Genomic DNA, 143,772 nt, shown 5'->3' with positions numbered 1-143,772 from the left:
AAGCTGAACGGCTTACCATGGCGTCGGGGAGGGCGCTCTGTCGGACGAAGAAGGAACGCTGTTCCCTTGAGCGCTCCTCGACTCGTATGGTGTGCTCTGGTGATGACGGGCGATTCCACAACTTGCCGAGGTCAGCCCGGAATTTGGAGCTTGATGTAAGAAAGATGATGGGGTTGATCATGCAGGAGCTCTTGGCGAACATGGTCGGGAGCACCGAAGCGGACGCACTTATTTTACCGATTTTAGACGCCCATATACTCCCAACAGCGTACGGTGTCCATACCACGATGAAACTCGCCATCATCATGAAGCATATCTGAATGAAGAGATCATTGAAATAAATCCACATGAGCAGGAAAATTCAAGAAATATTATATGAGTAACATCCATTTCATATTTTGGCATCTATTTATAATCTGAAAATTTTATCTTGTATATTTGTATTGATAAAATCGTAGTAAATGGCTATATACATTATGCACCAACAGTGTCACTCCAATTATCAAAGCTTGATTTCCTGTCCTTTGTCCCTTACCTTTGTCACACGTGTATCAATTTTTGTCTCGTGTTTACGTAGTCTTCCAAACACAACAGCGATATCTCTCTCCTCAGTCCGCAGTGGGTCTATGCCTTTGATTCTGTGATCGAATAGGGACGTGAATTATTATGTCTTCCAACTTTATACAGACCCACATTCATTGTTCAATGGTAACTATACAAATTAAGCTTCATTCATTCATTTACAGTTAATTTTTCTGAGCTGAAAACGACTGAATCTCATCGGAAGCTGAGATTTGAATTATTGAATTTGATTTTGTTATAGGAAAGTGAGGTTTTGGGAAAGTGATGATTTCGTCCCAAGGCTGTCGCTGGTTTGAAATAATTTACCTTTGTCAATTTTGCTACAGATTTGCAGTAGAGCAGCTTAAAGGTGATGCAGGTACTACGTCCCAGTTGCAGGCCCAAAAAATAAAAAGGTTAAATTCAACGGCATTTGAAAGATAATACTTTAGAACCGCCCTCAAAACGAAAGGGCTTGCAAATATCTGTAAGTGGGAAAATAACGATCATTAGTTGTCGAATCGACTTCAGTGATTGCAATCACTAAGGTAAAAGTCTGATTTCCTGACCCTTGAATCAAATGGTAGTACGTTTTGTGCTGCGCAAAGATTTAATCAGTTTAATTTTGGCCAATTCAAGAATTGGGTTATTGATGTAGACATATATGCAGATTTACCCTTTACAGCTCATTTTATCTATGTTATTACCAAAGAAAAAAGTCAGTCAGTCACTCAAACGTGTCTGACAGTGAAGTCTAGAAAGTTAATGGGTTTCCTTGCATAATTTGAATATTAGGACACTGCTAACGTTTAAATTCCACAGATAGGACATACGTGACATGTTCATAATTCCTGCAAAGTTCTAAAACAATTGATGTTGGCTGCAAATGGGACATAGTACCTTTAACTGATGCATAACGTGTCTCGTTAACGGAGGACACCATGTGTCCTCTAAAAACGTGTCCCCTGAAATACAAGAGAGGGCTTGTTGGCTTGGCGGCAACTCCAAACTATTGTCCCTAACGGCATTAACCACACCTAGAACTTTAGTATATATCTGATGAATATATCAAGTTATGTGCCCTAACTACCTGTGAGCTTTCCTCAGACCAAATACGAAATGAAACATTAAGACACATTGAATATAAATATATTTTGTTCAGAATTCTTCATTACCTTGTGACAGGTTCGGTGAAGAAATGCCACAGGTAAAAATATTAGAGGTTAAAAAGGCAAGCAAGGGAGAGAAAAAACGCCTTAAGCGAAAATCCTACACAATCAATGTAGATATAGGTGTTTCCATTTTGCCCCCCCCCCCCCCCCCTGCACATTGCCCACTGCACATTTCCATTTCGAGCTGAGATAAAGAAAATCAGTTTTCTATTCCAATGCATTCTTCAGGTATAGAACAATAACTATTATTACCTCATTTCTGAGAGCACATTTTTTTTACCCTGTCATTTTTTCCTCTGACTTTTTTACCGCTGACATTTTTACCTCTGATTTTTTTTATTCCTCTGACCTTTTTACTTCTAACATTTTTACCTGGCGGCGGAACTGCCCTAAAGCTGTGGTCACAACCCCAAAAAGTATCCTAGTCGGCGGCCGGGCGGCGAGTTTTAGCCAATTTCGCCCGGGCACCACTTGTTTTTAGGGCATCGCTCGGTCGCCGCTGAAGTTTGGCGCGGAGTTAAAATTCGGCGGCGCCTGCTCACTTTTCACTCGTCGCCCAAAATATGCTCGGTGCCCGGGCGGTCCTCTCCCGGCCACCGACCTAATCGAGCATTCGCCGTCGAGTGATTTAGGTCAACAATTGAAACCGCCAGGTCAACGGCTGCCGAGTGGTCGCCGCCCGGTCCACGCTGGGAGATCAGTCGGTCACTGGGCGCCGAGTTCAAAATCGGTCGGCAGCCTTTGACGTAGCGGATCGATTTTTGACATAAATCGCTCGACGGTGAACGCTCGATTATGTCGATGCCCGGGCGGCGATCGTCAGAGCATCGAGCGGATTTTGGTGCCCCGCCGATCATCTGCCGGCCGCCGGGCAATTTCTTTAAAATTAGCCTCGTGGTGAGAGACCGCTCGGGAATCGGTGGGTAATCAGTCGGTCACTGCCGGGACGCCGCCCAGAGAAACTCCCCGATTTCGCCCAGTTATGACCTGAAATCGACCGGCGACCGACGGGAAATTGACAGAGCACCGCCCAGGCATCGCTGGGGCTCTACAGCCTGATCGACTTCTCCAAAAATCGTTTGGCGATGCCTAAATTCCAGCGGCGACCGAGCAGGCTACACACCGGTCGGTCGCCGCTCTGAGTTGTGACCATAGCTTTAGACGAGGCCGTTGAAAGTGAACACATACAGTACATGGATACAGTGCCTGTAGAGCCATCCCCATGGACCAAAGGTTTAGAGGATGAAGTAATTTACTGTCATGAACCTTGAACCCCTTGTCCATAATATTATATACACACTTTTATCAGAACTCACTTTTTAGCCACTCCAATGTAGCAGTAAAGCATGATGATAATTGGAATGATGAAAACGAAGACAACGCAGCATATTATGTACGTTAAATCACCAAGGCTTTTCCCATACCAGTTGATCGAGCACGACGTGCCAAATGGTTCGTAGGTGTAGCTGCTCCATCCAAAGAACGGTGTGATAGTCCAGAAAAGGGTGAAGGTCCAGATACACAAGATGGCTAAGCAACTCGTGGACGACGAAAGTCTCGGACCTGAGTTTGTGGTGTGCAAATAAAATGAGATAATCAATACATCAATTTGGATTGTGAGGCCTTCTGCGGTTTGCATCATTTTTAGTTGTTTTTTTCTTCTACATGATCCATGGCAGGATTCAGGGACGCCCCTAGAGCATTTTTTAAATGGGAGGTGTGACATCGCCTCCCCTTAGCCAATCAACATTTAGCTATAATTTTCCAGTTAGAGGTTTTATTAGTTTCTTCTTTGGTAGATAAATGATGAATTCCTCCTGTCTAAAAAAAATAAGATCAATAGCATGTTGGTTTCATTGGAACATGCTTTCGAGTGATGCCTCCCTCAACCCCATACCCCATTCCCCTTTCTCTCTCTCTCTCTCTTCTCCTCCCCCTACCACCCTGAAAATAAACTGATGTCCCTGCAAATACTTACGATGGTATGGTTTGACGATATAGATGTATCTGTAAATCGCAACAACCGCGTGGGTACTGATCGTACTGCATGACAACGCATAGACGCAAAAGCCGGAAAACTGGCACCCGATATCCGCAAACACCCATCTACCCCGGTACCCGGAAATCGCTGTGAGCGGATAACCAGCTACCGACACACCCAGGTCGCTGACGGCCATGTTCATCAGGAGGATGTTGACAGATCGTTTCCGGAATGTGCCATACCGACAGAGAACGCAAAGGACGGTGATGTTACCGATGGTGGATACGATTCCTGTGATTGATCAAAGGTATAGGTAAAGGAACGGTCAATGTCACTATGAACATAACGGACAAATAAAGCGGACAAAATATACAGTTCCTCATTCTACCCTCAACAATTGCTGTGGTAGACAAAGGAACATCCCTTCACTGCCATTAGGTAAAAATGTGTAGAACAGGTGTCACATGCAAATTCACCTGTTCTACACATTATTACATACTAGCAGTGAAGGGATGTTCCTTTGTCTACCACAGCAATTGTTGAGGGTAGAATGAGGAACTGTATATTTTGTCCGCTTTCTTTGTCCGTCATGTTCATAGTGTGTAGAGGTGTCGTAGATTAAGTTCAATGACAATACAAAGCTCAAGGGTTGGAGCCCTGGAACGGAACTTATGTTCATGAGGAAAGCATTATCTAAATTACCCCTCTCCATCCTGGTGCTAAATGGGAACCTGGTAGGATGCAAATGTTGAATGTGATTGGACTAGTTTGTGCACTGGAAAGTTTATAAGAACCCGTTATCATTATACAGATGTATCTGTCTCGTGATCATATTTTCTCTCAGCGTTGTGCGCTTCGTGAAAATGTACCCCCTTGGGAAAATATAAACCTCTTCAGCGGTCCAACAAACTTATCACATTTATCTCAAAGACTTTTTTTAATGAACCAAAGGCTAATTTTCTACATCCTTTTGTATAAACGTGTATCATAGAAATCCTGTTCCTATTACACATTTCGGTTCATGGGCAATGCTATTGAAATTGCTTTAGTTCAATTTTTCGAAGGTCTTTGAGATCGTGTTGAAAGAAGAAAATGAAAATGATGCCTACCGACTAAGGTCAGGTAGAGGGCGGTAAGCAGATATCCGGTTTGACTGAGTGGAGTGAGGAAGAGAGTGGGCTGCGTGGTCGTAGGGTCTGTGACGTAACTTTCCTCGGAAAAAGAATTCATTGTGGTCGAATCCGCACGAAATGAGTGGTCTCGCTCTGTAAATAAAGAATAATGGGGGGAAACAACAAATTTCGTAAATCTTCAGGGTCAACTTGAAAAACGTTTGAAAATTGAAATTAAAAATTAAAGAAACTCTTTTGACATAACCAACTGGGATGTTTTGGTATTAAGCTATTTGGAGGATCAAGAAGGTATATGAGAGAAGTTGGTTTCAAAACAATGTTTTGAGACTATAACCTCTCGCATGTTAATCCATATAAATTAATGTGTATTATCATTAGGTTATATTTGGTCATATTTTTGCTATTTTCTACATCGAATAATAAAATCACTCTAAAAAATGTCTGGTGATTTTATTTGAGAAATATAAACGTTAAATTACCTGTCCAATTTGTGGATGTAGGATGCTTGATCCAAGACAGGTCTATTGTACACAGTGCAATAGACCATTTATTTATTTGTTCATTTTACTTCAGTTTTTGTACTCATTCATTTATATCTTGCTGATTTATGGTGATGGAGAATGTTGTTGCTATGTTTTAAGGTCTGTAGCTTTACTAGGAATAAACAAAACAATCTGATAAAACATAAGACTGTAGCATGTTTTTTAACCGTAATGATCGGAGAGGTTCACAGCCGACATACATTCGTGTGTGGCCTTGACAATGTATAAACAGAAAGTTGTAATGGCACTACATCAGAGAGTAGAGATATCTAGAGATCATGCAGAAAACACGCTTTAATTGCATAAAAGCAAAATGTTAGTACAATCGTCCTGAAATGATCGCCATGGGATTACAAAATGCAGGACTTTAGCCACAACATGCAGAAAACGCGGTTCACGTCGGCAGATAATTGTTTTTCCCCAGTGCGAACTCGAACTCGAAGTTTGTCATGCACAACGCCTCAAATATGCATCGTGAATCAATATTTAAGCGCAGCCTGTTGATGCGAGTAATGCAATATTCATGATTTAGGATGTCAATTTTCATGACCTTCTCCCCGTCACATCATGCAGAAAGCGCATGAAGTACGGAATATATCATGAACAAAGGTGTAGGACGAAAATCATCGTGATATCCTTCCAAATCCCAAAGGAAAATTAGATAAATTTAATAATGTATCAATCATTTCCTGTAGTATTATAGACGTCAGAAAGTATCATGCTTCTCGCCCACCTACGAAAAATGATAAATTAAGCGAAATATCCTCCGCAATAAGATAGGAAATGTAATAAGCATAACTGCTCAACAAAAAAAAGCATAAGATGACAAAAGTCATATTATAATTGCAATCAAAAAGTGTTGCTGAGGATAAAGTTTCATATATATCTTCCATGCCAAGTCGTTTAAAAAGCAAGTAAAATTGCCTGCAATTTTAAAAAAATGGTAACGTAAAACTTTTTGGGGGGGCATTAAAAGGGACTTGGTGATGGCAAGCAATTTATCAAGATCGTCAATGCAGGTCTCGTTAATATTAAGGCTCATTTTGACATGAAGCTGAAAACCCTGGCCGTTTCAAATTGTCAATGTTTTTTTTTCGCACAACAAAGGCCAAACGCTTATTCACTTAATTAGCTAAAGTGTGAAGCGTTTGAAAACAGCTGCATTTACACTGCAACCAAAAATCGTCGGTTTTCTCACATTCCCGTTTTAATTCGCCGATAGTTGCAATGCAACTTTTACCGGAAAACGCGACGAAAAACCCACCTCTGGAGTGTGTTTTTTTGTTTGTTAAAATGCCGCCGAAGTGATTTGTTGCAGTTTAAAGGTAAAGACCAGTATTGTAAACGCCCCAATTTCAAAAAATGAAGTGGAAGCTCTCTTTACCAATCATGTGAAAGAATATGTTTTGACTAATACATGATGATAACAAATTTGCCGGGAAACCGCCTACTAATTCATATATTTGGTAAATTTGTTTCTCTCATGGTCTGTGAGAGATATAGGGTAGTCCCATATACATCTTTCTGTGTATAGTGCTTGTAACTTTACGAAGAATGGGCCAAATTTCTTATCATTTTGATGATTCCAGAACCTTGCAGATGCTAGATGCTAGATGATCAACCTTTTCTGATCGATTCCACAACGTTTCTTTCACAATGCAATCGCATGACCATAACTGGTCTTTACCTTTAAAAGCAGACTTGGTTGAGAAACCGGTTTTTCGTCACGTGACACTCTTCGCTTCCGCGCTAACGCATGAAGGGCATGCGTGGCACAGACGAGTCGCGCGTGCGCACTACTCACAAAAAAGCCGGCATGATCAAACTTCCTAGGTTTTTCATGGTTTGTCCCAGTAGTGTAAATTGGTAACAAAACAAAATAGACGATTTTTTTTCTTCAAAATGGCGTTTTGTTTAAGATGGCCCTATTATAAAAAATTAAAAAACAACACCGCGGTTTTAAACTGAACGAGAAATTTCAGAAGGCCCACGAGACAAACATAATCGTTCCTCTCGTGAGATGTTTATTGTGGTTTCAAGTCATTTCCTTGAGAAAACTTCATCGCCACAGAATGCTAAATCCATTTTATAACCGAATCGATACTCCCGTAACCAATCCCTAATCTCCTTCGGATTAAAACTTATCCATAGCGCAGAAGCTTTCTAGCTGTCTCTGAGAGATTTCAATCAATTACAAATTCTATTCCATCATTATTAAAGGCTTTAAGATGATACTGAGTTCGATCGTGCAATTGCAGTGTGGAAAAAGCTCTGCTTGAAAGCATTGGGGAAGGTTGGTTTTAAAAATTGAAATAATTCGAAATTATTGACTCATTCTTGCTCAAAGCTACGTTCACTGCATGCACACAGAAATGTGTATAGTGGACTATTCATACATGTGGCATGAACGTTTGGTCCAAGCTTTTCACCCCTTATGTCCCGGGACCCTTTTTCTGTCATCTTTGTCCAAGCTGACGTAAAATGGATGGGAAGAGTCACAAATCATTTTCACCTTAATCAAGACTCAAACTTCCCTTTAAACTGGCCAGTATATTATGTAAAAGTGTCCTATAATGCAATATATCTCGGTCACTGCGCTCGATCCTTGGCATTATGATGAATACATCTTTTGAAAAGGAAATCTGAAGGTCTTTTTATTTTAGGAATTATTCTGAAAACATAAAGAACATGTCTATTGAAACATTAAAAATAAGTATTTCCTGTGTATTTAGTGCCCTAAATTATGGTGGCCCTGAAGGGACATCGCGAATAGACTAAATCGTGAAAAATATGCGATAAAATTCACGATATCGTCAATTTTATCGCATATTTTTCACGAAGAAATTCACGAAATTGACGATATCGTGAACTTTATCGTGAACTTTTCACGATGAAATTGACGATATCGTGAATTTTATCGTGAAAAGTTCACGATATAAAGTTCACGATATCGTCAATTTTATCGTGTACTCTATCGTGTACTCTATCGTGTACTCTATCGTGTACTCTCCTGACGGGTGCTTCGTAAACAAAACCAGCCCTAGCTGGGGGAGACAGAGAGAAGGAAAAAAGGGAAAGGGAAAGAGAAGATAAAAGGAAAGAAAGAATAATAAGAAGAAAAGAGGGTAACGGGGGGGGGGGCGAAGGGCTCTTGCCTCCTCCTCACTCCCCCCCCCCCCCCTCCCTGCCAAAAAATAAATCAGAGAGAGAGAGAGAAGGGAAAGGGAAAGGGAAAGAGAAGATAAAAGGAAAGAAAGAAGAGGAAGAAGAAGAAAAGAGGAAAACGGGGGAAGGGCGAAGGACTCTTGCCCCCCCCCCCTCCCCCCCCCCCCCGCCAAAAAATAAATCAGAGAGAGAGAGAGAAGGGAAAGGGAAAGGGAAAGAGAAGATAAAAGGAAAGAAAGAAGAGGAAGAAGAAGAAAAGAGGGAAACGGGGGCAAAGGGCTTTTGCCTCGTCCCCCCGCCCCCCGCCAAAAAATAAATAAAAGGGAGAGAGAGAGAAGGAAAGGGAAAGAGAAGAAAGAAAGAGAAAAACGAAAAAGAGGGAGAATAGGAAAGAAAGGAAAAGAAAGAAAAGAAAGGAGGCAAGAGCCCTTCGCCCCTGTTTCCCTCTTTTCTTATTCTTTTTCCTCTTCTTTCTTTCCTTTTATATTTTCTTTCCCTCTCCCTTCTCTTTCCCTTTATGGCGGGAGGGGGGAGGGGTGGTAAGAGCCTTTCGCCCTTCTCCCGTTTCCCTCTTTCCGTCTTCTTCTTCTTTCTTTCCTTTTATATTTTCTTTCCCTTTCCCTTTCCCTTCTCTCTATCTCTCTCTCTCTCTCTCCTATTTATTTGTTGGCGCGGGAGGGGGGAGGAGGCAAGAGCCCCTCTTTTCTTCTTATTCTTCTTCCTTTCCTTTTTTATTCTCTTTCCCTTTCCCTTCTCTCTCTTATTTATTTTTGGCGGGGGGGGGGGAGAGGCAAGAGCCCTTCGCCCTTCCCCTGTTTCCCTCTTATTCCTCTTCTTTCTTTCCCTTTCCCTTCTCTCTCTCTCTCTCTCTCTCTTATTTATTTTTTTGGCGGGGGGGGGGAGGTAAGAGCCTTTCGCCCTTCCCCCGTTTCCCTCTTTCCTTCTTCCTCTTCTTTCTTTCCTTCTTCCTCTTCTTTCTTTCCTTTTATATTTTCTTTCCCTTTCCTTTTCCCTTCTCTCTCTCCTTATTTATTTTTTGGCGGGGGGGGGGGGGGGGGAGTGAGGAGGAGGCAAGAGCCCTTCGCCCCCCCCCCCGTTTCCCTCTTTTCTTCTTATTATTCTTTCTTTCCTTTTATCTTCTCTTTCCCTTTCCCTTTTTTCCTTCTCTCTGTCTCCCCCAGCTAGGGCTGGTTTTGTTTACGAAGCGCCCGTCAGGAGAGTACACGATAGAGTACACGATAGAGTACACGATAAAATTGACGATATCGTGAACTTTATATCGTGAACTTTTCACGATAAAATTCACGATATCGTCAATTTCATCGTGAAAAGTTCACGATAAAGTTCACGATATCGTCAATTTCGTGAATTTCTTCGTGAAAAATATGCGATAAAATTGACGATATCGTGAATTTTATCGCATATTTTTCACGATTTAGTCTATTCGCGATGTCCCTTCAGGGCCACCATACTAAATTGTATTTTCTGAAATACAAAATATTCAATTTGTGTTGCTCGCTTGCTGCGCTCCTTCGCAGAAAAGAGTAATCCTACAAACAAAGTAATGCCATAGGAAATACCATTTCATTCCGATATTTCTGCAAGCTTGTGCTTTTTTTTTTTTTTACATTTCTTGCTTTAGATTATAAAGTTACATTCCATGAAAGTTTAAAATGTTACCCTCTCAGAGGTATACACACATCGCTCCTGGTGTAAGTTCCAAATTAGTATGATCTTTCAAATGCCATTGGAATTTTAACCTTTTCATTTTTTGGGCCTGCAAATGGGACATAGTACCTTTAACAAGGTTCCCACATTCAGAAAGCTATCGTAATCGCAAACTAGCTCACTTTGAAAAAGTGACCAGTTCTGAAATTCAATCAACACAAGCAGATGTTACTTTTTCCCCATTTGACGTCTACAAACATTATTTAATCACCGAGAACGTTTATTATCCCCACTACGATGGTAACTTGTCAATCTTTTTTTTAATGGAGATTTGACGATGCAACGCTCCCTAGCTTGCACCTGCCAGAGATCGGCGCCGTGGGGCAGGGTGCCGATCGAATCCCACATCTGGTACCCTATTCGTTAACGAGTGTATTCTCTTGTGACGTACGTAGCCACGTGAGAGATTCTATCGATCAAATCCCACATCTGGTACCCTATTCGTTAACGAGTGTATTCTCTTGTGACGTACGTAGCCACGTGAGAGATTCTATCGGTTAAATAACAGTTTAATTAGACAGGAGAGACATTACAGTTTCTGACTTGCGCTGCAATCAGCTAATTCATTACGTTTGTTAGAAAGAACTCGCATTTGCAGGTCCTTTTTTGTCGAAGATTTAAAAGAGAAATACAAGAACACAATCTAGATAGTTTTCTTGTGTACTAGTATATCACACGGGGTTTTAGAGGGTAAGACTAGTTGGTTGTGATCCCTGCTTAAATCCCCCGACTGAACGCGTTTTTTGCGGAGACAAGTGAAGTCAATTGGTTAAATTTATTCGAGAGCAGCTGCCATTGTCGAATAAGACGACCTGAGAAGTATTCTGTCAGAACTGCTGTAGGCCTCAATCAACTAATTGCATTCGTCGCTTGTCCAATTCAATCTAAATACATACCTATTTAATATTGCACAGGGGCGTAAATCCCGGGGGATGGGGGGCTGCATCCCCCCTGGCTTGAAGTAGGGGGTGGCCTGTACAAACATCCCCCCTGATATTACCAAAAAAGAGAGAAAAAAAGGAAGAAGAAGAAGAAGAAAAAATGTGATTGTTTCAATTTTAGCATAATGCATGAGAAATTAGTTGTTTTTTTTAATGTATGTATAACTGTATAGCCTAGTTGCGCGACGTGCGCGAACAAGCACTTCATAAACTTCAGAATAATTTTTCGTTATTTTGCAAGGTATTATTATAGCCCAGACGTAAAGTGCGCCAGCGCGCGAACGCTTAAAAAGTGCAATCATGTACAGTAGATGCCCGACCCCCCCCCCCCCCCCACTTAGTGTTATTTAGGGTACGCGTATGCTCGTTCCCTCCCTTTGAAAGCACCCCCCCCCCCCACCCTATCTCAGTACTGCCAACATTTCTGAATCCCCCTTTCGCCGGCTTTTCGCTGGCTTTTCCTGTCTTGGAGACCCCCCCCCCCCCCCCCCCCCAATTTCAGGTGAGCTCTAGTCGATCGAGGGGGACTGGGGCCAATGCTTTTTCTTTTCAAAATGAAATAATCCTGAATGAGCTTTCAAAGCTAGCAGGAATTTCAGGAATTTAATCTCGGGATTTGATCAATTTTTCTATGATATTCAAGATATTTTATAACCTCCTTTTTACATTTCTCAGGAGTCCAAAAAGAGAGAAAAAAAAACCCAGCCCCTTTTTAAAGAAATTAAGAATCGAGAATGGTACAACGAATCGTCTTCTTTCTCTAATGATTTCATGAAACGTAAAAGCTTAGGCGCTTCGCGCAGAAGGGGGGAAGGGAAAAATTGAATTCCAATGAGGATTAAAAGTCGAGAACGGTACAACGAATCGTCTTCTTTCTCCAATGATTTATTGAAACTAAAAGCTTCCGCGCTTTGCGCGGGAGAGGAGGGGGAACTGAATTCAGACGAGGATTAAGAGTCGAGAACGGAACAACGAATCGTCTTCTATCTCTAATGATTAAATGAAACGTAAAAGCTTAGGCGCTTCGCGCAGGAAGGGGAAGGGAAAAACTGAATTCAAATGAGGATTAAAAGTCGAGAACGGTACAACGAATCGTCTTCTTTCTCTAATGATTTAATGAAACGTAAAACCTTCCGCGCTTCGCGCGGGAGGGGGGGAAACTGAATTCAGATGAGGATTAAGAGTCGAGAACGGTACAACGAATCGTCTTCTTTCTCTAATGATTTAATGAAACGTAAAAGCTTAGGCGCTTCGCGCAGGAGGGGGGAAGAGAAAAACTGAATTCAGATGAGGATTAGAAGTCGAGAACGGTACAACGAATCGTCTTCTTTCTACTTCCGCGCTTTGCGCGGGAGGGGGGAATTGAATTCAGACGAGGATTATTTTCGAGAACGGTACAACGAATTGTCTTTCTCTAATAGTGTTTGTTGTTTGTTCGTTTATGTGCGTGTGTGTGTGCGTGTGTGTGTTGTGTGTTTGTGCGTGCGAGATCGCGCGCGCTTGCGTACATTAGTGTGGGCGTGTGCTCGTGCTAGTATGTGATGGCTATCGCCGATCACCCCCCCCCCCCCCCACTCCTCAGTACGGATTTACGCCCCTGATATTGCATGCTTACAATTAGTCACTGCTCTTTTGTTTTTGTCTTTCCCAGTTAGAATCTTGAACAGACACTTTGTTTTTGTGTCTCATCAGCGCCTTTGATTCCCCCCCCCCCCCCCCCCCACTCAGTGTTATTTAGGGTACGCATAATTATGCTTGTTCCCTCTTTTTGAAAGCACCCCCTACCTGAGGACTGCCACATTTCCAAACCCCCCTTTCGCGGGCTTTTCGCGGGCTTTTCCTGCCTTGGAGACCCCCCTAAATCATGAAAAATGCTCGATATACCCCCCCCCCCCCCTAAATTCGGAATAATTTCTCAGGAGTCCAAAGAGATGAGAGAAAAAAGAGAAAAAAAAACCCTTTTTAAAGAAATCTCCGGGTGAAAAGTTAATACACCCTTTTTTTTTACAATTCTCGGGCCGGACTTCGTCGCACGAAAAGTACCCCTTTACCGGACATTTTGGTAACACGCATGGGGTCCGTCCGTTCTCGGAGTGGGGGGGGGGGGGCTGGGCTTTGATTAAGCAACTAGATATTGGCGCTTTATAAATTCCTGGATTGGATTGGATGTTTTGATACCAGTATCAAGCTTATATGAAGATAGTGAAAACCGAGCGAGACACTTAAAGGTAATACAAAGTTTTGGGAAATTTAAAAAATGGGTGGATAGTGATTCTTTACAATTTTCATATATTTGGATGCCCCTGTGGGTGTATTAGAAGTACTAGAAAACTTAGCCCCTAACATCTGCTTTCGAGAAAAATTGAATATAATAATTTACCGCTGCTCCCGGTAAATTTTGATAAATTTCAAATAGCGCCTACGGCCGTACAATAGTAGCTGCGACAATGAAAATCTCAGAATATGTAGTTGAAATATATAATTTCCAAACGGGAATAGCTAATCGGTCGATTTTAGTCGAGAAACATTGTTTTATAACTTAATTAATATCTTGACCTTGAGAGGGAGCTATACAACATAAAGAGTTTATCATTTACAATTTCATAATTTTAGACTCGATTTGAACCGCGACAACGATTACTTAATATTGTAGGATCGCTTATGCTTCCAATATGTTCATTTGAACCAAATTCATCACCCTATACCAAAACTTTGTATTACCTTTAAGTATTTTACTGTTTGACATTACTTACTTGGAGTCATCAACACAAATGCCGTTATAATGTTCAACGCAGGTCCAATTTACCCGACACTTTGTGAAAACCCTATATCTACCAAAGTTCACGTTCTAACCATGCATCTTCACCTGATCTTCCGCTTACGTTTCACGAAAGGTCGTGTAACACGACCACCCGACCGGACGCGATGACCCGATGATTCGTATTAAACCCTTGTTGTGAGGTTTGTTTCCTATACTCTAACGATTACTCGTAGAGGGACGGGGGTAGACCCCTAATACAGTGGGGGTTTTTTTCTCCAATTTCGAGTTTCCCCTGTGTGAGGCAAACTCGCGAAGCGAGCCTAGGCCTCTTTCTCTAGGCACTAACTTATATGATTTGCGGAAAGAGTCAACAGAAACGGTTGACAATTTACATCATTCAGCAATAATTTAATTTTGTCTACAAAATGGTTCATTTCCGCATTTCAAACAATGTGCAAACCATGATGAAGGTTATCTAAATTCAATAATAGCCTTTAGTTTTGGATCGATACAGATTCAAATGCGGATGAGAGAAGTCAAAACGTCTTTTTTGAACGAATAAAGAAGTTTATTTAGCGTCGTGGAAGCGAGCCTCTTTCTCCAGGCACCACTGCACTTTGCAGGAACAGTCAACAGAAACGGTTAACATTATTTAACGGATAATCTACTTCTGTCTAGAAAATGAGTGGCTCATTTCCGCATTTCAAACAATGTGCAAACCATGATGAAGGTTATTCAAATTCAGTAATAACCTTTAGTTTTGGATCAGTACAGATTCAAATGCCGATAAAATGTGAAGGACGTCCTATTCGAATAAATTAATGTACACATGAAGAAGTTTACTTTGCGTCATGAAAAATGACATTCAAATCAATTTGGAGATTTTTAGGCAATTGCACATGAAATTCCTATAAGTGGATTAATAAAAATGCAAATAATTAGAGTTAACAGGAGTCTAACACATACAAACCTTCCGTCGTGTAAATGACATTCAAATAGCTTTGAAAATATATGATCTATTGCAAATGAGTTGCGAATTAATGAAGAGGGCAATAATTCTGAGTCAGAACATTTTCATCTAACAGAGAATAGTTTACTTTGCGTCGTGAAAATGACACTCGAATAGATTCGATGGGGATCATTATTATGGGCAATAGCAAATGAGCTGAATTAAGTGGCCTTTTTGCTGCACTGTTGCATTGAATATACTAGTATTTCGTTCTTTCTAATTTAGAACTATCATAGGCGTAAGAAGCGGGGGTAAGGAGCTAGCTACCTCCAAGAATGTCCGAATTGCTAATTTTCGGGCAACCGCCACCACCAAATTCGGAGAACCACTGCCTGATATTCTGTCAGCTAAGTTGTCTATTTGTATTAGTTTGTATTATGGTATAAATAATCGACTGCTATGAGAGGCTTGGCTGTCTTATAGGCTCAAGGGGACGTTGCATCCTCCCATGACCTCCCATGTCTTTTTTTAAATACCGAATTGAAACAAAAATCTACCAAAAGTTCTTACCTTATCCTTTTTTTAGTAAAGATTGGTTAAAACATCACGACAAATCTGAGACACTGTCTGTTAATCTTCGCTGGAAAGATGACTGAATGTTGCAATCATTTGTGAGTCGCAGACAAGAAGCACTGTATGATATCCGCGCTCGCACAAACTAAGTTTTTTTACACGTAAACCAATGGGGATCGCAGCAAAATTTTACTATTTTCTCGGTACCCAGAATCTTGCGGGAATCTCACTCATGAACGTTTATATGGTACTGGTATTGTTCGTTTCTTTACGGGAATGGCTAAAATCACGACTCCAATGTCGACCAATCAGATGACTAGATTTCTAAAGAGAGGTATATGATACAAGTTATGAAAACGTCGCTATATCAATACGTATTTTCACAACGCAAATCATTACATAACTCCCCATCATTTGCGTCATGCCTATTTCTGTAAAAACGATGCATTTGGGTTAGACACTTCGACCTCCCAATGAATTATTTTTAATACAAATCACCCGCAATCCGCAACCTCCATTAATTATATGACCCCAGGCTACTCTTAGCTCATTATTATTATTAGTCAGGTGGGTCTTGTGATATGTAATGAGCATACTTTATTCCACACGATTAATTTCTCTGGAGGTAGATCTTCTTTGTATCCCCATTCCATGGCAGATACAGAGTTCTTTTGCCGGAGGGGGGGGGGGGCCAACCCCCCCCCCCCCCCCGCAAAAAACCCCAAAAATAAATAAAGTGGAGCAGGCAACAGAATATGATATATTTATTGCGGTTGTCTTTTTTTAATCCAAAATGATCATACAAATAAATGATATCTATATATATTTTTTTAAACATATCTTTAATTGCCTCTATATCAAGAATTGTCTTTTGAAGAGCCCCTATACTTTCTTCCTTCCCCAGATTTTACAGAATTCTCCTACCAATTTTTAGTTTTAAGTATCCATTTTCTCTTCAGCAAACTTATGGTGAATAAAGGTATTTAATGGTTGTTCACAGAAGAGCATCTTAGGAGGAAAAGTCTTATTTCCCCCCCCCCCCACCCCCCCACCCCCCCCCCCCCCCCCCCAACGTCGTACCCCTTTCTTTATGTCTTTTTTCCTTTCACTAATCTACCTGGATCAAGGCAGGTGCTTTTATCTGTGTTGTCATCTGGCATCTGGCGATTAAGGTGCCATTTGGCGATTACGCGGCCCGGTTCATTTGTCGACAAGTTCTGTTTTCGGCGTTTTCAGGAGGCCTCAGTATGTTTCATCAAAGCTCGTAAAGCCCCACTGCCAGTCGCGGATCCAGAAAAATTCGCTCAGTGGGGGGGGGGGGCGGGGGGCGGGGGGCGGGTAGTGAACCCCCCCCCCCCCTTGAGCGCCAGGGGTAAAAAAAAAAGGTAAAAATCACGTGTTTTTACATGATTATTTTCTCAAGGGGGGGTCCGGCCCCCCCCCCCCCAACTGGATCCGCCACTGCCCACTGTACTACTTAGAGCATGGGGATTAGACCTCTCTGTAAGGTCACTGGCAAGTGGTTATATCATCAAATCAGCTCTTAATTAACATAAGGGTAAGGGGACCATGGGGGACCATCGGTTACCACTTAGGCATTGTTTGCTGTATAGAGGGTGCAAGTAGCTATAAGTAATTCAGTGGGGCTTTAGGAAGAATGTTCGGTGTTTTTTAGGAGGCTTCAGCCTGTGTCTCCAAAACTCTAAAGGGATTCGTTTAACATTTCCAGCTTTCGACCACATTTGCGATTTAAATTATTACTACCTATTTTCCCCCCTCTTCGGTTGAAGAAGTTTCGGTGACTATTGCAGTAAAACGACAAGAAAAAAGAATTTCTCAAATGGACGCCATTAACTTGAGGGGAAAAAAATTCTCTAAGTATTTCCGAAATCATCGTGATTTCTCTCTAGATAGGATCTTTTTAAATGTTTGCAAAGAAAAATGACATTTGTAGCCATCAATCACGTATCTTTATTAGTAAGGGGATAAATGCACACAAAAGTTTTCCATGACCTCTGCCAGTATAGTTGTTGTTGTTGTTGGTAAATGTTTAATGGCGTTCATTCAGTAATGAATATATACGCCATAAATATCTTCAATTTTATAAGAAAATCAGTTATAGTCTTCATAAGAAAACTGAGAATAAAGATTTGTAATGAAATAATTAATTAATAAGTAACGCAATTTATTCAGAGTCTCTGGATGGTTTGCAACTTCGTGTTTCTGCTTTTTTAAAGTTTAATCTGGTCAGCCCGTATAGTAACTAGTAGTAGCTCAACAATTTGACTTGATATTTTTCCAACTTTTTCCGATTGCAGATTATTATAATTTCTCATTAGATACAATCTTTCTATTTTGTTCGCAAGGAAAAATTATATTCTTAGTCATCAATCACGTATATTTATTAAAAAGGGGATAAAATCAACATATATTTTCCCTGATGAATTTTGATTTGATTTTATTTTATTTATTTATTCGCCAGTAGTTTAACAATTTGACTTGGTTTTTTATTCATTTATTCACGACTAATACTTCGATTGACTTTGTTAGCTAAAAGCTGTTTTTTCAAAGGGTATAAGCCAAAAAATGAAAAGATATCGTTCCAAGGTTTCGAAGCAGCCACTGTAAAACACTTTTCGGTAGATGAGAGTATCGATATGGGAATAATTAATTTATATGTGTCAGTTGTTGAGCGAAGTTTTCAAGCTGGTGTGAAAATTCTGAGGGTGTCATTAAGATATTCTGATAATGATTGTCAATTGCATTTGCAAAGTCAAAGATAAAGTTCTTATGATTATTTTAAACTTTCACACTATAGGTCCGGTGCAGATTATGCGAAATTATGTTACCAAAAACACGTACCTCCGTTAATCGCGAGTTTGAGGATTGGTAGTAATTTCATATCTAATAGAGATAAATGCAATCATGATTTTTTTTTTGGTCATGATTTTTAACTTAGTGTATGTTTTTAGCTACCACAGATTGAATGACCTGGGGGGTGTTTCACAAAGATCCTAAGTTCAACTTATATCTAAGTTGGACTTAACAATTATGGAAAGCCGTTAGCATCTTTGAAAATATTTTATGAAAGTTATTTTAAAAGGCATAGAATATTGATTCAAATCATTCATATTTTCTATTATCAAAATTTTTTTAATGTTCTTGATGTGGAATTTATTTAAAGTCTAAAATACTTGAATTTTCGCCTTTGAATATATTTCATTTTAAGGCTACAAATGGCTCTCCATAATTTTTAGGTCCAACTTAGAGTTAAGTTCAACTTAGGATCTTTGTGAAACACCCCCCATGAGTTTACATACATTAAACAACGAAAAGACATGAGAATACTATACGGAAGAAAGGTATGGCAAGGTTGACTGATTTTGCAATGTTGCTTGTAGTAATATTTCTCATAACGTATTCCCTCACCCTTAAAGCAATTTCTTTGTCATACATATTTCTTTTTCACTATTGTTTAATATTATATGTAACTAATCAAATTACATTTTTTGTCATATTTGAGCAGCTGTGTTTTCATAGCGCATTCGAGAAAAGAAAAAAGACAGGTGATCGCAATTTACTTATTGTATATAAAAAAGTGTAACCATTGCTATCTGAAATTGACTGTTAGGGCGTGCAATACAACATTTGTTAGACAACAAAGGAGTAATATATTTCCCTATGGAAATAACAATCCTAGGGAAAATATAACTCCTTCCAAAACTGTTATATTAAACACCTTATACGTCAATATTTGTATAATTATTTCAAACCTCCCAATCGTAAAAAATATAATTAATAATTCATATCACTGTTTAATATCCGTATTGCACAATCTAGCGTCCTTGCCCTCCATACAGATAAAATCTATTGCTCCAATTTCGCTCGAAAGGACAAAATCAGTCAACTTACTCCTTCGTTGTTTACACGAGAGTTAGTTTCGCTTGCTTTGACAGTGGTGACGTCGATTCCTTGTTCAGAATTTTTCTTTCCCTTTTTCAGATAAGGCAAAAAAACCTCTCTCAAATGTGTGAAAACACTTCTCTATAGGCAAACTAATTATGAAAATCTAAGATGACTCGGCCCCCTTTTTACACTGTCTATACCTTCTCTCCTGAATCTTGATACTACTTTTTACTCTGCTCATGCGCTAAATTCGGCCTCGATATTCACGCTGAATAGATTCTGATTACTTAGGGAAGCAAAAGGCGAATAAATGGATCACATGTTATCTAATGCCGCTACTCCTGATTGTGAACCACATCGTGCGCACAAGGTCTACCGTATTGATGACCTGATAAAGGTAATGGCGTAGGTACAGGCTGCCCGCGCATGCCCTTGATCGCATTGATAAAAATAGTTTTAAAAAGACTTTCAACCAAAGGCAGTTTCATTACCCTTGTGTGTCACCTATACGGAACATAAAGTACTGCATGTCGTGATCCGAACGATTTTCTAATCATGTTAGAAAAGAATGGAGAAAAAGAAAGGGTGAAGGAAAAGACATCGTAAAAAGTCAGCTGACTTTCTGTCATCCACCCGTACTTAAATAGTATTGTTCTCTTGCATTTCATCAAATCTAATATACCCCCCCCCCCCCTCTATGACATCATTGCCCCCTCTATGGTGGACACACGTTACGGTACTGTATAAATGTGTTTAGATTTATGCATATTATTTTGATCACGTACGATAGCATGTGCCCCCGCCTAGCTCACCTCAAAAACCCTTCTAATCAGATATTATTTCCGCTGGCCTTGTTCAATCTGATAATGATGCGCTAATTAGCGTTTACAAGGTAATACACGAATGAAAAGCAAACAGATTCCTATGGAGAAGTATAATCATGATAAAAATATTTTTCCTGATTTTTTTTCTCCCTTCTATTTTGTGAAAGCGGGAGAAGGTTTGTTTGAATAAAAAAAACTTGTAGTTGCTTCGTATTCTTTTGAGATTCACTCATGCGAGCTGGAAAGCAGCACGATCTCCCCGACCTCATCCAACCCACCGTATGATAATCATTCCTCCTACCTCTATCGACATTTCTCTCCCAATGTACAGGGACGGATATCTAATCTTTGTAGAATCATATGACGGATCACTTCGTTCCGGAGTGGAAATCTACGATTGAAATAGTGCTATGTACTCTCAAAATAGAATAGACCTACTTTAAACCACTTCCATAGAGTGGAATCCACCAAGCAGGCGCGGATCCACGGGGGTGACTGGCCTGGCCCCCTGCCCCCCCCCCCCCCCCACCAAAAAAAAGAATTTTCTCACGAATAAGCCCCCCCCCCAAAAAAAAAGTGCTCTCACCCACCCCCCCCCCCCCCCCCGCTTATTCACCAGCTGGCTGAGTCGCAACTAAATATTTTCTCACGGATTGCCCCCCCCCCCCCTCTTGCTACCGGCTGGATCCGCCACTGCCACCAAGTTACGTATATTGATCACTCTTCCTACTTTCATCGACCTTCCCCTATTGGTGTTAAAGGGTGCAAACAATCCAAATATGTTTTTTTTTCTTCAAAGGGCTCTTTGGGGGTAAAAGTTATATGACAAGCGTTTCTACGAACCCTTTTAAAATTTCATTTCAAAAAGGGGACTTCCCGATAATATGCCCCCTAATGATTAAGAATGCGCGGTCTACAATACAAAGTTTCTTTATTTTAACATTAATTGCACTGAAAATTATATAAGTAACACTTTTCCACGAAATAAGGACTTATTTTGTAGTCAGGCTTAAAAGGATAAACTTAATTAGACAAGTAATTAATAGACAAGGCTCTCTATGCCGTCGACGAGTAAGTCAAAGAATTAAGCCGCCAAACTCAGTATAATATCCATGAAAATAATTTTTCTTCCTTAAAACTCACTCTTCTTTCATCTTCCTAAAGGCCGGGGCCTGGTGGAGTTCTTACACACTTTTTCATGTGGTATATACAGTTAACAAATAAATTATTCATACCCTTACTAACTTTGGTAATCTTTGAAGTATTTGAAAAATTGATTTGTCCCTATTTCCGTTTCTTGAGAAAGTGGCATATAAAAGGTACTATGTCCCATTTGCAGGCCAAAAAATGAAAAAGTTAAATTCCAACTGCATTTGAAAGATAATACTAATTTAGAACTTCCCTAAAAAAGGTGGGGCTTGAAAATGTCTTGAAGTGGGAAAATAACAACTATTAGTTGTCAAATCGACTTTAGGGCTATAGAGCCCAAAAGTAATAGTCTTGATTTTCAGACAATTGTACCGAATGGTCATATGCGTTTTATGCTGCGCAAAGATTCAATCAGTTTAATCTTGGCCATCACAAGAAGTGGGTTATTGATGTAGACAAATGCTCATGTACCCTTTACAACTCTTTTCATGTATGTTATAACCAAAGAAGAAAAAGCCAGTCAGTCACTCAATAGTGTCTGACAGTGAAGTCTAGCAAGTAAACGGGTTTCCTTGCATAAATTATGAGGACACTGCTAACGTTTAAATTTCACAGATAGGACATACATGACATATTCATAATTCCTGCAAAGTTCTACAGCATTTGAGGTTGGCTGCAAAAGGGACATAGTACCTTTAAAGCTAACATCTAAAAGTATTCAATAAAAGCCATAATTCAACCAGGCCACCTTTCACTTTTGAGTTACGAAAAGCACAAGGAACATCAAATTTATAGGGATATCGATATTTTGTGTTAACTGTACGCAAAATATATACCATACCTTCAAAAAAGAAATTCCATCGAATTCAAGATTGTGCGGTAAGAAACATGCGTGCAAAGAAATGAATAGATGTATTTAGAAATTTGTCATCATCTGCCACCAGGGTCACTAATTTTGTTTGAATTGCAGTTGACAAGGAATTTGCTAACAGAATGGATGATTATGTTAATGAAACGAAGCATAAAGGAGTGTGGCCATTACCCATACTTCTTTTAGATCCTATACTTAAAATGTTTTTTAAAAAACTTTGTTTCCCTTTCCACAATTCCATCATACAGCATATCCATTTGTATATATATATATATATATATATATATATATATATATATATCTATATATATATACAAATAATTAAAGAAATAATTTTCATATATAAAAAATAACAATCATCACGACCGAAAACTTTGTGGCAGATAAAAGCAAACATTTATGACCAAATTAGTATTTTAAATAATAAGAAAATACCAAACATGAAATGCATGACCATATTCGGGTTGGCACATTTCCAACACTCTCAAAATATTTTCTAATGTGAAACCATTTCTTTATCAAATTATTTTCTCCGAGATTTTTGTTTGTTTATGTATTTTTTTCATTTCATAATAACGTTTTACAGCTGATAAAATTATATCAAATAAAGGTAGTTGATTTCATTATTTGGCTAAAAGTATTTCTTGTCTTACAACCATCAGAATACAATTGAGTGCATTATTATTGCTACCGCAAAATCCGAACAATTTATTTTGATTTGTAAGTATGATCCTTTCCCCCGTTTTACGAAATATTCAGAACTCAAATTTCGACCATACTTCATTAGAATAGTTACAAAGGCAAAGAACATGTATGATAGTTTCATAATTCCTATAACAAAAAAGTATACTTCTTGCAAGCCACTACACCAAGGTATCCTTCATATATAATATCATGTTTAAAATCTTGATTTGAAACCACCTCATGTTCATATCTATTGTTGACTGAAATGTAACAGTACAAACCCCAAAATTCATCTTGAACATCTAAACAACTTGTTCACTTTGTGAGAGCTTTACATTATTTTACCTTGTATTTTAGAAAAGATTGATAAATATGTAAACAACCAACTTTTGTTTTGACCACAAGGTGCACGGCTTAGGGAATGATAGGTTCTAAGGCCTTTTTCTGAAATAATATGAGCCCATATACAAGTGAAAAAATAGGTTTGGGGCAAGAATGAATTTAACATGAGGAAAGCTTTCTAACTGAGAATCAATTAAAAATCTTCTAACCCTTGATATCTTCAGACATTTAGCATGAATGTAAATATCAATCCTATTAACACTGCCTTTATTATAAAGAGTTGAAACATTTGTTCTCTACGGATTTTATCAGGTTTGTTACCACATATAAAGGCATGAAAAGAACGATCCATGTCTTTCATAATTTGCGAATTCGGATCTGGAAGTGTAAGCAATAAATAGTTCAATTTTGGTACCAACAAAGATTTGACTACATTTATTCTAACGGGGACAGTGAAGGTTCTTTTAGACCATGAAATAATTTGGCGTTTTATATCTTTAATATTTTCAGTATAATTATGATTGACAACCTCTACTAAGTTAACCGAAAAATCTATTCCTAAGAATCTCGAGTAACCTTCTGATACCCGAATTAGTATGTGCTCTGGCAGTAGCTGTTTTTTGCAGGCTCTACTTTTCCCAATCCATATCACATGAGTATTTGTGATATTGATCTTATGATTTGATATTTCCTCAATATCACCCAATATTTTCAGTGCGCTCTGTAAATATTTTTTTTTTACCGTTAAGTGTCATAATGGTGTCATAATCATGCGTATTATAGTAGTAAACTATCTTCTCCCCGATGCAAGCCAATTAAATCATTGCAATATCTAATCAAAATTGCTGATATTTCGCTTACAAGTAGAAAAAGTTATTGCGATAATGGGCCTCCTTGACGACACCCTTGTCCTTTAGTAAATCTCTCTGTGCAAAAAACGTTTACTGTGACACAAGAAGATGCATTTTCATAAAAATAAATGAATCTAATTTTTCAGTGATGACCCAAAATTTAAAAAGTCATGAACATTGAATAGAAACTTGTGATATATAATCGAAGGCCTTTTCAAAATCAGTCATCAACAACATGCCTGGTTTATCATTAAGTTTGGTGTTAATAATATATCATAAAGTAAACGAATATTTTCTCCTATAAAATGGCCTTTCAAAAATCCTTTTTGTTTCGTATGTATCAAGTGTTGCAATACATGCTTTAATCGATTAGCTATGCACCCAGATGCTATTTTGTATATAACATTTAAAAGTGAGATTATTAGTTTTGTTTATACAACACCTACGTGGATCCTTGTCATTTGATTGGAGGATTGTTGGTCACATGATATTCAATAGATGTTATATTGCACGACCGTGCATTTTTGGTTATATGCCGACTGCGTAACACTCTGCCGTGCGCGTATCCCTGTGTGCATCTGACGCGAGGGCAATCTGAATGTATGTAATCAAGAAGGCTTGACTCCAACTTTAATAAATATAAGGAGTAAAGCATAATTTGTTGATTAACGTTCTATTAGTTCTTCACTGATGTTGTATAAAAACAAATAATGAATGTTTTTCATTCGTTCAATAGTGCAAACATTTTCATTCGTTGAAAGATTAACGTTAATTCTATTCAACTCGGCTGACTCCTCGTTGAAAAGAATGTTAATCTTTCAACTCATGAAAATATTCGCACTATTGAACTCATAACCATTCATTATTTGTATTCTAGTAAACGCAATGAGAATGATTACAAAGACATGATCAAAATAAGAGCATATACTTTTGTACTTACCTAAAATATATTCAATCGAAAGAAATGAGTTAATCAAAATATTTTTTGATTATCTAATAAGACCCTCTAGCTCCAGTGAGTGGCTCCAGTGAGCGGATTGTCAATACATCCGAATAAAAAGTAAGTATCAGCTAATGGAGCCATTTAATGATAGGCGGTAAAAAGAGACACGGCAGAATTCAGCAAGGCGTGAGCAGTATTGCGAAAGAGAATTTCAGGCAATATTGGCAATATCCTTCCATGCATGTTTTACTTTTACTTATGAATTTTTTAAAAAATCCAATGAAGCTGATACATGAATTTTGCAAAAAGCATTACAAAGCTATCTTCAGCAATCTCGTAACACTCTTTAATCTCAAGGGCAGTTTGCCTCGTCGTATTACCCGATACAAATGATAAATGATATTTCTACTTACTATCCTCTCGAATATGCTTCCCCGCCTTTCCAAGTTCTTGCAATCTTTTATTCAGGCTCTCAAATTATCTCTCAAGTCTTTCAAAACCTAATCACAGTTTCGAAGAGTATGGAAACACTGACATCAGTCACACAGTCATCTTTGAAATGGAATGTGATGCCGAGAAAAACACATATATGTGGCGGCGAAAGAGGTAAGAGATGGTGTTGGAGAAGATATATTTGTTAATGCAGCATCACCATGACAGTGGGCAAAAAACGCAAGTAAGAATAATTAACCATTATTTTAACTCGACCATATGAGATTGTGCCCTAGGCGTACGCGAGGAAAATCTTCAAGTGATTGACAAAGGGCAGCACGAGGCTCTAAACGTGTTTTTCCCAAGAGGATTTTTTTTTTCTCTTGTTTTCTCGGGTGGTTCAGCTTTTTGCATCTACCATGAAAAAAGTTATCAATGTACCTCAATGAATATAAGTAATGTTTTCTCCTTCCTGCGCTTGAAAAAGACTGAGGCACTTTCTTGCCCTCGGGCTCTTGCCTATTAACTACTCTCAATATGGGGGGAATCAGGTTTCTAAGTAGAAAAGCTTTTATGTACATATGAGTGCTCATTTCCGACTGAAAATGATGTTATTGAAAAACCGATAGTGCATAATCCGATTATCACTTTATATTTAGAAAGAATGAAGTACATATTGTATTTTTTCGGTAGAAGAGATTTTAAGAGCTTTCAAGGCATTGAAACAGAGGAGGCCAAGAGGTAAGCCCCCGAAAGGCCAGCAAGCAAAACCAAGGAGATACCAGCCGGTAACTCCTTTTTGAAACAAGAGGGAAAGAAAGAAATACTAGAGGGAGAGGTAAAGACAAGGTGAAAAGCAAAGAAAATAATGTTGTATATGACATCATCCTATCAAACCCTATCATATGATTGCATATTTCTCTCACGTCTCATTCTTCTAGTCAGACCGGGGAATTCGACACCATTCAGCCTTTCAGTTTTTTGACCAACAGGCCTTATGTAATGTACTACTTTTTTTATCCACACCCCCCCCCCCCCCACATGGTAAAGTCATTGTCTTACCAACAGGCCTTATGTATTTCAGCCTTTCAGTTTTATGACCAACAGGCCTTATGTAATGTTCTACTTTTTTATCCACACCCCCCCCCCCGCCTACATGGTAAAGTCATTATCATACATTTCCATTACCATACATTTCCATTACCCGAAGACTCTCTCAGAGACTAAGGGGGGGATCTTTTGGTGGGATCATGGGTTTTTCCACCAATTCTGCATGGTGTCAGTAAGTTATGATCTTCTGCACATGGAAACTGACAGCCATCAGAGATGAGAACGGGACACGAGAGTACTTTACATGACTAAGATGGGAGAACACAGACACAATACAAAAAGTACACAATGCCAAAAAAGAAGTGATAGAGGTTAATGGGTAAATAGGTACCTGACAGGAATTAATTCCTTGAAATGCTGGAGCGCTGTAATGGCAGCTAGGCTAAAGCCGAGGTATTAATAAATCCGCCTCGGAATAGAATTTCTAGATAGACGGTGCTATAGAAATGCCTATTATTATTATTATTATCATTACAGAAAATAATACAAAATTAGCAGGATTAGCTGCATGTGGTGTTGAGAAGAAGATGAGGAAGGAGATCTGCGCATTTGAAAGGAGATATGCATGAGAGGGCACAATATAATATATCAAATTACATTTTGATTAAGAGAGTAGAGAATGACCATAATCCAAAAAAGAAGGGGGAAAAGTTTGAAAAGATATATAGAAAAACATGAGGTCGGAGCAAGAATAAATAGGCGATACAATTCAATAAGGTTCATAAGATTGTAATGAAAAATAATTACATTTTTTTAATTAAATTGACGGAGCATTTTTTAAATATTATACCGGGATCTAAGAAAAGCTATTTTTGAATCAATGCAATTACAGTTACAGAAATCTGACTTAATCAACTTTGAGAATAAGACCGAACTCTTCTCGAATATTTTTAATTATTTTTTCGAGTAGGAGCATACACTTACTTCCCTAGTGTTCTTTATGAAGAAGAGTCTATTTTTACGTTCCGGCAAAATACAAAGCTAATCTTAATCACGTTGATGATAATACTTGAACTCCTCTCAGTTCTCACCATACCTACTAATACGAGTGATTGACGTACATCGTGCACTTGATCCCTTATACAGTGTGGGTGAAGAAAAAAAAGTTTACACCTAAAAAATTGCTAATTATCTTATAAATCATCTATGATCAGTAAATTATCATACATCTTATGAAAGAGTGTTTTATTCCAAATCACTTGGTATCATTTTTAGTGGTATGTGTTCACGCTTGGATGAACAGGAGGCATTGTTTGCGAGAGTGCAAAAATCTACTTGCGCCAAGGTGATGCCTACAGCTATGTTGGGATTAGCGGAGTGAGAGAATGAATTGAATGTATTAAATGTAATGCATTGCATATGCTTTTTGCAGAGGCAAAGTCACACACACGTGCACAAATGTTTGTTGATATTTGAGATTCGATAATTGACATGTGTGGGATGATTAATTTTGTTAGGAATGTTATTTCGATCTGCAAAGACCGAATTAATGCCCAAATCCCAATTGTTTTATTTAAACATCACATAAGCAACTTTGGTGCAAGTCGATTTTTGCATTCTCGCAAACAATGCCTCCTGTTCATCCAAGCGTTAACACATACCACACAAAATTGATACCAAATGATTTGGGATAAAACACTCTTTCATAATATGTGTAATAATATACTGTTCATAGATGATTTTTAAAATAATTAGCAATTTTCTAGGTGTAAACTTCTTTTGACTCACACTGGTATGTAAGCTGAAGAGAATAAAAGGACTTAAAGTTATCTAACTCTAGTAAAACAGTTCAATCATAAGTGACTTGTAACATGTTTAAGGAGAAAGCCAAACTGATGGAAACTGAAGATTATATAATATGTCCCTTTCGGCAATTCTTCTCTTAGAAAGAATGTAAAAGGACGTGTAGAATTGTATATTACCTCTAATATTTGACCAAAAATGCCTTCCACTTTGTGAGAACACAATTTTTTTAATATACAAGATGAAGAGAGAGTTGTTCATTTGGAAACTTTCTTATTCTTTGTCAGAATTTATTGTTCACTTGTTTAAATATCTCATTCCTGTTTTTTCTATTGTATTCAATATACTTGCATTACGAATTTTCGCGCTAAACCACCTCATAACCTTTTCAAAGTAATAGACTTTTAAGTGTTCTCTTGAAAAATAATATATTAAGAGATATGTATGCATTGTCTATTATAATAGACTTTCAAGTGCTCTCTTGAAACTAAAAATATTATGAGATATGTATGCATTGTCTATGAAATAAGCTCCCCCCCCCCCCCCCCCCCCACCAATCCGTCGTGTTCATTGACTTAGTTAGTAGGCATTTTTTCCAAAAAGAGCCAGGGACCTATTTACACTACTTTTTAAATTGTGTGAAGGTCAATTAGTTATGGTAATTTATCATTGAAAACTCCGATTTAATTGAATTAAGAGGTATGGAATGGCGAGATATATTTTTAAGGTCGTCGGGTTACTCGAAGAGAATTAAGTTTGTGAATACTATCATAATTTTGTTGAAATATAATTTTGTTTTAAATTGCTATTTCACGATAAACTGTGTATTAGATGTTTACACCATTCTCTCATACACACACACACGCACACTTGTTTTGTTTCACCTTAATCTTTTAAAAATTGCATTCAATATTAAAATAGGTACATATCATTCCTCAAAATACAATTTTTTTTCTCATAATAATATAACATAAATCAATTAACTTGATACATCTACAATTAATATATTACGATCTGAAAAAAGAAGAAGAATGAAATCAATTATAATATAAACAAACAGTAACCCGTCCCTTACTACGCAACCACCCCCCCCCCCTAAACAAATCACAATAACACACCAAAATATCATACACATTACACTCACACTCAAGAACATTTCCACACCCACAAACACACATGCACACAAACACCAAACACACAGCAAGTTTACCTGCTCCCATTCATATCCATTTACAAATATCCATTTAAAAATTTGCTATGAGCCCAAACCAAAATGGGAACAAAACGGGTTGCTTCAGTGTAAGTGTGATATAATTTCACTCGGCCGGGGGGGGGGAGATGGAAAAGCTCACGATTTGTTCTCTTCTCCTCATCAACAAGGCCAAACATCCTCCTTAAAATATAAAGATAAATTGAGAGTAAATATTCAATTCACTTCTCATTCTCCCCATTTTTGTAAATGCAACGAAATCATGCCTACCTCGATTGCTAAGTTATTTTCCTCCTCTATAAAATTCGTAATAACTTTTTGTATCTTTACACTGGCACGTTAATAATTACCTTCTGCCCTCGATTAAAAAAAATATATATTTCAACAACATTATGATAGTATTCACAAACTTAATTCTATTCGAGTTACCCGACAACCCTAAAGATATATCTCGCCATGCCATACCCCTTAATTCCATTAAATCGAAGTTTTCAATGAAATAACTATTTGACCTTCACACAATTTAGAAATAAGTGTAAGTAGGTCCCCGGCTCTTTTTTAAAAAATGAGCAGAAACAGTCCTTAGTAAAAACGCAATTTCATCAATTTAGAAATAAGTGTAAGTAGGTCTCTGGCTCTTTTTTCAAAATGAGCAGAAATATGTAGGATATGTACGACTCTGTGTATTAACATGATCTGAAATTATTTGTGTTTCCAGATAAGTGTTGTGCTCCTTGCTCTGTAAAAAGTTCGCATATATTTTATCCCGTGTAGCCTACAGTCAAATTTGTTGTTATCATCTTTTACTAGTCTGTGAAAAAACGATCAAAGCGTTTCCCAGATTTTATAACCTGAAATATTGTTTTCTGCCCAGAAATATTGAAGTTTATATTAAAATCTATAATAATTGGCGAAGCGAGTAGCATTTTTATAACTAGTTAATATACAGTGAGCAATATCGACTATCTGAAGCAATTGATTCGCATTAATCCGAAGACTTTGAAATGAGCCACATGCTTCGCATGACCATTGGCTTTCCTGACTTGTGTCTTTATTAAATAAATCACTGTTAAAAACCTTTGACATATATTTTGTTATTATTAAACGTCACTGGATTAACTTCACGTGCGCACACGCACACACACATAAATACGCACCCACACACACACCCCTGTCTGCCTAGCTCGTACGTCACATATCACGTAACTTTTCATCACCGTAAAAATTATGATAATCCAGCTGGGTAGACTTCATGATGCACGTGCTATCCTATTATCAATGCGATCTCTTTTATTTCACTGCTGCTTACATGCATAAATCAAAATCCTTTTTCTAAACAATACAATTTGTTTGATACAGAGCAATGGGTTTCCCTCGAGAACTGAAGCGTATAGTAATTAGATTGAATTTCTTAGGACAAATACGTAGATAACAATCTGAAAACGAAGTGAAAGGTCGTGAAATATATAATTTGCCTCACTTATTCCACATTTCTTTCCAGGTCACCATTATTAGCGTGTTCATATATAAACCAGTATTTATTCATTCACTTTTAAATCTCCTTGAAATATATTTATGTTTCAATCTCCAAATGAAAGTAAAATGTGGATTATCAGACGGGAAGCCGAATCTTTATGATGAGTGTTTCGGTTTTTGTCTGACATATGATTATGGATTCATGCATTTATAATATTGTGTATTCCTTTTCACATTTTGCATCATTATTGGTAGAAAATGTTTAGAATGTTTGGGAGTTCCTATTCACATATTTGGTTTTACACATATTAAGAGGACAATGGGAAACGATTGAGCACAATTTGCAAGAACAAAGAAATATCCCCCTACGACTCATTTTTCTCACTTATATGCTCACTTATAATAGTTAAGTATAAACAACAAGCATGCAATCATAGTACCATCAAACGTAAATTGAAATTTGTTTTCAAAGCATCTGTCATGTTATGTTCAAATTCAAACAGTGGGACCACAATATAGAGACCTAACGATTGTTTGTTTATTTTTTCGCCGCAGAAAGAATAATAACAAATTTATAGAATTAGGTCGCCGTTTCAGTCCCAAACGATATTTCAGTGATATCATACACTCTTGAAAGAAAAAGGGTAAAGAAGTTGAAGAGTTTTGGGTCAAAATTTACCCCAAATGAATGGAAAATTACAAAAGGAACATAACAATATATTGCACATTAATATTTTTGACACAAGGTAATCAATTATTAAATCATTCTTACTTACCAATTTGGGATTTCCTTATTTATTAGTAAAAAATTGTTTCAAAAATTCACTAAATCTTTTCTTAAAAGATATGTAGATCTGGTAATGACAGAAGATAACATTTCTCTTATACAATCCAAACTCTTATGCCAAAATAAAAATGCTGCCTACGGATATTGGTAGGAACATTAAATGCATTTCAGCTGAGTAATGACAGAAGATAAAATTGCTCTTACACAATCCAAACTCACATTTAATGTCTTATGCCAAAATTAAAATGCTGCCGACGGATATTGGTAAGAATATTTAATGCATATCAGCTAAGTAATGAGGTAAGAAAGATAAAAAGACCTAGCTACTGGTCCCGACCGCGTGATGAGCAATGGAACAAGAAGTATCTGTGATATTTGTTTATGTTCAACCAATAAGTTTATGTATATTTGCCGATCCAAACCACCAAACTACTGCATGATAACAATTCAAAATCATTTTAACCAGCTTCTTTCCAAATCTAGTTTGAGCTTTAACACATCTGAATTAAAATATTTAGAAATCTAAACTTTCGGTGATTTCAAGAGCCCTCGTGAAGTTCCTCATCAGAGCTTTGACGTCATGTTGTCGTCCACATCCACTCCTAACTGGAAAGAGACGGGATAGTTCGGATCGATAATGGCTGGTCTCTCCATGTTGAAACAAGAGATGTCAAAGGTCGTCCTCTCATCGATGGCAAGCTGGCTGAGAATCTTACCAAGCACGGCCGCAAATCTGAAGAGCAAAATATGAAGCGAAGTATTCATTTGGCTAATACTGACTCGAATTTAGAGAGACTGCTGACATGACTTTAAAGAGATTTGTTTGAATGCGTGTGATTGGAAGAAATGAATGATGCGCCTTCGATGCTTTTTACCATGCATCTCCGGGGTGCATCTTTACGTATTTGAATCAAGATAACTGAATGACAAATGTGCTCTTGAGCAAATACCATGAATATGTTGACAGGTTTTTGTTTGGAAACGTGTACCAAATTGATGAGAGTATAAACGTCTCCTTTCATTTGATACAGATAAATACTTTTACTTTTAGCAAAGGAAAAGGCAATCAGTGGCACACAAATTAAGGCTTCCACTATAAGGGGTGATAGTGTCATAGTCCGAAAAACACACTATTACCTTTATATGCCTGTAGGTGTTGAGTGCTTGGTCTAAAACCTATGAGCGACACTCTGAAATTGGCGTCCAAACAAGAGCTTGCATACTTATCTTTCACAGTAGACCGTATACGACTTACTTGTATGCGTGACCAGCTCCACAGCAGAAGATAACATCTGGATGGCCCGTCTTCTTACAGGTGTCGATCACGAAGTTTCTGTCAGGAGTCATTGTATACAGACATGTCTTGGTGTACAAGATCGGTCCAACAGCCTAAAAATATAAATGTTTTGGTATCACATGGGAAGTCTAGAAGAACATAAACTCCTGGGCAATTAAACGGTCATAGCTATCACACAAAAGTTACCAAGTTACCTCATAGTCATACCGGAAAATTACTTTTCTGATGACTATACCTGAAACAAACTAACACGACACGTAAACCATTCTTATTGTCATACCTATTAGGATTGTGGCCTTAAAACAGGGGATGTCGCCATCACGAAATGGCGAAACGGGTGAGCTGCTATTATATGCAGTATTTTTTCCGAGATGGGGTGTTCGTGGTATAGGGGTAGTCTCCCAAACAGGTAGTTACGAGCGGGTGTGTAGTTGATGTGATACGAAAAGAAAGGGTAAAAATCATAACCGGGGCAGACTCATCAGTGATATAGAGCAGTGGTCTCGTAATCGGGTGGTCCCGAGTTCCAAACCAAGTCGTTCCGCTTGTGCCCTTTTTTCAGGCATTAATCCTTATAACCAAGTCTCTCTGAGAGGATTTAAAGCCTTCGGCTCCCTGATTGCTTACATGCATACCCATGCTTTCTTGATAGTCATGTAAAAATAAACCTTCAATCATAGACTCTTACCCTAGGAACTAGTTCAGCAACATAGTTCCTCTCTATCTCTTGTCGTTTCTTATCAGGTACAAAGTTCCTGGTTTGGGCAGTGACTACTGGACCTCCCACATCTAGCCCGATCTTGAAGCCAGTGTTGCCATGCAGCGGAAGGAAGTAGGGCTCTGCTTTTTGGCCCGTATGTAGGATGAATGTTGGACACCTATATAACCGAAACAAGTCAGAATTAAGATCCTGAAATATTCTTTTTACTGTTTCAAATATACCAACCTCAATTTCAAATTACGATTATAGTCGAAAAGTATAGAGCGAATACTAACCAGATTATTCTTAGGACCAGTCTATTGGAAGTTGCAAAAAGAAAATTATACAACTCTTTTACTCTAGTAGGTGGTCTTATTTCGCATTTTCAGCCATCGAGTAAAACCGGTGCCTCCAGTCAAAGATTTAACATCATTCATTCATTCTTCTTCTGTCTACATTGTCCATCCATCCATCCATCTATCTTTCTATCTATACTAGTACCCATCCCTCGATTTATCCACCCTACTCTTACTAACCTATCTTTTGTGAACTCTTTCATGTGAGGAGTACCAAAGTAAGTGACCTGTTCCTGCGTGACAGTAAGGGGTATCTTAACTCCAACGGAAGAGAGAACATCATTCATCCATGCTCCGGCAGTCAGTATCACCTTCCTGCACAGGAAGTCACCTTGGCTTGTGCAAACCTGTCAAGAAGAAAAGATGAATACGTATGACGAATTCATCCACTTCAAATGAAATTTAAAAAAAAATAACCTCTCAGAAGACATTTTTCGGATATCTATTCATGATTATATTCGTAGGGATGTTAATATATGACATTGCTTCTAACCCAATTTTGTTCCATTACAATCCAAGTCTTGATCATTTTGTCAGTTAGAGCAAAGGGGCAGTTACACATCCCTCATAATTTCTAAATTAACGAAATTTAAAAAAATCCAATCGAGGATATTATTCCCAATAATGCCCCCCCCCCCCCCCCCGCTCCACCACCACAGTCTGAACATGAACCTACACGCCCTTCCTTAAAAGTATGTAAGGAGAAGAAAAATATTGTGAACATTTTCCCCAAAACATTGTGGGGATCAAATGAAAATACCTTCGTAAGATTGCCTTGCTTGACAATTTTTATGACAGCTGCATCATCAATGATAGTTGCCCCATTCTTGCGAGCGAGCTGGATGTGGACTGAGTTGCCCATAGCAGCATCTACGAGCCCCGCATCTTTCTGGTAGAGAGTGGTCCATTGAGGGGTGGCCGCGAACTGGGGGTACTTCTTCTTAATGCTCTCACCCTCATATCTCTCAAAGCTTTGATACAATAATGGAAACAAACGTAAATGGACAGAAATAGATTCAAAGTGACAAAATTAGATAAAGTAATGACAATATGAATGCGAGTGGGGTTTTAGCAGTACACCAGATTTTCTCTAATGCGGAACATAATTCTTCCTGGTGAAGAACACGGCAAGGGTAACATGACTGTATATTATAAGTAAATAAGTAAAGAGTATAATTTTCCAGTGCAGAGTCTTTTGAAAATGAAATATGATTAGAGTTTTGTAATTTATCTGACAGGGAATGCATAAAGATATGTAATTTAATTTGGGTTCATTTTACATTGGCTCTTCGTTCTACTATCGCACACCATGAAAAACAGGGTACAAATATACGTACAGACGTACACGAGCGTCTATCATGATGAGGGGGGGGGGGTGAGGGGCTTAAACATAGTATTATGCCCCAGTATGCCACGCAGATAAATCGAAAAACTAGTGATACATTAATCATTATGTGCGTCGAAAGCTTTTTCCGAGGGCACATGAAAGCAATGTTGAGCGCACTATTTCTGTATTTTTAAAAAATGGAGGGGGGGGGGGGGGAGTGGATAGAGGTAAATTTAATACACGCAAATTTGGCTTTTCAAGAATAAGAACGTGCCTCAAACCCCTCACCCCACCTGCATTTCGCCACAGTTTATGAACAATTATAGAAGCAAAGTGTTTATTAAGTAAAAAATGAGAACGATAAAAGGCGTAAAGTATATGGGGTGTAATGTGTGTAGATCATGAGAGTTCAGTTCATTAGGATCCGTATTAGACTATGAGATGATATTATCTGTGCCCTATAGCACGTTTATATTGCCCTTAGACATTGGTCTTAAACTTTTACCAGCCAATGCAACTTTTAGAGTCCCCGTGTCACAAAGTTTGAGTGCAATTTAGTGCGCGGTGTTCCCATTGCCCCACGCTTCTCTAGATCTCATCCCAGAAATCCCCTCCCGTCACATCGATTCCAATCTACCATACCAGGCGCGTAAGCAGGAGGGGGGAGTTTGGGGTTAACCCCCCCCCCCCCTTAATTGTTTTTACGTGTGTGTTTTGCATGAAACCCCCCCCCCCTTGTTATTATTATATAATTATATATTTTTTCTTTTTTTTAATTAGAAAAAAAAAAAACCAAAAATGCTCTTACCCCCCCCCCCCCCCCGCTTATTCAGCGGCTGGCTGAGGCGTTGCGAAATTTTCGGCCCGATTGGAAATTGTTAACCCCCCCCCCCCCCTCCCCTTGAAAAAATCCTGCGTACGCGCCTGTACGACACCTGTGGCCAATAACGTATTGTGCTTTTGGGGCATAGGGACTGGGGCACATCGTGTGATCCCAGTGGCGGATCCAGGAAGGCACAGAGGGCTCGTGTCCCCCCCCCCCCTCCCCGACCCCAAAAATATGTTAAAATCAGCCCTAAATTCGCCCAAAATGTACTGAAAAACAGGGACGTGCCCCCCTCCCCCGGCCAAAAAAAATTATAACATTTTTTATAAAAATAAAAAAAAATATGCCAATGGCTGACTTAAAAAGGTGATCTTACCCCCCCCCCCCCCCCCCCAACAGAGCAAAATGTCAAATTTAAAAATTCCGTGATACCCCCTTCCCCCCCCCCCCTCGCTTATTCAGCGGCTGGCTGAGTCGTTTTTTGGGGGGACTAACAAAAAAAATTCTCTTTCCCACCGTGTGCCCCCCCCCCCCCTCCGGTAAGAAATTCCTGGATCCGCCCCTGGATCCCATATTTAAACATCAATTAGCCCCTAGATCTTAAGATTAAAAAGAAATAAAATCATTTCATTTTTTTAGTTCATAGATAATCACTTCAAGCTCGATGTGATAGTGATATTATTGATATGTAAAATGTGGGGAGCCTAGATAAAAAGCATAGCTTGTTAAGCCTGTATCGCGATTATAATAGTTCTTTAACCAAAATAAACCCTCACATTTAATAAGTAAGGGGCACAGCCCCTTTTTAGGGCGTATCCAGAGATTGACAAACACAGACACGTAAAGGATCTCTTCCGGATCAGGGGTCGTGGCAAAATGTATAGGGTTGCCACTCATGCATAAATTTCTTTCTTATTTTTGAGGCCTCAAAACAGGGGGTGTCGCCGTGTCGAAATGTTGGGTGAGCTACTTTAAAAAAAAAATATATCTATATAATTTGAAATTATTTACTCACTCAACATTTTGTTCTGTCATGGCTCTAGCAAATATCTCTACGACGGCGTGTCCTGGGGTGCCCTTTTTGGCGATGTCTAGTCCACCTGTCTTGTAGACGAGTTGGACACCAGACTCTCTCTCTGCTTCTCCCCATGCCTCATAAGTGCCTCTTGCTAGAGGGATGTACTCACATGCATTGTAAGCCAGGCGACTGTTGAAAGAAACATGATAAAAACAGATTGAAGTTCAAAAAAGATGATGGTTTTAATAATACATTTTTTAATAACCATTTAAAATTATTTATTTTCATCCTTCTTTTTCTTGTCCCTCTATAAGTCTCAATACCCAATATTTCTATCTCCCTTTCCTCTTGTTTCCCCATTTCCTTCTCCCTCTCACTCACTCTGCTTCTTGTTAATTTGAAACCAGATCATGAAATAGTCATATCAATCTTAGTGGAATACGAAACCTCTCCGAAATGTTCTTTCTGAACATCAAAGATGTATTATTTTAATACGTGACTGTTGAAAATTGGATAGTTCATTTTCTATAATTTTAATTCAATTCTCACAAAAATCAAGATAACCATTAGCACTGTAAAAACAAAAGGATTTAGTTTGAAAGACATAATATTATTAATTAGTAAAAAGGGTATAACTGAAACAACGTTTTCCGCGTTCCTTGATAATGCAAGTATTATAATGTAAGTATAATGGTAGACATAATTTCATATTCATAAGGTTGTACATTTTTAGGTCAACATCTATTTAAACAGAAAAGGCAAATGTTATTGTATTTTTTAACGGAAATTTCTTTGACAAAGAGAGAGTACCATTCAGAGCACAAAATCATGTTTAGTTTAAACGAAAGAAAGTAAGGGAAAGTATTGAAAGAGTAACTTACATAATTCTTGAATGATCTTGCGAGCCTCCATTGTCATGACCCAATTTGAATTGCTCAAGACCAAGTACTCCTAATCAAAGAAATGAAGAAAACAATAGAAAATATGTTCACTTTGAAATTTGTTATTTCCCCCCCCCCCCTCAACAAGAAAATGAATCCCTGCCATAATGAGTCTACGAAATATATAGGCCCTATAGTAAGATCAGTGCTCAATTCAACCAAGGGAGGCGATTTGTCAAAAAATATCAACGATTTGGTTTTACTTGTAATGCGGTGCCTTATTCTGCTTTTCAATGTTTAGCTATACCCTTTGAGTGTCAGGTAAGTGGATTAGAGCTGTTGGTTATTTTTACTTGTAATATATATTGTTATATTAGTATATATTGATTTATTTATCTAAATAGGTTTCATATCTATTGAATTTGGCGATCATGCCATTAATCAACTTTCTGTTTCTAGCCTTTGCCAGGAGCTCCACCACCCGGTATTTCACTCCTCTCTTCTCAAGCCATATTTGCAGTACTTTTCTTGTTGTAACATGATACTTCGTTGTAATATATATCTTCTTTTACCGTGATTTACCTCAAGCCAAAGATTGATTTCAATATAGTGAGGTGGAGATTTATATAATCAAATTGATGTATATGCGACTTCCGTATCCGATTTCGGTGATGGTTCCAGATTTTGTCTGGCACCGTATTCATTGAACTTTAGACAGTGGCGTACAGGGGCGCTGGAAGTGGGGGGAGGGGCGGTCGCCCCTAAGCAAAAAAGGGAAGGGGCAAAACGCATTTTCGCCCCCCACCCCCGAATAAAAAAATAAACAGTAAAGGAGTAAAAATGGTTCACGTTTCAGAAAGAAAATAAAAAATAATAAAATCTGAATTGTATCAAATAAACAATGATATTCCATTCAAAGAAAAGGAGAGTTAACAAGAATTAAATTTCCTTAACATTCCGCATGTCCCTATATTTGGAAGATTTTATAATAGCGATACGCGCATAATTATAATGAAATATTGTGAGAGGTTGGGACAGCGTGTGTTTTTGTTTTAATTATAGGGGTGAAAAGACGTGAGCCCCTAAACCCTGGCATACTGATGGGGTGGCAGTTGCCCCCAAATAAAATTCGAACGTTATTTCTAAATCTATACCAGTGATTTACAAATGTTGCTGAGATGAAATGATTTTCTGAGATTTTGTCTCATTTCTTTTTCGTAAATTATACTTTTTTATGCGTTTGTTGGAAAATTACAAATTCCCAAAATGTCAGAAAGAAAGAATGAGTCAGTCCTGGAATGACTGACCTGCCAGTGTCACAAGTGAGGTATCAAAATATGCTCGTCTGACCGTAATTAAATGCCTGAAACCCCTGAGCTTACGGGAGATCTGTCCCCTGGACCCCATCAAGGGCCCTAAAAGGGGCCTCTGGATATTCATCTGACCATTATAAAATGCCAAAACCCTTGAGCTTCCGGGGGCTTCGCCCCTTGACCGCCGCCGCCTCGCTCGTTACGATCTACCTGATCGTTAATACTCCACTTTAAAAAACGTTCCACGGGGCCTGCATGTAACATGTAAGAGTGTTGGTGACAGTGGCGGATCCAGGGGTGGGGACCGGGGGCCCGGGCACCCACCCCTGGCACAAAAAAAATTAATTAAAAAAAATGGTAACCACAATTGTCCTTATTTTGTGTGTGGCAAGGGGGGAGGTGGTGTTAGTAAAAAAACATAACAAGTGGGCCCCCTCCCTCGCGGCTGGCTGGATCCGCCTCTGGGTGGTGATGCAGATTCTTCTTCTACCCTCCCCCCCCCCCCCCCCCCACAATCGTTTTGTTCATTACGCCACTGCCCCTAAAAGATGAGCCCCTGGATTGTTTGTCCCCCACCAATCCAAAACTGCTTCCGACGTGCCTAGTGGCGCAATATGGGGGAAAGCAAGATCAAAATTCATAATAAAATGTGACAGAGAGTGTGGGAGTGGGGTTGCAGAGTCTTTTCTTATGTTTCCTTCCCTCTTGAAGTTCTTTCCTATGCTCTAGCTGATTCCTTATTTCGTTTGTTTTTTTACACAATTTTTGTCTTCTTTAAAAAAAATTTAAAAATTCAACAATTCTATGGGGGCACCTATACCCCATCATTATCTCTGTAGCTACACCACTGAGTTCACTTTTTTAGATATCGACCAATCTCTGGTCGAAGCTTACGCATACGTCCAAAATAAAAGTTGTTTGACGACACTTGCAACAAGAATGTATGCAAACTTCATTTCCTCTCTTGATGTAAGCAAATGGAAATCTGTATTTCTTTTCTTTTTTTCATTTGATTTCCTCTTCAATTGTTGAATTGAGCATAATTATTATTATGTTCTTCTTCTTATCGAGTCAATACACAAGTCCCGTTATGTGATATATCGATATCATGCAATGTTATTAATTTTTCCATCAAACAAATCAACTCCAAGTTACATGTAAAATGAAATCCCTCTGAATTAGTAGTTTAACAAAAAGGAAAACTTTGACTTCTTACTAATTTCCCGATTTTGGACAAAAGCTCAAATCCGGTGCTGGTTCAGAATTTAGAAGAATACTTGAAAAAGCTCTGTTGGGGCTTTAACACATGCAAAGAATTTGTATTCATCATTACTGTATTAAATGATATCTAGTAGATGACGATTTGACACAAACGTGTTTGTGAAAATGGAATGCTCGGTGTTATACACTGTGGAAATCCGGAGTGAATTTATTTAAACAAACAAAAGGATATTATACAAGATGACAAGTAGCGATTTTGTTTGAGCCATACTGCCATACCGACTGCATACCAATTCTATTCTGACTGACTTTGGCCATTCCAGGTAATAATGTACAGTTTGGTTCGGTCTTTCGTTGGTCTGTGTCGATCTAGTTGGTGTGACGGGGGCATGATTATTAGGACTTTGGAACGGTTACAAAGGGAGAAGATATTTGTTGATCTATCTTGGCAATCATGGTCCATAGACTACATGTAGGCCCGTCTATATCATTCTGCAGTCAATCATTTCAATCGAAATGTAATTCTCACTCGTTATTTATGTCAAGATTATACTCACGTTTTCCCGCTCTCTTTGATAACCAGTACACAGTTGCACTCCCGATTCCTCCACAACCCACAACTATATAATCATACTGTTTAACACCTGACATGATGAAGGAAGGACTAGGTTAAGTCTGTAAAACTTCTCTTGTGCAGTTTTTGTTAAGTTGACTGGGAAAGGGAAAGACCTATTGGACTCAACTATTATTTACAAACATAAGTACGAATCGCTTGGGGAGTGTATATTGCTCTAGAGTCTAAGGTCATATTGAAAACGGACGACATGATAGTGATTGTTTATATCTGGTTTTGTATCCGTCATGTAGACGAACTATTGCTGGAGGAGACGCAAGGGAAGGGCCGGGGCATTGGGGCATTCGTGCCCCTCCTCCCGTCAGCTCCAGCCTGTGCAAATTGCAATAAAGCCATTAGGCCTACTGTTTCAAGTAAATTTAGTATTTCAAATCATTCCTCCACATATTCATGTTTGCATGTGTGTGTGTGTGCGTGTGTGTGTGTTTTCTTTAATATAGCAAAAAAAATAAGAGTAGCTCGATTTTTCCCTTTGAAATTAGTACGCCGATATAGGTTCTATTTTGGCACTTAATTTCCAAGTAGTAGTTAGTGAGTTAATTTTCACGAAATGTGAGCAAGTTCACTAGGCTATCATTATGGAAGGCCCTTAAGTCTAGAGCACCGGGGCTGTTTCTGGAGGGGAAAAAAATCGAAGTCCAGGGAGTGCACATCTGGGCACCTCTAGTGTTAGGGTCGGTTTTGTCCACCAAGGCGATTTGCATCTTACCCCCCCCCCCCCCGAACCTTTAAACGTTCGGACATTTTGTTTTCTCTCTCTCTCTCTCTCTTTTTCCTGACGCATTTACAATCCAGGTACCGCCGCCAGAACAATGATTATTCTCTCACAAAGGAAATTCTTAGGTATGGAGATCTCATTTGTGGACATTCAGTTCAGTTCAGTTCAGTTTATCAAAAAACACCTGATATAGCAATCATGACGAACAAACATGATCCGAATTGGAACCCCAAAAGCTATGCTCGTGAGTGGGGCCCCTGGGAAGGATGGACCTCTCAATCCCGGCGGATAGGGATATTTTACATAATTATCATCCTCTTTATCTCTTAAACATTAATTTTTTATAGGCCTAGTCCTATCTATTGTTTCTTTTTTTTTAGATGCTCTTAGTTTAATGCTTTAGGTTCAATATATCAATCTTTTATAGATATATTGTACCTTCTTTTGTATTTGCATTTGCCTGTATAGCACCATGAGGTTATGCATGACGGACCTGATGCGCTTTATAAGAAGCCATCTTATTACTTTGTAATATTATTATTATCATGATTTGTTGTTTATTCGTTTTTATATAGAGTAGTATAATAAAGCATGCAAATAATGTGTTTGTGTAAGCTTCTGTCCAGGGGCGGATCCAGCCGGCGGCAGGGGAGGGGCCCAATTCGTGAGAAAATATTTAGCGGCGAAACAGCCGGCCGATAATTCGCTCAGTGGGGGGGGGGGGGGGGGGGGGGGGGGGTATAGGAGCACAATTTTTTTTTTTCTTTGCTCCCGAAAATTTGAAAATCGCGCCGGCCAATAATTAGCTCAGTGGGGGGGGGGGGGGGAGGTAGTGAGCACAAATTATTATTTTTGGGGCCCTCGACTGAATTTGACAAATCGCACCCCCCCCCCCCCCCCCCCCCCCCCGGATCCGCCACTGACTCTGTAATTCAAACATTGCCACGCACATCTCCGAGGGTTGCGAAAGAGTAACAGAGTAAAGTCATGAAATGGAAATAGTTCGTACATTGGATATTCGAGATCTGCATTTTTCATGAACTACCATTCAGCCTTCAGAAGATGATCATCACGTTGTTCCACATGAAACAGAAGAGCGAATTCAACGAAACAATTAAAGCAAATGAACTTATATTTTTATGAAAAGTGAGTACCTACAAAAACTTTGTGCAAAAGATTTATATATGATATGGCATCACAAATTAATAACTTTATAACTCCCCTTTTTTTTTAAATTAATGCATGATGTCCTGACTTTTGAAACATACCCAGGCGCGTACACAGGGGGGGGGGTGTTTGGGGGGTTTAAACCCCCCCCCCTTTGATAATTTTGTGTGTGTAAACCCCCCCCCCCTAAATTTCTCTAAACCCCCCCCCCCTTTTGGATTTTTTATTTTATTTTTTTTAATTTTTTTTTTAAAAAAAAAAAAAAAAAAAAAAAAATTCCCATGGTTGAAAAAATGTGTCCTCTTACCCCCCCCCCCCGCTTATTCAGCGGCTGGCTGAGTCGTTGCGAAATTTTCGGCCCGATTTATAAATGTTAAAACCCCCCCCCCCCCCCCCCCCCCCCCCCCTTGAAAAAATCCTGCGTACGCGCCTGAACATACCTAAGATGTTTTCAATCCATATCTCTATAATTGATTAAACTTTGTGTTACTTGTAACAATGTTACTCATTTCAATCTAATTTATCTGGGTTTTTTCTTTTGCTTTGAATGTATCACATATCATTTCTTTGTCTTTCGTTTCATTTAAATTAGTTAAATATTGTTACGATCATCATTTTGTTACTGCGGCGTTCTCTATAGCAGGGCTTGATCCGTAAATCAGACCCAGAGTGGCTGTGAATGGATTTATTATCTTGATATTTCATATTTCAAATATAAAATATCTGCCTAGACCTGTAAATAATAGGTCATTCAGATTTCAGAACCTTTTAAAAAAATCAATTAATTCTGGATGTCAATGCATGGCAATTGGATTCTTTTCTTTGACCTTGTTTACATGTTTTTCATTGCAGGTCAATTATATTCAAGGCCCAAATTCAAGGCCAAATAAGTCTTGAATGGAGTGCAATCAAATCACATTTAATTCAATGAAATCCAATCAAATGTGAGTTTCTGGAGGAAAGGTAGTAGCATTTTGGTCTCTGGTGTGAACGCGGGGCATCCAAGGTGCATCCATCTATAATCCTGAGCTGAGCTAGCTGCTCTGAATCCACACAACACACTAGCGGTGCAGCCTTGGTCAATGCACTGAATTGTATTGTAACCACGTGTATAGCGCATCGTATATTCCGAATTTATTTACGTGCTACCTACGTGTACCGACACATGCACAATATAGACGAATAATGGAGTTGCCATTTGGTGTAATTGGTACGATTGGAGAAGATGACAATATTTCTATTGACTCTGAAGAAAGCAGCAGTGATGAAGAGGTATAATGACATTATTTCCTTTATTTTTCTCGATGTGATTAGACTTGCAATGTTGTAAATCATTCACTGTTGTCCCATGTACCAGTATTCATGTTAATTGACTTCTGACTGTAAGCTCGTGAACGAAACTACGCAGTTTCCAATTTCATGTTCCTGGTGATGTAAATTGTAACTTAGATCTTCTCACATTACTTAATTCAGTGTATTCGGACCAAGTAGGTTTGATGGCGCAAGAAAATGCTCAGAATGAGCTCTTTATCTAACGATAACTAGACTATTTCATAGTAAACAGGTAAAATATCTCGAAGACGAAGTCAAAACACACAAAATTCTTGCTAGGTTGCCAAGTTGCCATGCAATTTTTCTACCTTGCATATATATCACTGATTTTCACATGATTGAACAAAAATTGTAACATAGATTCATATTTCAAAATTAACTTCAAAATATTTTCTACTTCAAGGCTGCCCAACCCAAGAAGGTAACTGATAAAAAGAAGAAGGAAGGGAAAGACTTTTCTCAGGATTTTGAGTTCACCAATTCTCTCTCAGACGACGATGGTCCCTGGTCGGCAGGCCTCGCCTCTCAAGCTTCTTCACAGAGGGTGACCACATCTTTAGAATACAAGATAGCAAGGATTAGAAAAGAGAGGAAAAAGGTAATCTCATTCTCTCTGCTTAAAGATACAGTTTAAAATGTTTAATCTGAGATGCATGGCACTACGTGTTATCTGTGTCTGTGATATGGTGTAATATTGAAGCCCTAAAAAAATTACGCTTCAAAATTATCATGGGAGTGAAAGGTTTTTACCATACTCATTTTTCCCATTAGACTGTAGTGTGATCAAAACCGTTGGGGAAAACAAATTTTTAAATTTCGATTTCCAATCATAAATATCTTGATAATCAGACAGGCGTTCGGCTTGTAAAAGTCATGGGGTTCCTGACAGACCTAAAGGTTTATAATTATCATTGCAGCATGAGCTAAATCCAGGATTTTGTTTCAGAATCTGAGACAAGGTTACCCAATCATGATGGAAAAATGTTTTAAAAAGCATAATGTAGAATTTCCCTTAAAGATTTTGTTTGTGTGTGAGAAAAAATATTTTTAGAATGACCAGTCTGTATAGCCATGATTACCGCTAGTCATCAAAGAAATGGGCACAGTATTCTACTGGCTTAAAAATAATAGTAACAAAGTTAAATTTGACTATACATGTATGTGAGTAAAGGCTAATGGACAAAGCATGTTCTTTTTAAGGTCCAAGCTCTTTCCAAAATAGATAAGAATGCAAAATGTTAGAAATGATATGGTGTTGCTAGTCTGTCATTAACAGTCTTTGATTGTGGTATGTACCTGTATTTCATCTTTAGAAATGATGGTAATGTGGATTATTCTTGGTTTTAAGAGGAGATAGAGGGGTTAGTAGTCTACTTATCTTTTCATTTCATGCATGGGTTATATTCACACAGTACATGATTCATAGCAGTGTTGTTGAATTGTACATGATAATATTGAAAAGATGCTGCATAAAAACATCAAAGTTGAATTCAAACATTAACATGTATCACAAGATATTATTTACTTATATCAATCCGAAAATTTGGTACTTTGGGTTAAAACAAACAATCAAAAAAGAAAAAAAATCTTTAATCTTTCCAATTGTTTGTAGCTTAGGATACACATGAATGACAAATCCCATTCCAGGTAAGTTAAAGCTTTGACAATGTTATTTTCATTTTCTTTGCACGGAATAGAAGGAAGCTGAAGAAAAAGACAAAAACAAAGAGAACCAGGTGGATGAGAAACTGGATGATGGAGATGAAAATGAAGGGGATGATGAAGAGGAGGATGATGAAGATGAGGAGGAGGAGGAGGAGGATGATGATGTCCAAGGCTTTGATGACTTTGCCAAATGGGACAAGGTAAAGTTCAAGCCAAACAGTGAAAAGAGACTGAAGAGGAAGAAAGGTGAGGATACACAGCTGTATTATTTATTTTTCTTTCTCATTTTTTTTTCTATTACAGTCAAACCTGTCTACAGCAACCGCCCAAGGGAAACACAAAAAGTGGCCTTTGTAGACAGGTTCCTTTAGTACATGATTCAATGAGAAACCATTTTCAAGGGAAACAACAAATGTGGCATTTGTAGACAGGTGGTCACTAAAGCAGGTTTGACTGTTATTTCTGGCTGCTCTCATTCATCATTCATAGAACATCAAAGAACTGAGGCGGTGAATTGAATATTGTGCTGAAGTCGGATTGTAGTGATATTCTAGGGGGAGGTGCGATTTTTAACCATATGCCTATATGCTCCCCCCCCCCTCCCTCTCATCTGGAGGTTTGCAATGTTGTACTCCTATATCCCTCCCTCCCCACCCCCTGTGCTCCCTGTTGTAGTTCGGATTAAGAATCTTTACTGTACAGTTTAATGAGATGCAAGCAGACCAAAATTATTAAGGGTCAAACTATTTTGTAACTTTTTTCTTCCACAAAATATGAAGAAGCAAGATAGCACATAGTCACATGCATCTAGCAATCATATGACGGATTACTTGATATTTGTACCTCAAGAATGTAGAAATCTCATGGAAACTTTTCTTTTTCTAGGAGAGGAGGAAAAGCCGTTCTTCGAGGAGCTGAGGGATGACAGCAAGGCTATGGCTTTCACTGAAATGAACCTTTCAAGACCTATCCTTAGAGTAAGTTGAACTTGATAAAATGTAACTTCTTTAACCTTGTCATCTCTTGGAAGCCATGAAGGGCATTAACTAAGATTAGCTAATCCCTTGTAGCTTTCAATCAGATGTTTTGTACCTTTAATCCATAGCGTGTTAGTTCATAATCTAATCATTGATTTTGTCATGATTGGTAAAAAAGGTAGGAGTAGAGATTCGCTTCTATTCTTACCATTGGTTTAGCATAGGTTGTCATAATTGTTTGTCCATTGATGCAAATTAAAAATTCTACCCTAACTCGAATAAGTGTTGACCAAGATGTACCTAGAGAAAATTGATTATGAATATACCCAAAGATTTCAAGCTGACAGCTTATCTGACGCCAGTCACTCATATTATAATTTAAATATTTTTAAATGAATGTTTTATTTGAAATAAATGAATACTTAAGCCAAATAAATAAAAAAATTAAAGAGTTTATCGTCCCCACCCGCCTCTTGTTTTGGCCCTGCCCCTTTTACTTAACTATTTACCACTCAGAAAAAAAGGCCTGTGATGTACATTTCGTTTAAATCTTGGAAAAAAATAGAACAAAATTGAAAAATAGTAAATAGTAATGCATTGCCTTCCTTTTTTGCAAAAGTCTGGATGAGAAACTTGTTATTTTTGTTTATTTGGCCTTATATGACTTCATTTAATTTTCGAATGTTTCATGTGAGTTAAGTTTTCCCATTCATTTTTGTAATGTTTTTTAAATATTCCATATTTCATAAGTTATTGTATCTGTGTATCTTTGTGAGTTCATGTCGATATATATCTGGACAAAAATTCCTTCATATTTTGTTTCTCCATTGTGTAGGCTATCAGTGGTCTCAATTTCACCGAACCAACTCCCATTCAGTCAGCCACCATACCTGTAGCCCTTCTTGGTAAAGATATATGTGCGTGTGCAGCCACTGGAACAGGTAGGTACAGGTCGAGGGGTCAGTGACGCAACTCTATTTTGGCCATGTTTAGAAAAAGTGGTTTATGTGTCACTGAGCACTTGGGCCTTAAGGAGTTAAGTCTATGTTTCACTAGCCATTGACTTCAATGGGGTGGAGTTAAGTCTTTGTGTTTCCTGGAAAGCCCACATTTTCCTGAGCATTTTTATGTCAAATACTCATTTTGGCAAAATATGGAGTTACGTCTTTGTGTCACTTAACCCTCGAGGTGATACCAGGGACAACGTTCAGTTTAGTATGTAACCCTGTCTTGGGACTTCTTGATTCTGATGTATGTTACTTGCTCCAAATCCAGAATTAAATCCTGAATTTAATGATAAAGTAGAAATATTCTCCTTTTTAGGACTACACACCCCCAAGAAAGATTACAGAGAGCCCTTTTTAGGACTCCTCAATCCTCCCTCTCTCTCACATGGTGCATCCGCAAGCCTACTCTATAGAAATATTCTTGTTGTAGTACCAATTTGTTATGTGGAAACTCAATTAATTACACGGTTTAGAAATATGTTACCTTTGTCCCAGAGCAGTTTATGTCACTTTTATGAAGTCCCAGACCAGATCAAAGATTAACTGGAAATACACTACAAATGGCAGTAAAATTATATATCTAAAAAATCTGCACTAACTTTATATACTAATAATAATAACAGTATTAATGTTGGGTTCTTCTGTGGCCCTCATGTCTGTCAAAATTGGCGCTCCTAGTATTACACAATTACTACCTGGCCTTTGTATGCAATATATGCAAAAACAAAATTGCAATTTTAGATAGACAACAATTTCAAAGAGTATTGTACTTTTAGACATGTGCTAAATTCAAGTCCTGTTATTAATTGCCTTGGAAGGTTGAGAAAAAAATAGGTTCAGAAGAACAAAAGGTAATGACGCAAACACCAAACCAAAAATGACCTGGGAGTACTTTTTTCTTCTTGTAATTATGATATATTACCAGTTTTATTCCCAATTTCAAAGCTGTATTTTTTCCTCTCTGTCTCTGTAGGTAAAACTGCTGCCTTCATGCTTCCAGTGGTTGAGCGTTTGTTGTACAAGCCCAAGCAAGCCCCAGTCACTAGGGTTCTGGTGGTGACCCCGACCAGAGAACTTGGTGTTCAGATATTCAACGTCTCCAGGCAGCTGTGTGAATTCACAAACATTGAGTGCTGTCTTGCTGTTGGTACGTTTAACTTAATAAGTTCTTCAAAGCCCCACTGCACTACTTATAGCTACTTGCGCCCTCTATACAACAAACAATGCCTAAGCGGTACCTGTCGATCCCCCATGATGCCCTTTTTCTTATGTTAATTAAGAGCTGATTTGATGAGATAACCACCTGCCAGTGACTTTGCAGGGGATCTAATCCCTCCATGCCGAACTAGTGCAGAGAGGCTTTAATATTTGATTTTAGAGGTTCTGTTTGACATTTCCAATAACCCGTTGCAAATTAGTCCATCGTCTTTAATTTTTTGCTGAGTGAGACAATAAGGCGTGATTGTTCAGTAGTAGAGCGGTGATCTCGTTACTGGGGAGTTCCAGGATTCAGTTGGTGCGATGGTGCCCTTCGGTAAGGCATTAAAGACCGTCACCACTATTGGGCCAGAAGGGATTAGACCACACAGAGAGCCATCAAGGTCACTGTGACAGGTGGCTATCTCATTAACTCAGCTCTCATTTAACATAAGAAAAAGAGGATCATGGGGGACCAACAGGCACCGATTCGGGAAGTTTTCTATATAGAGGGAGCAAGTAGCTACAAGTATGGCAGTGTGCCTTTAAGCCTTATGAATAAGCCCCTTGGATAAGATGTAAGGCCGTTGGTGCCCTTGGTTGCTTACCTACAAGCATAAACTTGCTTTCTTAGCTGTCAGATGTAATAAATCTTCATCATCATTGAAACCAGACTTTGGTTTGATGTTGGGTTATACATTTCTACTCATATTTAAATTATAAGAGTACTTTAAGAAACAATTTTGTATGAAACATTGCTACAGCAACTGTCTTCCACATTGGAAAAACATAATCAGAAAGGTCACAATTTATTTTTTTAACCTTTACTGAAATTCAACCGTCTGCTTAAACGGCATGGTAGAATAGCAGAAAATAGATGGATGAAGAATATGGCAGCCACAGGCAAAACAAAAAGAAAACATAATTGTCTATCCATCTGCACCTGCTCAAATATTATCCTCCTCAGCTGTTAGCTGATCAGATATTTCTTTCTTTCATTTGGTTGCTCTTGCTAGTTGGGAGTAGATGGAAGATACCCGTAATCCCATGTGATTGTTATGAATTCATAGTTATTTCAATCATTGCAAATTGATGCAAGGTTGCACCTGCACTCCCTTGATTGCATGCCTGGGAGGGCTAATCCATACGTACATGATTATATCTCTTCTTCTCTCTGGCATGTGTGTCTTATGTGTGTGGGACTAGAATAACATGTAGAGTGCAGATTGAGAGGTTCATCTGATTATGAACTGCCGGCAGACCATTTTTTTAAAGGGGAAGTCCACCCTGATATTTGGTTAGTTTTAATAAAAGCAGAAAAATGAGAGAAACAGTTTAGTGAAAGCTTGAACAAAATCTGATTAAAGATAAAAAGGGTTTGAAATTTTGAAGTTGTAATCAATGAAGCATAAATTGAATATATTTGCAATAATTATGTTTAGGTTTCATGAATGATTGAACATTTTCTTTAGGGAAAAATAGGCATTTCTGATTTTGTTTTTGTTTTTTGTTTTGTTAAAGTACAGAGCAAATGGGAGGGAAACTGGCAAGATACGTCACAGAGTTACCAATTTGTGTTTGATTGTTCACACCTTCAAAAATTCATAACTTTCTTAATTATAATCATATTTTGCTCTAAATTACACTGACCTGTTCCTCCGTTTTCTGATTTTATTAAAAACAACTAAATATTGGGATGAACCTCCTCTTCAATCAAGCATTCATGTAAATAAAATCATGTATAGTCCTCTTTCTGGATTTGCGGAGATACATTTGAGAAGCCAAATGAAATTACAGAACAAAATAAAAATAAAACATTATTACTTAAAAAATCATCTTATTTTTGTGTTGCCCAAAAGAATTGCATATCCTAACACTCAAAAGAAGAAAAACAAAATTCTTTTCAGTAAACTCAAATGTTATGTTAATGGCAGTAAGTCCCTTTTGCAGACTTGTGCAAACTTCATGAAACTTAGGAAGTCTTTAAAGGTAAAGACCAGTATTGGAAACGCCCCAATTTCAAAAAATGAAATGGAAACTCTCATTACCAATCATGTGAAAGAATATGTTTTGACTAATACATGATGATAAAAAATTTGCCGGGAAACCGCCTACTAATTCATATATTTGGTAAATTTGTTTCTCTCATGGTCTGTGAGAGATATATGGTAGTCCCATGTACATCTTTCTGTGTATAGTGCTTGTAACTTTACAAAGAATGGGCCAAATTTCTTATCCTTTTGATGATTCCAGAACCTTGCAGATGCTAGATGCTAGATGATCAACCTTTTCTGATCGATTCCACAACGTTTCTTTCACAATGCAATCGCATGACCATAACTGGTCTTTACCTTTAAAACATATCCTTCAGATATCGTGTGTGAAATTTTAGTGTGACAGGTTCTGAAACTTCTTTGTAAGAAATGAATATCTAACACTGTTTTCATATTGCCACAGAGGGAGCTATTCTGAAATCAACTGATTTAACCTTCAAATTAAGTTTAGAAATTACCTACAAATATTTGCTTGAGTCTAGAAAATAAATATCTGGAATTAAACATCCATAATTTATTCCTTGTAAGCCAGTTTTCATTTTCTTTTTTCATTTGGTGGGAGGTCCCTAATAATGGGCCTCTTCAATGCACCAATGGATTCATGGAACTTCAGGCTTTTAAGTCTGCGAAAGGGACAAACCATTTTTTAAATAGTCTCTTCTCTTTATCATTTTGCACAATTCACAGATAATAAGTTTCAAAATGATACAGAATATCTTACATATACCGGTATGGCAGCGACATAAAATTTAAAGCTTGAATTTCAATCTAGATGGAGTTGTACAAGTGATTAACGCCCACAATAGCAGGGGACTCTTCTGGAGCCATTGCACTGGTTTTCTTAAATCTCCTTATATTTGTTTTCACTCTGATAGGCGGTCTGGATATCAAACTTCAGGAGGCTGCCCTGCGGAAGGGTCCAGACATCGTCATAGCAACCCCTGGTCGTCTGATCGATCATCTGCACAACGCTCCAACGTTCAGTCTGAGCAGTGTGGAGGTTCTCATCCTAGATGAAGCAGACAGGTACAAGATGTGTTCTTTTTCTTTTTTCTTTAAAGGCCCACTGTACTACTTGTAGTTTCTTGCTCCCTCTATAAAGAAAACAATGCCTAATCGGTGACCATTTGTCCCCCATGATCCTCTTTTTCTTATGTTAATTGAGAGCTGAGTTGATGAGATAGCCACCTGTCAGTGACCTCCCTGGGTGGTCTAATCCCTCCTTGCCAAACTAGTACAGATGGGCTTTAATCAAAAGAGAAGGTGAAAATCATAACTTGTTTTATGATCTCATTTTAAAATGTGTTAGAACAAGTGTTCAAGTGTTTCTTTTGTATTTTCTCTTTTATTTAATCGAAAGAGAAGGTGAAATCATGAATTTTCACTCGTTTTATGATTTCAGTTTGCAAGGTGTTACAAGTGTTTAAGTGTTTCATTTGTGTTTTTCCTTTTATTTACCCAAAAGAGAAGGTGAAACTCATGACTTTTCACTTGTTTTATGATCTCATTTTGCAATGTGTTTGAGCAAGTGTTCATACACAAATTTGAGCCATTGCTTTCATCAATCCAATTGAGAAGAAAAGAACATTTAATAGGTAGACCATATTGAAGTATGCCTATTGAAACTTACTATAATTTGTGTTTTTGTGAAGTGGAATAAAGTGAACTGAACTGTCATGAAAGATGATTGTGATGAAGGTTCTCTCTGGGTATGGTATAACAGGGTGTTGTATAAGTTGGTTGAGAAAAAAAATTACAATCAGCCTTTTTTTGGTTTATCCTCTAGAAAACTATCTTGAAGTAGAATTCATTTTGCTTGTAAATATATATCTTATCAATTTTATGACAATTATACTGTAACAGATTTTTACGTTAGCTGAAAGTTGAAGAAAAAAGAGAGATTAGAAGTGACATATATTAGATGCATTGATTGAAATTGTCTCTGTTTTATAACTAGGATGTTGGATGAGTTCTTTGAGGAGCAGATGAAAGAGATTATTAAGATGTGCTCAGTAGCCAGACAGACTATGCTCTTCTCGGCTACCATGACGGACCAGGTAAATGCATATCAAACGTTTGTTCTCTTCTTGTAAAAGATACCGTTTGTCATTTGTAGTAGATTGAGTAAAATTGGCCTAAAATGTTTGTTCTTTTTTTAAAGTTACCATTTTTCATCTACAGAAGATTTTTGTATTGCCTTTAAGAACTTTTAACCACATTGCGTTCAGGAACCAGATGCTCTCTTGTATTGTAAAGCATATACTGTAGGAAGTAGCAAAATTGAGTAGTCAACACATTTATTATTTCGAACAGGAGAAAATATCTGGTGAAGTAAGTACATGTACTAGGGGTGTTGTGCAGAGTCTGCCCAAAACTAGATCTAAAGAAAAGGATGTATTTACAAAGTGACATTCTATATCACAGCTAATATTTTCGCAACAGAATCATGAAATTATGTAGGCAGACATCATCCCAGCAAAATTTAACGTATTCTTCCTTAAAGTGAGAACTTTGCAGGGGACTATTGTGATATTACTTTCTTATTATTGCAAGGTTGAGAGTGATGATAAAAGATTTTTTTCATTTGTTCTCCATTCAGGTAAAAGATCTTGCGTTGGTGTCTTTGAAGAATCCTGTCAGAATATTTGTCAATGAGAACACAGATGTGGCGTACAACCTGCAGCAAGAATTCATCCGCATCAGAGACAACAGAGAGGGCGACAGAGAAGCAATAGTATCAGGTAAATGTGGTGTTTTTCTGCATTTGCAATGTTATGCCATGGATTTTATTTTCATTGAGTCATACGTTGTACTCGTCTTCAACAGCATCATCAAAAGAGTTAGTTTAGGATTTCATGTACAACCAGTCAGACTATTGTTTCTCCACTGCATTACCTGGAGGGTGTTTCACGAAGACTAAGATCAACTTTAAGTTGGACTTAACTATGGCAGGCCGTTCATGCCACTGTTTGCTCTCACCATTTACTGGCATTGGTCTCTCAAGGGACATACAAATCATGGTCACAAATCTACAGAATTTTCATTTATTTGACTTAAAGCTGATCTAAGTCTTTGTGAAACACCCCTGGTCCCTCTGATAGGATGTATAGACATAATTGCAACAACCATCTAGGTAAAAACATTCTTCAAAGTGATTACCTTGTACTGCAATTTTTATTTCATGTAGCGCTGTGTTGCCGAAACTTTCACGATCACTGTATGGTGTTTGTACAGACGAAGAAGCAGGCTCATAGGCTGCATGTCATCCTTGGTCTTCTGGGGATCAAGGTCGGTGAGCTTCATGGAGACTTGTCACAGACCAAGGTAAGATCAGTACTTGCTTTACAACCATCAAAATAGGTATAATGTCGTTCTATTTCGTGTTTTGTTATATTATTTATTCTATTCTATATTTACTTCCACTGTTTTGTTTTTAAAAGGGGGGGGGGGTTATCATGTCATAAGTCATTGATGATTTAAGCAGGGCTCCTCACATTTTTTTTAAAGGGGGCCAGAGTCTATATATATGAGCCCTATGAACGATTTTTAACATTTTGAGGGTCCAGACTTATATTGTTGGTGCCCATGCTCAAATCCTCACATTGAAATGGTTAACTTCTTCATTTGCAAATACAAATTTCTCATTGAATATGAGAGGCAAAAGGCAAAATTGTAAACTGGATTATTGCTTGGACTGGTATTATATTCAATCCCTGTCAGTAAGGCCTCCTGAAAATTAAAACATATATCCAGGTTCCATTTAGTGTTAAATAGTGTAAATGTTTTATTCCTTGTTATAACTCAGTATTTTTTATTTGTTTTTGTAGAGAATGGAGATGTTAAGGATGTTCAAGGAAGATCTGATAGATATCTTGGTGGCTACTGACCTGGCAGCTCGTGGTCTAGATATTGAAGGAGTAAAAACGGTAAGGGTTTTATCGCAACTTTTCTCAACCATGATACAAGTTCAAAAACAGAAAGGTGTTAAAAACATTTTAACTAATACTGAGTAACCATGTTAACAATTATTTGTCACAAATGTGAGTTTATGATACATTCTCTTTTTTTTTCTCTCATTAATTTGTTTCCTTAATTCATTGTTAATCTTGATTGAAACACTGTTTTATATCTTACTCCACAGTTGAAAATCCCTTTGGTTATTTTTATTATGCATTTCAATGAGAGACATTGGTAAAGGGAAAATGAAAAGAGTGATCTTTGTAGTCAGGTGGTCTTTCTATGCAGGTAGTCACTGAAGCAGATTTGACCGTGAAATGTATGTTCTGTGTCTGTTTTTATTTCTACAGGTCATTAATTTCACCATGCCCAATTCTGAGAAGCATTACGTGCACAGGGTAGGAAGGACAGCCAGGGCTGGTCGTAGTGGCAGGTAAGTTATTTGTGAGATCATTGACAAGTTTTAAGATACTTCTTCTAATGAGTTAGCATTAGCCACTATCCATCAGTCTCTTCTGAAACCTTTTTAAAGTAAGGTTATTTTGGGCGGCAGGGGTAACAGCTAGGGCTAGGAATAGTGGCAGGTAAGTTATTTGTGATATAATTAAAAAGTTTTTAAAAACTTCTAATGAATAAGCAGTGGCTGCTATCCATCAGCCTCTCCTGGAACCTTTGCAAATATAGGTCATATTGAGCCACCATTTCATTTTTTTTTTTTAATAATTCAAATCTCTTTTAAAGAAATTATTTTTTTGAATGTGTAACAATAAAAACATTCCCTTTCTGGATATCTTGATGGTTCATTCCTTTTTTTAAAGAAAACAAATTATTAATGAATGAAATTTGGTAGAAGTAAGAAATTGTGTTTTTAACGCGTAACAATCAAACCATTTTTTTTTTTAAACAAGATGTTTTTCTGTGGAATCTTATCAGCAATTCTAATGCTTCTACCATGTCATCTATAGCTCTTCAGATTCTCTTCAGACATTCATTTCTTTTCATGCATCCTGGAATGACAACCCTGTATTTTATCCCTTGTTGTTGTTGTATAATATCTGACTGATGTTCTATCCTTTGTTGCAGGTCAGTAAGTCTTGCCGGTGAGAAGGAGAGGAGGATGTTGAAGGAGCTTGTGAAGAGAGCGAAGAACCCTGTCAAGAGTAGGATAATACCCCAAGGTATGTTCATCAATTCTGTTTCAAAGACAAAAGTATCATTTTATTCTTATTTATTTATTTATTTATTTATTCATTTTTGCCTGGTTCATCGCATCACATGGTACGATCAACAATCATGAGATAAAACAAACAATAGAAGTGGACTTTAAAGAGGCAGTTACAATCATGAATATATATTCACAGTAATACTGCATGGAGAAACACCCAGAGGTTTGGCAGTATAGCCTAATGCGTGAAACTTTACCACACATCTACTGTTTAATTTAACATTTATTCGTCAAGTGATACAAAACAAACATATAAAAAATTCTATTTACGAAATATTAATACTGTACTAATGACAGTAGGTAAAATAAAGAATTCACTAGCTAAGCACAGTTATGTGTTCCAATCAACAGATATAAAACATTTTTTTAAAGGAGAATAAAAGAATAGTGAAAAATTGAATTTTGTTGTTATTTTCCAACAAATTGTCTTCTTTCATTTTCTATTAAGGCATGACCACCAATTACTGAGACAAGATCATATCTCTGGAGGACATTGACTTGTTGCCTTATTGGCGCCAATGTCAGACAATAGAATTGAATATTTCTCCATCCTTGTTTTATTCCGTCTTTTAGCGTCTGCTCATTACCATAAAAATATTTCATTTCTCGACTTGAAGAATAGAGAACAGAAGTTTGAATCATTTTTCACCATTATCATCTCTCCCTAGGCGTGGTGGCCAAATACCGGGACAAGATCGCATCCCTGGAAGAGGACATCGAGGAGGTGCTGAGGCTGGAGAGGGAGGAGAAGGAGATGAGGACCACCGAGCTTCAGCTCCAGAAGGCTACGATGATGCTCAACCACCATTCAGAGATCATGAGCAGACCCAAGAGATCATGGTTCCAGTCGCACAAAGAGAGGATGCAAGAGCAGGGTGAATAGGGATTTGAATTATGATATGATGACATACAACCAAATAGATGTGTTAACTAGTGTATTTTCTTGGGTTTATGTAGTGCCAATACATCAATGATGTCTCTAAGCGCTTTTCAGATGTATTATCAGGCAAGCCTCTGCAAAGTTTTTAGTATCCAAGAGGAACTCTACATGCGTAAAAAAAAAAGGAAAACAGGTCCATTAAATTCAATGTATGACTTTGAAAAGCGCAAAAAACTTGTTGCCTTTTTGAACGTGCTGTTTTGGCTGATAAACATTGTTTAGTGTAAAAGCAAGAACTTATAAATGTATGAAACTATTGTGAGTGGTCAAGATTTGCAAAACATTAATTAAATCTTGTTACTTCACAAAGTAGACTTTTGGTGAGATTCTGCTGAGAGCGAGAAGGGCATTTACTCTGTAGAAGTGTTAGAGTGGATCCTTTCTAGCTTTCAGTTAACAATAATAATAATAATATTGTGTTCTTGTTAGTGCTCATACCTGTTAGACTTGACATTCCTGTTAGACTTGACATTCCTGGTACTCCCAATTTCATATTAATTTTTTTTTCTCTCTCTTTCTTTCCCTCTCTTTCTTTCTTTCCCCCTAACTCCCCACTTCTCTCCTTCACACTTTCCATTCATTCTCCCCTGATTTTTCTTGTTCAGCATCCTTAAGACTTGATGCTGGTGCCAAGCCAGTCATGGATATGAAGAACAAGAAGAACAAGAAGAAAAAGGAGACAACAGTGAGTATAACATTGATCTTCCCACAATTTGATAATATGTTATTTGTGAGTACTACTCATAAGCCATCATATCGCATTCAACAACCCATTGACAAGTATTTATTTTTAAGTCAGCTCTATTTTAATCGATGGAGCTTTTTTTTTCAAAGTTTGGAGAGCATATCACTCCACTGAGCCGTCATGTCTCCTCATAAATGCTTCTCTTTCTCAATTTTTCTCTATTTAGGCTGAAGACCGAGTGGATTATGAGATGATGAAAGCCCAGCAGTTCGCCGCTCGGGTCGCTAAGAGATCCAGGAAACAGAAGAAGATTACTGCATTTGATAATGATGAACCACAACACAGGCCAGGTAAAATATATATAGTTAACAATTAAATTATTCACACCTCTTGTAAATTTGATACATTTTGGTATTTCGTAACTCAACAATGAAAGATGGACTGGTTGAATGGACCATTTCGTAGTTAGCACATGGGTCTAATTACCCCAAATATCCACAGATCTTTTACTCATGGAGAAGTCCCACTTTGTGTATTTTAGAATAATCCAGCATTCTGTAAGAGACTTTGGTTGCCACAAATGTTGCAGAGCTCACCAGCCCTTTTCTGTGCTATTATCTCTCTGATAGAATACTATTTTAAAGGTACTATGTCCCTTTTGCAGCCAACCTCAAATTCTGTAGAACTTTGCAGGAATTATGAATATGTCATGTATGTCCTATCTGTGAAATTTAAACGTTAGCAGTGTCCTCATATTCAAATTATGCAAGGAAACCCGTTTACTTGCTAGACTTCACTGTCAGACACTATTGAGTGACTGACTGGCTTTTTTTCTTCTTTGGTAATAACATACATGAAAAGAGTTGTAAAGGGTACATGAGCATTTGTCTACATCAATAACCCACTTCTTGTGATGGCCAAGATTAAACTGATTGAATCTTTGCGCAGCATAAAACGTATGACCATTCGGTACAATGGTCTGAAAATCAAGACTATTACTTTTGGGCTCTATAGCCCTAAAGTCGATTTGACAACTAATAGTCGTTATTTTCCCACTTTAAGACATTTTTGAGCCCCATCTTTTTTAGGGAAGTTCTATATTAGTATTATCTTTCAAATGCAGTTGGAATTTAACTTTTTCATTTTTTTGGCCTGCAAATGGGACATAGTACCTTTAAATCTTTAGAGTGACTCAGTAATATCGTTGAAGGTTGATGAAAAAACTGTGTAATTTGTGTATGAAATGTTACTTATTATATGCCTTCTACTGTACTTACCCTCTAGCAGGCACAAAATCCTGAGAAAATCCTCAAACCACAAAGATATTTATGGTTTTCTTTGAAGGCGTCACTGTGCAACACCCTCAAACAGTGATTGACAGTAAATTCTCCCGACCGTTTTTGAATTTTCCCAACAGTTTTTCCTTGTAAAATAAGACATAAGACATGCTTTTAAAAATGTTTCAACACTTAAATGTCTGGAACAGTATAAAGAGACAATTCATTGCTTTGTGACGATTTACATTCACCTAAAGTGTAATTAAATTGTAATAATATAGTTGGGAGAATTAAGGAATCGATCAGATCAGTTTTTCCCAATTTTTATCATTAATGATGTTCTGTTTTCACTCAAACTTTCAGAGTATCTTTAATTGTACATCTAGCATTAAAGTCACTACCTTAGCCCCATTTTTCTCTCATCTGAGCAATGTTTCTAAGTCCCTTTAACACTTCTCCTTGCAATTAATGTCATGGAACTGAGTTTTATTGTTTTTGTTTGTTCATGAACAGGTTTGGGCCCACCAAGCAAGAAACAGAAGAGGCAACAGTCACAACCACAGACATCATTTGAGAAGGAACTGACCAGTACCAGTCGCTCATCAGTCAAACAATTCAGGAGCAAGTAAGTCACTCTGTAGCATAACTGTGTATGAACAGGTGTCATAAGGTCAAAAGTCATAGGTCATTCAAGATTCATGATAACGATTATAATAATGCTAATATATAAGCAATTATTTCATAATCAAAATAGACAATGGTACAAAAGATCATAAGTGTACAGACAAACAGACAAATATATACGGCCTGAGAAGATCTAACTGACTCTATGGAGTCGGTCCAATCGACTGCAGTCGTCTATTTCCTTGAGGGGCAGGGCTACCAAGGGAAGTAGACTATTGCTTTTAGTCGATTATATGCACTGCATTGTAATACTAGCAAGTTTTTACCTGTACTGGTCCGCCACCCATCAAATATTGCTGGAGCAAACAAGCTTGTCAATAGTTATTAAGAATATGAATAAGCATCATTGGGTCAAAGACTCAACGGTGTGGTCAGCCATCAAAGGTACAGGTTCAAGTAAGTACAGGGTACGAAATCTGAGTATATTCATGATTTAATTTGCGCTTCAATTAACCGTTTTACATATTCAAATTGATGGATATTTCTTTTTCTGGGGACTTAGTGATAGTTATTCCATTAACCTGTTATAAATGGATGAACTACAAAACCAGGAATCTAGTCTGCATATATTACTTGTTGCCATGTCGGACAAGTCTCGGGCAAGCTTTCAGGTTGTCAAGAACAACCTTTGTGTAAAAAGTATGCATACAATTTGAATAAATTGGTCTGCCAGTCTATTTATATTTGTATTATTTGAATTAATCTGTACCTTTTTATAATTACGCATTTATCTATCCCATTACAGAGCGAATGAAGCAAAGAAGATGAAGGAGAGGGGGAGACAACAACACTCCAAGGGGAAGGGTAAAGGAAAGCAACAATCCAAAGGCAAGAGGAGATGAGAGCAGCAGAAAGCTACCATATGGATCTAAACAGATTATGAACTCTTACCTGAACCGATCATGAACTCTTACAGGAGCCCTGTGGCCTGTGTTTCCACTTTTTTCAAACATAACACTGAAAACAGGAATGAAAACTTTGGCTATGTTCCAGTACGTTCCCACAACTACTAAAATGTCTTGATTAAAAATGTCCAACAAAAACAGTTATTATTACCATTTTGCAATGCCATTTCATATTGATCGATAATCTATTATTGTAGCCAATTCAGTGATATCATTAGATTAGCCAAAATGAGTATGATAAAATATATTAATTGTCCTGTAATTCTATCTGTAAAGGTCTGTATAATGTCATTGTGGGATAAAGATGTCAAGCATAATGATATTTAATAAAACCATAACTACTTTTCACTGTTTTCATTTTAAAGGAATAATCACTAATTGTTGCTTGTTATATCAGGAAATTTGAGATTATTAAATCATGAAATAAAAGATAGCCACTACATACATGTTTGTGATTGATCTCGGATATTTTCATATCTTTGAAATCATGCTTCCCGTTTAGATATTTATAGTATAATCCTTGTCAAAGGGTGTTTTTATATCATCAAGAATTTCTCTTGATTTGTGCTTTGATCTCACAGGGCATGTTTTCTTCCCAGTCATTTTTTTGATAATTTAATTATTCCGTTTGTCATGTTCAAGATATATCCCCTCATGAAAGAATAAAACTTTGAAATGGAGTATGATTATTGTATTTATTGTATATATTTTGTTCTAATTACTTATTGCACTACATGTTGTCTAGCTGAAAATGTGTGTGGCTGTGTGTGTTTGTGTGAGAGACAGAGAGAGAGAGAGAGAGAGAGATAATAAAAGCAGACCACATGACAAATAAACCAGATATTGCCTTTATTGAAAGTGCATTTTACCCATTCCTTTTTTTTAAATTTCATAGTAAACCTAACTCACTATACTTGCTACTACCCAGGGTGGGGGAAAAGACGTGATTTAAAATATCGCAATTTCAATGTGTTAAAAAGAGTATATAAAAAAATAAAAAAATCGAAATACAACATACATATAATGATTTATGGAGCAGTAGAGATTAGGAAAGATCATGATGGCCTCTGGCATATATATTAATGACTGATTTGGATTTTCAATTCAGAGGAATAAATGCTTTCATTGTTTAAATGAAGTTAATCAGATTTTAAAAGTGTTTCTTTAAAAAAAAAATCAATGATGTTCAATTAAAATGTGCTCGCATACAGTTGACTGTAGTTGAGGTCAGGAGGATATTTTGAGAAATGTATAGAGTATCATAAGGAAAGGTAGGGAGAAAAACAAAGGAAACATGGAAAAAAGAGAGAGAGAGAGAGAGATGAAAGGATAAAAAGAAAGAATAACAAGAAAAGATAGGAATTTAGTAGAAGGATGAAAACAAAAAAAGACATCGCATGGGAAAGAGCAAGAAGATTTTTTGGGAAAAAATTGAAGGAAAGATGAAAGTAGTATTTATATTATTATATTATTATTTCAATATCAATATATATTATCACATAAATTTTAGAAATCAGTGATAATATATCCTCTCATGGCATCTCATTGACATTTTTTTCTTTCTTTCTCTTCTTAAATTTTCATTTCACTTTCAGAATACATTTACGCTAAGACTTCTTCACAGAGAGAGACTCTTTATGAACCCCCCCCCCCCCCCCCCCCCCCCCCCCCACCCAGAACTAAAAAATAACTGTAGATAAGCCTATCATACAAATATTGTATCAAAGGATCAAAATACATGTACGAAGCCTAGCCTAGTCTTGAAACCAGCCCGACCGACGCGCGATCCGGAAGCTCTACGTGAGGAACATCTATCGACAGGAGCCGATTTTTTTATGGTTTGTTAATGGAATTTGAATTCAAATTAAGATTTTATTAAGTAATGTGTGTGTGCCTGATAAATGGGAGGTTGTCAATCTTATGTATCAACCTTGAAAAAAGACGGTATTCCTCTTGATTTCCTGGACCTTTGGATTCTGCTGGACAGGACTTAAACTTTAAATAGGTCCCATACACTCAATCTTGTGTTTGTTTAGACATTTTTTTTTAGCCATGTTCGAGTTCGTCAAATAATTTGTAGAAGTGCTCAGCTCTGGCGAAAGACACATCGTCATTAGCTCATATCTAGATCATACATATGCAGATTAAATTAACCTATGTAGACCTAGTACATGTGTTACTACATACAGGCAGGATGCGCCGCACGATCCGATAAAGTCGATGGCATTACAAAAATATTTAAAAATTCAAACACCATTGGCATTGACAATTTGAATTTTGACATTGTTAAAAAGTGATGAAAACACATTATGCAAATTACCTTGAAAAGTTCCATTTGTCCAGTCCTCAATAGGGTCTACCATTGTGCCAACTTTGAACAAAAAAGCAATTGATTTTCTTGAGATATAGACTAGGCCTAGAATAGATCTGTCCAACAAGAAATGTACAGAAACTTGAGAATTAAAGAAAAAACAAAAAAACATGAAGAATATATGAGGTGATATCTACATTCATATATACCCCCTTATAAAATGATGCTGTTTCTATTGGAGATTTCCTTTATTAGCTACATGTACATGTATCTTCTTTCGAGTTGCCGTAGAGTTTTTCAATTTTATCTTTTTTTTCTCAAACATCATTTCATCTGTGCAGACTCCGAGCCAGAAGGCCGTTAAATCTGTGTTGAAATAGATCTTTATCAGTTAACGCCCTCCTGGCTCAAAAAGACAGTGTGTTTCTTAATTATCTGAACCTACTTGGACAAACTTTTTTTAATTTAATGTGTAGTCGACTTGTAATCCCATACTATACAAATAACGCACGTCCCAGAGTGCAATAGCGGTGAATGCAGTACACGCGAGGTTTCTTTAGATTGGTGCCGCTCTGTGAACGAGCCGCTTGCGGCGAGTTTTCAGAGCGCACCATCTGAAGAAACCGAGCGTACACTGCATTTACGTTTCGCACAACAGGGTCAAGTGCGTTATTTGTTTTATAAAATAGCGACACAAATAGCAACAAACAAAACTTTAGATCTTAAGTTAGAGTTTACGAGAGTTCGATCTAGATCTAGAGTTATGTTGGTTCGAGACTAACCTTGCAGGCTTACCAAAAAGTCAATGGGATTCATTGCCTTGGTTAAAAATAAAATCCATACAGTGGGTCTAGAGACGAGTCTACATCAGACAGCTGAAATTCCTGGCTTGATTATAAAATCCAAAAGTCAAAACAGGCCTAAATCCAAGGCAAAAGTAAAATAAAAATTTGCTTTTTAATAGTACCTCGCTCTAGCGCAGCTAGCTAGCTAGAGCTAAGCTACGCGTACGTTGCGCTGGGGATCATGGTGGAGCGTACAATATTAGCTACGCGTAGCCTACAATAATTGCAATGCACTCGAGGGAGCGCGTACTACATGTACGCGCGCGCACTGGATCTCCATGGTCACGCGTACGCACCGTGCAATATAACTTTTTACTGCGCTTTTTCTGCACTCATTTCTGCAAAATCGTGCTTGCATCAAAAATTTGTCAATGTCATGTGACGCGTATTGACCAATCACGATGCTTAAAATACTAGAGCCATTTTATAAATGCCATTATCTCATGTTAATAGCTTCAATGCTCGTAAATTTCCTTCCAAACTGTTTTTTTTTCTTTCTTTTTCCATGTTTATTCCAGATGAAATAAAATTTCAATGTCTGTATGGATTGGAGATATTGTAAAAGTAATCAAAATAACTTTGTTGATTTGTTCTTGCTCTGGACAGGTTTTGCTGGCAGAAGACTTTCACACCATGTTGGAAGGGGTCGGGGTAGTCGGGACAGGGGCCATGACTAGTATTCTTATCAGCACCTTGCAGGCAGTGGGAATTAAGGTTGGTATTGATCTAAGTGAAGTAACACATCCATTTTTTTTTTTAAGTATTCGGTGGTTTCTTCCGTGTCCAGATTTTTGTTGAAATTCAGAACTGGAAACACTGAATTTTGCATTATTTTTAACCTTCAGACAATGTGAATACTCACAACTCAAAGCATATGTTGAGTCCACAAGAAATATGATTCCACTCTAATAAGTATGGGACCTATATGGTTCATTTTCTGGAAGACACTTCTTTTTTTACATCAGTATATTAAGTATAGTTATGTTCCATATATTATCTTTTCATTCTTTTCCTCAAGCGCTTTACATCCACTGTATACATGTAAATTTGATTTGATTTTATTTTTTATTTTTTATTCAAAATACCGGTACTTTTTGTCAGTTTTATGATTCATTTCATAATCTATGGACTTACAGTAATGATGTAAATTGGATGAACAATAACATGATTTTACTGAATGCCTACACCAGGCAGTCCATATCCTATTTACCTCTTCCTTACCAAGAGAAAGTTTAACATCTTCTGTGCTCTTTGTCTTGAAAGGTTGTTGCTCTGTGGGGTCCTACAGATCAGGAGGCCAAGGAGTTGGCCCGCCAGTACCGTATCCCATTTCACACCAGCAAAGTGGATGAAGTTCTCCTACACCAGGAAGTCGACCTTGTCTGGGTGACCTGCCCTCCTCACCTCCATGGAGAGGTCGCGTCGAAGGCCCTCGGGATAGGGAAGCATGTCCTGTGTGAGCGGCCTGCTGGATTGAAGCAAGCAGATGCGGTGAAAATGGTGACAGCTGCTCGTTACTACCCCTCGCTGGTGTCCATTATGACGCATGGGTTGAGGTTCCTGCCTGCTTTCGTGAGAACAAAACGTATGATCCAGGAGGGTGAGATTGGTGAGGTGTTCCTCTGCGATGTGAAGCTCTCCTGTGGGAGCTTGCTGACTGACAAATTCAACTGGATGTGTGATGAGAACATGGGTGGTGGCTTGTTGAATATCCTAGGGTCACATATAATTGACATTGTCAGCTTCCTCGTCGGGCAGAAAGCATCGAAAGTACGCGGGATGCTGAAAACGTTCATCAAACAGAATGACCGGATCAACGGAATCCGGCACATCACAAGCGATGACTTCTGTACATTCCAGATGGAGCTCTTTCGTGGGGCTTGCGCCACCATAACATTGAATGGACACTTTCCAGGACAGTTTAAGCAGGAGATTATGGTGATAGGTTCCGAGGGGCGATTGCTTATCAAGGATGCGGACTTATACGGGCAGACATCATCCCAAACAAGGGAGACATTGCTCATGGCTGATATTCAACATGTGCCTGAACGCCAGAAATACAGCATGGCTCCAACGCCAGAGCTGCCCCTCCCCTACTACAAGGGGCTCTTGAAACTCACAGATGCCCTAAAGGAATCCTTTGAGAGAAAGAAAGAGAGACTTAACTGGGATGGCGAACCTGTAGCGTTTGCTGCGACCTTTGAAGATGCCCTCTATGTTCAGACAGTGTTAGACGCGATCAGGAAATCAGACATTTCAGGGAACTGGGAATCAGTGGAGACGTTGAGTGAGGAGAGAAATGGGAGGAGCTTCTTCCTTTCATGAAAATCAGCATTTTTCTAGGTATCCAGAGTTGAATGCGAATGTAATTTTGAAATATATTTATTATAATTGTCAGCTTATTCTTGCTCGGCATGTAGCCTAGGTGTACATACAGTGTGCTAAATATAAAGTATGGTTGCATGATTGGATTCTAATATACATGTATAGCATTAGCAGCATTTCTTGATGATATGCACCGGATGCTGTAATGGGCCAAAGAGAATATATATTCCCAGTTTTTAATACTGTACATGTTTTTCCCTGCAAGAGAGGAGGGGTCCCTTGTATCTTTATCTATTTTGTATTTTTTAATGATTGCTTTCATATTTCCTGATCAACATACTTCAATCGGTATCGCCCATATGGGGGGGGGGGGTGTCAAGTGATACTAATTTTCACACAAGAGGGACTTTAATAGAAAATTGAGGTGAGGATGAAAAGCTAAGAATCTTTTTTTACATACACTGAGATAGATTTCGAAATATCTTCTCATATTCACTCAGTAAGATTTTTTTTTTGTAATAACTCTTAGATAGCTGAAGTGCAATGCCAGAAGTTGTTTAAAATGTCTTTTATATAATGCAGGGGATTGAGTCATTGAGAGTTTTTAAAGGAACCTTTCTTTTTTAGTATAACACTAGCATATACATTTTTAACTATCATAAGATTTAACCTGCAGGAATATTATCATTCCAGTTTTTAAGTTTTGTCCATTTTTTTAATAATATGTGTAATACATGTAGTATTGTACCGGTAGTCACCTTCAACAAAAATGTACTTAGTTAATAATTATATCATCTCGAAATGCGGGTAATATATACCGGTAGATAAATTACCAATACATTTTTGAATTTTATGGGAATATACTATATGTAGTTAAAGTGAATTTCCTTCTCAGTCTCAAATTTTAATGTTCTCTCTTTTACTTTTTATTTATATGACCAAGATCATTGTTCAATAAATGACTTACCGGTATGTTATTTAATTCCATTAGGCGCTATGGCTCAGTGAAAGAGCAGTGGTCTCGTAACGATGTTGATGCGCTAGTGCCTTTTTGGTAAGGCATTTATCCTCATTACCAAGTCCCTCAGAGAGGACTTAAAGCTTACTTGCAAGCATGTATGCTTTTTTAAAGGTAAAGACCAGTATTGGCAACGCCCCAATTTCAAAAAATGAAATGGAAGCTCTCATTACCAATCATGTGAAAGAATATGTTTTGACTAATACATGATGATAAAAAATTTGCCGGGAAACCGCCTACTAATTCATATATTTGGTAAACTTATTTCTCTCATGGTCTGGTGAGAGAGATAGGGTAGTCCCATATACATCTTTCTGTGTATAGTGCTTGTAACTTTACGAAGAATGGGCCAAATTTCTTATCATTTTGATGATTCCAGAACCTTGCAGATGCTAGATGCTAGATGATCAACCTTTTCTGATCGATTCCACAACGTTTCTTTCACAATGCAATCGCATGACCATTACTGGTCTTTACCTTTAAGGATCTCCACATCTAATAAACCTCTGCTCCAAGATAACAGATCATATCATAAGAAAGTAGATTATTCCTTAGTCTGGGAAAGAGGTCAAACAAACAATAAATTAACTACTTTTTATCACACAAATACAGTTTTGTGGGGTATGTACTTTGGTAATATGTGTTTGATCAAAAATACTCAATTAAAGTCTCATGTGTATTCATAATCAAATTCATGGTATTTTATTGTATTTATTCCCAATTCATTTCATATTTTGATTTGAGGTCTTCAAATGCTCTTATTTGGGGTTTGTTTTTTTCCATATTTTTAAAAAGTAAACTTATTTTGTGTGTAAATGTACATGGCACAAGAACGCAAAATTTGTTAATTATTTTTGCATTTGTCCTTTAGCTTTGCACAGTTAATTTCGTTGTATCTTCACCATGTGAACTCAACATAAACTCACACTTAAAAAAAAAGTATGGTTTAGGCCTAGGTTACTCTTACAGAAACTGAGAAATTAAAAGTGTGTAGAAGCTACCCTACTTTGCATTATAAAGTTTTAATTCTCTGCAGTCTGCATTTCATTTGGTAGATCATATATGAGCAGGAAAATGTCAAAAATCATCAGTAATTAGGAATTCTGTCAACAATATCAATATTATGAATAACAGCTCCATGAGTGAGTATCGTCGACCCTGCTTAATAAAGCTCAATCTACCCTGCTTAATAAAGCTCAGTGCTACATGTAGGCTTCATGTATCTTGCTCAAGAAGAAACTTCATGTTTGGTAAAGATTAGAAAAGGAGAGATGCTTGTATGTTGCATGATCTAAGGAAACAGATAGGTCATACATACATGTATCAGTCACCCGTCATCGTCACACCCATCATTTACATGTACACATGTATGTCACAGCCAAATTATCATGTTCCCAAGACCTTTAGGATTTCCCTCTTCTTTCTTTTTTTGGGGGTGGTGGTGGTGGTCAGGTCAATAAGGGTCTCTGATCATACTTCCAATGGGTTTTATAATGTGCTTTTAAATAGACATTACCATATTATACTTGCCATTACCAAAGGTGTTTAAAGTATTTAATATGATTGGAAATATAGGAATGAGTTCTTTTGAATTATCGATAACTGCTTAATTTCAATATATCCCACATGTAAAACATCAGGAACATAATATAGGTTGTAAGAGCATAAGATTTGATTTTGATAATAATTGGATTTAACAGAATGCATGCAATTGTTCCGTTTCCATTTGGCTTATTAATAAAAAAAAAAAATCTTATTATGATACCTCTGTCTACGTCTAACATCTAATATTGTTTGTAATTAAGTCATCATATGGGAAAGAGAGTGGTATATTTGGATCATGATAAATAGAGAAAAAGATAATAGGGAAATGAGCATGTGTAGCTAGTATGTGTGTTGGGGGATTATGCATGTAGGGGAGAGAGAAAGAGAAGGTGGGGGTAGTGAAAAGGGGAATAGTTATTGTCATGGTGGTTATACAACTTTTTAATATTGTTTAAAATCAGAAATTGGAGATTATATTTTATTCAAATGAGAAGTGTAAGATAGAAGAGGAGAGATATAGATCTACATTTCGATTACATAACAGCACAATACTTTTGAGAGCCAGAAAGATGTTAACCGTTTGTTTATGATTTAACGCCCTTCTGGCTTTGATGTGCATATAAGAATTTGTATCCATCGTTCCAAGCAAACGACTGTTGTATGAGACTAATAGCGCTGCATAAGGAGCTGTACAGGAGATCACGTTGGTCGGACGATTGGGGCTAGCTTGATGCTGTATCTAGCTCGCCCAGAGCTCCGGCGCGGCGCAGCATCCCGTCTCATCATGCCGCTAACAAAACTAGTCCGTTGACAGCAGACAAGCAACATTCGGACAACATTGTACTCAGTTAAAAGTGGTAGACTGCAAGAAACTAGACTCTTTTAATCTCATTGGGATGGCGTCCGGCTCCGTGCCTAAGTTCTGGAAACCAGGTGAGTCGACTTAGGCCTAGATTATGCCTAATATGGCCATTCTTGTGAAAAAGCCACTGGCATGGCGCTCATTCGCATGATTCGTTTTGAAAAAGTGACTTTGTAATCACAGTAAGTAAATACTTATGAATGAATGATATTGATAATGTAGTACTTGCTGTTCATTGCTCGTGTGTAATCGTATAGATCTAAGTGCCTAACAGTACTAATCTGCTAATACTAAATAGTATGAGCTTAGACTGAAAACTTCTGTAGATTTGGTTCGTTACGTTAGCCTCTTAATCTTATTGGGTAGGGTACGTCGGCTCGTCTTTACTTTAGAATTAGAGGCGATCAAACCTATAATATAATAAAGATTAAAGAGGCTAATGAACGTAAACGAAAGAGACAGAAATTTTCGGTCTAGTAATATGAGCTATGAAAAGTATAATGGCATTGGTTTGGGGGTGATGATGATGATGTTGATGATTACGATTACGAACATTGTTGACGATCAATAATTCATGGAGTAATGCCATGGTTTTACTTGTAGATCTAGTCTAGCCTAGACTAGACTCTATTGAAAAGATACATTGTTTGTGACATTCTCAATTGAGATGAAAATCCAAGTACGTCTTTGATTAGACCGAAAGCTTCAGTCTCTGATAACGACGGTTGTTCCGCTGAGATTGCATCTGGCTCCTCTGACCGCCGCTATACGTGTATGCATATTGTGTATGGGGAATGTCAACAAATGTCAGTTTTATTAAAGAATGACCCATACCAGACGGTTATTTCTGTCTAGTCTTTGATCTACTCTACTGCAGTTTTTATCTACTTACTTGATGTCAATTTTAATTTGTGTGGTTCCTCCCCAGTTTGAAACAAAATCTTAATGGAGATATCATGGATATTTTTTTTCTGTGTCTTTTATAAATTATTATTATCAGCCAGCCTAGTAAAAGTATGAGTATGATGACTGGGCAGGGGTATTGGTTTAAAAAAAAATACCTTCAACGACAAAAAAAGGATTGTTATTACCATCTGCCTACAAAGGCCATGTTTCTTGTCCCACTTTGAGTGCCTGGTCTTAATAAACAGGTGTGACTTCTAAAACTATTTGATGAGCACTTTTGCTTAAGTACATGCATATACTGTTTAACTTTTATCCAGGAACTGCTGCTCCTGGAGAAGGCTTGAAAGAGGAGAGATCAGGTGGCAGTGGACAGGGAGAGACCCAGTGTGTCGTATTCAACCAGTATGTATCACTCTCAATCGAGCAACAGAGGCAAAGACTACCAGTATTCAAGGTGAGCAATTTTATTATTAACCCACTTTTAACCCACTTTACCTTAATTACTTGATATTGAATATAACCTGTGAGGATTGTGATTATTGACAAATACCATTTTCATTTTCATTTCAGAAAAAATACAAATGAAAAATAATTGAATAATGTAGAAGCTCTCATGCATCAAGAGTATAAAATCGTTGATCAGAAAGGGAAAAGAAAGAACCTTAAATTCAAGTATAGGGCTTAATTTGTGTATGTATTTGTCCCATTGGAATCATATTCTGAACCAACCAAAGAAACTTTATTACCTGATATTGATTGTAATCTGTGAGGATTGTTATTAGTGACCAATTTTCATTGTCATTTTCATTTTCATTTCAGAACAATGCAAATGAAAAAGAATTTAAATATATTTGAATAATAAAGAAACTCTCACGCATCAGAAGATAAAATCATTACGGTAATCAGAAAGATAAAAGATAAAAGAGCTTTAAATTCAAAGATATAATTCTTTTGCGTATTTATCCTGCAGCATCGGAATCATATCCTGTACCTGCTGGAGAGGTACCAGACCCTGGTCGTGGTAGGTGAGACAGGAAGCGGAAAGAGCACCCAGATACCACAATACCTGGTAGAGGCTGGCTGGGGAGCAGAGGGTCATGTGATAGGGGTAACACAACCCAGGAGAGTAGCTGCTGTCACAGTGAGTGGACTTTTATGGTAGATCTATTCCGAATCAATGCCCTTCCATTTGAGAAACGGTGCACTGCTGCACAATTTGGAAACATCAAAGTATAGATGTATGTTAAGTGTAGCATTGCAGAAATATTTCAAAGCAGCTTGTTATAACCCATCTTTCCTTGAATTAAATTTGTAATTATCTTCCTGAATTGCAAACATACAACATTGATTTGTTGCCAAGGTACTTTCTGCTAGTGATGTCTTCCTGTATAGTTTGTAAATATCTGTTTCAGTGCTTAGCTGGATCTATTTTTTAAGCATAGAGGAATATGTTCTTCATGTCAAAGATTTTAATTTCTTGGTCCTTGCTTCAATTGAAATCAGTGGTATTACTCTCTCTTCAAGACGATCTAGGCATCGTTTGTGAAATAAAAGACACCCGCCATTCCAGTCTGCAGATTCCAATCAAGCACTGTAATCTTTATTCTCTTCCCTGTGGTAGGTAGCCCAGAGAGTTGCAGAGGAGAGAGGAGCCATCATTGGGCATGAGGTTGGGTATGCCATTCGCTTTGAAGATTGTGCTGATCCACAGTCTACAAAAGTCAAGGTATGAGGGTCTAACAATGTTCTTTATCCCTTCAGCCATTATCTAAGTTAGTGCCATCCTGATGAAGATTCTATGTAGGAACTGAATATTCTAATTAGGAGAGTTATACAAGAAATAAAAGTTGAATAATAGTGAAGTCGTAAAAGAACTTGTTTGTTGTTATATGTGTATTTCAGTCACTCTGCAAAATTGAAGGAACTGAAGAAAAAAATACCATATCTCAGTCGGAGTTTGCTCAATGCACGTTTGAATTTACATGACATTTTTAAATCGGGAGTAAAGGGCCAGTGTACAAATTCATAGCACAAACTCCAAAACTGAGCAAACATCTCTGATTTGTAATTTCATTCCCGTTGAAATGCCCTTGAGGCTTGTTATTTGATACAGTAAACTACTGCCAAAAAACGCTGCTATGTTTTTTGTGTGCATTTAAATGAATAGCAACTGCACACAACAAAGATTCAGAGCATAGTCACTGGGCTCTGTGTTATAAGATACAGAAATCAGAAACGTATTATACATATTACGTCATCATTTTATAAAACGCAGCGGTCTCGGTGCGTCCTATCTGAACAAGGCTTTAGTCTCTTCCGTTTCACCCAGAAGTATCTTTGATCAAACAGATGAACTCACATTGAACAAGTGATTGATACCTGAGCCAAATTACAAGAGATGCCGGTTATTCTTATATGCTTTTATTAATTTGTTGACAGTTCATGACAGATGGGTACCTGCTGAGGGAGATGATGAGAGATCCTCTTTTAAAAAGATACAGGTGAGAATATCAATATGCATTTTAAAAAACCCCAAAATAAAGAAAATAAGGAACCAAACTCATATTTCAAATGGATTTTAGTATTAAGTAGCTGCAGTGAACTATAAGAAAACATTAAATGAAAGTTGTTTTTAAGTCATGGAAATTCAAATTTTAATTCTTTTTTTAATGTGTTGATTCAAAGTTAAAATTTATCAATTGGATGTGTAACTTTCATACTATATATGACTTGTCTCCATTTGGATTGTCCATAAAATGTGCTGTCTAGTGAAAACAAGACGTTGATGTTGTTATGTTCAAATGTCATAGTCGTTGTGTTTTCCGGTTGTCCGTCCCGCTTTTCGCTACTGCGATCTACTGTGATAACTCTTGAACAACTACTGATTTTTTGGTTGCTTTTATGTCAATGATTGACAACTGCTTAAGTTTCTCAGAATCATTAATGGTTGTCTGTCTCCTCTTCCCATTTCCTACAGTTTATTTACCAATCCATGTCATTAAATTGTTAAATATTTCAGATTTTCAATTAAAAAACTCTTGCAGTTACCCAAAATTGAGAATCCTTCTCTTTGTCTTTTCATTCCCTGATCTCCATCAATACAAACCCAGTGTTTTAATGCTTGACGAAGCCCACGAGAGGACCCTCTTCACCGACATCATCGTCGGCCTCCTGAAGAAGATCCAGAGGAAGAGACCCGAGCTGAGAATCATCATCGCCTCTGCTACCCTCGATGCAGAATCCTTCAGGAATTTCTTCAACCAGAATTCCAGCAAAGATAAGACGTAAGTGAGAGACTGGATCCCGATAGTATTTCATCCTTGTTTAGTATGGAATAGAAGGATACAAAATTGGAAGATTTGCCTTTCTTTGTATGTGATAGTACTGTCCCACCTGGTAATTAAGGAGAATATAAAATTAATATTATATGTGACCTGCTATGGCAAAACCCAACACTTCATGGTAAAAATGAAAATTGAGTTCTTGGTGTCATTGGAAAGAGTAAGGTATGACCTTTAATATGATACCTCATTTAAAGAAATTGATTCAAATTTGACAAAGTTATTGTCATTTTTGTGATTTCAATCACCGGAAGTTAATTATGAGATATTGAGGTTTAAAGTTAAGAATTTGGTTCAATTTTCACACAAAAAACATTCTCACATTCACTCCATAGCAACGGCATCAACCAAACAAGCTAAAGTCTTGTAATTTTTCAGGCATACTTGACACATACCCAACTTACATTTCTGTTAAAACCATTAGATTTGAATAAATATTAATAAAGTTATGATAATTTTTAAAAACAATAGAAAACAAAAGAATTTCAAAGTTTTTGTTATACTAGGCAAAGTTGCTGGGAAAACGATTCCACGGTTTATTATGTTTCATCAGTACAAAATTGTTCTCGTACACAAAATAATAGCAGGTTACATCAATGTTGCAATAATAAAATGTAATAATGCATTTTCTTAAAATTTATGCTTAATAATAGGCCTATTACAAAACCAGATGTAATAAAAATGATTTTTTTTTTTAAATATATTAAAAAAAAGATTGCAATAAAGTGAAATAACAAATTGCGTTGAACTTGAAACCCGACAGAATCTGTTTTTTAAATGATAATTACTGGAACACAAGAAGCGAGTTCAAAATGATTTATATTTTGTCATATTTAATAAAAGCTATGATAAAAAGCATTAGTCTTAATCAAGGCTATTTGAGATTAAAAAAAAAAAAAAAAACTTATAAGTCACTCGACAACAGATAACCTATAATACATGTATTGTAAAAAATATCCTGGTACATTAAGGAATGTACAATAAAGTAACAGTTGAGACAATTTGACAGAACTATTGTCTTCTTGAGATAGAGATTAATAATGCAAAAATATCAATTTCAGTCAATCAGTATCAGATATAAAATAATTATATTCTTTCATTATCAACGTAAAGAAAAAACAATAACGAATCCCATAAAAAATGCAATCTGACTAGTGACTACACTAATCATAAACTATTATGCATTAGTGCCCAAGAATTAATGATGTACAGTTTTGAATCTTTTGAGTTATCTCGTTTCATACAAAATTCACAGCCGAAGAGATCAATAGTATGTACATAGGATAGACATTGTTAATGTCAATCTAACAAAAACCTTTACAAATAGAAACATATGGCAGTGGCCAAACACCGATAATTTAGTGCTGATGTTAAGTGCTGATATGCATCAAGCTTAGAATAAATGAACACATGGAACTATTATATTGCTGAACTGAAATGGCAGAAACTATAGTGGACAAAGTGACTGCTACTTATTACATGTAGACAGAAAAAATACTTTGTACACTTCAATGCTGAATACGTCCTGGAGGAATTTAAGTACCTAAAGTTTATGGTTTGACCCAAGCTATTATATTGCTGAACTGAAATGGCAGAAACTATAGTGGACAAAGTGACTGCTACTTATTACATGTAGACAGAAAAAATACTTTGTACACTTCAATGCTGAATACGTCCTAGAGGAATTTAAGTACCTAAAGTTTATGGTTTGACCCAAGCTACTCTGGTGCTGGACATACCAAGTCCCTAGTCTCTGGCGTACAGAACTCTCTGATCTGCTCATACAAATATTTCCTGCGACTGGCATCAAGTCCTGCAGGTTGGATGAGTGGAGGAAGTGTTGGTGGAGGTGACGAGCGAGCAAGGTCAAACATCTCTTCAGCACTGTCAGACTTTTCCTTGTAAAACACTCTACCAGGATGATCTTCAGTAACTCTGAAGTGTCTGGCGAATGTTATACGAGGAAATCGTTTGAAGTGTTTGCCAAGATGGTTGGACCAGTCGTACACCTTCACAAACACATCCCCCTTCTCATTTCCAACGAGCTGTGGAATATTGACCCCTGACACAGTAGAAGAATCTACAACATTAACTATGTCCTGGAGGCAGGAGACTTTGGTCTTGCGGTACCTTTGTTTGAGGAGGCCAAAGCACCAGTCAGGGGCGAATTTAGTATGTCCCACTGGCAAAAATGAAATTGAGACAGATTTGTGGAGATTACTCTCCACACGCCAACAGAGATATTGGAGCATGGTGTTATTCTTATTCTGTCCAGCACAGTTATCAGCATTGAAGTGCACATGTTGTTCTCCAATCCCGTAGTTTTCCAGAAAATGGTGGATGTAGCTTACAACAACATTGGCTCCTTTACCACAGCTGACGCCCTCATCTGCAAGGTAATTAACTTGAGCAGGCAGACCCTCTGCAGCCATGCCAAAGATGTGGCACTTTCTTTGTGTACGGAAATACGAAGGGCCAGGTTGTTGGGGGTCAGCTGGATAATGCACTTGCTGTGCAAAGTCGAAGCTGTAATGAAAAACTACAGGCTTGGAGTTCGCAGCATTTTTCCCTAGCTTCTTGATAGAATGCTCTCTCGCGACTGCCTTTGAGGCTTGACAGGCTGTCCTGTAGGCATCCCGCTCTCTCTGGGCCTCCAGAAGATGCTCCTCCTGCCTCCTGAGTGCCTCTGTCTTCTCTTCATCAGGAACATTGACCTGCAGACATGAGGGAAAAAGCAAAACAAAACAAAAATCTCCTGATTAGTCGAATTTTCTCATCTACTATTTTTCTTTACAAATTAAATATTTTTTGTTACACTACAAAGTAGATCATTCTCAAATGGAAAACACCAGCTCACAATAAAGTAAAAGTTGGTTGACTTGGAAGAAGAAAAGAGTAAATGTATTGTAGCAAATTTCATTTCATTAAAACACCTGAAATTTGGACAGAGCTTTGTAACGTTTTCCTAAGGATCCAAATTATAATATTGATTATGCTTGGTACATTAATAGCTACATACATGTATATTATAACTCTACGTGAAAATACTTTAGCACCATTGGGGGCAGCAGCGTAAAACAAAATGAAATTTAAAACAATCGGTATTTAGCCAACACACACCTGTCTGGTGATAAGGTTGTTGTTCTGCTGACATGTCCAGCAGAGATCCGTGGCCGGCTTGGCAACAACCACATAGGAGAGAAGGTCGCTCCACAGCTTTCGGAAGGTAGACTCAGCTACGGGTCCATGCTCTGGAGCAGCATCTCTGTAGAGCCTCCACAGATGCGCCTTGGTGACGTAGGACGGCAGCAGTTTCACATCAGCCGATTTGAACCCTGGTATCCTGCCTGGTAGGTGAATGCAGTGTTCTGCGGTGAAATTCAAAATAAATTTGACGACCGCCTCTACCTGCTCTAGCTTGAGAAGTTTCTTGCCTCTCCGTCCTCCTGGAAAACAATGAACAAATATTGAACAAAAGTAAGATTTATTATGATCAGTATTGTGTCGGAATAGATTGAAACAGTAAGTAGAGGGATTAGATGTCAAGTTTTGAGTCCAGTTGTAGTGAAAATAACTGTCAAAAAAACCATCGCAATTAACCTTTGGTAGATTTACTATGACTAAATGCATCACAAAATGATAATACAAATTATTATGAAGTCACACCTGAAGATAATAATAATTCAATATAAATGTAATTAAAATAATGTTAACTTCATTATAAATTTCATCATCTGTGAAAGGATAAGAAAACCACCTCACCTGACTTCTTTCTCCTTGGGATGAGTCCATTGCTGGCATACCACTTCTTGAGATTCGTAAACTTCTGTGGCCCAATCTCCATCAAGTAGAAAAACGTATATCTACAGATCCGTTTCTGCCCATAGCAAAAATTCCGCATCCTTGTGTTTTTCCTCTCCGTTGGCTTAGATTTCTTCCCCTGGGTCATATTTCCATCATTGATGGAAGACGAAATGATACCCAGGAGAAGTAAATCCTTTTCGAACTCCGTGAGCTCTTTGGTTGAATATCTGAAATGGCAAAATAGAAATGAAAAATAATAATGCTACTAGTATCTACTTCCAATGATAATAATGATAATAAGAAAACCAAATGTCCAACTTGTTGTATTTTTTTCTTCATAAGATACCAGTAGACTGCAGTTTAGTGGTGAAGTATTTTATAAAAGCATACATATTCAGGGTCTACTGATTAATGCTGCAAAAAAGGAGAAAATCTAATTAGCTTAAAATAAATGTAACTATATTTTGCATTAAACTGCAGCTTGTACATAAACATCCAGTCCTTAGACATTATTTTAAAGAAATAGGAGTAAATAGTGACAGATCCAATCATACCTTATGGACTCTTGTTCGGCTACAGAGAATTGTTCTATACAGCGTCTTCCATTGAAGATACGGCAGTTGCATTTATTCACGCGATCCTTTAGCGGTTCCAGATCAAGATCTATTTGTTGGGCCAGATTTGTAGCCGCTGCCGCCTCCTCCTCCACGTCATCAATGACAGGACCCGGTCTCCGTATGACGCTTTCATTGTCACTTGACAAATCCATAGGCTCCTCTGCCTCATCGACCCAATCGCTTTCATCGCCGCTTTCATCGCGGCTTTCACAAGGCTCTGCTGGTCCTGGACCTGCCTCCTCGAACTCATCAGACTCTGTTAAGTACAATTATAAAATAGAGATTCAAAAACTAATATCAACAAGAAGTCTAGACTCCGCAGAGATTTTTTTTATCGGTATGAGAAGCTTCATAAATCATAATCTAGATCTAATTTAATTATAAATTTTAATTAGTGCACTTAAAATAAAGTAATCTAGCTTTTGTTGCTCGAACATTTTTTTCTCGAAACAAGTCTTTAATAAATAATATGGGCGTAGACCTAATTAAGTAACTTGATTACCTTTTTAATAATGATAATATTAATAAACCTACCAGATTCAGAGTCGGAGCTAGGCCTAGGAGAAGAAGGAGTTCCTCTCTCGCCCGCGGCCAGGGGCTCGGTCGGGTTCGCGAAGTAGTCAGCCAAGTGTTCGGTCAAGCCATGCACGTCCATACCGCACGCCGATGCATCATTCAACAAAGAAGCGACGGTTTTATCCGTTAAATTCCTCTTTTTCCTCGACATTGTACTAGCCACTCGACGAATACACGTATTTCACTTGATATATGAAACTCTAGCTCATTAAAAACAAACTTCTGAACAAGTTTTCGAAGAAAAAGCTGGTGTTTCGATGCGAGAATTTGACCGCTGAACAATCACAACAACAAGGCAATGACGTCATGTGCGAATATTGGCGAATCAAGTGTCTGGATTTGGATCACGTGGCTGGCAACGGGCTTTTGTTTACGGCCTGCTTGACAGCTTATCGAAATGATGTCATCTTTTATGGCATTTTTCATTGGGCAATTTTATTTAGGACCGCCCAATATAACCATATTTGGTATGACCGATCCTTTCTCGTTATTTTCGTACCAAGTACGTCAGGGATCGACTCAAACGTGATAAACTGAGAGGGAAAACAACAAGCGATGAATCGCGAACTTTCCCCTCTTTTGACCGCATTGTTTCAACTAATTTCACTGGACAATGGAGCACATGATTAGATACAAAATATAATTAAAAATACTTCTAGATCGTCTTTTGAGTTCATTTTTTCTCTAAATCAATTTATAAAAAATAGACTTTCTGACCATGCAAAAATCTCAGTTGATCCCTAAATTCGAAATTTCATGTTCAAACGGGCCTACAACACAATGGGATTTGCCGAGAAGCGTCGGGTTTTGCCGTAGCGGGTCACATATGTTGTCTGGGTCAGCCGTTTCAGATAATACTCCAGAAGGAGGCAATAAATAATGGGATGAACTTTTCTTTATTTTACATTTGATAATTGTAACAATACTTGGTTGACATGATATTGGGAGAAAGTCTTCAAGAATTTGAAATATTCATCATCATTCTTCCCTTTTGTTGTACTCAATATATTGTAACTTTTCATTGTGACAGTGATGAATGCTAAAGGCATTGTTTAACAATGTTAAATCTGAGATGCATGGCCCTAGGTGTTATCAGTGTCTGTGATATGGTATAATATTGACGCCCTAAAAAAATTGCGATTCAAAATCATGAAGTGCCTCAAAAAAGTAAAAATCTTTGAGTGACCGGTTTTACGATACTCATTTTCCTCAATAGTCTGTGTTATAGAAACCGTTAATTCCAATCATAAATATCTTGATAATCAGTCAGGCATGTAAAAGTCATGGGATTCATGTATGACCTAAGGTTTATAATTTTGATTGTAGCATGAGCTGAATCCAGGATTATTTTTTTTTTTAATTTGAAGCAAAGTTACCCAATCCCTTTAATACAGGGAGTAGCCTTGACAGGGTAATGGCCTCTGCTACTCCCTCATGTCCACATCATCACAATGTAGGCATCTTTTCTCATTTGAATTATTTGTCTATTTTCTGTACAATGTTGTTCTTAAATTGTTTATAAACATTTTTGTTGGTAAGAGATGTGAAATAAATGAAATTGAATTTGAACATCAGATCATGACATTTAAACATCTTGTAAAAATTGCTTTCTCTTGTTCTTTTTCCAAAGTGAGGATACTGCAGCTATACTCACAGTAGAAGGAAGAACTTATCCAGTTGATATATTCTATGCTACCAGGTTAGTTTCCATATTTCCAGATAACTTGAATGCTCTAACGCCTCATCATGGTAGCTCAGATAGGACTGCAGGGCTCTCAGGGAGACCAGTATTAATACTGATGGGGCTACCCCAAGTAAACTAGACATATTATTATTATTATTGTTTTTTTTTGGGGGGGGGGGTTTGCTGTTGTTAATATCATTAAATATATATGCTTGTTGAACTGTTCATGGCATTAAACCCTTTCAGTGCCAGTTTTAAAACAAGCTTGTCTTTCTTCTTCTATTTTGAAAAGAGTTATGAATTGCCACATTGATATCATCTATTACTGTATCAAGATAAGGCCTAAAAAAAAAGATGTTGTAATGCCCTTTAGGTGCCAAAACATGGGTCGGTCGGTTGCAAATCTTTTCTATTTTTTTGAACTTTTTAAATATTTTTTACTCCCTCTTTGAGCTGATATTTCTCAGTTTTGAATAATTTCAAACATTTTTTCTTCTAAAAAGGGGTTTTAAATTATTTTTTTTTAAAGCCGGCCGTAAATTTCAAGATTTCTTGGGTCGGTCGCAAAGGGTACTACAACATCTTTTTTCCCGGCCTTAACGTGTATGATTTGTGCAAGTCTCCTCAAGAACCAGAAGGGCTCACATCGTCTAATACATGGAGATAATGCCCAAACAGACAATATCTGCTCACAGTGGACTCTATCTGAAGATACATGTACATGTTTTCTTGTATTATTTAATGCTGGTGAGAAGCATATTCCCACATTGTGGACGAATAAATCAATATCAATATCAATGTGCTTGAAACCAAATTGTTCTGAAAGGCAATGATCTAGACAGAAGTTAATAAGATGTTTATTTTCAATTTTTCACCAGTCCTGTACCAGACTACTTGAAGGCTGTGGTGGAGACCATCATGAAGATCCACAAGTCAGAACCAAAGGGTGATATCCTTGCTTTCCTTCCGGGTCAAGATGAGGTCGAGAATGTCCTCAGAATGGTCATGTAAGTTCAGAGAGATTTCACTCCCCTTGTATTATGATGAGGATTTGCTCTTGCTATTGTAGATTTGTGTCGGAGCTCAACTCACTGGTACTCTCCGGCATTGCTAGAGAGGGAATGTGACCCTCTCCCTCATTTAAAATGTGTAAAATCTCTGAAAATATAAATAAACATGGCTCTGCCCCTTTGGCTACATTACATGTTCCATCTTTCCTGAAGCACCCAAAGGTCATTTTCATATGCAGCCACTGTTTTATGGAATATCTTGACGGATTACCTTTTAAATATAGAAACAAACGAAAAGTTCAGAAGTAATTTGAAAACAAATTCATTTAACACTTTGTAAAATCTCACAGTTATGAACCCAGTGCACCATTTCCACTCCTTCTGTATTCTGTTCTGTACAGCTCATAGAGACATGCAATTATGCCTATGTGTTTATTTGCTAGACATAAATGTTTAATTATCATTGTTATTATTATGATCCCACGATATCAGCAAATTTGATTGTCTTAATATATCATCCTTGAACATTGTAGCAGATTAGTTATTGCAAGGGTAATAATGAGAAGTTATGACGCCTGGCTGGAATGCACCCCAGGGAGTGGAGAATGTGCATACATTGTGTGCGGGTAAGCCTGAATCCTATGACCGGGTAATAATATAAAAGTGCTTTGAGAGGGCCTTCGGTCCTGAAAAGCGCTATATAAGAACTAGCTATTATTATTATTATTATTATTATTATAAACTGTTGTTTTTTTTCTGCCCATGCAGAGACCAGATCCGAGTATTGCGAGACAGCTCCATGAAGATGATGGCCCTGCCCATGTACGGTAGTCTCCCGGCCAACGATCAGATGAGGGTCTTTGAAAACGTGGGCAAGAACACGAGAAAGGTCGTCATAGCAACCAACATTGCCGAAACATCCATCACCATTAATGGCATCGGATATGGTATGTATTTTTGAATAATTAATTAGATCTACAATACTACAATACCCGACACCCCCCCCCCCCCCCCCCCCCCCATCATAGACATGATTTGCTACTTGCTCTGGCTGGTGTGGTATAAATATTTTGATTTTCACACCAAGCTCTGTACAGCTTGTTGAGTTTTGACTGGGAGCACTTTTATTTATTTCTTTTATCATACAAGGAGTCATTCTCTTTTTAATGTCTTCTTTGTTTTTTCTGGAGAACAGTAGCATAACCCTTGTATGGCTGTAATGAACAGGGGATCGCTGACATATTTGCTGATATTTCAAACATTGTAGGGAGTGGAGATTGTGCACTCAGTGTGTGCGGGCAAGCACTGAAATGAATCCAATGACCGGGGTAATGATATATCTGTAAAGCGCTTAGAGACGTCCGAGACGTATTAAGCACTATATAAAAGCTGAATATTATTATTATTATTATAGGCAGATGTCAGAATATGTTAATCGCTGTTTCTTTACATCAAATATGGATTGTATGGAGGGACCATCAAAATTAATCTTATTTAAAAGATGGACAAAATGAAATCTATTTAAATGAGGAAAGTACAGGAGGTACAATAACTGCATTTAATCATCCATGTATGTAAATTTGATTTATTTTATGTATGATGTGCAATATGTTGAAGTTTCCATTATTATTATTGTTAATTTATTCCTTGAACTAATTTATGATCGTTTCCATGTTGACGTATTTGTAATTTTTCTTTATTTCTTTGAACTTTGTAATATTTGTTTGTATCAGTCTCCCGACCGTTCGAACATGGAATTTTGACTCAATAAACCAAAATGTACGAATGAATTAATTAATTAATCCTAATCCAGTCATTGATGGCGGCTTTGTAAGGATCAAGGCTTTCAATGCCAAAAACAGTATCGAGGGGCTTGTCACCGTTCCCGTGTCCCAGGCGTCGGCTCAGCAGAGGGCAGGCAGGGCGGGGCGTGTCAGATCTGGGAAGGCCTACAGACTCTACACAGAAGAAGACTTCATGAAGTTACCCAAGACGACTGTGCCAGAGATGCAAAGGTATGTCTACCATCAGCAGGGATGCTGTCAGTCCCCTATCCAATATGATGTTTATTAAAATTTCTTTTCCTCTGTTTGTTTGTCCCTTTAACATTAAGGTATTTTGTAAAGCACATTAGGCAATATTTTATTGGATTTTGTGCCATATAAAACACAATTGCATGTATGTACTGGTGTACGTATGAATGTGTGTATGTAAGGTCTCTCTCTCTCTCTCTCTCTCTCTCTTTCTCTTTTTAACTTTTTCTATAATTTTTCGCCATTTCACTGGTTTTCCTTGCAAGTCTGTCACCCAAAAAGTAGTTATTTTCTCTGTCATCAATTTTCTCCCTCTTGTTGATATTCCTCATCCAGTAAAGGGCTGATTTTTTTAACCGAAACAGTAGTAACGTTGCCACTCGCCCGATATCGCCCAACAAACAATTTGCTATGTGGGCAGGAACAACCTTAAGTAAAGTCATCCTCCAAATAAAGTGCTTGAGGAAAGAGAATAGGGACTTTTAGATTTGCGTGGACTGATACGTGTGACGTCCATTCAAGGCAGTGCATTAAAAGGACGTCGATCGTAGCAATCCACGTTGTCGTGCAAATCTAAAAGTTCCTAATGTCTTGCGCTTCTCGTCCTCCCCCCCCCCCCCCCCCCCCTTAAAGCTGATCTGTACTAGTTTATAGGAGGGATTAGACCACCATGCAAGGTCACTGAACAGGTGGTTATCTCATCAACAGCTCTCAATTAACATAAGAAAAAGAGGATCATGGGGGACCAATGGTCACTGATTAGGCATTTTTTTATATGGAGGGAACAAGTAGCTACAGGTAGGACAGCGTGGCTTTAAAATGTCATTAGCAGTGCTAGTTCACCTCACACTCCTATTTTTTTTCTTCAGTGAATGACTTGCCATGTCTCTTTTGATTCTAGGAGCAACCTGGGTACAGCCATCCTCCAATTAAAGTGCCTCGGGATCGACAACGTGCTGCGCTTCCCATTCCTCTCCCCTCCATCCTCGAAGGCTATGGTCAGAGGGCTAGAGCTACTCTATGCCCTGGGTGGACTCAATGACCATGCCAAGCTGTCCGAACCTTTAGGGGTCAGGATGGCCGAGCTACCGGTCAATCCCATGCTGGCCAAGATGCTACTTGTATCGGGTAAGTTACGTCTAATTCAATTCAATTCAATTTTGGTTTTATTACAAATATACCAAGTAAAAATCCAAAGACTATCAATACTTGGTTCACATTGTATCATATAAAAATGCAATAAAAACAGTTGATTTAAAAATGCAGTAATAAGTTAAAGCTAAAGACCAGTTATGGTCATGTGATTGCATTGTGAAAGAAACATTGTGAAATCGATCAGAAAAGGTTGATCATCTAGCATAGATGTACTGCAAGGTTCTGGAATCATCAAAATGATAAGAAATTTGGCCAAGTCTTCATAAAGTTAGAATCACTGTACATAGAAAGATGTATATGGGACTACACACACGTGCGCGACACGTGCATTTGTATCTCTCAACAGGCAAGAGATACACTAATTTACCAAATATATCAATTAGTAGGCGGTTTCCCGTCAACATTTTAATCATCATGTATTATTCAAAACATATTCTTTCACATGATTGGTAATAAGAGCTTCCATTTTATTTTTGAAATTGGGGCGTTTCCAATACTGGTCTTAACCTTTAAAGTACAAAAAAAATATCACGAACAAACAAAAAAAAGGATGGCAAAACTGTCTTAGTAGATCTGAGATTTTTATTCCATGTGATATTTTATATGGTGACAATTATTGATTTTCCCCCGATTTAGAATTGATGTTAGTAGCTACATTGTATAATTGTTGATAAGTCATCACAGAAAATAGACAATATATGCATTATTCAAACATATTTGTGGCTTACACCCAGTAAATAAGATTGATTGATCAATCTGTATTGAAGAACAAGTCAGAAAAATCTTGGAACCAGCGGGATTTGAACCTGCCATCTACTGCTTGCCGGGCAGCGACTCTACCACCAGGCCATCACTGGTCCATGGCACAGTCACGATGAACTAGAAACAAATACCTAAGCTCTCCTGATCGATCAATCGATCTTATTTACTGGGTGTAAGCCACAAATATGTTTAAATAATTGAAATTTCTCCCAGGAAGCATTACATTTATAAAATATATGTATTGTTTTACAACAACTACATAAACCCTCTTGGACTTGCTGCCAGACAATTAAGAACCACATTCATTGATTTAGTATACAATGTAGTATGATTATTGTCCAAGTAAAGTATTACCGAAGTTGTTCATGAAGCATCAATTTCTTTGGGAGTTGATTGTTTTAGGGTAGCTTTCTTAGGGACAATGGCATGGGGTTAGTTGTCAAGTACACTGCGGGTATTTTTTCTTGGTACAGTTCAGTTATGATATCTTGTTGATCTGAGCCCTGTTTCATAAAACTTGATATCAATAACAAGTTACCAGCTACTGTTATAAGCTACTGAAATCATGGCATCTGATTGGCTGAGAGCAAATTTATCATAGAAATTAAGCATTTTTTATAGATAAAAAGTTTTATGAAACTGGCCCCTGTTACATGTTTCTGTATTTCCATTCAGGAGAGTATGGATGTTCAGAAGAGATACTCACCATTGCTGCAATGCTACAAGTCAACAATGTATTCCAGAGTCCTGCCAATCAAAGGAATACAGCTGTGAGTTGCATTTGTTTTTGTATGATATGCCAAGTTCATATGGGTTGATAAATTGAAATCCCTACAATGCTGAAGAGGCGAGATGGCTCAGTCGGCAAAGCGTCTGCCTGTCAAACCAAAGATCCCGGCTTCGAATCCCACCCAGGCAGATGACTGAAGCCTGCGTTGTGTGTTAACGTGCCCCTCCCCTTGTTCATAGACGCAGGCTATGTTAAGTGGAAAACACTCAGTCCCTCGTTAAATGGAGGCCGCGTGTAGAGAAGAGTCATTACCTTTGCACGTTAAGAACCCACTCCACTATTCGTATAAGAGTAGGGGGAAACCCGGTGTAGTGGTCCACCTGCACACACCCCAGTATAGTACGATAATACTCTGTAAAGAGTTATGTACTCAAAATGGAAGAAGAAGAAGAAGAAGAATGGTCTAAGCAGGCGCGGATCCAGGAACCCATTTCTATCGGCCCGGCTATGGCAACCCCTTTGTGTAAAAACTAGATAAACTCTGTTTTTCTCAGATAAACTCTGGTTTTTTCAGATAAACTCTGTTTTTCTCAGATAAACTCAGTTTATCAACAGATAAACACAGTTTATCAGAAAAACTCAGTTTATCAGTTGATAAACTCAGTTTATCAGTTGATAAACTCAGTTTATCAAGAAAAACTCAGTTTATCAATGATAAACTCAGTTTATCAACAGATAAACAGAGTTTATCAGATAAACAGAGTTTATCAGTTGATAAACTCAGTTTATCAGAAAAACTCAGTTTATCAGTTGATAAACTGAGTTTATCATTGATAAACACAGTTTTTCTGATAAACTGAGTTTATCTAGTTTTTACACAAAGGGCTTGCCATAGCCGGGCCGATAGAAATGGGTTCCTGGATCCGCGCCTGGGTCTAAGTTCCTTATGTAGACTTGTAGGCATTGTTCCCATATTGCTCAATGGAGGCAAAAGGTAAAGAGTTCTTAATATCATGTGCAATATAGCTACTACCCGGATACAATGCCTGCATAGAATATGGTAGATTTGAAGTTTATTTCATGTTTTGTTTCTGTATCTGTTGATAGTTTATTGGAAACACTGATGTTTTTTTAGAATTTAGTTTGAAGTTAACCTTCTTTAGTTACTCCGGAGTTATGGAGAGTGACACGATGCCGTATAATTGTGACAAACCAGTAAAAATGTCTTCATTTGGGATACAGGTATTTTGTAGAAAAGCCCTTTTCTGGGCATCCAGTGAATTTAGCTTCATATAGCATAAGGATTTGCCCAACTCTTTCTGTAACACACTGCATGGGGAAACAAAATATGCTAACATTCATCTTGTTACCTATTAGATAGTCAACAACTTCACCATGTAACAAAGATGTAGGAGCATATTTTGTTCTGTTTATATAAAATATAAAGGGTCCTAAAGTATAACAGCATCTTAACTACTGACCATGTTGACTTGAAATAAATAGATAACGCAGTATTCTTCAATTGTTTAATTTTTCTAGGAAAGAGCTAAAAGAAAGTTTGGAGTTAAAGAAGGAGATCATCTGACGTTATTAAATGTCCATGAATCATTCATAAAGGTAAACATGAATGAAATATGTTTAAAAATTCAATTTAATTCAATTAATTTCATGAAATACAAAGATATAATATATGATAAAATTATGCCTGGGAAATTGCATTAACAAGCCGATGGCTTGCAGAAAATGCAGCGATTCCCCTTACAATCATAATAATGAAACGGCACAATCATAAGCACATTACAAACAGTAAACAAGTAAGTGAAGAAATAGAGAAGAAGAAAAAAATATATATATATATATATTGTCAACAATGAATAAAGAATCAGAAGTGTGAAGCTAGTAGATATTTATAAAGTTTTGTTTAAAACAGATAATATTGTTATGAACATTTAGAGAAGATGCCATGCATGTGGGTGGATATTGATATTGAATATGTAGACATTTTTTAAAGATATTGAATAGCCCTGTAATTCATAAACAATAGTATTTTATCATTATTATTGAATGAGATTCAGGTGGTATGACAAATATACAATTAAATGTATAAACGATTGTAGTACATGTACACTGTATATACAACCATTTTATTAATTCCAAAAATCTCAGTATTTCGTGCATTCCAATTTATTTAAATGACGTTGTGATGCATATTGTCATTTCGAAAACCTACTCTCAGGTATTGAAATTTATCTTTATTCAGAAAAATACTCAAGCCTGATTACATATCAAGTACCTTATTACGTAAAATTAAAAAAAACAGCAAAGACTATCAAATGTTAATCTCACATTTCTTTTCACACAACAGTACAAGAAGAACTCAAGATGGTGCAGAGAAAACTTCTTGAATAGCAAAGGTACGTTTTCAATGATACTATTGATTTTAGGTTTGAGTTTGGATATAAAGTTGAGTTTGTTTCTCTTCTTTCAACAATAATGAATACAGATACTGAAGGTTGAAGATATATTTACTTGTTACAGGAATAAGGTAGTGTTGCTAAAGAAATCCCACAGTATTTGAATAATTGTTGGGTTTGTTAGGAAAATAATAAAAGTTAAGTACACAAAATATTCATAAAATATTAATTAGCCATATATGTAATTAGCCATATATGTAATTAGCCATGATTACATTTACTTTTTGATATATTGTTTGCTACTTCGTTTGGTGTTTAGTAATACTTAAAACTTGATTTTTAAAATGTGTGCGTTTATCATAATATACTGCAAGACAAGTTGTAAATCCTACACTAAGTTTTCACTTTTAGCAAAGAACATCACAAATTCAATTTGATCCGATCAAATCCAATGAATGATTAATTCATCAACAGGCAATCACAGACACAAATTATAATGTAGAAATATAGTCTGTGTTATTTAAAGCTTATCTGTAGTAGTTTATAGGAGGGATTATACCACACTGCAAGGTCACTGGACAGGTGGTTATCTCATCAACTCAGCTCTCAATTAACATGAGAAAAAGAGGATCATGGGGGACCAACGGTCACCGATAAGGCATTGTTTTTTTTAGCAAGTAGCTACAAGTAGGACAGTGTGGCTTTGACACAAATATGACTTAAATTTTTGTTTAATTTAATTATCACCATACAGCCCTTATTAGAGCCCTGGCGGTCAGGGAACAGCTGAAGAAACTCCTCAAGAAGTTCAAGGTCAAGATGGTGTCAAGCGAGGGCGACATGGACACGGTGCTCCGCTGCATCGTAGCTGGTTTCTTCCCCAATGCTGCTCACTACCACCCCAGTGGGGAGTACAGGACAATACGAGATGACTACCCGCTACATATTCATCCCTCTTCTGTTCTGTACACCCAACCTCCACCAAGATGGTAAGAGCTAGGACAGTATTGAGCTTCAAATGACTTCCTCCTGAAAATATCCCCCCTTTATCTGTCCCCTTATGACATCGGCTTCCCTCAGATAATACTCCCTCCCCCCATACACACACACACACATACCCTTCTAAGACGATTTCTAGTATTACCCCTTGGGGAACTACTTATGGGGTAATTGTCCGAAGAAAAGGTTGTTGGGAAGGGTGGGGGATAAGGGTGGGGTAGTTATCCTGGTGGGTCATTGTCTTTGGTGTAGTTTTCTGGGGGTTATTGTCCTATTTTTCCTATGAAGCAATGGTCTTCAAACTGTTTTATGAAATGTGTGAAGCCCAATCCCAATATGATGGCCCGAGATAGTAAAATCTTCTCCAGACAAATCTCCAGATCCCCAAGTTGCATAATCATGGAGATGCAATTGCGTTTGCCAATAAGCCAGTCCTCGTTATCCTAGGAGTCATGACTGACCTTTTGGGACCCTATTGATGATGACGTTCCAACCACTTCCATCCTGGGCATAGCGATTAGATGTGCAGATGTTCATGCCAGTAATCTCTTTAACTCTTATTGTGCCACAGGGCTAATCCCCGTTGTGCCAGGTTGTTTTGGAGATAATCTGATTAACACGAAGGTTCTATGAATGGTGAGTGCAAAACACACAGCACTGCCCAATGAGCATGAACAATAACTGCTCTTACGAAAGCGCCCTTGCACGCACATGGCACTCAATAGGTAGCGTGCATGCAGCCTCATGGCAGGCTATGGGTTAATAAACGAAATCTTATTAATTAATTTCTTTAATTAATAAGCAAATACTTTTCAAGGTATCAGGCAAGTCTACATTTAAACCCCTACCTTTAACAACATTTTTAATCGCTTATCCATTCATTCATCATGATTTTTTTCCTCTTGCAGGGTGGTGTATAACGAGGTCCTTCAGACTAGCAAGGACTACATGAGAGATGTGACTGTTGTCAAATCATCATGGTTGTCTGAGATAGCTCCCCACTTCTACCAATTTGGAACAGTGAGTCAGTTTTTCTAATTTTTGGTGCAAATAGGCATGCAATAAAATACTTATATAATACTTATCGGCAGTAGTTCAACAACAAAAATCGTTGTATAATTGGTCATGCAATAATAGTGAACATTTATAATGCCCCATGTCTGTCAAAAATGACACTCCTGGGGCAGTTGTGTGGAAATTGTATAATTGTAGAAATGCATTCCTTTTATGGCATGGCCTATAAACAATATTTTGTCTTCAGAGGAACCAGAAATTGCCAATTCTTAGCCGATAAACTTTCAATAGAGAAGACTGTGTATGCAGGTTGGACCTTTTTTTCCGAGTCTGAGATCAATCCTTACACATTTTATAATACATGTTTTGCATTATTTCAATATCACAAACACAACATTTTTTTATTCATCACAGGTCAATGAAATAGCTGCGAAACGACAGAAGACTGATGGGTGACACATGGACACATAGGCAATGCGCGACATAACTACAGTGCAATACACACTCATGAGATCATGTACACTTTCTGATATGTGAGGAAAATTCTCTCGAAGTACAATGTACATGCGTATCCATCTTCTCAGCCTGGTAGCCTAGCTTGTCAGCTGAAATATTTGCCAGTGTATGAGAATGAGGAACTGATGGAGGAAGAGATAGGGGTAGACCGACTAGGACTTGGACAGATAACATCAAGCAGTGGACAGGCATGTCATTTGATCATCAGCTAACGAGAACAGCTGAAGACAGGAAGTTATGAAGAACCTGTGTCTCTTTACGAAAAGCTCTCGTTAAAACTATACCCCACCACTATAACACAGGGACCAATGTAAATCAGGTGGGGTATCACAACCCCACTTTCGTTTCTCTCGTTAAAACTTTGACAGAGCCTTACAGCTCTTCGCATCTGTACTCTTCATCATCTTACGTAATTCTTATAGTGTAAACATACTCTTACTGGGGCTCTGCCTGAAAGGAAATAAGAAGTAGGAAATATATGTTTTAACTTGTTTTAAGATATTTTCATGTCCACAAGTCACTTATAATTTAGATGAAGACCATAATGAAAATTCGAACGAAGCAAAATGACCCAGAATGTGCGATATAACAGGAATATTAACAATGAAAATTAACACTCTCCCTTCCTCTCTACCTTTATCATGCTTATCTCTATCTCCCTCTCTAGGTCTGGGCGGGGGGATTACATAGTATAGCGCTAGTCTGAGAGTCAAATGGGGGTTTCAATTTTAAACAGTTTTTGTCATGTCAAGGTCCATTTCATTGTTGCCTAAATGGCCTCCAAGCAATGGGAGTTTTTTTTCTCAAGTAACTGAAAAAATGCTGCAAGGTGCGAACTAAGCCAGAGTCATTATGGTTTTCGTGCTAAACGTTTACTTAACCGTTAAATGGATACGGGCAGTTTCGTTTAACCGTTACATACATGCCAAGCGCGAAGTCCTTTTAGCCGGGGTCCAGGGCCCGCTTTAGCTCTGGGTTACCAGATGCTCTCTGGTGCAATCTGAGCCTATTTTAGGGACCATTTCCCCTAAAATTCAACCCAAGTTTATGGGTAATTTTTGTGTCATACCAAACAAAAAAGTGATTGAAGTGAATTCCACATTTTAATTTATCCTTGGCAGAGGCAGAGCAGATAATAGACATAGATTTAATTAGCCACTCATGCAGAGTGATGCATTTAAGTCTAGTTACTTTTTAAATAATTATACATGACATAGATCTATGCATAAAATGAGACTGGCAATAATGGTATTTAACTTTCCAGACAACAGTCAACAATCCAAAATTATTGTAACTCATTGAGCTACATGTAAATGAGGTTGTCAAAATCAATGTCAGCAGAACAAGACATCTGTTGAAAAAATATAATTATTTCTTCATGAAAGGAAGGAGCATTTGGCTATGGGCACCACATACTTTCAAGTTTCAAAACAATGAATTCAGTGCAGGTGTTAAACACCCCTGAAGCTTCTAAGTTTCTGCATGTTGTGAAACCCCATGATGCTTTTATTTTATGGGTATATTTAAAGTTAAATAATTATACAAGTACTTGTATTATAATGTAGTTGATGGATAACCCATATAGAATGGTATCAATGAACTGTTTTGCGCATATCTTACCGGTTAACACTGTTCAGTGTTAGTTTCAAGGTACCATGTGACAGTAATTAAGTCATTCTGATTATTTGGAGGTAGAAGCTCCAGCATGAAGGGCCAAGTATGTAGACTTCTTTGCAGCCTGCAAGACATCATCACTGTATGTTGTGGTATAGCATTTCAGGTTTCTGTTCTGCATACTTAGTTTGTGTGTGAGAAGGGAGCTCATAGTTCTGGTGCTCATATTACCATGATGTTTAGTCTTGATCTTATCTACCATCGAGAAGACCCTCTCTGCATCACTGTTGCTGTGAAATACCACCAAAACACACTTCATCACTTGGGAGAGCAGGGAATACTTTCTCTGGTATCTTGACAGTTCCATCATCTGCCCAATTACATGCCACTTCTGGTCAATTCTTGTCACATCTTTGGTGCGGTCATCTATTGTTTCATCTATTTGATACAGATTGAACTCGTCCTGAAGTTGATCCATCTTGTCATCTGGTATTAAGCTGAATCTGGAGGTGAAATATTCCACTGTAGTGAACTTGGCTGTGCTTCTTTGAGAAATGTCAAGCACCTCTGCATTCACAAGGAGCTCCTCATTGAAAGGATAGTTGTGAATCATGTAGCTTGCTGCAGCAATGTAGAAATTCTTTACACCTTGGAAAAATTTCTTCAAATCCAAGGAGGCCTCATTCTCTTTCAAGAACTGTCTGCATTCAAACCCTATTTGAACCTCATCATTGCTCTTGTGGTGTGCTTCATTGGCTAGATCTATCTGGGTGATGTTTTTTGCTTGGCGAATTACATTAGGTTTCACAAATCTGGACAGAAGTCTAGACAGTTGACTTACAAGAATTCCATGCATGCGATGAATTAGTGGTTCGTCTCTTTGGAATAGCTGGGGATAGAGGAATAGGAAGACACATGTAGAGCTATTGATCATAGAGCCAAATAAACATTTGTATTACGCAATCAGATATATTGATATTTTAATGACATCAGTGACTCCACATAGGCAATTACAACTGAATACATTCTTGACAATAATCAAATTCAATGTTAAATTTTTATAGTACATTCATATTTCTGTAACAGGGATTCCAAATCAATGATTGATTACAACTGAAAACATTCCTATCAATAATCAAATTTGAAGTATTAAATTCTAATCATTAATCATATTCATGTTTTAATGACATCAGTGATTCTGAATCAACAATTACAACTGAAAACATTATAGTCACTAATCACATTCAATGCAAACAAATAATACTCTGCAGAAGAAATTGAAAATGAATTAATTAACCAAAAACATGAATGTACAAATATTTTCATTTAAAACAGAATAATAATCATACAAATATTACTCATCAAATTGAACTCCACATTCTTACTGCAATCAAATCCATCAGCTTTCCCCAAAAGTTGTAAATATCTACAGAATTGAAATGGAAATGAAATAAATGTTAGTACTGAACACATAACACAATAAAATCAAGGGTACATGCATCTTTGTAACACAAATAATGAAACTACTTTCAAGTAGAAAGATGTAAGATTAAATCAATGCATGGAACCAAATTTTTTAGTTTAAACCATGTAACATTTTAATTTAAATAAAAAATACAGTGTATTACCCACCTCATTGGTTTCTTCAAAGATGGGCAAACATGCTTTCAGGAATAGAGCTTCCAGCTTACAATTGGGGTCAATCAACTGTTCATACACAAGAGTAGGTTTGTTTTTCTTCAGAGGCTCCTTGGCTTTCTTACTCGAGCTTGATGAAGCACTCGACTGTCCCTTGTTAGCTTTGATTTTACCTTCATGTAGCTTTGGGGTTTGTGAGTGTTTTCTACTTAATTCTTGCTGACTGAAGAAATATTTGCTAAGATCACATTGTCTGTGAGCTGCACTACATGTAGTATTAGTCTGTCCAGAGTCGCTACCTTGCATGGTGAACATTTTTGCTGCTTGCACTTGGCGTGGAAGTAACAAGGTGATTTCCATAGTCCCAAGGGCCTGAATATTATACTGAGTTTCCACTGTATAACAAGGTAATTTTGCTGCTATTCATGGTCCTCATGTCCTTGTTAGAATTCCTTCTCTTCTATAATTGAGATATATATATGAAACTGACAGTGATAACAAATTTAAGTGAATGATGATATCAAGGTTTTGTTTATCTTTTCACAAGAAAACAGCATATTTGTCTAAACAGAATTCACAATATTCTTCTAGTGCATTTGCTTATACATGTAGTGCAATTTGCATGTGTAAGTACACTAGTTGACTTTGTAAAGAAAAAAGAAGTTAAGTTGTGTAGGTACATCATTCAAATTTAAGAGTACCTGTAGTCAGTAACTTATGTAATACATCTAATCCATTTCACATTTTATTCACTTTGACAATATTAAATGAAAACACCAGTGAAGAGTATATACAAAATAGCTTCTCACATGTAATGCACTTGTATTACTCATGTGAAAGAGCTAAAGCCAAATTAAGTCTTTGTCTGTGCTTCCTTAAAATTTATAAACTATGTGGAAAGCACGGCTGTAGTTCTGGGAAGAGTTGCTTTATGGGTTTCCTTTCAAAACGAATTAATCATCCATAAAAAACAGGCAGACAGCCTTCAGGATTTGGCTTTCAGAATTTTTTTTGTTGACTTTTTGGAAATTGTTACAGATGCAAACGTATGTGCTGGTACAGTGTGTTTCATTTTCAGTGAGTACCTATGTTTTTCCTTCTCAATCAGTCATACATTCACATTTGTAGAAGAAAAATATAAGTAATGTTAGTAGAAATTCATGTTCATAAGTTACAAGTACAAAACGATAACATCTTTAAAGAATGACACTTACATGTAACTGTCAACTAAAATGAGTGATTTGGGATAGAATACAGACTGTCAGACTTAATGTTACGTCAGTTCTCAATTCGTACTGCTTATTGACTGCCATATAATTTGGGAAAATTCCAATGTACAGGGTGTCACTAATATTCATAGCTATGCAGTTTCCAACAACATCATTCGCATCCATAGCGGTTACATTTAGTTCAAGGCGTACACACTGCCTGATGTGAGTGAGATCCGTGTTAGATTCTTCATCAGTAAATGATGCAACTTCATTCATAATCATATACTTAACAAGAATTACACAATGGTTTTGCACAAGAAATATGCTAAGTAATTCACCAACTTTGTTTTCAGATGTAAAGACAAGCTCATTTTTCTTGCCATCGTGCCAGCCCTGTATCCATCAGTACAAAAGAGCACCCCATTTTTTGAAAAGCGACTGTATGCAAGCATAGGAGTGTTTTCATCTATCCTGTGACCCAATGCTGAGTGAGATCCGTGTTAGATTCTTCATCAGTAAATGATGCAACTTCATTCATAATCATATACTTAACAAGAATTACACAATGGTTTTCCACAAGAAATATGCTAAGTAATTCACCAACTTTGTTTTCAGATGTTAAGACAAGCTCATTTTTCTTGCCATCGTGCCAGCCCTGTATCCATCAGTACAAAAGAGCATGCCATTTTTTGAAAAGCGACTGTATGCAAGCATAGGGGTGTTTTCATCTATCCTGTGACCCAATGCTGCTAAAGCATTACACTCAACTTCTGTGCAAAATTTTGTTTTACCACAACCTAAAATGGTAATATTTCCAAAGACTTCATCTAGCATCACCTTTTTCCTTCTCTCATTAATCACTTTTTCACAAAAACATTTTACATGTCGTGATAGCATAGGATACTCAATATACAGAGGCAATGTTTGCAACAATAGAAATTTCCTTGCAACTTGCATTATTATTCCCTGATTTCCATGAAGTTGTTGTTTACAGTGGTCAGCAGCTTCAAATGCAAAACAGGAGCAAGTCCACATTGGGCCCCAAAGACTGACTGACACATTTTGCAAGATGAGTAAGGCAGTGTACATTGTAAGTCATAGCACATGCACCATACAGAATCTGAAACCTACACACATAAGATATCAAGAGGATGTCACTCTTCTCCAATTCATTCATTGATAAAGATTTCTGTAACAAAATAAACGTGGCTTCAACTAAAAGAATGAGATGGTCTAAATACAATGATGGTAAAATCCCCTTTAAACAGGAAACAGAGTAGAAAAGCAGCCACATGTACCACTCAGAAGCTTTCCAATATTTTCTCTCTTAAATTGGTCTTGGAGCTCTTGCTACAAAAGAAGGCGGCTTTATCGCCTTTATTCTCTGATCAATTGCTGAAATAATATTTCTTGACCCTATGTAGTAGTCACAGGTGGTTCGAGATGCGAACCATAATTCAGTTAACTGTCTCATCACACCTAACAATAGACAGTGCATGTAGTCAGGAGGAAACCCCCAGCAAATAGGAAAATAAGACAGATTTACAAGTGGGTTTGGGTCTTTGATTCCTCGCACGGTTCGGCCATCCTCTAGAGACTGATTCATACCTTGCAGCATATCCTGGTCAGTCCTTTCATTATACTCGCATACATCTATTGGATATTTAATAACTCTATCTACGGCTTTACCTGGATGATAACAAAGACCGCATCCATAATAACCATTAAATCTCATACAGTTCTGCATCTAGCAGATCTAGCCGGTGCATCAGCACAGCAACAAATTCCAAAAAATCTGCTATGTTTCAATTCGTCACCTTGTTTCCAAAATACACCTTCTTCTGATAACTTGTTTGCTTCATGTGTAAATTTTTCAAGAAAAATTTCCATTTTCAGCTCACATTTTCTGAACCACACGCCTGCTAAAAGCAAATATTTTGTTCTCAATCTTGGAGGTAGTTCATTTATCATAATATAAATTTGCCACAAGGAATACTTTGAGGAGTGGTAAACTGGAAAGCCGCGCACCAGCATTCAATGATTTTTAAATTTCATATCAATCGTCAATAATCACATTCACTTTCAAGACTTCAATCATTTTCACTTTCAAGACTTTTGGTCATTCCACCATTCAATAGTCGTCCCGCAGCTCATATGTCTGAGCGTCCCGTCATGGTGTGCAGCTAGTGATTTGCTGGCGATCACGGAGTGCTTGAAATGCCCTACCTGGCGGGCACATGCACCACTTGAAGTTTTGAAGGTGTTCGATGAGTGCATTGTCGTGCACGACCGCCGTTATTTTGTCATGTATCTTCCACTCTTCTCATACGCGAAGGAGTTGCGACTTCAATGCCTCCGCAGTGTGGCAGTGTGGCGCTGAGGAATTCGTGTGGCAGTGGCATCTTCTTCGACTGACCGTCATCTTCCTCGAGATCGTCATCTTCCAGACTGGCAACGGGCAAAGTTTCTAGCATGAAGGAGCTCTTCTTCCAGTTCTCTAAGCTTGTCCAGCAATCTGTGCTGAGAGCCAAAGATTCCCCTCTCCGTAATTCTGCTTTAACGTCCTCCTTCATTGTTTCAAACTTCATCTCTATCATGATCGTCTTGTGAGTCAGGATCATGAAGTTGGGTTCGACATGATTGAATAATTTGCGGTAACCATCTCCTTTCATGAAACTAACTGGGATGCCGTTCACCGCAATCATTTCAGCGATAAGAGACGACAGACGTTGTCTGTGACTTGGATCGCAGTCTCTTGCAAATTCCATCATCCTTGGTTGATGTCGATTGTCATGTTTGTCGAGGCTCCTGGGATGACGGCTCTTGATGTGGTTTGACATGCTCCCTGTCGAACCGTACTTGTAGGACAGCGTGCAGGCACATAGTTTACATCGTATTTTGTCGTTTCCTGCCTCTTCAAACCCTTTACAAACGGCGCTTGTCTTCTTCGCCACCTTCGGCATTTTGATGTTTCTGATTGAGAACAGTGAATGACGAGATCGTAGCAAAAATAATTATATTAAACACACCTCAAGCCAAACAGTTCGCAATAAGAAAAAACACACAACAGCAACAAAAAACACTAATCAGCATAATGACAAGCAGATGTATTAGCTTAACGACGGAATATAATTATCAAGAGTTCAAGACGACTAAGCAATACGGAATCCAATGTGAAAGTGATGTATATCCGTGGTTTTGTAAATTGGGAGCCTAGTTATCTAAGCACTTTTATCAAGAAATCGCATCATTCCTGGTGAAAAAACACCACCAAGAAGATTACATAATCGCTCTAATTAGTGTAAACTAATAATTAATTAACCTCTTGCCAATCAATCATAACACCTATCATACAAACCACTGCTAAACTCACTCAGATCCTCTCTCATAAGTCTCCAACTTATATCAATAACCGAGCCCTAAATCAACACAACTCACTCGGTGAAAGTCCAGTGCAAGTCTGCTTGTGTTTTGATTATATCATGCTGTCCATGTGCCTCATGCAAAGTATATTCAAATGAAATACAATATCAACCAATAGTAAAATAGGATTTAAATATAAAACTGAATATTCATAAGGAAAAGGAGAAGAGAACCAATGATAAGCAAGAAGTGGAAATATGCAAAGCATACACACAAGATTCATGAATAAAGAATATAGAGAACAAAAGGAACATACCAGGTGAAATGGACGACTTGGTATGTAGAGAAGATGAATGGAGGAAGGAATTGGGTCAAGTGAATATGTAAGTGAATAAGCAAATGATGTGAAATGAATATGTATAGAGAGAAGAGACTAAAGAAACAAATAGTAATTGTGACAAATACAAGAAGGGAATGAGTCTATTTTTAACTCTTACATTAGCTAATCCGTAATCAGTTTATTTACTTACGTACAACCAAAGGATGACATGGATGACATGGCCCTATTGGATACTGCTCTAATAATGATTTCAGTGTTTCTATCAACTGCTATGTATTCACACTGTCTTGACCATCTGTCCTAAATATTTTTGGGGTTGAAATGAGTTACTTTCAGTTTCAGGCTTAAAAGAATGACAAAAATAGGACTCCTGTAAAAGTTGTTTGTAAGGTTAAAATTGGATAACAACTGAAACAAAGACTGGAAATGAATTGGCGCTAATGCATTGATCGGCATTGACCAGCACCGATTCAAATAATTAAAATTATTAAGGACAACAAAAAAAACAAGATTCATGTGACACTAATAAACTGCAATTAAAAAAAAGGTGTTAAAAGAAACGTGGAAATGATTTAAACAATTAAAAATACTCGGGAGTTAAAACAAAACAAATACGAGACTCGTGCAACACAAACTATCTAAAAATAAAAACGTGGAAATGAATCGGCGTCAATGCGCCGATAGGTGCCGATGCAAATATTAACAAATATTAAGGACACAATAACAGAAATAACACGCCTTTAAAAAAAATGCCCGAAAATAACGGTTAAATGGAGCGAGAAATGCTAAACGGTTTTGATGGATGCGGTCGTTTAACCGTCGGTTTGACTCGGGCTTTGTGTGAATCTTTAGAAGGTTTCGTAGTCGAGTAGTTTAAGCACTGCAAAGGTCGTAGGTTCGTTCCCCGACACAGAACCAATGTCATTTGTCAAGGCATTGATCTATATTTGACACACCATACCCAAGAGAGAAATAAGAACCGGTTAGGGTGACAAAGGCCTTGTGTTAATAGTTATTGTCATATGCCCTCTCGGTGACCCTGTGGTAGGAATTGTCACATATTAAGTGCAAACAAACTAACAAAGTAGTTGAATTCCATAAACCATAGTCTGGTGTTTATTCCCCGCACTGGGTATCAAGTCACGCGTATCGCATATACATCGCGCACATGCGATCTGACCTCCTGAGGTCACAGGTGTCACATTTGCATAATCTGATACATATTCATTATCATGACATCCCTCCTTTGCCAGAATGAAACTTTATCCTGGTCTATTTTTATACTATAGTTTCACTGAAAATTCTTGTAATATTTCTTTTGTTCTTGTGTTTCAGCCATATGTGAATTACTGAAATAAACATGCTTTGGTGCATTTGCTTTTGTTTCTTCCTTTTTTTTTTTTTTTTTTTTTTTAAGAACAACTTCTAACAAACAACAAATTTATCTGGTCGATAAACTTTTCCCAATTGTTTTATCTTCCAAACAACTTTGTTGAACAACATAAAACATAACATGCAATATAATATCTTTCATGCAATATCTTTCATGCATCTAGTCTGTGGTCCAAATAAAAGTTCAACTGTTCACTGGATACTATTTGAGTTCTAGTTTTGAGTTTGTGTAAATCATCTGTTATCTCCAAGCGTTCATACGACTAGCTGAAACTGAAGTTTCTGGAAATACTCTCTTCGATGATTGAATCCATTTTTGAAAACTGATCGATGCTCCAACTCAAACTTGTGTTTTTCGCAACACCTATCACATACAATAAGGGCAGCGTTCGGCGTACACCCTTTTACATTGATTAATGTATGTGTAAGATTGAAACATATACATGTATATATCAGAACTTATTATTTTAGCACATAACACAACTTCCTCGTACGCTTGGTTTCCATGGTGATTTCTCCAACATGTCGATTTCACAAATATGGGCAGCGCAAGGCGTACACCCTTTAAATCATAACTTGGCTTCAACCAATGATTTCCAAACATTTCTCCTTGGCACATGTAGTTTCAGATATCACTGTCGCTATTTTACAAAGAGCTCATCCCCACCATATTGATCTGGAATCACACAAAATCATCATATCGCTTAGGGAATCTTCTCTGGCGTTGTGGTCTACTAGCTGCCATAGGAACGTTGGTGTTTGTTGTCTCTGCTTGGGTATCACCATCTTGATGTCTCTGGTCACCGCCTGATGTGTTGCTCGCTGCCTCTGAGTCTGGATCTCTGGTCACCGCCTCAGGAGTACTGGTCTCCGCCTCAGGATTACCGTCCGACCCTTCAGGAATACCGGTCACCGCCTCAGGATTGCCGTCTGTCCTCTCTGGATTGGCAGCTTCGTTATGAGTGTCTCGGGACATGTATCTTTTTACACTTGATACATTCCTATTATACCGGACTCCGTCAGGAGATTTCACAGTTACCATACTTCCTGTTCTTGCTGTCACTGTGTATGGCTGGCTAAAGTATGGCGTGTCTAGTTTCCTCCTTTCATCACGTCTTACTATCACCTTATCTCCTGGCACTATGTCAGAATGTACGGCTCCCCTCTTCAGATCTGCATAGTGTTTTGCACCACTTTTCATTTGGAGGTCCCTGTCTCTGAGTTCCTGATCCTCACTAATGTCCTGGATTTGTGGTAGTTTAGTTCGGATCTTTCTCCCGAACAACACTTCTGCCGGGCTTTTTCCCGTTGTCGAATGAGTACTAGCCCGGTAGACTGCGACGTAAGTCAGCAAGGCCTCTTTCCAATCCTTGCCTTCTGCCTGTGCAATTCTAAGCCTTTTCACTATACTCTGGTTCTGTCTTTCGACCTCGCCGTTGGCTTGGGGCCATTTAGGAGTCACCCGATGGTGGTGAATTCCTGTAATGTTCATGTACTCTGCGAAAACTTCTGAGATGAACTGGGGTCCATTGTCTGAGTATAACGTCACAGGTAACCCATGTCTGCCAAAGATTTCAGCCAGGGCTTTGACTGTCTTCTCTGCAGTGGTTGATTTCATGATTGCATACTCGTAGTATCTGCTATAATAATCAACTACCACAAGTATAGATTCTCCTGTCGGCAGTGGTCCTAGGAAATCAACAGCTACATCCACCCAAGGTCCTGTTGGCAACATAGTACTTCGAATTGGTTCTGGTGGATTGTCCCTGCTTGTGATTTGGCAACCATGACACGTCTTGACGAATTTCTCTGCATCTTTCTCACATCCTGGCCACCATACCTTGGTTCTCAAATTCTGTTTGGTGCCAACAATGCCCAGGTGTCCTTCGTGAGCTAATGACACCATCTTTGGCCTCTGTGCCTGTGGAATCACCAATCTGCTACCTCTCAGCACACACTGACCAATTATACAGAGTTCATCCTTGATGGGAATGTATGCTTTATATGGACAATCATCCCATTGTCCACTGTGAATACACTCTCTGATAACTTCGAGTTCAGGATCATGTTCAGATTCTCTTTCGACTTCCTTCGTTGTCACCGCACCTGGCGTTGACTGGACTGCCACAAAACGCACAAAGCTCTCTGCTTCTGTTTCCAACACAGAAGTTTCTCTCGGTTGATCATCCTTCAGCAATCTTGACAATGGATCTGCTATGTTGGACTTTCCTGCGATGTGGACTACCCTGTACTTGTACTGTTGAAGCCTCAGAACCCACCGCTCTATTCTCGCACATGGCTTAGATCTCGGTGAATAAATGACTTCAAGCGGTTTGTGATCAGTCACTAGATCAAACTCTATTCCATACAGGTACGCATGGAATCTTTCACAAGCCCACACAAGTCCAAGGGCTTCTTTTTCCGTCTGAGAGTATCTCCTTTCAACGTTACTTAACGAGCGGCTGGCATATGCTACTATCCTCGGGCCATCACCATGCACCTGCACCAGCACTGCTCCTAAGCCAACTGGACTGGCATCCGCTATGACTTTTGTCGGTGCATTTAGATCATAGTAGCCCAGGGTCTCTGCACTCATCAAGCTTTCCTTTAGCGACTTAAACGCTTGTCGCTGTTCATGACCAAATTGAAATGGCGTGTCCTTTCTGGTCAGCTTTCTCAGTGGATCTGCCAATGTAGCAAAGTTCGGAATGAACTTTGCGCAGTAGTTGACTAGCCCCAAGAAACTTCTCATCTCAGTTGCAGTCTGGGGTTCACGGGCCTCTGCAATTGCTTTCACCTTGGCCAATCCTGGGTTGAGTCCCTCGCTAGTCAGTCTGTGCCCCATGAAGTCCAACTCAGAGACACCAAACTTACACTTTTCTGCATTTGCAGTAAGTCCTGCGTCCCGCAGTCTGCCAAGCACCTGCTTCAACCTCTTGTCATGCTCTTTCTGGGTCGATGCATGCACAATGATGTCATCTGATATGTTCGCAGCTCCTTCTATCCCAGCTATCACTCTGTGTATCTCATATTGATAAATCTCTGGAGCAGCATTGATTCCGAACAACAGTCTCTTATAGCGGAACAACCCACAATGAGTGACAAAGGTTGTCACCTCTCTAGACTCCGGATGTAACTCCAGTTGGTGGTACCCCCACTTCAGGTCTATTTTCGAAAAGACCTTGCTAATCGACAGCTCCTGTAGGACTTCCTCAATAGTGGGAATGGGGTGACGTTCTCTTATGATTGCTTCGTTCACTCTACGCATATCGATACACAGTCTGATTTCATCATTTCTCTTTGGAACTATGACAACTGGGCTAACCCATGGCGTGGAGCGTTCAACTGGCTCAATGATGTCAAGATCGATCAATTCCGCGATCTTCATCTCCACCTTCTTTCTCAGTCCAAATGGAGTCCTTCGCACAGGCTGGGCCACTGGCTTCACTGTTTCATCCACTGCTAACCTAACTTGTCGGCCCTTCAACTTCCCTACTCCTTTGAAGACTGTTTCAAACTCATGCTTTAAACCTGCATAACTCTGTACCGCATTTACATGTACAATTCCCACCTGGAGCACTCCCAGCTCTCTAGACGTATGTTTGCTGAGTAAAGGTTCTCCCTTTTCTTTGATGACAACAAACTCTGCAGTCGACTTCATCTTGCCAACTTCTACGGTGGCTGTGAAACATCCAACAGTTGTTAATGGTATCTGTGATGTGTACGGATAAAGCCTCTTGGTACTCTTAGTAGATTTGCAGATGATTTTGTCCTTCTTCAGTTTCTCCCACAATATCTGATCTATTACATTGCAATCACTTCCCGAATCTACTATCACTGGGACTGTGACACCTCCAATGATTATTGGGACTTTCTCATGATCACCATTCACAGCAAATTGATAGTACCTCTGATCACGGCCACGGCTGTTGTCATCATCACTATCATGTCCGGGTTCACCTTCCACTTGGCGAACTCTATTCTTATACTTCTTTCCATCTCTGGACTTCCCATCTCTGAATTTTCCTCTCGCCTCACTTGTGCTCTTGGCCTTACTTTTGCACATCGTCGCAAAGTGGTTTTGGCCTCCACATTTCCGACAGATCTTTCCTTTGGCTGGACATGATGCATCCTTCCCAAAATGTCCTTTGTTCCCACATCGGTAGCATTCCAAATTCTTTTTTCTGTCATTCTCATACGATACTTGGTTCACTTGAACTTGTCCACCAGCTCTAGGCCTTTCTCTCTCAATGACATGGAGTTAAATTGACCGTCAACAGCTTCTAGAGCAGCAGCCATGGACAATGCATCATTTAACTTGAGCTCACCTCCTTTCTCCAGCATTCTCCTGCGAAGTTTATCAGCTCTGCAGTACTGAACTACTTGGTCAAGAATTTGGTTTTCTACATCCCCAGCTACGAAATTGCATCCAATAGCAACCTGTCGTAATTTGGTAACAAATTGGGCAACCGTTTCACCATCTTCCTGCTTTGTTTTCCTGAACAAATGTCTTTGAAACGTAGCATTAGGTTTGACAACATAATGAGCATTTAGGGCATCTGTGGCTTTTTGATACTCATTCCTCTCCCCTTTATTTGGAAGTGTTTTGAAAGTCTCCCTTACCACAGGCCCCGCAGTGTACAGCAACAGTGCTCTCCGTTGCGCCTCCTGGGCCGGCGTACATCCGTCCAGAAACAGGCCGCGACTATCGGCGTAGGCTTCGAACTCTTCAAGCCAAGCTTTCCACTTGCCGCTGACAATACTTGCACCACCCGTCGGATCGAAGTGTGGAACTCCTCGAAGCGCTAACAATTCCGCTCCAGCGAATGCCATGTTGAAACTTTTCCAGCTCGTAGCCACAGATTCAACATCCAAGAAACATTAATCCTCGTCGCCAATGTCACATATTAAGTGCAAACAAACTAACAAAGTAGTTGAATTCCATAAACCATAGTCTGGTGTTTATTCCCCGCACTGGGTATCAAGTCACGCGTATCGCATATACATCGCGCACATGCGATCTGACCTCCTGAGGTCACAGGTGTCACATTTGCATAATCTGATACATATTCATTATCATGACAGGAATAATCCCCAGGAAGTGGAGTTGGTGCACGTTGTGTGTGAATGAACCAGATAACTGGGGTTATAACACCTGTAAAGTGCTTAGAGACAGTATTTTGTATTAAGCGCTATATAAATCCAGATTATTATTAATAATATTGTTGAAAGCTGAAATGATTTAGGAATAGGATGCAGAGTTCCCAGAGGATTTTAAGGATGCAGAGTTTTCATATCACGTCACAAGATTCCATTTTTAAATCTTAACCAGCACAAAAAAATGAACCTCATGTGAAGGACAAGCTACCTGTACATATTATTACGGATTTGATTTTAATGCCATTTCCTGATCCAGAATGTGATATATTGTTATTTATCATGTATCTATCTGGATTACGGTAGTAGTTTTGTCTTTGCTTGTGCAATTTAGGTTTTGCTCAGGTAACATATTCTGACATTTCCCACAAAGCTAGTCAGTTTTACATGATTGGTATTTAATATTTGTACTTGTTTTATACTATTTTTATACTGAGGTTTAAAAACAAATAAAGGCGACATAGGAAACCAACAACAATCAACTTATCTTTGTGTTTTATTTTATTATTGTGAGGTCAATACAATTTACTTGAAATTCAAAATGAAATCAAAGATATGCTTGTTAATGTATTAGATACATGTAGATAATTAGGAAAAATGTGAAGCTACGACTTGTGTAAAGAAAAGTTATATTCCAGCACATGTATAGTTTGGTCACGAGGCTTCAAAATGGGAATTTAGAATTAATCATTAAAGAGATGAACATAATCATTGCAACTATTGCCAGTACTACACCTTGTCTTAAAGGACAAGTCCACTCGAAAAATAACTTACTTTCAATAAAAGCAAAAAATCAGACAAACCAATCAAAAAAGGTTTGAGCAAAATCGGATAACTGATAAGAAAGTTATGAATTTTTGAAAAAGTATGTAAAACTCTGGAACAATGAGAATTACAACACAAATTGCCGAGATGGTTATCAGTTTGTGACGTCATGTCCTCACTATTTATCAATTGCTCTATATGGTTTAATCCCATTAATTTCCCTGTTTATTCCCCAAAACTAGATTTCCCCATGCCTTTTTGCCCAGGTTATATGATTTGTATCATATTACGTGCATGACATTTCACAAAATCTTTTATGAACTTTGAAGAATTTAGACTATTTTCTGAATATTGTATATTCATAATTAGTGATTTGTATTTAGATAATAGTTTATCAAAATTCACATTTTTCATGATTTGACTAGAAAAATTACTCTTTATTAGTGCATCCACACAAAAACATATTACTATTAATCCAACTTGGATGCTGGTGTGAAGAAATAAGATTCTTAAGGAGAAAATAGGAAATTTATATCATCAATATAAAGAAAATAATTAGTGGATAGTGAGGACATGACGTCACAGACTCATGAGTGAGTTGCCAATTTGTCTAGTGATTTTCAAAGTTTTTAATGTCATTAAAAATTCATAATTTTCTGAATAGTTATCCGATTTTGCTCAGACTTTTTTTGATTGGTTAGTCTGCTTCTATTGAAAATAAGTTATTTTTGGAGTGGACTTGGGCTATAAAGGGATTGGGTAACTTTGTCTCAGATTCTGAAACAAAATCCTGGATTTAGCTCATGCTGCAATGATGATTATAAACTTTTAAGTCAGTCAGGAACCCCATGACTTTTACAAGTTGCTCACCTGTCTGATTATCAAGATACCAGTATTTATGATTGGAAATCAAAATCAAGTTTTGTGTTTTCCAAATTATTTTTATAACACTACGGTCTATTGGGGAAAATGGGTACCGGTATGGTAAAACCGGTCCCTCAAAGATTCAAAGATTTTAATTTTTTTTAAGGAACTTCATGATCATTTTGAAGCGCAATTTTTTCAGGGCTTCATTATTACACCATATCACAGACACTGATAACATGTGAGGCCATGCCTCTCAGCTTTGACATTGATACACAAAGCCTTTAATGTCAGAAAAGTTCTTTCAGTTGAATATGTGTCTAAATACAACTTCTACATACTAAGTCTCCGTTACAAAATTTCTAACTTATATTTTTGCCGCCGCCAATAAACTTGGCATTGATATATGCAAGGCAAACCTTCAGGAAACCAGTAGGCAAATTAAAGAAATAGATATGTGACAAAGTGAGATTTCAAACGATTTGAATGACAAAGCTGGCAGAGACCCTGCCTCTCTTCATCATCTTTAATCTTGTGTAGACCTCTCAATGTCCAGGTCTAACAGGAACAGTGGCAGCCAAGCAAAGAAGAGGCAGACCTGCTATTTCCTGGTTGAAAGATATTCACATAGAGACAGGGAGAAAGCTGTTGGAAACGGCAGACAGAGAAAGATGGCATAAACTTGTGATGGCCAAAGCAGCGAAGCTAGCGCCACTTGACTGAAAGAAGATCTTCCAGTTAGTCCACTTGAGGCTCATTGGTGTTCAAAATAATAACCTTCAGCTTTGATCTTCATTGTTACTCCACCATGAGTTTTCATAGCTCTTGACTCCCTTTTTCTTCTTGTTCATCTGTCTGAAGATTTCTTGAAGAAATGATCTCTTCATTGTCCTTCAATTCCAGGAGACCTTCCAAGATAGATGTCTGCTGATCTGAGGTTCTTCTTCAGTTTGACCTTTCACCTTAACACTCCGGACTATGATGTAGATGTTTCTTTTGATTCTAAACTCCATCCTTCTTGGTCATCAGTAAGAATTTCTCTTAAAGAAATAATTACATCAGTATAAATGGAAGTAAAATCCTTCATCCGTCTGCCATAAAGAATGAAACGTGTGCCAGCACATCTAAAAAGAAATAAATGAAAAAAGCAATTGAGTGATTCGAGTCAAGGACAAATGGTTTGCATAAGATACAAATTTCTAACAAGACAAACTTGAATTTGTGTTTTATAAAGATAGTGAATGAAACCTGCATTGTAATCATTTAGCCAGCAACTTTTATACATATCACATCCAACTTGCATTCTACTTAATTTTTCCTACTACACTGTATCCCTTCAGAAACACAAAAATCATTAATCAAAGAGCTGTTATTCCCCTTTGAAAGTTCCATTTCCATATCCCCACACATCAAAGAGAAACTTTCAACTCCAGTATATAGCTTAAAATTGTCCTCTAATCATAACCCCTTGCTCTAGTAGAGCAAAATGTTAACTCACTTTCAAGAGATTCCTCTGTCTCCCTGTTGCCTCTCTTCCATTTTGTAGATAGACTCTGCATGAGCTCTTCATTGTTGTAGTTTACACTTGCCAGGACTTGTCTTTGGTTTTCACATCTGGTCAGCTATATTTCAAGGAAAATAATGTTTTCTAGTCTACAAAAAAAAAATACCTTTTCAAATTCCTAAAAAATCAAACTATTTTTCCCCCCCAAGAAATATTCAGCTCTCAACCCCCTAAAAATCTGGAAATTTCATGTACATGCTTGTATAAATCTTTTTCCGTTCATGATTGGAACTTGGGTTACAATAAAACAAAGAGTAAGAGCTTTAAAAGTAAGAGCTTTGCAAACAAAAGTACATGTTGTCATGTTTACATGGAGAATTTTGAATGTGTTGTAATCTGTTCGTGAGAGGAGGTCAAGAGGATAGAGAATGAAATAATGAAGAGGGGTGAGGGTTGAGAGGGAGATAATTCAAACAGGATATGGGTAAGGAACTAAGGATATACTGGGAAAGGATATATAATAGGTGATTTGCAAGATGTACACAGGAACAGTGGGATTATGTACTTTGCACTTGAAAGTACAAGTCATATGATTTGAAACTGAAAGGGGTTTTGGCAGGGAATATCTTTTTACAATTCATGTGTTCTAGTAAATAGTAATATTTGTTCAGGCATTGAAATTATCAAAGATGCTTTTAACCATTTAAAACAGTTTCGACTCTCAACTTGGATAGCACGCCTCTGCATGATTAACTATTGTGACGATTGATGTAGGAAATTGGATTTATACGTGTTTTTCTTATGCAAATGACTTTGTATAATTTGCATAAAACTGCCGTTTAAAAATATGGTGAATGAAATGTAGTTCCTCGATTTATAAGGTTGTTTTGTTATCTTGAGGAAGAATTGATATATTGTGAGTCTATGTAAAAAAGGAATAAGATTGCTTATAATGTGTAATAACTAATTTTTACTTCATTCAAAAGGTGTTTGTACAAGAATAGCAAAAAGAGGAAGGATATTTTGTTTATAGAATTGTGATAGGTCTTTATATGTGGGTGCGGGAATCTGCCTGACATAGCAGATACGTAGGCACACATTGCATCTTGTCATGGGCGAAGGAGGATGTGCGTGTCGGGCCGTATATTAGTGTGCAACGCTCTTGTTATGTTTTACACCTTTGAAAGAAACGACATGCTAGCGAGGTTTGCTGGAAGCTGTATTGTAAAAATTCATTTAAATACAAAATATTGAGAATTGGTTCACTAAAATAAATTAATGTGCACAGTATCATACTGCAAAAATAGGAATAATATTGCACACACAAAATCAACAGGAAATAGAAAAAGACACTTGAAATAGAAGAGGAGATACCGGTATATGTTTGGATGTTATTGTAAGTTCGCTTGGCTAAGGATACAAGAAATTGAACAGGGCGTCTACATCCTGAAGCCACTCTAGCATATCAGCTACCGAAGGCCATGTGGCTGTTCCTTCTGTGATCTTATCCAAAGGAAGATGTTCAGCATTCTTCTTGTAGACGGCCATACTGTTGACATACTGCTGATGCACTTTGGAAAGTATGGCCTGAAGTTCATCACTAAAAGGTCATGCAAAAACAGGAGAGGAATTAATGCTGCATAGGCCCTATATATATATATATATAAATATGATAAGGATCTAGAGTTTTGTCAACTTCTATGAATACAAATCATAGGCATAAAATTAGTTGGTAAAACCCAATTTGACCTACTTGATTACAATCATTTATACATATTAAACTCTCATAATCAATAGTCTCATTCTGTAAGTCAATGCTCTTAAATATCTCTCCTTCAATCCTGTGCATCCAAATAATCATGTAAATGAACATTTCTAGTCTTTAAAAAGATGAATAAAATACAATTAATCATACACGTTACAACAACAACTCTGTCTGGTCATCTCCATGTTTATATTTTTTTTTAGTTAGTCTACCCTATTACCTCACTACCCTTATATTACCTTGGTTGTAATAAAAGCACAAAAATGAGATACACAAATTAATGAAAGTGTCAATATCCGACTAAAATAGGAAAGTTGTGATTCTGTTAAGTTGACATCACACCAGTGAAACAGAAATTCAGTTGTGTATGCCTATTATAATTAAGTCACAAACTAAAAAACTAAAAAACTTACATGTTAATTTGAAGTTTTTCTATCAGAAGCTCCATTTCCTGGATCAGTTTGTATTGAATCCTCTCATGAATATCTGGAAAGCGTTTTACCAACATAAAATCCGGTGATTGGGACCGAACACAGCGCAAGATGCAGTGGTATTGTTCTGCTACATTTTGCAGTGAATTTAGGGAAGATAGAGCTGTACTGCAAGTATTTTTCCAGACATTTTTGATTGATTCAATATTCTTGAAAGATTTCCGAAGCTGTTTGTGCATCAAATCAAATATTTTCGAAGAGTTCGCCATGCCATGTGTGTAACACTGGTACGGTATCAATGATTGCGTAATCGCAATACGTATACGGTCCTTACGGTTACGGAGCGAGCTCAAGCGTAGTCGAAGTCCACAAGCTAGCTCAACACTCGTGCCGATGAAACCTCGTTCTACTTTCATTTGATCTCAGGAGAAGCAAAATGTCCGGTGCAGCTAGAAAAATACTGATAGGTCAGGTAGTAGGAACTAAAATGATACGGACCGCAAAAGTTCGGGTTAATAGGTTGCATTTAGACCCATTTGTTACCCAGGTAAGTATCGCTATTTATGCCTGCAAAATGTATGTAGACTGTGTAACTGTAGTAATAGGAGGAGTCCTCGCTCACATCTCCGCTAGAGTTCCGGCGGCATGGAGACTTATATTACCGCTTATCCAACTCAGCACACGTTCTCGCAGCTCAGATCAGTAGAAGTTACAATTACATGCATATTATTTAAACAGCTATACACATGATACAGCAGGCGCAGATCCAGGGGGGGGTGTCCGAGCGTGCCTTGGCCCCCCCCCCCCCCCCGCAAAAAAAAAAAAAAAAAAAAAAGAGAGAGAGAGAAGGAAAAGAAGGGAAAGAGGAGAGAAAGGGAAAAAAGAAGAGGAAGAAGAAAAGAAAAAGAGAAGGAGGAGATCGGGGGGAAGGACTTGCCTCCCCCTCCCCCCCCCCCCCCCCAATAAAAAAATAAAAGAGAAGGAAGGAAAGGGAAAGAAAAAAAGATAAAGAGAAGATAAAGGGAAGGACAAAATAGGAAAAAGATAAGAAAAGGGGGATATCAGTTGCAATTTTCCCGCCAAGTTGTGGATCGAGGGGGAGGGCAAAAGACCCTAGCCCCCCCCCCCCCCCCCCCCCCCCCCCCCCCCCCCCCCCGTCCCCGCTAAAAAAAGAGAGAAGGAAGGGAAGGGAAAGGAAAATAAGAGAATGAAGAAAGGGAAGGGATATCAGTTGCAATTTTCCCGCCAACAAGGTGTAGATCGGAGGGGGGGGGGGGGGGGGGCACTGGCATACTGATAGGGGAGGGGGGGGGGGGGGTTGGAGAAATAGAATTCAAACGTGGTTTATTTATAATCCCATAACGGGGGTTAACAAATAATGCTGAAATGAGATAATTTTCCTCACTTCATGCGTTTGTTGGAAAATGACAAATTCCTAAATTTACAGCCAGGCAAGGAAATGCTTCTTGAGATGCCTACATATCAGGGCCCGCGGAACGGCGGGGATCGGGAACCTCGAGCCCCTCCCCCAAACTTTCTTTGAAAAAGTATATTAAAGAGAAAAAGAAAGAAAGAGAGCGAGAAAGAAAAAATAGTAAACTGCCAGTGTCACATTAAAATGGGGTATCAAAATATGCTCATCTGACCATGATTCAAATTAATGCCTAAAATCCTAAGGGCTCTGCCCCCTGGACCCCACGCCAAATAGTGTCCTGCTAGTGTCACAAATAATAAGGTATCAAAAATGCTCATCTGACCGTAATTAAACGCCTAAAACCCCTGAGCTTCTGGGGGCTCTGCCCCCTGGACCCAACCAAGAGCCCTTAGGCGGGCCCCTCGATACTCATCTTACCGTAATTGAGTGCCTAAAACCCTTGAGATTTCGGGGCTCCACCCCCTGAACCCCAAGCCAATTAGTGACCTGCCATTGTAACAATTAGGTATCAAAATAATGCTCATCTGACCGTAATTAGATGCCTAAACTCCTGAACTTCCGGGGCTCTGGCCCCTGGACCCCGTCTAGGGCGCTAAGGCGGACCCCTGAATGCTAATCTGACTGTAAATTAAAACCTTAAACCCCTGAGCTTCCGGGGCGGACAAGGTATCCACATATGTTCATCTGACAGCAGGCGCGTAGCCAGGGGGGCGGTGGGGTGGTCCCCCAATAAACGCCGGCCAAAAAAGAGAGGAGTGTAAAGGAAGAGGACGTAGGAAGAAAAGGGAATAGACATAGAACATATTTGAAATTCAGACAAGGATTAAGAGTAGAGAACGGTACAACGAATCGTCTTCTTTCTCTAATGAATTAATGAAACGTCAAAGCTTCCGCGCTACGCGCGGGGGAGGACAGGGGGAAATGAATTCAGACGAGGATAATTTTCGGGAACGGTACAACGAATCGTCTTCTTTCTATAATAATTTAATGAATCGTCGAAGCTTCCGCGCGAAGGGGGGGGGGGAATTGATTTAGACAAGGATTAAGAGTCGAGAACGGTACGACGAATCTTCCTCTTTCTCTAATGATTTAATGAAAAGTAAAAGCTTCCGCGCTTTGCGCAAGTGGGGGAAACTAAATTATTTTCGAGAGCGGAACAACGAATCGTCTTCATTCTCTAAAAATTTAATGAAATGTCGAAGCGGAGGGAAAACTGAATTTAGACAAGGATTAAGAGTCGAGAACGGTACAACGAATCGTCTTCTTTCTTTAATGAATTAATGAAACGTAAAAGCTTCGTGTGGGAGGGGGGAAACTGAATTTAGACAAGGATTAAAAGTCATAACGGTACAACGAATCGTCTTATTTCGCTAATGATTTAATGAAACGTAAAAGCTGTATTCAGACAAGGATTATTTTCGAGAACGGTACAACGAATCGTCTTCTTTCTCTAATGATTTAATGAAACGTACAAGCTTCCGCGCTTTGCGCAGGAGGGAGGAGGGGAAAACTGAATTCAGATGAGGATTAAAAGTCGAGAACGGTACAACGAATCGTCTTCTTTCTCTAATGATTTAATGAAATGTAAAAGCTTCCGCGCTTCGCGCGGGAAGGGAAAAACTATTTTCAGACGAGTAGGCACGTACGGAAGGGGGGGGGAGGGGGTTAGGGGGTTGACCCTCCCCCCGCTGTTTTTTTATGTGTGTATTTTGGAGCAACCCCCCCCCCCCCTTTTCTGTGATTTTCTTTTCAAATTTCGAGACCAAAAAAAAAAAGTGTCCTCTTCCCCCCCCCCCCCCCCCGCTTATTTAGCGGCTGGAAGTGGGCCCCCCCCCCCTAAGAAATCCTGGATCCGCGCCTGTGATACAGTGTAGTTCTGAAATTGATTATCCTGATTATAGATTTGCACGTCAACTTATTTATTTTCTTTTGTGTAGATCTAGATTTTATTTTTCCGCGATGTCTCATGAAAATATAAACGAAGACTGTCAATTTTTTTTTTACAAATTAAATTTTGAATGAATCGTCTTATAATTTAAGAATTTACCCCACCCCACCCCTTCTCCCTGTCTCTTTCTCAGTATTTTCCCAAGCGATCAACGGTGTTTGCTCATGACCCTGAGGAAGCTGCCAAACTTGGGGACATTGTTCTCGTGAAGGAGTTGCCCATCAAGAAATCCACCCACGTCAAGTACCAGATGGAACGTATCATCTACAGCCTGGGAAATGTGACCGATCCCATCACAGGCAAGAAATGTGACTGCTACTCGTACTGGGACGACGATAAGAGCACTGAGGATGCGGTTTCCACTCCTGGTAGCACAGATGGAGATGGTATGGAAGAAGAGATCACAAGGACGATTGGAGAGGAGAGAGAACTGAAAACTGAGGGCACACCTGTATGATCACCTTGGTGGAGTGTGATAAACTGAAGTACATGTACAGACAGATGTGTATTAGAGCCACCGGAAATGCTTTAGCAAATAGAAGCCTTGTGTGGAGATGAGAGAGGATGGTGGATTTTGAATTACAATTGTTTGTGTTTGACAAGGATTGAACAGATTCCAGTACCTGGTGGTCTCAGAAGGAAACAAGGTCATATGTGATAGTGAACCTGTGTTATTGTTTTGGTGCAGGAGAGTGCTCAATAAAAGATCATGATTAGTTTCATGAAAAACAAAAATGGGCTAAGATATGAAAGTGTGTCATCTGTGATTCATTGTTTCAGAGCGACCTAAGTAAATAAGCTGAAGTTTAAGGATAACACTAGTTTCAATCAAGATAAAGCAAAAAAAGGGTATTTTTTGTAATACATGTACTCATTCAAATTGAATGCATACCGGTATATTGTATTTCAAATTGGCAATAGAAAGAATGCAAATTGCTCACATATAACCTGTTGTCAGGTATAGTAATCGATTATGTTTGTCCAACTTAGCAACTACTTATGTATGCAATTTGTATTCTGACTGATGAGATAGGATGATATATAGCAATTGTAATAGCTCAATTCTAGGTAAACATGAGTAAATATGAATACATGCACATGAGGCAGAAATATCTTGTACTGGTTCATTTATCAAGTTAATGGGAGTTCAAGCTTGTGGATTTGAGGAGGGTAAAACCCATTTTACCATTGGCGGATACAAACAGCTGCCAACCGTTCCTGCATGTATTCTTTAGATATTATTCCAGTTTGGGGAACATTCAAAAAGTTCATATTAATGCTACAAACTGTTGACACCTCTCTAACTCTAAAATTGTGTGATTTGATTTTGCCTACCGGTAATTATTTTAATGGCAGGTATGGATGCTCGATTGGTTTAAAGGTAAAGACCAGTTTTGGAAACGCCTCCATTTCAAAAAATGAAATGGAAGCTCTTATTACCAATAATGTGAAAGAATATGTTTTGACCAATAAGTGATGATACAAATTTTGCCGGGAAACCGCCTACTAATTGATATATTTGGTAAATTATTATATCTATCTGGACTAGATAGATATAGGGTAGTCCCATATACATCTTTCTGTGTACAGTGCTTGTAACTTTACCAAGACTGGGCCAAATTTCTTATCATTTTGATGATTCCAGAAACATGTAGCACACACCAATACTTATATGCTACACTGTAGATGATCAACCTTTTCTGATCGATTCCACAACGATTCTTTTGCAATCGCACGACCGGAACTGGTCTATACTTTTAAGAAACAAGAATGTACAAAGTGTCTTCCATTACAAAATGCCATTGTTGACGTCTGCTCAATCTAATTGTTTGTGGTGCTGCATTTGTCCACCTCTGATAGATACATGTATGTATGGTTTATCAAAGATGTGAACATCTACATTTATCATTTATTGCCTTTGTTAAATATGGACTTGAAGTCTGGCAAATAAATGATCATCAATGATGTATCAAACAATTTGAATCATCCTCTCTTTTGTTCTTCTTGAGTCTGTGCCTAAGGGAAGAAAGTATCCCTCTGTAGACTTTGTTCTATTATTACAAACTTAAAACGACTGCAATCAATCGTATATCATTATGTCATATTTCCCATTTTTATCTCATTGATTATCATTTAGAATTGTTTTGTTATACTTGGAGGGGAACAAGCGCGTAACCAGGATTTGATTTTAGGTGGGGCGGTAGTGAGCACACGAAGCGTGCAAATCACTTAAAGAGCGCGCAAAGCGCGCTCCCTAGGGGGGGTGGGTGCAGGTAGGGGGGAGTTTCCCCCCTCCCGCGCAAAGCGCGGAAGCTTTGACGTTTCGTTAATTTATTAGAGAAAGAAGACGAATCGATGTACCATTCTCGACTCTTAATCCTGATCTAAATTCAGTTTCCTCCTCTCCTGCGCAAAGCGCGGAGACTTTGAAGTTTCATTACATTATTAGAGAAAGCTAGACGACTCAAAGTACCGTTCTCGACTCTTAATCCTTGTCTGAATTCTGCCCCCCCCCCTCTCGCGCTAAACTCTGACGTTTCATTAAATTATTAGAGAAGACGATTGGTTGTACATTTCTCGACTCTTAATCCTTGTCTGAATTCAGTCCCCTCCTGCGCGAAGCTTTGACGTATTATTAGACAAAGAAGACGATTCGTTGTACCTTTCCCGACTCTTAATCCATATCTGTATTCAGTTTCTCCCTTTCCGTGCGAAGTACGGAAGCTTTGACATTTCATTAAATCATTAGAGAAAGAAGAGATTCGTTATACCGTTCTCGACTCCTTTTCCCTTTTTCTTCCTACATCCTCTTACTTTTTTCTTCTCTTTCTCTCTCTTTTTTTTTTTTGGCCGGCGTTTTTTTTTGGGGGCGACCGCCCCCACTGCCCCCCCCCCTGGCTACGCACCTGGAGGGGAAGTCCACCCTGATATTTATTTTTTTTTAAATAACAGCAAAAAAATTCCCCTAAAAAAGTAGTGAAAGTTTGAGCAATATCCAATTGAAAATGATAAAGTTATGAATTGTTGAAGTTGTCATCAGTGAAACAAAGATTGACAACACTGTGATGTACATGTATCTTGCAAGCTCCTTACCAATTTGCTCTGTACAGAAAATATAAACTTTCATTTTCCTGGATATTGATGACAGGACAGATTAGTTTCATACAGGGGTTAATAAAAACACATTATGATTGTATTTAAGGTGAATGTATGATAGAACATTTTCTTACGGGAGAATATAGATTTTTTTTTGTACTGGGCAAATGGGAGGAGACATCGCAAGATGCATCACAGAGTTGCCAGTTTGTGATTGATCGATTGTTCCTTCAACAATGCATAACTTAACATATTGATATTTATATAGCACCTTTACATAAATATGCTCAAAGCGCTTTACATTAGTAAATAAAACAGTAATAATCTTGCTCTCCTAGTGCATACACTGTAAATTTGTTGTGTAAAGTTGTGTAAAGCTGTGTAAACTTTTTTTTGAATTAGTTATTGCTCAAACTTTCACTAACCTGTTTCTGCCTCCATTTAAACCAACTTGATATAAGGGTGGACTTCCCCTTTAACCTTCAGCATATTGGACGGCATCTTCCTTCTTAAATACAGGACATGATTCCAGTAGACCGGTGGCCTATGAGATGTTGGTCACGTTAGCCATTGGTCTTGTGGGCTATAGCCTCTTGAATGTACAAGTACAGTGTATTTGTATTCATATCTAAATTGCACTGTCATAGATATTACATGTATCAATTTCTTTGTGCTTTGGTTGACATCTCTACACAATCTTGCTGGCTCCAAGTGTATGTAAGTGCGGGTGTGTGTCTTCCACCTCAAAAAGTTGAGGAAGTCTGCATTTTGTATCGTTTTAATACATTAAAGGTAATACAAAGTTTTGGTATGGGGTCATGAATTTGGTTCAACTTATGAACATATAGGAGCCATATGCGATCCTACAATATTATTTAGTGATCTTTGCTGCGGTTAAAATTGAGTCTAAAGTTATAATACAATTTTGAATAATAAACTCTTTATGTTGTATAGCTCCCTCTCAAGGTCAAGGTATTAATTAAGCTATAAAACAATGTTTCTGGTCTAAAATTGACCGATTAGCTATTCCCGTTTGGAAATTATATATAACAACTAAAAATTCTGAGATTGTCATGGGCGCAGCTACCATTATACGGCCGTAGGCGCTATTTGAAATTTATTAAAATTTACCGGGAGCACCGATAAATTTGTATATACAACTTTTCTTGAAAGCAGAAGTGTTTTAAGGTCTAAATTTTCTAGTGCTTATAATACATCCACAGGGGCATTCAAATATATCAAAATTGTAAAGAATCACTATCCACCCAATTTTCAAAATTTTCCAAAACTTTGTATTACCTTTAAGTTGACACATGTACAATTCGTATGAAGACTGAACATCAGCGTTTCTTTTCTCAACTCTCCACAGTAATGAACTCACATGGTCAGGAGTAGAGAAGTAACATCTTTATTCCATGAAATTTGTATCACTATACAATTTGATGTAACTGATAAAGTTCATAGCAACCACAAGCAGCATGAAACATCCGATTGTGCATAGTGCTTTCACTTGACTGTTAACGTGCTTAATACACGAAAACATACATGAGAATTAAGATTCTTATAAGAAGGACTGTTGACATCCATGTTCTTGTGGTGAATACGGTATGCTTAAATATAAGCTACAGAAGAAATAGCTACACATTTGATTGCAAGTACAAATGGACCAATATTATATTTTTTAAGTATTATTCTACCAGAAGAAGCTATAGCTATTACAAGCATTGTGTGTTTAAACTTTACTGGTGTAGCCTTTTTTTAGTAAATGTAATTAATTCACCATTTTGTAATGTTTGAGCTATTCAGATCAAGGCATTATGTGCACATTAAATCATACAATTAATAGCAATAAACCAATAAATAAGTCCTTCGAAGATGTATTCAGTTATTTTTCGGAAGAAACTGTTAAAGATCAGTGAAAACTTAATATTTATTCTTTCAGTGCCACACTTGTATTAAAGCATTGTAAGCCTTGTATTAAACATAGCCAGCTACATTGGTCAATGCTAATTTGATTAGTTGCAACATTAGTAACCCACTGGCAATATTAAGTGTAACATCTGCAACGTGACAAATCTGAATCGGTTTTCTTTTTAAGTTTGGTAGTACACTGTGACACACATTATTCAACTGTCATGATGCCTATATGATCTTGGCTAGTTGCATATTGCTTTGAAATGTTTCACAACCTGCACACAAACTAATTAACCCTGTGAAAGCACACATTTTATTTTATTTTTCTTTACTTTTACTCATGGAAATCCAAAACTTGATTGTTTCTTTTCTTTTTCCAATCATCAAACAGCTATACATGCATTTCATTTTGTTTTCACATTTATGTTACAAAAGAAATCATATGCTGCTCTGTAGTACTAAAAATATAATAAAAATCTAATCATCTGTACACTTCATTCTATTTATCAGCATTTAATTTTGCCATGGTAACAAAAATACTCCACTGTGGTTATCACAAAACATTGAAAAGATTTTGAATAATATTCGGTACTGATCCTTCATAACTTTCATCTATACAAATAGAATTTCAATATATACATACTTTAGTCTCTAACAAAATGCAAAATAAAAAACGCCAGGAACTAAAAATGACAACTACCATGCCACGATCCTGACACTGTTTTTGGTTTTCTTGTAAATACGAAAAAATAATTGCATGACTCATTCTTTGCTTATGTTTTGAAGAAATCTGCAAAATCTATAAAAAAAAAAGGTTTATTTCATCATGCTCAACTTGTATAAAAGTATACACTCTACACTTCTAGCTACAGTATTTAAGAATGTTATGCTGCAGTCACAATGGTCGCATGCTGTGTTTCACAAGGCAAACATATTTTGGTATACTGTAAAACCCCAGATACACCACCTAGCCCAACATCAGTCTACCAAAAACAGACCAAACATAACATTGCATTACCCAAAATTGTAACAAATAGGTCAGTTTCAAGAGTTGATTTGGCGGCTTGAAAAAAGCCTTGAATGAGGTATTTAGTGAACTTGTTTATGACTGAATCTACTTATAATGTATAAATTCCTTGATTTGATTTAATACAAAATAATAGAATGTAAAGATTGTTTGCAGTCATGTCGCAACCCTTGGGCAACTGACCCTTTTGCAGAAAAGGACTACAAAACAAACAAAATCTTGCACTAAAAATTGACAACACCAACCATTCGCAGTAAGAAACTTGTGTGAAAAGCAAAAGATAGTGCTGGATTCAATTATTTTCCAGCATGAAACTTTTGTAAATCATGACCTGATGACCATTCCCAGAATTCATAAAAAAATGTCTTGCTTATGAAAATTTTGGTTAAACATATACATCCCCTATCGGAAGTGAAAACTGGAACACATATGTAGATGAACTACTAGTATAGGCCATAGATTACGGTACAATGATATCAATTATATGCTATTTTAAAGTCTGTCAGAGGAGTAACGGCTCTTTGAAAATCAGAAATCGTCAACCTAAAAAACTAGTACAGTATACATATTCACAATGACTATACTCACGTATATAGGCGAGCCAATCAGTTCCACATATAATATCGTCTCTGTAAAACTTTACCCTTGTTTTTAATGAGGTTTTAAATTGCTTTTGTGCAATACTGAAAGAGAAAATACTTTATATTCCTTTATATGTGTAATCTACATTCATTCAGCTTTCAATTGATATACAGTTTTATTTTCATCAGATAGGGTCTTTAAAATGGCTATTTAACTCAAATTGCCTATTGAACGTGTCTACAGCACATATAATGCTTCTATAATTACCTTCATTTTATAGTAATTTTTGGAAAAGATGCACATTTGTGAGTACATGTATTCCTTCCAATACCAAATTGAGCAAGAGGTTTTCATAGTTGAGGGTCACTATCTTCCCATGTTTTCATTTACGCAGAAACTTTGCTTATACCTAAATACCAATAAATTTTGCACTTTAAAAACGAAGCCCTAATAATTGGGCCAAATATCCTAAAACTATTCTCGCATGCATTGAGTGCACTCACAAGCTAAAGCTTTATACATGTGTACACATTAACAAAATATAATGGCAAGGTTTTATCTCTTCTTTTACATGCATCGTAGTAATTTCTGATTTGGAAGTATGCATTCTCATTCGTGATGGAAATCAGAAAATGATGAAAGAAAATGGGAAGAAAATAAAGAATTTTGAACTTGTGAAACGATTGCTACCCTCTATGGCCATGAAAAAGTTGCACATCAAGAAATTTCAAATTTGTTTCCTGATTACAGATTGAGCATAGAAAAATGGCATTATTACTAGCTTGATTCATAGGCATATAGAAACATAATTTTGGCAAAAACACATGCTTTTAGAATGAAATCATTTGATGTTCACAATTTCACTCATTCTGGTATTGTGAGAGAGGAAGATCATGAAAAACAAAAAAAAATCAGACTAAATGTATAACATCTCATGCAATACACTACTCTGCTTTTAAAGTGAAACATACACTTACTAGTAGCTACCAGTAATATATTTGCAAGTTTTATACCATGTACACACGCTTCTTGGTGTGCAATTAATTATTCAAGGCTCCATTAGATACATGTTTAAAAATTCAAACATCAAAATGTATGCAATAAACTTAAATCATGATAACTTCACATTAATGTTGAATTTCATAAGTTTGCACAAGTAACTGTTAAAACACTCCGGAGCACTGCTCAGAAAGCATGAGAAACAATTGGTCCATATGTCAAAGTTGCCCGAAACAAGAAAATCAAACTTTTAACAGGTAGTCGGGTACCTCTTTTTCTTCTTCTTTGACAAACAGTGAACAACATACATCTAGCTGTCTAGTTCATCATATATACAAATTGATAAATGTACAATTCACCCGTATTGAAACTTGCTAATTGATCCGGCATTACTGCTGGAAGATGTGGTAATTACAAAATTGATGAGTCGTCGCAATCAAATTTGACTAATTTAAGTTCTATGTGCATTACTTTAATATCAACATGCAAATTCTTATTGTGAATAGTAAACATAGTGTTTTGCTGGATAAATGAGGAGGCAATTCGTTTACACAATGGAGTCGTAATAGTTCAAGATACACACTAATTGCTAGTATACATGTAGCTCAGTAGTAACTAACTACTAGGAAAGGCTCGATTTAAAATATAATTTGGAGTTAAACATCTTTTGGAATTTGTTTTTATAGTTCTACACTTGAAGAAGAAAAAAAAGTGTAGCATGTATTGTCAAATCTAACATACAAGGCATGCAATTCAACTCAATTTATCAAATACATGTACAAGCTAAGGACGGACACAATTTTAGAAAATCAGGGCCACTATTTGTGCTGTGTACACCATTATAAACAGTACTACTGTATTAATAGAATCAATATCATATCTTTAAAACAGATTGTAATTGGTAATGAAATCAGGCTGGAAAGGATCAACCCTCGTCCCACTTTCTGACACTTCTCTTATACGTGAGTAAGTCATCGATGGCATTTGCCATCTTCTGTCCTTCTTCCTCGCTGAACCATTCTTCTCCCTCGCTCAGCCCTGCACTTGAGCTACTGTCCTCTACGGGTCTCTGAAATGGGTCAAAGTCATTCACGTCATCATCCTTGTCCTCCATCTCATCCCTCTTGCGCTTCCATCCTCTGGGGTTTTCTGCCGTCAGACTTTCTTCGCTGGAGGAGGAGGAAGCTGGTCTAGTCACGCTGCCCAGACTGGTTGGGTTAGAACGAGCCTCATCCTCTGACTCACTGCTACTGCTACTACTACTGCTCTCGCCACTACTACTACCAAACATATCCTCAACCTCCTTGCCCATACTGGCAAGGTCTTCCGATGAGAAGCTGTACATTGGATTGTAGTCCTCAGACATGCTCAAGGGCCTGCTCTTTGTCCTTTGCCCTGGCATCCCCGTGGAGCCAGGATTTCCGTTGGTGCTGGCCTTGGCCTTGCCTTTTCCTTTCTTAGCTTTCTGGGATCCTGTGCTCTCTGTGTCACTGAAGCCTGGGGTGCTACTTCTGCTGCCATGCTTGCTGACATCAGCAAGAATAAAGAGCCTCTCATCCACCCTCTCCCATCTTTCCCAACAGCACCACAGCCAATCTGGTTCAACAATGAAGATGCTTTTGCTTCGTCTGGCCGCGTGGACCTTTGACGTGCCAACCTTGGCAGCAACAAGATGTGTAGAAGCCCTTCCTTTGGCCTGTTCCTCTTTACTCTTTGTTACAATTTGAGGAGAGACCTTTGCACCTAGTGCAAGTGCCACTTTCCACACCCTGCTCTGTTCTGGAGGCATATTGGTGGGGAACACACTGCTAAAGACAATGTTGCATCCCTTCAGAACAGACATTCTCATTGCAGGAACGATGGATTTCAGGTCTGGGAGCTCCTGAGGATTTGCTTCTACCTGTTTGAAGAATGTCCTGTGAATGCGCGCGAGTGTGTCTGCAAGGTAGAGCAAGTATTCATCCTTGTCCTCTTCAGGTGACGTAGCTCCTGTGCTGGTGCCATCTGTAGTGGTCACCTTATCACTGTCACTTTCCTTTTCTTGGGCAAGTTCACCTTCTTCCATTTCATCCTTTGATGCCTCTTTCTTATCTCCCTCCCCGGACCCCTTCCCACGTCCCTCGTCCACTTTATCACTGGATTCTTCCTCACTGTCCTTTGTCGTTGATGACACCTCTGAACTGCACACCTCTGATTTCTCGTCCACCGCTTTGTTCTCTTCTTTGGTAGTCTTCTCTTCCTCCTCTGCCTCCTTGCTTACTGCACCTTTGGCCTCCTTGCTCTCTGCATCTCTCGAGTTATCATCCCCTTCTCCCTTTTGTGAAGCAGGAGATGATGTATACTTGGTTGGTGATTCCCTGGGCTTCTTCACGGGTGCATTGTTGCGATCATTCAGGTTTACAGGGGAGTTGATATCACCTGTGCCTTCAAAGTAACGGTAGGGAGGGACCTGGATGAGGTTGGGAGCAAAGTTCCAGACATCATCCCTGTCATCAATGATACACACCATCTTGTCACCTCGAGGAAATATGGACCTGCAAATCAAATATAGAGAGCAAAACGTAAACCATCACATCAAAAGGATAATCGAATCTTTAAAAGATTAAAGTCTACCTAGAATTCAATCAAATAAACATTTGTCCCACAAAGGCCAGTCATTTAGAAGAAGTTGTTAATGCCCTTTCTTCTTTGCAGATATGATTTGAAACATACTTCAGAATGAGACATGTCTCAAAACTACCATAAGTCACTATCAATTTTTCAAGTTTTTGCTTTCAAATCTAAAGTTTCTAGATATTATAATTTAGATTACTGACCAATATCTGCTAAATCCCTGTGACGTTCACACTGTCCAACCCAACAATTCATGAACATCAACAAGTACCTGAGATTTGCCTTCTTCGAGTGAGGGTCAACGCACTCGTCCCTTGAGAGTATGCGATGGGAGAAGAACTTTCCCTCTGGGTCGATGATCTCGGCAACGGTGTGGGCGTAGAGGCGGACCCCCATGGTGAAGATGTGCAGCTGGTAGAACTGACTGATGAGGTCCAGAAACTGCTGGTAGTTGTCCCTGATCCTGGTATGGTACCAGGGGAACATGGGACCCTTCCTCAGCTGGAAATGGTGAACTCCCTGCAAAATGAAAAGTACTTTAATAAGAAATTCCAGATGATATGCTCACAAACTTAATATTCATCTATTGTATATGACCGACTTTTTCATCCAAACACATAGGAATTGGCTTGCCTGCATAAATAGTCAATGAAGCAAAAATGGAGGATAATTTAAAGTCATTCACTGGGGAATAGATTCGTCCTCATCTCATTTGCACTTTTGATTTTAGTAGACCTTTAGAAGCTAATCATTTCAATTTTTATTGAATTACCTACTATGGGTATATCTTAGTCCATCAGACTATATGTTTGAAAATGGAGTTCACGAGATGGAAATTCATTGTTCATTATTCACTGTGTTTTGGTGTAATGGTCTGCAAAAGGGTAGGATATCCCGTAAGTTTTGTTTGCCACTGATCTCTTTGATTCCAGTGAGCCTACTCTGAATATTTCCACTGATGATTGCTGGTTTCTATCATTTCCAATCAAGTAACCAATACAAGCGAAAAACTTCAGTGACTTACGGGCATATCAGCTGGGACCTCATCGAGTGTAGTGTGGATGAGCGTCTGGTCCAGATCAACAAGCAGAACCAACTTTCTGTGCTTGATCAGAGAGTCCTCATCAAGCTTGGCTAGAACAGCAGCTTCCTAAAAAGTGAATTAAATTACAGTGTATTAACCCTTTCTTTTCAGGAGGGAGGGGGGGGGGGTGACATTACATTTTCCCTAAAAAAAAAATCCACAAAATGTTTAAAGAGTATTTAGGCTTATCTATAGTCATTTCAATTCCAAAATCATTAAAAAAAACAGTGGCATGATACCATAAAGATAAACCTCAATAACAGTTACTTAATTCAACATCCTAAAAATAAAAAAGTGGATCATTCGAACAGGCATCAAGGGTCAAGGTGTTCAGTGGATAAAAATGTATATTGCCTAACTCAAGAGCTCACAACTATACAGGCCAAAAGAAAGTGCACCTGTATGGGAAATGGGAATATTGATTTTCTTCATATAATGAAACCTATTTTGTGAGTTGTTACCACTGACCGGATTATATTCTGTTTAGAAAACTGATGTGATACTTGAAACATGATACCGTAATGGTAAACTAAAATCCTAGACAAAATATAAATTGGGTTATTCTGGCTTTAAATTGGGTTATTCTGGCTTTAAATAAATTAATTCCTTTATTTTTCTTCATGATACAAATTAAAGGGGAAAGATGCAAACTGGCAACCCATTATTAGATGGGTTATCTGAGTATATGTTTCTTAAAGCTTATCTGCCGTAGTTTACAGGAGGGATTAGACTGCCCTGCAAGGTCACTGGACAGGTGGTTATCTCATCAACTCAGCTCTCAGTTAACATAAGAAAAAGAGGATCATGGGGGACCAATGGTCATCGATTAGGCATTGTTTGTTATATAGAGGGCGCAAATAGCTACAAGTAGTGCAGTGGCCTTTAAAGCCCATCTGTCCTAGTTAGGCCAGGAGGGATTAGTCTACACAGCGTGGTCACTGACAGGTGGTTATCTCATCAACTCAACTCTCAGTTAACATAAGAAAAAGAGGATCATGGGTAACCAATGGTCAATGATTAGGCATTGTTTTCTATATAGAGGGAGCAAGTAGCTACAAGTAGTACAGTGGGCCTTTAAATCAAGGTCAAAAATAAGAATTACTTACTTCTTTACTGACATGAAGTTCAGGGATACTATGTATCATAGACACACAAGCTTTGGTTGCGGGTGTCTGCTTGACCTCCTCATCCCTAGGAAAATATAAAAGAAAAGTTTCACTCTTGTTACAGACAGGTGGGGTGAACTTCTTTAGTTATGAATAAATGATTATAACATTTATATCCAGTCACATAATTATTACAAACAATTCAATACCTTTACAATCCTCCTATCAAATATGCCTCAAAAAAAGTTATTGAACAAATTATGTTGTTTGAGAACATAATACTTTCATTGTGTTCAGTGGATATTACACCATTTTATCTGTAATATTCAATAACTTAAATAAAATCCATAGGCCTAATTGAAATACTTACTTTCTCAAATCTTCCCCACATTCTGCACACATATCTTTCATAACAGTGGGATGGGAACATCTTGCAATCCTCAGGACGACCGACCTACAAGAAATTTGAAATAAATGTACAGTATATTCATTATATTTCTTATACATTTTTTTTAAAGAAATATTTTATGGTGGTGTGACCAATAAATAGAGTTCACACGTGACCTTAATCAGTGTGAACCCTCCCGCATTTGGAAGGAGTCTCACGCCACCACGCTCATTCTCCCGCCATCCCACCAGCTCGTAGCGGGAGACTCCCGCCACCACGCCCTTCCTCCTGCTCTCCCGCTATCTCCCGGTTTATGAAAAAACCTCCTGCCAGACGTGTAAAATGAACCAGCGTACTCGTATGCCGATCTGACTTGAATTCAGGGATCGCGATATCTCCAGGAATTCTTTGATGATAAATTTTCTATTAATATCACCAATTTCTCGTGAAAAAAAACTTTACCGACCATTGGTAATAAGTGGACTAAATAAATATGTGTAGAATATACAACATTTTCGAATATTTTTTTTTAATCTCCACAAACTTTGGTCGCCCCATAACATAGGCCATGTAAATTTCCAAGTCTTGCATGAGTATCGATCATGCTCTGACATTATTACGTCTGACATTTTTATCTCTGACATTTTCACCTCTGACATTTAATTTACACCAAGCAACGTACTCTGTAGATAGATCTAGACGTTAGTGTAATGAAATGAGCTACACTCCAAATTTTATATCTGTTCGACTTTGATCTTGTTGATGATACTTAAACAAGAAAAATATGTGACTTGTATGAGGAAAAGTTTCTAGAATTTTACTGCAGACCAAGAAAGTGCTGGCCCAATTGCCTTGTTTTGGGCCTTGTTTTGGGCCTTGTTTTTAGGCCTTGGTTTCGGCCTTCACTTCTTCAGTTATTTTGGGAACAGGATCAGGAATCACAAATACGATTACGAGTTCTATTTGACATGTCAACCCTCAAATTTCATAAATTACATCAATCTCCTGATTTATATGATCTCGTCTATAATACTTTTTATATGGAGTGAAAATGCAAGTCTAATGATAATACTAATTTACGTAATTCCTCACTACCCTAAAATACACATCTATTACAAATTTACCCAGGCTTCACTTCGTCTCCTTCATTTGCAAGGATATCTTGGACAGTTCCCACTTGTTGAGACTTCAATTTCTGCTCAGACTCTTTCTCTCCACCACTGCCATCTCCATTTTCAAATTTATATAAAAGCAATACGCTTCCTCTTGATACTTTTGAGCCAGATTTCACCTTCAATTTGGATATTTTACAAGATTTTGTTTCAGGAAGAGAAATTTCCAGGGGCGCAGTCGCCGCCATTTTGAAAAGAGAGGGAAATTAGAAAAAAATTCGCAGAAAATATCAGTATCTTCTCAATGAGTTATTCTCTTTAAATTAGTAAAATAAAAATTTATATCGTATGCTAGTTTTATTTTGTCTAAAATTACCCTATGTGGTATGAATTTTCTTTTAATTATTTCGCTGCGAATTAAGTTGCTCCGAATGACAGTGACCAGAATGTAAGACTGATCTCATATCTCAATTTTAATAGACACGTAGGGTGTACTGGAATGAGCCTATCCTCTGCGTGCGAGAAAAGAGCACAATCTTAAGCTAACAACTCGTTCTCGTATTCCGAAGCAACGGCGTCGGCGGTGAGTTCAAATATTTTTGTTTTTCAAACCATTTCATTTTCAAATAAATGATGTTTACGATCTAATCAGAGATTAATCATTAGGATATTATCAAACATGCTCACAACTAGACAGAAATAACGGTCTGGTATGAGTTATTTTGTGATAAAACTGACATTTGTCAAATAAACGCCAGGGAGCTGGAGCTCGATCCGCCGCCAAAGGCAAAGCCAAAGGCAACGCCTTCACCTTCGGCGGCGGAGCTCCTTGGAGTTTGGCCAAATATAGAGGGGGCGCGCTGGCGGTCAGATCAGCTCAGATGAGCCAGATCAGATGCATTTGTGTATTCATGCAAATGCCACTACAATTTTCAGTGAATTTCATATTTTACTCACTAGGTCTTCTTTGTGAAATGCATTGATGTGATGACTTCAAGTTCAAATGAATAGTCGAGGCTAGATCTATAGTTTACCTTGAATGCTTCTGGAAGAAAGCCGTCTCCAGCTGCCAAGCTTCCAGGTCTTGCACCATAGTCATTTTACATCTGTATCTTGCTTGCTGGGTCATATCAGGATTGTCATAATTGGAGTGTCAACTGGGAGAAGGGTGAATGATATTGCTCCTTCTTCCAGTGTTTGTCAAGTCTGGCTTTAAAGCTGTTTACCGAGGTTGCAGATACTACCAACTCAGGGAGGGAGTTCATTTATGGCCGTCCTATGAGTATGACTCCTATCTGTGACATTTAAACGTTTTAGCAGTGTCCTGGTAATCAAATTATGCAAGGAAACCTGTTTAATTACTAGACTGCACTGTCAGACACTATTGAGTGACAATAATAACTTATAATATATCATGCCTTTTTACTCACAAATATAGGACGCTGCTACAGATTAACAAAAAAAACCTGACCTGACCTGACTGATAGATTAGTTGATCATGTAACATGGCATCGGCAGGCCCAGCAGCTCACCGGACCAGGGTACAGGTCATAAGTCCAGAGAGGACCCCGGGTCTCCAGCGGCCCGCCAGTGTGCCCAGGTCCTTTACAGGGAGAAGGTTACACACCCCGTACCTCAAGACGCCACAGTCTAGGATATTGCATGGTGAGGTTTTGTAATGTACATTTTGTATAGTTGTACACCCAGATGTTGTGTGTCCGGACAGGTTGTGTATCCAGACAGTTGATTTAAACAGAAATTTGAAGAAGTCTATGAGCAATATTTCATAAATCTTCAGAGACTTGTGTTGGACAATATTATAAAGGACAAAAAGGCTAAAGAAAATTTCAAGAAGAAATAAACAGCTGAATAAAATCCATTTTAATGTATTAACATGACTGTGACTCATGCATATATTCAGCTTTGTGGTGAAATGTCCATGCCTTATTGTCATGTCATGCAGGGATACTTTGAATCGTTCATTGCAAAATTTATATGTATTTGTCCTTGATGCATCTTGTGCTTTCCCATACAGGACGAAGAAGCAGGCTGACCAGAACGCCGTCTAGTGCCCACCCCACCAATCAGCGATTCAGCAAGTTGACCAATAAGACGTGGCATACCTACTACGTTTCTCCACTCTATGCATTCAGCAATGAAGCTGCTTCCTTGAAGAGATGCTCCAGGCAGCTCTCCTCCCACCTCCAAGCTGTGAGTCAAGTATCTCCTTTTTTTAATTGATTCATTAGACAGAATACTTTTTTGTCTAAACTGAGTGTCAAATTTGAACGAACATACAATTTAAATGACAATATCATCTTTGTTTGATCAAAATCGGTTCTGAGACGGCTGAAATATCCATAAATACAACAATTCCTAATATTTGTGTACCACCACAAATATTCCATAATTTGATAAAGCCGTTGAAAAAATGAAATAGCACCTTTTACGTTGCCAATACCGATGTTGGCTTTTTTGTTGGCTTTTTCGTGTTTATTATATTATGCACAACTAGCCTGCCCATGTTTTAATTAATTAATTAATTAACGGTCACCGTATTTTTTTTAAAGTGGAGCTGAATTGGTATGATCATATCGGCTAAATTTCACAGGTCTAAAATTACCTTTATAGCAATTTTAGGTCCTAAAAGGGCACTAGAAATGCCATAAATAAGAATAAGAGCAATAACCATGCACTTTAAAGGCATTTGCGGTCTGAAAACAGAACTCAACTATCCCTTTAAAGCACCTCTTTCTCTTTAGAAACAATTTCTAATGTTAACTGATGATTGTAGAAGTATGTTGAGTATATATATCTCGCTCTTCTCTACCGGTATTCTCTTTCTTTTTCCTTTTTTCTCTCTATTACAGCACAAAAGGACATATTTGTATGTGATATGCAATATAGGCCTACATATAAGTATGGTTTATTATTATCAATGATTTGTGCTGGTCTTAGGAGAAAAATATACTGGGGTAGGCCTTTTTTTCTCTCTTCTTTTTCTTTCTTTTTCTTCTTCTTTTTTTGCATGAGGTACAAGTGATCTTCAATGATCATTATTTGGTTGCCGGGTAGCCAGAAAGAAATTCCTGATGAAGGCTGTATGATGGCTTTATGATATTTAGATAAAATTATGAAAACTCAGTCACAAGTATTCTGGGCCTCGAGACAGATAATTGATTTATTCTTTCTTCTTTTTTCTCTCTCTCTCTCTCTCTGTCCCCTTTTACCAATATTTGTTCCACCATATTCGTATTAATATGTATCCATTGAGGGTAGTCATGCTATCAAGCTTTGCTTACTTTGTCAACTCTCCTGTTTGATGTTTTTGATTAGTTACTTTATTCGACATTATATTCTTTTGAAATGTGTAAAGTTTGCAATGTTTTGTTTGTTATATATTTGTAAAAATGCAAAAGAAAAAGAAAATCAAACAGAAATAAATAAATCAAATCAAATCAAATATCTTTAAATCATGATGATTTTACATGTACCAGTATAGGTCTATATCGTCCATTTATCCTCTCCTATGCTTTGTATTTGAACCACAGGAATCTCAGAAAGGTGTCGGAGTGATGGTGGAAGATCAAGTGACATCCAAATACGCTGTGTTTTCTCTGCGTCCAGAATTGTTTCCTGACTCCGGTAAGCAAAAGCTTTTGAATATCAAGAAAAGAAATGATAATGTTTGGATTGTCATGAATTTGTCCCAGCTGCTAGTCCACTCTGATGAGAATCTTTTATGATATGAAAAACAATGCAAAGTTATTAACAATGCAAAGAATGAAGTTCAGAAATAGAGCAAGGAGAACTTTTTAGAGTTAAATATGTTTACAATGTATATATACAGTATTAACGAAAAACATGATTAAATACCCTTTCAAAAAACGTTAAATATTCCAATGTTACTTTTTGGTGCACTACTCTCTTCTTTATGAATAAATATTTTGTACTTATTTATAAAAAAAAAATGTATGGCACTCTACCATTACTTTAAGTCTTGTAGTATTAATACATCTTTGTAAAAAGTGACTTTAAAATATTAAACTAAGGAAATACAGTTTTTATTATTTCCAAACAAAAGCTGCCAGTCATACAAAGTACATAACAATATATTTGGGCAATATTAATGCTGAAAAGGAATATTGATGGTTACCTTTTTGAAATATTGCACCTTTTGGTGTTCGTTCGTCGTTCGTTCTAGATAGGAAGATCCTTATTGAGCCAACAGATCGTCTCATCATCGAGCTCACGAAGTCCGGAAGCGCCGTGGGGGGATTTGTAGATCGGACAATCATCAATGACATGATCCATAGTTTGGTGTGAATCAAAATAGAAAATATTAGGCAGCTTTCACTTGATTTTGTTTGTCCACAAGAATTTTAATTCATCACAACTTTTGATTATTCATGTTTTCATATATATATATATATATATATATATAGTATGCATACATGTACATATATGTGGCATTTCTTTTGAAAGAAAATATTTTAAGAAGAAAAACTTATGTCTGAAAAACACATTTTACTACATGCACTTTATTTCTTTTTGGTTGAGCGTGATTTTATTGATCTACTAAATGTGAATTTATGTACACTAGACGTGCCAGCAGTAGAATTGAGCATCTATGCATCTAAGAGTCAAGCCATCTCAGCCAGCAGCCCTCCAGCATGGACGTCCATCTTCTGCCCCCCATCATCACCAGTGATGGGTGATGACAAGCATTTCTCCAGGCTACCTCTCATGCTCATCAAAGGAGCAATCGGTACTACGAATTGTGTGCTCCAATGGCTCCAGGTAAGGGGAATGGTTTAAGTTTTTTGAGTTACATTCACTGTTTAGTTTTTTGTGGGCTATGATGACAAAAATTAGTCCCATTGAGCGGCTTGATAATTACCCGATTTAAATTGATTTCCAAATTTATTTATTTTTCCCCCGATTTTTTCCTCCCAATTTTACCCCTATTTTCCAGATTTTTCCTGATTTTTTCTGATTTTTCCAATTTTCCTTTTTCTTTTTTTTTTGTACTCAAGGGGGGGGGTGGTTGAGGAAAAAAAGAGAAACCTACTTTTTTATTGCTCACTATCACCCCTGCATTTAAGACATCAGTAGAAAAATTACTCCTATTTTGGACAACAGTAGAACAAATTTAGACCATTTAGGACATCAGTAGAAGTTGTAGAACAAATGATCGACTCCTATTTAGAACATCAAAAAAACAAGTTATTTCCATTTAGTATAAAATCAAATAAGTCCCATTTAGGACATCAGTAGAACAAATTACTCCCATTTAGGACATCAATAAAACAAATTTGTGCCATTTTTAAACACAGTGAAACATTTTTCTCAAAAAATCCAAAAAAAATTGCATGCATAAATTGTTCACAAAATTCACAAGTGGTTGAGATGAATATTTTCATGTTGTTCATGTCAGTGAGGTCTCTAGCTTGTCAGTTGTTGGTAATTTATTGCCAAGTGAGTTTACCACAATCACAATAGTTTTCACAATCATGATGTGATCTTATTCATGTTGTTAATAGCTCCTTGTAAGCCATATGTAGCAATGCTGCTCATAACCTATTGTAAATTGTGTAATCAAAGAATGATAACCAATTGACTTATGGGTTTTCTATTCCTCTACACCTTACAGGTTCAGTTTGACTGCTGTGTGAGGAAGCTAACATTTAACCCAATGGCACTCTCATGGATGGTTTCTATGTGGGCTGAGAGCCTTCCAGGTAATATGAAAGTCATCTTTTAACAATGTTAAATCTGAAATGCACAGCCCTACGTGTTCAGTGTCTGTGATATGGTGTAATATTGAAGCCCTAAAAAAATTGCGCTTCAAAATGACCAAGAAGTGCCTCAAAAAAGTAAAATTCTTTGAGTGACCGGTTTTGCCATACTCGTTTTCCCCAATAGACTGTAGTGTTATGAAAACCATTACAAAAATGCAAAATTTGATTTTGATTTCCAATCATAAATATCTTGATAATCAGACAAGATTGTAAAAGTCATGGGGTTCCTGACTGACCTAAAGGTTTATAATTATCATTGCAGCATGAGCTAAATCCAGGATTTTGTTTCAGAATCTCAGACAAAGTTACAGGATCCCTTTAACAACTCTCTCGTAAAAATATATAGTAAACTTTAATAGATCCTCATAAACAAAGTTTGTTTTAAAGGGGTTAGATCATCGTGCAGTCAGTTTCAAAACAAGTTCCGTGAGCAAATATCCGCAGCTTTCAATTTATTATAGTTCAATGTGGCGTTTTAGACTAGACCACCTCAAAATGTGCATAAGACTTTTGATTAAGTTTGAGTCATTGCCCTCGATCAGAACTGTCTCATCTAAATACCAATATTGTTGCAAAGTGTCTTTGCAGGATTTACTCCTAAATTTCCAAGGGATTTAAATGTGGTGGTGGTGGTGGTGATTAGTAGCAGTAGTGATAGTCGGTAGCAGTAGTAGTGGTGGTGGTTATAATTATTTTAGTAGTAGTGGGGATAGTGATAGTTAGTAGTGGTGGTACTAGTGTAGTTGGGGTATGTTTGTAGTGATAGTTATAATTTACCATAATACGCAAACATATAAAACAGCTAAATTTTTGTTTGTGCATTTACTTGTTAATCTTAGATAAAAAGAAGAATAGTGATGGAGATAAGAAGTGTGGTGTTGAGCTGGTGTACCATCTTCCAAAGGAGATATCAGGACTGAACAAGGTTACCATGACGATAGACTCTAGGGATGCCAGAGCATTGTGGGAAAGGTGAGATTTCTGTTGTTGAGAATACTTTTGCATTGTATTAAAGGGATCGTTTAACAATGTTAAACCTGAGATGCACGGCCCTATGTCTTATCAGTGTCTGTGATATGGTGTCATATTGAAGCCCCAAAAAATTGCGCCTCAAAATGATCATTTAGTGCCTCAAAAAAGCAAAAACCTTTGAGTGACCGGTTTTACCATATTCATTTTCCCCAATAGACTGTAGAGTTATGAAAACCGTTTGGCAAACACAAAATTTGATTTCGATTTTCAATCATAAATATCTTGATAATCAGACAGGTGATCGGCTTGTAAAAGTCATGGGGTTCCTGACTGACTTAAAAGTTTATAATTATCATTGCAGCATGAGCTAAATCAAGGATTTGTTTAAAGGATCTAAGACAAAGTTACCGGATCCCTTTAAGGACATTATTGTAATGAAAATGTCTTTCTTGAAAAGTCATAGTTGTAATATTCAATAGACCAATTGTTGAAAGGTAGGACAAGGACCTAACAACATGTAATGTATCCAATTCATATTCTGACTATTGATGTACAATTATTCATAGCAGGTGAATGAAATAATTTGTAACATGGCATTTAACAAAGATTTATGCATTCAATTTGATAACATTACAAAAATAGCCTCTTCTATGGGGAAAAAAGTGCAATAAAGTATTGATTTGTAAATTATGCTTCCATAACCAACCCCTCCCAGTTTGGCTGCTTTGATAAAATGATCCATTGCTTTATGCATATGTATCCCATTAACATTCTCAGTTCATTTGATTTATACTACACTGTACCTGGTGAATGGTTTACATGTGCTATCAGGGTTTCCAGCTATCTTGGAAATCAGAGGACATTTTGTAAAAGTTCTGTATTTTTTTGGTGAGGAAAAAGTCGAACGATGAAACGTATAACAAAAGGCATGTATCATTGTTTTAAATGAAAACTTGATAAAGAATCTAGTTCCCGCTCTAGTCTGAAAGTCATGTTATACGGTACGTAAATTGTACAACTGGGCGGGGTTTATCGTGAGCGTGCACTGATGATCGGCCAGCTGTCATATCAATTGACCTTTTCAGAGTTAATTTCTTTTATAATATACGATGTTGCTTTACATGATATTGCTTTCTAGTCTGTACACTCCTTTTGCTATATGATAATTTTTTATGCAACATTTGTTCATACAAGTTTTGTATAGATATCCTTTTGTCAAAAAGCCTATACTGGTCTGACTGGTATATGAACATTCCTCCATGTAAGTTTAATGAGAGGACTACAAGTTTTACTGATTTTTTCAATGATACCTTACTGTTTTTCTAGTGTCCATGAGGAGGATTCAGATGAAGTAGAGGAGGATGAGGTGGTATCCTTTATGAAAGCACTTGGTCAGCATTTCCATGCGTGTTTCCACATTCACTTGGACGTAAGCAATAATAGTAATAATAAGTAATGGTAGCCGAGTGGTGTCATTTTATATTTATTTTATAAATAATAATAATAGTTCAGTTCTTGTATAGCGCATAATACATTATGAAATAACATCTCTATGCGCTTCCAAAGAGCTTTGGACTTTATTACCCTAGCTTTAGCTCCGGCAGCCTTATCAGCGAACAGTGCATTTCAAGGAATAATCCTACCAGGTACCCATTTACCTCACCAGGGTTGAGTGTGGCAAATGTAGATCAATGTCTTGCCAAAGGACATTAGTGCCGCGACGGGACTCGACCCGCGGACCTTGTCATTGACAGTCCGGTGACGTATCCACTCGACCACAACACGGTTTACTGCTTCATATCTGAATGAGCCTTTAGTGCTTATTGATAATCAATGATGCAATGTTTGATAAGATTGCCATTCATTTCATTTGCAGGCCTTATATCTGAAGACTATAGGAACAGCAGCAGCGTTCGTTGGGGCAGAGGGAAGATTAAAGGTAAGTGGGGTTTATTATACATTCTATCTTGATAATAAAGTCAGTTTATTACAGTCAAACCTGTCTTTAGCCACCTGTCTGTAGTTGCCATGTATTCTTTTTATCCCTAGAAAAAGTAAATGTGTTGTAGAACCTTTCTAGAAAGGTCACCTGTATACAGTGGCCACTTGTTTTGTTTCCCTTGGGTGGCCTTTATAGACAGGTTTGACTGTATTCTACAAATATTGAATGCTTCGGCGTTCAAGATGACAAAATATATGAACCAACAAATGTAGAATTTTCCAGAGTAATGTTATATTTCACCTAGGTTACAGGCAGAGGTTGAAATATAAAGGCAGGAGGGAAATTCTAAATTTGAAAGTGTTGAGGATCCCATTGTCCCCGTTGCATAAAACTTACCATTGATGGTAACTTTGCCATCAATGGCAACTACCATGGTAACAGGGCTCAACAGCCAATCAAAATCAAGGTTTCCATGGTAGTTACCATTGATGGCAAAGTTAACATCAGTGGTAAGTTTTGTGCAACGGGCCCAGATATTTTGTCTGGCAATATGATGCTCTCTATCAATTACCCTATTTCATAGTTACATAATGAGGGATATATTGTAGAAAAAGATCCCAATTAGCTCAGAATGTCAGATGTTTCACTTTTTTTTTTTTAATTTTTTAAATCCTAGTAAGGCTTGCTCTTCAATTTTTTTATTTTTTCTTAAAGTTAGTTTAAATGTGAAAATGAGGTATTCTCTCCCCCTTTCCCCATCCACTAATCCATCTATATTTGTTAGGTAAATACTACAAGATACAGGCCTCTATTGACTAAACATTAAACAACTCTCATCTCAATTTTGTTACTTTCTATTTAGATGCTGTCACTTGGTGAGGCCAGTGGTGTATTGCAGCATCTCGTAGAGCTTGCAGAGGAGAAGATGGCTTCACTTGATGTATGATAATCATCATGGAAACCTGCCAAGTCTGCTGTTGTACCTTCAAGCTAGTCCTGGACTAATGTTATAAAAAATTGGGTTTTGTACCCAATGTGGGAAAGCAAATGAATATCTTCTTGAAGAACTTGTAACCTTGAAGGACCTGTAATATGACAGTCTTTGAAACCTAAGAGCCAATTACTCCCTGTTATTTAGTCTAGAAGGACTGTTCCTTCAGGTTCCGTAGTAGCCCAGGATGTAAACTTGATGTAGTCTAAGAAGTCCAGGATCTTAACTTGACGTAGTCTACGAAGCTCAAAATATGTTTGCACCTGATAACAGTCAATCCTCGGGCCTGCCTGTTCTGTATCCAAAGAAAGCCAAAATCTGATCTGTCGATCGTCATGCCAGAGCAGAATGAAGCTTAGGAGTAGGAGTTCTCTTTCTGCCCATTTCCAAAGAAGCACAAGGTCCTGATATGAAGTCCAAGTCCCAGAAGCTTTGAATCTCTTTCTCCTTATTTATTGAAGTGGTCTCTGTTTCCAAGGAAGAACAGGACCTGGGGGCCATTTCTCGAAACAGTCAATTCCTTGGACATCCCATTGAAACACGTTGTATAGAATCAGCACAGGTTTCTATGGGATGTCCACAAGCTTAGACTCTGAATGCCCCATTAAATTCACTGTCCTGTTTTCACTTGATATGTTTTGGTTAGAACCTTGACTTGCAATCATTTGTCCCGAAGAGGTTTTATGCCAAAGATATGCAGTACATGATCGATTTATTAATCCGTACTACAATTTATGATTACCGATCAGGTCTTAAAAAAGAAACACCAAGAATTGGTCAATGCCATATTTGTCTTCTGACATTGAAATTCGTTTCAAGAGTACCGGTAGACTCCTTTTATTCAATGCAGTTTAGAATACAGCCTTAGCCTTAATTGTTACATTATATGTAACATTACTATTCAATTTGCATTCCTGTACAATATGTATAAAATCTGTATGATAAATAAGATATATCCTTATGTATAGAAGTTTTCATGGTAAATAATGTACATTTATTTTGGTATATTTTTGTTTAAAAATAATAATTTTATACCTTGCATAGTAACGTTGAAAATGAACTTTGTTAGAAAGAATCCTTATAATTTGTATTTTAAATCTGATATAAAGGTGGTAGTTAATTACAGGAGTCCAATTCTTTGTGCATCTATGAAAGATTTGTGAGATATAATGTGCTTTAATACCAGTGGAAAATTTATTGATCTTTTTAATCCTCAAGACTTTTATTTTGCAATTATACATACAGGCCAGTGTTGTCAAACATACCAGTTTATTTTTAAATCACCGGGTCATGTTGATGAAGCCGAAATCAGATTTCACTAATTTTCATTAGAAACAAGTCAATATCAATATCTTTTGAACCGCACTTTCATCCAGGCTTGAAACAAAAAATGATGCACAGATTAGTGTCTGACTCAGATCTCTGAGTTATATAGTATAGTATTAATGACTGCTTTGAGAGAAATAGTTGTTTTATTACGCTCAAGGGAAGGTTAGAATTGTGCTATTCCCCGAGGCTTGCCGAGGGGAATAGCCCAATTCTAACCTTCCCGAGAGCGTATGAAAACAACTATTTCTCGAATATTAAAGCAGTCATTAATACTTTTATATGCCGAAAAAAAATAGACTAAAAAATGAAAAATTAAAAATATTTATCATTTTTGTCGAAGACGGGATTCGAACCCTTGCGTACAACAAGACGTGTACTGAAAACCAACGCTTAGACCACTCGGCTATGGCCCGCCGTTAACATGTTTGGCAGTTTTGTCCAATATATACATTAAAATGGATTGAAACCGGCTTCGCGTGTGATGAATGCTTCGCAAAAGCTCCATATACGGACTCTTCTTTTACTTTTGCAATGCATATTGGCACGAACTTAGATCAAGATCTATCGGCAGATGTTGTTTTTTTGTTTTTGAAAGTTTATTTTCGTCTTGATGTCAACAATGCAAGATAAAATTGTCGGTAAGATCGATCGAGATTCAATTGTATTGAAATTACCGACCAATCCTTCGCACACATACGGCATCCTCCATCGCTCAAACCATTTTTTAACATGTAAACCTATGGGGTAACCATGGAGGCTGACCAACTTTTTTTAATAACCATGGTTATTAAAAATATTGAAATGTTTTATGCATGGTTACCGAGAATTTTACAGGAACAGTTGAAGTTTATGAATGCAATTCGACCAATCAGATGGCTGGATTTCTTAAGTGAGGTATATAATTTTAAATAGTTATATGCAGGTCTTCATTTATTTTTGTCAGGGAGGGGCGTCTGGAGCAAATACAAAGGGTTATGTGTGACTCTCATATACTCTTTATGGCATAAAAGTATAATATCTATTGATGTATGTAAAAGGAAAGAGTGCAGAAATAAAGAAGAAACTCAAAATTGTATTTTACTGTTCATATATATCATTTATTTGTCATTTTATTTACATAAATGAGAAGAATACACACAGAAGGTACCTGAAATACAGTCATGTTTCTTAATTTCAGCCAAATTACGCACCACAAGTGACCAATTTTCTGTCAATACACCTGCCACATACCACAAGAAAGGCAAGGTGTATAATCAACATCAGGAATTGTACAGAGTTCAGATTGCCAAGCTGAGATACATGCAGTAGACACAAATCTTGATCATGTACAATGAGAGGCACTACAAGTTCTGTATGAAATGTAAAGTATTTTAAAATAATGGCCCAATAATCTTGGTATGTTTCATCCAATGTGTAATTCACAGATGAAAGCTACTACGTGTATGGTAAAAGTGTTAGCGCCTGCCGTTTGGCTTGACGAATGGGACAATTTTCTTTTCTGATTAAATGGAACATAATTTAACTTTCTTTTTGCACATGATATATATCAATTGAAGTTGAAACCTTTGTTTCTCTTTGCTTACGCTTCTACATAATAGAGATTCAATTGTATTTACCTTGTTTTGTGCTCTTATACATGCAATTTACACGATCTGTACACATAAAAAATACTTTTGTCTAAATTTTTCAGATAAACTCTCTATAGGCGGTGTCACACAGAGGCCAAAAATCTGGATTTTAGTTATCCCGATTTTAGTTATCCTCTTAATTGCTGTCTGTCATCAATTATCCCATTAAAAATCCTCTAACGGAGCAAGAAAATTCTCCCTTGAAAGGATTTTTTAAGGGATTCTCACTGTGTGTCACCGCCTTAAATGAATGTTCTAGACAATGGACAATTTCATATACACTGTATTCCTTTGTGTTGTTACATAGAGAGAGAGAAAGCAAAATAATGTCCTCAAAACAAGCAATTTCAATTGTAGAACTTTCACATCTTCATTTGCATACCACGAATATCAAGGTACCGGTACATGTACATTAATGTATACTATACTAGCCCATTGTCATTTGGTCAAAAAACGGCTGTTTGGGAAATTTTGTGAAGATTTCTTGAAAGAGAATCTCATAACTAAGACTACCTATACACATTATTTTCAAACTTTTAAAAGGGTCTGAGGCTACTTTTTAGGCATTTACACGTGGTAATTTTGGTCTTTTTTATGATTTTTGAATAATTATTTTTCAAAATACTATAAACTACAATAGGGATATGTTTTTACCACTTTTAAATTCCCAAAAAGTAGCCTTGGACCCATTTTGAAATTTGGAAACAGCATTCTAAAAATGTGAATTTCCCAAAATCCTCACAATTGACCAATTGACAACAGAATTTACTGTCACACACAGACTTAAGAGGCTTGCCGGTACAAATGAACATATGTTCACAGATCTTAAATAAAATGACATTCATTCATATCATTTATCACAAACCTACGACATACATTTAATTAACATTTAATTCAGGTTTACATGACAAACCTATCTACATCCTTTCTCATCGGTTATTACCTGATGATAGGTCACTCAACCTTCATGCAAGCTCGTGTGATAGATACTATAATTGATGACCGAGTCTTCAGTTGATCCTTAAATGAGATTCATTATACCTGATTGTCAAGTTAATGGAATGCTAAATTATCACAAAATAATGAGAAAAAATATACCACACTGACAGAGCACAGGCAATCCCAGCCCTCAAAATAATTTCCTTTCAGGGATGCATTTGGAATTTTCAACAAAGAATTTTGCCCCTACTTAGGGACTGTTCATAATCATAAATGAGAAGCACATACTTTTCACCTCGCACTGAATTCAATGCTATTTAGTAAATGAAGCCAAATAACAAGAATGCAGGCTGCTTCATTACATGTAGGTGTTCTTTCAAAATTCAAATGAGTTTGTTCTCTTTTCATTTCACAAGAGAGTTCCAATGAAGTTTTGTTGAGACAATTGCTGCTATGTGAAAAGGAATGTACTACACCCTTTATCTTATGGCATGATTTGGAAATCACTTCACTTTGATGAAGATATCCCAATTACATAACAAATGAACTGTATACCGTATTTATATACAAGAAATGCCCTTCACTATTTTCCTTCTAATCTGCTTTTTCCTTTTACAAGAAATGATTTGTGAGTTGACAATCTGCAGCATTCATTGATTTTTAAAAAGGAATAGAAAAATTATGAATAATTGAATATACATGTACAGTGTATATGTCAATTAACTTCATTGAATCTGTAAGCTACTATAACAAGAAATCAGGTCCTAAGAAATAAAAGAAACAAAAACAGAACAAAACACTGAAATACTTCATAAGATTAATCCCTGCCACTCTCTACAGAATCTACATGTAAATAATTAATCCAATAGCACGCTTCATCCAAATCTACAATTCTTATCTACAACTATTTGTTCATAAATTAGCTAAAAACTGCAATGATTTACTGAAGGATGATTTGAAGACCTAAATAACTCAATGCATGCATAATCTAACACTTTTTCAATGGCTGGTTGAAAAATTGTTACCACTCTATTGCTGTTAATGCCAAGATTTTTGCATAAAGATATTTTTTGTGGATCAAGGGTTCAAGACCAATTCGCAAGTTGTTAAATTCTCGTAAAACCACTTCCAATTATATACTTTGCAAGTATTATCATA

At 37.6% G+C, this 143,772-nt stretch overlaps 12 protein-coding genes across 12 annotated transcripts in view; 5 read left to right on the top strand and 7 right to left on the bottom strand.

The window, feature by feature from the left end:
• The window catches only part of LOC578047 (rhodopsin, G0-coupled), a 26,394-nt gene extending 734 nt beyond the window's left edge, over nt 1-25,660 (bottom strand). The window contains exons 1-6 of the mRNA XM_778236.5: nt 25,490-25,660; nt 4,824-4,979; nt 3,712-4,005; nt 3,050-3,296; nt 536-638; nt 1-316 (exon numbers count right to left, since the gene is read on the bottom strand). The exon at nt 1-316 is cut by the window's left edge and continues 734 nt beyond it. Coding sequence (XP_783329.4) covers nt 1-316; nt 536-638; nt 3,050-3,296; nt 3,712-4,005; nt 4,824-4,944 — 1,081 coding nt within the window. The 5' untranslated portion in view covers nt 4,945-4,979; nt 25,490-25,660. The remainder of the gene's footprint in view (nt 317-535; nt 639-3,049; nt 3,297-3,711; nt 4,006-4,823; nt 4,980-25,489) is intronic.
• Nucleotides 25,661-30,829: 5,169 nt separating this feature from the next.
• On the bottom strand, nt 30,830-41,474 carry LOC100889855 (monomeric sarcosine oxidase). Its single transcript, XM_030975078.1, has 8 exons — nt 41,331-41,474; nt 38,240-38,309; nt 37,356-37,547; nt 34,948-35,158; nt 34,368-34,534; nt 33,820-34,009; nt 33,090-33,223; nt 30,830-32,567 (listed from the first exon to the last, which is right to left on the bottom strand). The coding sequence occupies exons 1-8, from the start codon at nt 41,422-41,424 to the stop codon at nt 32,399-32,401; spliced, it is 1,227 nt and encodes a 408-aa protein (XP_030830938.1). The 5' UTR covers nt 41,425-41,474; the 3' UTR covers nt 30,830-32,398.
• A 2,937-nt stretch (nt 41,475-44,411) lies between these two features.
• On the top strand, nt 44,412-61,883 carry LOC577772 (probable ATP-dependent RNA helicase DDX27). Its single transcript, XM_030975729.1, has 18 exons — nt 44,412-44,564; nt 45,028-45,222; nt 46,322-46,535; nt 47,175-47,266; nt 48,102-48,207; nt 49,247-49,420; nt 52,400-52,550; nt 53,482-53,581; nt 54,124-54,265; nt 54,712-54,848; nt 55,352-55,450; nt 55,832-55,914; nt 56,565-56,659; nt 57,375-57,581; nt 58,252-58,331; nt 58,558-58,681; nt 60,122-60,233; nt 61,038-61,883. The coding sequence occupies exons 1-18, from the start codon at nt 44,478-44,480 to the stop codon at nt 61,132-61,134; spliced, it is 2,295 nt and encodes a 764-aa protein (XP_030831589.1). The 5' UTR covers nt 44,412-44,477; the 3' UTR covers nt 61,135-61,883.
• A 1,101-nt stretch (nt 61,884-62,984) lies between these two features.
• LOC582538 (glucose-fructose oxidoreductase domain-containing protein 2) lies at nt 62,985-67,762 on the top strand. Its single transcript, XM_782484.4, has 3 exons — nt 62,985-63,035; nt 64,960-65,067; nt 65,617-67,762. Exons 1-3 carry the CDS (start codon nt 63,033-63,035, stop codon nt 66,676-66,678), a joined length of 1,173 nt encoding a protein of 390 aa, XP_787577.2. The 5' UTR covers nt 62,985-63,032; the 3' UTR covers nt 66,679-67,762.
• Nucleotides 67,763-70,053: 2,291 nt separating this feature from the next.
• On the top strand, nt 70,054-92,627 carry LOC577709 (probable ATP-dependent RNA helicase DHX35). The gene is made up of 17 exons (XM_030975823.1): nt 70,054-70,174; nt 71,327-71,463; nt 71,980-72,150; nt 72,631-72,735; nt 73,449-73,510; nt 74,120-74,293; nt 80,978-81,046; nt 81,910-82,038; nt 82,810-82,988; nt 83,855-84,056; nt 84,976-85,202; nt 86,667-86,761; nt 88,261-88,338; nt 89,087-89,135; nt 89,890-90,124; nt 91,043-91,154; nt 91,563-92,627. Exons 1-17 carry the CDS (start codon nt 70,138-70,140, stop codon nt 91,602-91,604), a joined length of 2,103 nt encoding a protein of 700 aa, XP_030831683.1. The 5' UTR covers nt 70,054-70,137; the 3' UTR covers nt 91,605-92,627.
• Nucleotides 74,842-80,171, bottom strand: LOC105443976. The gene is made up of 5 exons (XM_030975822.1): nt 79,306-80,171; nt 78,709-79,027; nt 78,113-78,381; nt 77,471-77,796; nt 74,842-77,064 (listed from the first exon to the last, which is right to left on the bottom strand). The coding sequence occupies exons 1-5, from the start codon at nt 79,496-79,498 to the stop codon at nt 76,069-76,071; spliced, it is 2,103 nt and encodes a 700-aa protein (XP_030831682.1). The 5' UTR covers nt 79,499-80,171; the 3' UTR covers nt 74,842-76,068.
• Nucleotides 92,628-94,145: 1,518 nt separating the features above from the next.
• On the bottom strand, nt 94,146-95,578 carry LOC100889695. The gene is made up of 2 exons (XM_030975824.1): nt 94,911-95,578; nt 94,146-94,704 (listed from the first exon to the last, which is right to left on the bottom strand). The coding sequence occupies exons 1-2, from the start codon at nt 95,274-95,276 to the stop codon at nt 94,678-94,680; spliced, it is 393 nt and encodes a 130-aa protein (XP_030831684.1). The 5' UTR covers nt 95,277-95,578; the 3' UTR covers nt 94,146-94,677.
• A 6,326-nt stretch (nt 95,579-101,904) lies between these two features.
• On the bottom strand, nt 101,905-105,288 carry LOC115920389 (uncharacterized protein K02A2.6-like). Its single transcript, XM_030976115.1, has one exon. The coding sequence runs from the start codon at nt 105,286-105,288 to the stop codon at nt 101,905-101,907; it is 3,384 nt and encodes a 1,127-aa protein (XP_030831975.1).
• Nucleotides 105,289-108,201: 2,913 nt separating this feature from the next.
• LOC764230 (uncharacterized protein C1orf109 homolog) lies at nt 108,202-112,009 on the bottom strand. The gene is made up of 4 exons (XM_011676090.2): nt 111,691-112,009; nt 110,933-111,112; nt 109,507-109,622; nt 108,202-109,132 (listed from the first exon to the last, which is right to left on the bottom strand). The coding sequence occupies exons 1-4, from the start codon at nt 111,975-111,977 to the stop codon at nt 109,092-109,094; spliced, it is 624 nt and encodes a 207-aa protein (XP_011674392.2). The 5' UTR covers nt 111,978-112,009; the 3' UTR covers nt 108,202-109,091.
• A 65-nt stretch (nt 112,010-112,074) lies between these two features.
• Nucleotides 112,075-115,910, top strand: LOC753889 (28S ribosomal protein S17, mitochondrial). The gene is made up of 2 exons (XM_001177224.4): nt 112,075-112,255; nt 115,225-115,910. Exons 1-2 carry the CDS (start codon nt 112,145-112,147, stop codon nt 115,546-115,548), a joined length of 435 nt encoding a protein of 144 aa, XP_001177224.1. The 5' UTR covers nt 112,075-112,144; the 3' UTR covers nt 115,549-115,910.
• A 3,669-nt stretch (nt 115,911-119,579) lies between these two features.
• On the bottom strand, nt 119,580-129,289 carry LOC586535 (RNA polymerase II subunit A C-terminal domain phosphatase). The gene is made up of 6 exons (XM_030975986.1): nt 129,025-129,289; nt 127,883-127,966; nt 127,513-127,597; nt 126,347-126,472; nt 125,594-125,841; nt 119,580-125,243 (listed from the first exon to the last, which is right to left on the bottom strand). Exons 1-6 carry the CDS (start codon nt 129,258-129,260, stop codon nt 123,635-123,637), a joined length of 2,388 nt encoding a protein of 795 aa, XP_030831846.1. The 5' UTR covers nt 129,261-129,289; the 3' UTR covers nt 119,580-123,634.
• A 190-nt stretch (nt 129,290-129,479) lies between these two features.
• Nucleotides 129,480-139,730, top strand: LOC588857 (centromere protein L). The gene is made up of 10 exons (XM_030975987.1): nt 129,480-129,595; nt 130,451-130,677; nt 131,048-131,223; nt 132,564-132,657; nt 133,616-133,812; nt 134,666-134,753; nt 135,653-135,785; nt 137,112-137,214; nt 137,662-137,724; nt 138,590-139,730. The coding sequence occupies exons 2-10, from the start codon at nt 130,518-130,520 to the stop codon at nt 138,671-138,673; spliced, it is 1,098 nt and encodes a 365-aa protein (XP_030831847.1). The 5' UTR covers nt 129,480-129,595; nt 130,451-130,517; the 3' UTR covers nt 138,674-139,730.
• Nucleotides 139,731-143,772: the final 4,042 nt, after the last annotated feature.

This window comes from Strongylocentrotus purpuratus, unplaced genomic scaffold (assembly GCF_000002235.5).
Source record: "Strongylocentrotus purpuratus isolate Spur 01 unplaced genomic scaffold, Spur_5.0 spur5_scaffold_8, whole genome shotgun sequence".
NCBI lineage: Eukaryota > Metazoa > Echinodermata > Echinoidea > Camarodonta > Strongylocentrotidae > Strongylocentrotus > Strongylocentrotus purpuratus.
The sequence above is the reverse complement of the archived record's forward strand: the minus strand, read 5'-3'. Positions and strand labels throughout refer to the sequence as shown.

Bases quoted from the DNA above. Each gene is read 5' to 3' on its own strand.
- LOC100889855 (XM_030975078.1), bottom strand. From the start codon at position 41,424: ATGTCAGGTGTTAAACAGTATGATTATATAGTTGTGGGTTGTGGAGGA. The intron at 38,310-41,330 runs GTGAGTATAATC...TTCTTTGATTAG, and splicing joins ATCAAAGAGAGCGGGAAAAC to GAGTACTTGGTCTTGAGCAA. The intron at 34,010-34,367 runs GTTAGTAAGAGT...TCGGTTATATAG, and splicing joins AAAGAGTTCACAAAAGATAG to GTGTCCAACATTCATCCTAC.
- LOC577772 (XM_030975729.1), top strand. From the start codon at position 44,478: ATGGAGTTGCCATTTGGTGTAATTGGTACGATTGGAGAAGATGACAAT. The intron at 47,267-48,101 runs GTAAGTTGAACT...TCCATTGTGTAG, and splicing joins TTTCAAGACCTATCCTTAGA to GCTATCAGTGGTCTCAATTT. The intron at 48,208-49,246 runs GTAGGTACAGGT...CTGTCTCTGTAG, and splicing joins GTGTGCAGCCACTGGAACAG to GTAAAACTGCTGCCTTCATG.
- LOC582538 (XM_782484.4), top strand. The intron at 65,068-65,616 runs GTTGGTATTGAT...TTGTCTTGAAAG, and splicing joins TGCAGGCAGTGGGAATTAAG to GTTGTTGCTCTGTGGGGTCC.
- LOC577709 (XM_030975823.1), top strand. From the start codon at position 70,138: ATGGCGTCCGGCTCCGTGCCTAAGTTCTGGAAACCAG. The intron at 84,057-84,975 runs GTATGTCTACCA...TTTTGATTCTAG, and splicing joins ACTGTGCCAGAGATGCAAAG to GAGCAACCTGGGTACAGCCA. The intron at 89,136-89,889 runs GTACGTTTTCAA...ATCACCATACAG, and splicing joins AAACTTCTTGAATAGCAAAG to CCCTTATTAGAGCCCTGGCG.
- LOC105443976 (XM_030975822.1), bottom strand. From the start codon at position 79,498: ATGTCGAGGAAAAAGAGGAATTTAACGGATAAAACCGTCGCTTCTTTG. The intron at 78,382-78,708 runs GTATGATTGGAT...TTGCCATTTCAG, and splicing joins GCCGAACAAGAGTCCATAAG to ATATTCAACCAAAGAGCTCA. The intron at 77,797-78,112 runs GTGAGGTGGTTT...ATTGTTTTCCAG, and splicing joins CCCAAGGAGAAAGAAGTCAG to GAGGACGGAGAGGCAAGAAA.
- LOC100889695 (XM_030975824.1), bottom strand. From the start codon at position 95,276: ATGGAAATCACCTTGTTACTTCCACGCCAAGTGCAAGCAGCAAAAATG. The intron at 94,705-94,910 runs GTGGGTAATACA...TCAATTCTGTAG, and splicing joins TCTTTGAAGAAACCAATGAG to ATATTTACAACTTTTGGGGA.
- LOC115920389 (XM_030976115.1), bottom strand. From the start codon at position 105,288: ATGTGCAAAAGTAAGGCCAAGAGCACAAGTGAGGCGAGAGGAAAATTC.
- LOC764230 (XM_011676090.2), bottom strand. From the start codon at position 111,977: ATGGCGAACTCTTCGAAAATATTTGATTTGATGCACAAACAGCTTCGG. The intron at 109,623-110,932 runs GTATCCTTAGCC...ATAGCTGACCAG, and splicing joins GACGCCCTGTTCAATTTCTT to ATGTGAAAACCAAAGACAAG. The intron at 109,133-109,506 runs GTGAGTTAACAT...ATTTCTTTTTAG, and splicing joins GACAGAGGAATCTCTTGAAA to ATGTGCTGGCACACGTTTCA.
- LOC753889 (XM_001177224.4), top strand. From the start codon at position 112,145: ATGTCCGGTGCAGCTAGAAAAATACTGATAGGTCAGGTAGTAGGAACT. The intron at 112,256-115,224 runs GTAAGTATCGCT...TCTCTTTCTCAG, and splicing joins TAGACCCATTTGTTACCCAG to TATTTTCCCAAGCGATCAAC.
- LOC586535 (XM_030975986.1), bottom strand. From the start codon at position 129,260: ATGGCGGCGACTGCGCCCCTGGAAATTTCTCTTCCTGAAACAAAATCT. The intron at 125,842-126,346 runs GTAAGTCACTGA...TTCATTTTGCAG, and splicing joins AGGTCCCAGCTGATATGCCC to GGAGTTCACCATTTCCAGCT. The intron at 125,244-125,593 runs GTACTTGTTGAT...TTTGATTTGCAG, and splicing joins TCGAAGAAGGCAAATCTCAG to GTCCATATTTCCTCGAGGTG.
- LOC588857 (XM_030975987.1), top strand. From the start codon at position 130,518: ATGGCATCGGCAGGCCCAGCAGCTCACCGGACCAGGGTACAGGTCATA. The intron at 131,224-132,563 runs GTGAGTCAAGTA...TTTGAACCACAG, and splicing joins TCTCCTCCCACCTCCAAGCT to GAATCTCAGAAAGGTGTCGG. The intron at 134,754-135,652 runs GTAATATGAAAG...TGTTAATCTTAG, and splicing joins GTGGGCTGAGAGCCTTCCAG to ATAAAAAGAAGAATAGTGAT.